General features: G+C 48.2%; 11 protein-coding genes, 1 long non-coding RNA gene and 1 pseudogene across 22 annotated transcripts in view; 3 read left to right on the top strand and 10 right to left on the bottom strand.

Moving 5' to 3' along the window:
- Nucleotides 1–29818, bottom strand: part of fmnl3 (formin-like 3) — a 33597-nt gene extending 3779 nt beyond the window's left edge. For 5 of the 6 annotated variants that reach the window (XM_067239662.1, XM_067239665.1, XM_067239663.1 and 2 more), the window contains exons 1-24: nt 29260–29818; nt 13709–13792; nt 13484–13564; nt 13222–13298; nt 10941–11024; nt 10285–10431; nt 8797–8911; nt 8421–8497; nt 7641–7734; nt 6378–6452; nt 6174–6284; nt 5891–6040; nt 5240–5341; nt 4641–5010; nt 4206–4298; nt 3992–4116; nt 3345–3547; nt 2936–3239; nt 2760–2840; nt 2490–2619; nt 2160–2320; nt 1877–1978; nt 878–970; nt 611–734 (exon numbers count right to left, since the gene is read on the bottom strand). In XM_067239662.1, the coding sequence (XP_067095763.1) occupies nt 611–734; nt 878–970; nt 1877–1978; nt 2160–2320; nt 2490–2619; nt 2760–2840; nt 2936–3239; nt 3345–3547; nt 3992–4116; nt 4206–4298; nt 4641–5010; nt 5240–5341; nt 5891–6040; nt 6174–6284; nt 6378–6452; nt 7641–7734; nt 8421–8497; nt 8797–8911; nt 10285–10431; nt 10941–11024; nt 13222–13298; nt 13484–13564; nt 13709–13792; nt 29260–29376 (3100 nt within the window). In that variant the 5' untranslated portion in view covers nt 29377–29818. The remainder of the gene's footprint in view (nt 1–610; nt 735–877; nt 971–1876; nt 1979–2159; nt 2321–2489; nt 2620–2759; nt 2841–2935; nt 3240–3344; nt 3548–3991; nt 4117–4205; nt 4299–4640; nt 5011–5239; nt 5342–5890; nt 6041–6173; nt 6285–6377; nt 6453–7640; nt 7735–8420; nt 8498–8796; nt 8912–10284; nt 10432–10940; nt 11025–13221; nt 13299–13483; nt 13565–13708; nt 13793–29259) is intronic. The other variant, XM_067239667.1, reaches the window with a different exon arrangement.
- Nucleotides 29819–30196: 378 nt separating this feature from the next.
- On the bottom strand, nt 30197–44578 carry esyt1a (extended synaptotagmin-like protein 1a). Of its 2 annotated transcripts, XM_067240849.1 has the most exons (31): nt 43816–44578; nt 42764–42805; nt 41126–41260; nt 40763–40836; nt 40601–40673; nt 40271–40360; nt 40052–40107; nt 39403–39523; nt 38940–39116; nt 37530–37612; nt 37271–37319; nt 36893–36982; nt 36609–36704; nt 36440–36511; nt 36227–36313; nt 35808–35957; nt 35502–35687; nt 35215–35391; nt 34862–34944; nt 34705–34753; nt 34519–34608; nt 34114–34209; nt 33851–33922; nt 33653–33739; nt 33138–33284; nt 32708–32850; nt 32306–32401; nt 31919–32050; nt 31614–31719; nt 31441–31490; nt 30197–31257 (listed from the first exon to the last, which is right to left on the bottom strand). In XM_067240849.1, the coding sequence occupies exons 1-31, from the start codon at nt 44173–44175 to the stop codon at nt 31230–31232; spliced, it is 3297 nt and encodes a 1098-aa protein (XP_067096950.1). In that variant the 5' UTR covers nt 44176–44578; the 3' UTR covers nt 30197–31229. The 2 variants fall into 2 exon arrangements, with proteins under 2 accessions (XP_067096950.1, XP_067096951.1); XM_067240850.1 differs by lacking the exons at nt 42764–42805; nt 43816–44578 and having other exon boundaries at nt 40768–40836; nt 41126–41246.
- Nucleotides 44579–45559: 981 nt separating this feature from the next.
- Nucleotides 45560–46462, bottom strand: LOC136946100 (uncharacterized). The gene is made up of 4 exons (XR_010876872.1): nt 46413–46462; nt 46272–46299; nt 45970–45992; nt 45560–45878 (listed from the first exon to the last, which is right to left on the bottom strand). It is a non-coding gene; the product is annotated as an uncharacterized lncRNA (long non-coding RNA).
- A 682-nt stretch (nt 46463–47144) lies between these two features.
- Nucleotides 47145–49701, top strand: LOC136945507 (nuclear factor 7, brain-like; annotated as a pseudogene).
- A 1692-nt stretch (nt 49702–51393) lies between these two features.
- On the top strand, nt 51394–55496 carry LOC136946501 (cytochrome P450 3A40-like). The gene is made up of 13 exons (XM_067240851.1): nt 51394–51484; nt 51746–51839; nt 51994–52046; nt 52246–52345; nt 52440–52553; nt 52690–52778; nt 53035–53183; nt 53366–53493; nt 53813–53891; nt 53969–54129; nt 54310–54536; nt 54719–54881; nt 55124–55496. Exons 1-13 carry the CDS (start codon nt 51414–51416, stop codon nt 55199–55201), a joined length of 1506 nt encoding a protein of 501 aa, XP_067096952.1. The 5' UTR covers nt 51394–51413; the 3' UTR covers nt 55202–55496.
- A 12138-nt stretch (nt 55497–67634) lies between these two features.
- LOC136946129 (monocarboxylate transporter 1-like) lies at nt 67635–74988 on the top strand. Its single transcript, XM_067240354.1, has 4 exons — nt 67635–67925; nt 71157–71300; nt 71495–72331; nt 72547–74988. The coding sequence occupies exons 1-4, from the start codon at nt 67709–67711 to the stop codon at nt 72864–72866; spliced, it is 1518 nt and encodes a 505-aa protein (XP_067096455.1). The 5' UTR covers nt 67635–67708; the 3' UTR covers nt 72867–74988.
- A 479-nt stretch (nt 74989–75467) lies between these two features.
- Nucleotides 75468–79339, bottom strand: LOC136945448 (vasopressin V2 receptor-like). Its single transcript, XM_067239267.1, has 7 exons — nt 79297–79339; nt 77975–78267; nt 77200–77445; nt 76962–77108; nt 76543–76828; nt 76147–76362; nt 75468–76042 (listed from the first exon to the last, which is right to left on the bottom strand). Exons 1-7 carry the CDS (start codon nt 79337–79339, stop codon nt 75858–75860), a joined length of 1416 nt encoding a protein of 471 aa, XP_067095368.1. The 3' UTR covers nt 75468–75857.
- A 1682-nt stretch (nt 79340–81021) lies between these two features.
- On the bottom strand, nt 81022–93963 carry LOC136945249 (myosin-7B-like). The gene is made up of 42 exons (XM_067238994.1): nt 93864–93963; nt 93515–93618; nt 93154–93297; nt 92883–93039; nt 92685–92712; nt 92299–92392; nt 91605–91697; nt 91357–91420; nt 90981–91079; nt 90716–90819; nt 90442–90580; nt 90036–90154; nt 89803–89952; nt 89461–89631; nt 89169–89348; nt 88960–89092; nt 88729–88805; nt 88242–88329; nt 88026–88143; nt 87793–87916; nt 87543–87679; nt 87200–87455; nt 86790–87032; nt 86481–86657; nt 86248–86393; nt 86051–86141; nt 85485–85874; nt 85152–85278; nt 84922–85040; nt 84604–84800; nt 84248–84431; nt 83880–84045; nt 83646–83770; nt 83436–83551; nt 83129–83321; nt 82830–83033; nt 82506–82631; nt 82217–82387; nt 81957–82061; nt 81583–81678; nt 81332–81481; nt 81022–81221 (listed from the first exon to the last, which is right to left on the bottom strand). The coding sequence occupies exons 1-42, from the start codon at nt 93961–93963 to the stop codon at nt 81210–81212; spliced, it is 5817 nt and encodes a 1938-aa protein (XP_067095095.1). The 3' UTR covers nt 81022–81209.
- Nucleotides 93964–96874: 2911 nt separating this feature from the next.
- On the bottom strand, nt 96875–100133 carry edem2 (ER degradation enhancer, mannosidase alpha-like 2). Its single transcript, XM_067240183.1, has 11 exons — nt 99841–100133; nt 99641–99751; nt 99413–99452; nt 99181–99286; nt 98968–99093; nt 98611–98822; nt 98342–98483; nt 98130–98254; nt 97662–97806; nt 97453–97574; nt 96875–97368 (listed from the first exon to the last, which is right to left on the bottom strand). Exons 1-11 carry the CDS (start codon nt 99948–99950, stop codon nt 96913–96915), a joined length of 1695 nt encoding a protein of 564 aa, XP_067096284.1. The 5' UTR covers nt 99951–100133; the 3' UTR covers nt 96875–96912.
- A 243-nt stretch (nt 100134–100376) lies between these two features.
- LOC136945299 (protein NDRG3-like) lies at nt 100377–108780 on the bottom strand. 3 transcript variants are annotated; one of them, XM_067239057.1, is made up of 17 exons: nt 108679–108780; nt 107543–107674; nt 107394–107426; nt 105252–105357; nt 104911–105031; nt 104755–104817; nt 104616–104676; nt 104016–104102; nt 103886–103942; nt 103578–103681; nt 103387–103452; nt 103254–103305; nt 103082–103129; nt 102973–103008; nt 102823–102874; nt 101513–101679; nt 100377–101120 (listed from the first exon to the last, which is right to left on the bottom strand). In XM_067239057.1, exons 2-17 carry the CDS (start codon nt 107597–107599, stop codon nt 101073–101075), a joined length of 1158 nt encoding a protein of 385 aa, XP_067095158.1. In that variant the 5' UTR covers nt 107600–107674; nt 108679–108780; the 3' UTR covers nt 100377–101072. The 3 variants fall into 3 exon arrangements, with proteins under 3 accessions (XP_067095158.1, XP_067095159.1, XP_067095160.1); XM_067239059.1 differs by lacking the exon at nt 100377–101120 and adding an exon at nt 102563–102581 and having other exon boundaries at nt 101577–101679; XM_067239058.1 differs by lacking the exons at nt 107394–107426; nt 107543–107674; nt 108679–108780 and adding an exon at nt 106162–106449.
- Nucleotides 108781–108915: 135 nt separating this feature from the next.
- LOC136945298 (PHD finger protein 20-like) lies at nt 108916–116584 on the bottom strand. 2 transcript variants are annotated; one of them, XM_067239055.1, is made up of 18 exons: nt 116508–116584; nt 115387–115489; nt 114742–114913; nt 114365–114449; nt 114106–114182; nt 113777–113987; nt 113587–113682; nt 113383–113499; nt 113223–113282; nt 112832–113137; nt 112593–112673; nt 112391–112501; nt 111865–112025; nt 111674–111773; nt 111392–111587; nt 110971–111310; nt 110470–110790; nt 108916–110378 (listed from the first exon to the last, which is right to left on the bottom strand). In XM_067239055.1, exons 2-18 carry the CDS (start codon nt 115467–115469, stop codon nt 110184–110186), a joined length of 2712 nt encoding a protein of 903 aa, XP_067095156.1. In that variant the 5' UTR covers nt 115470–115489; nt 116508–116584; the 3' UTR covers nt 108916–110183. The 2 variants fall into 2 exon arrangements, with proteins under 2 accessions (XP_067095156.1, XP_067095157.1); XM_067239056.1 differs by having other exon boundaries at nt 110502–110790.
- A 162-nt stretch (nt 116585–116746) lies between these two features.
- On the bottom strand, nt 116747–129059 carry LOC136946260 (rho GTPase-activating protein 39-like). The gene is made up of 10 exons (XM_067240546.1): nt 128914–129059; nt 125809–126210; nt 121468–122599; nt 120289–120916; nt 119120–119218; nt 118931–119004; nt 118618–118817; nt 118424–118515; nt 118142–118311; nt 116747–118022 (listed from the first exon to the last, which is right to left on the bottom strand). The coding sequence occupies exons 1-10, from the start codon at nt 128925–128927 to the stop codon at nt 117828–117830; spliced, it is 3006 nt and encodes a 1001-aa protein (XP_067096647.1). The 5' UTR covers nt 128928–129059; the 3' UTR covers nt 116747–117827.
- Nucleotides 129060–132107: 3048 nt separating this feature from the next.
- The window catches only part of LOC136946229 (extracellular sulfatase Sulf-2-like), a gene marked incomplete at its 5' end in the record, with an annotated part of 7112 nt that continues 1596 nt past the window's right edge, over nt 132108–137623 (bottom strand). Inside the window, 9 exon segments of one of the 2 annotated variants that reach the window (XM_067240508.1) lie at nt 132108–134158; nt 135168–135201; nt 135494–135617; nt 135876–136018; nt 136124–136293; nt 136435–136494; nt 136593–136687; nt 136880–136976; nt 137209–137464. In XM_067240508.1, coding sequence (XP_067096609.1) covers nt 134128–134158; nt 135168–135201; nt 135494–135617; nt 135876–136018; nt 136124–136293; nt 136435–136494; nt 136593–136687; nt 136880–136976; nt 137209–137464 — 1010 coding nt within the window. 2 annotated transcript variants of the gene reach the window in all.

Genomic DNA, 137623 nt, shown 5'->3' with positions numbered 1-137623 from the left:
ACAACGTTAAGAGAACGCTCAGCTCCATTCAGATGTTGATTAAAAACAGTTGGCTGAGACTCGTGTGAGATGGTTAGTTGGATTGTCCTGAGGTGGAAGCCACACGGAAGACACATTGCACCTCCACCAACATCCAAGCATGGGGCCATCATGACTGAAGCTCATGACACTATTCACAGATCCAATGTCTTGCCTATATACATGTGTATTTAAATGACTGGAACAGTACAGGGCTCAGTACAATCAATCTTTTCCTTTACTTCTACTGCCAAAGCAGAGCCTTCTGTTAGCTTGTTGCAGTTTTTTGCCTACAGTTATCTTTTCCCCACTCTTTCGCTCGTGAAGGACTTTATACACGAACTATTCTTTATACATAATGAGCTAAAAAAAGGATTGGTTCCATTCCATCCCATGAATGACATAGCAGACTCTATTTACAGAGACTCGCTGACTTGCTGTGCACTGTGGTCTGGGCGTGGTGAGGCCTGACTCTGGACCACGTAGCACAGAGTGCACTGCAGGGGGGCGGAGCAGTGGAGGACCACGGTCATCTGGGGGCCGGGCCTCCTGGGGCCTCCGGCGCTCGCAGCGGGGGTCCTGCCTGGCCCACCTGTGATGATGTCCTCGATGGTGCCGTCCTTGCCCTCGTACACCGGCCGGTGGTCCTTGGCCTGTCTCTTACGCAGCTCGGCGATGAGCTCGTTCTGCTGCTGTCTCTTCTTGTGGGCCTGGACCTGGTGGAGGAGGAAGGAAGGGGACACGTGTCACAACCTGAAACTTTAGCTGTCGGGTTGAGGAGGGAACTGTCAACTTGATATCAGGCACTGTGTTTTCCTGCAGGGTTGATTGTGTTTGTGTTGAGATGTGTGCGCTCTACCTTGGGGTCCTGCTGTTTGGCCTCTTGTGCCAGTAGCTTCTCCCGCATGGCTTCCTCCTGCCTCTTCCTCTGGTCATTGTCCTCCACTGCGTCCTGGAACACAAAGAAAAAATGGCCTCTGCTGAGGGGAGGAGACTGCGGCTTGACAAACCAACAGTCCAAACTCAAACCGAGCCAAGCTGCAGAGACAAACCACCAGCCCTTAGACTGGAGGAAACTGGCCTGGCGCTGAGGACACGGCGTCATGAACGGTCATCGATCTATTGTCACTGTCTCTCTCACTCTCACACACACACGCACACACAAACAGGAGAATACATAGACAGTCAGGAACACACTTCACTACAGGAAAACACACATTCACACCCATGTGTACGCAGGCACGCACACGCACACACACACACACACACGCAAACGGATCCTTGTGCTTCACGTTTCCTCAAGCGGGTCCATAAATCCAGCCCCAGAACAATCCCAGGAAGAGCGCTGTGTGGAGGGGCAGGGTGGGGCAGCCCAGGAGGTTAAAGGAGGGGGGGCAGGAGGCCCAGTCTAAACAGCCCAGCTGCAGCTCTGAGCACAGGCCCAGCTGGGCCTTCCTGTTATTTGGCCTATGCCTCCACACAACGTCCTGTGGCTAACACACACACACACAGTCCTCTCTGCCCTGCACTAAGAGGCAGGGAGGAAGACAGAGACAGCGCCCTGACTAGCAACCCTGGGGACATTCCCAGAGGACCCTGAAGAGACATTTACATTTAGTCATTTAGCAGACGCTCTTATCCAGAGCGACTTACAGTAAGTACAGGGACATTCCCCCGAGGCAAGTAGGGTGAAGTGCCTTGCCCAAGGACACAACGTCAGTTGGCATGACTGGGAATCGAACTGGCAACCTTCGGATTACTAGCCCGATTCCCTCACCGCTCAGCCACCTGACTCCCTGACAGCCCCACCTGGTCCATGGCAGAGAGTAGGGAGACAGAGTCAGGGGTTCACCCTCACCTTGTAGGCCTTGATGAAGCGCACAAACACGGGGAAGAACACCGAGGGAGGGGTTGTCTTGGAACTCTCCCCAAAGTAGTTCACCACGTTGTTAAAGGCCTCCTGTGATTGGATGAAATGGGAGTGGGTAGGGCACAATGTTTGTAAACATGACAAAAAACGGTCGGTGCAGGCTCACGTCAGGGATCGAGCTGCGTTTGTGTGTATTGCGCTTTGATGTGACGTATCAAGGGAGACGTGTGGCTTCTGGTTGTGTGTCATCGAGGGGTCGAAAAGGGCGTACCTCGGCCATCTTTGCGTCCTTCTGCACCTTGTCCAGCTGGGTGTCACTGGTCTGGAGGAAGCCCTTGAGGACAGAGTGGTCATGGAGACTGCACTCTCGCCTGATCAGGTCCATGCCCTTCCCGAGCTCCCGCACGTCCAGCAACACGTTCTCCAATGACACTACAGACACACACGTGCACAAAGCACCAAAACACACACATTCCTCAATATGAGTTCATATTCCTAATTCTGCTGCATAATTCTGGCGCATGCAGTTGTAATACAGAGTGATAGAGGGTTCCCCTCTCTCTATATCTCTGCTGCTGCCTGATGGGGTCTGTCAGCACACCTGCTGCAGCTTTGTCCACGAAATGCAGCTCGTTGAAAAAGTTGGTGAGCTCAGGGTATTTCTCCTTCACCGTGAGAGCGATGTAGTGGAGCAGAGTCATCTTCCTGTCCGTCGACTTGGTGTCCAGCAGCTGTTCCGATTAGAGACACGCAGGGGAAACGTCAGCCGAGCACTTTAAAAACCAAATCCTGTTTACCAAATAGGAAGTACTAACTGTGAGGACTCACAGAAGCACCTCTCGGAGATGTGGACCTTTTGACTCAAACTTACCAGGTCGAGACTCTGCAGTTTGAACCCGTACACGGAGCCTCTCTTGCTGCTGTTCATGTAGTTTCCCAAAGCTAAGATGATCTGTGGAAATACAGACGGATTCATATTCACACCCTCAACATACAAACGACTTCTCAAGTTCCTGAAGACACAACCAGGCCGAAACAAACCCTCACCTCGAGCATTCTCTTCAGCTTTGGCGAGGACTTGACGGAGGCGGACGCGGCGATGATGGCGTTGAGCTGGGGGGTGAGCATGTTGACGCTGTCCGAGAAGTTTCCCACGAAGGTGATGATGTTCATGCGTTGGGTGAGCCTCTCGATCTTGCTGAAGTGCAGCATGAAGCGGTCCTCCTCGGCCAGCTGGTCCAAGGGGCGGCGCTCCCGCTCGTACTGACGCATCATCTTGGTCTCCGTCTCCGTGGGCAGGAAACGCATCAGGCACTCCATGAAGTCCACCGGCAGGGCCTTCAAGTCGAACCTGCGGACCCCAGATGAATCGTCACTCTCCCTCGTCATTCACGATTCTCGCTGAAAAACAGTGAGGGGGTAACTACGTGATCCTGAGATCAGAGATGGAACGTACTTCTCGATGGCTTTGCAGATCTCCTCCGTGCTCTTGTGGGCTTTGCGGAGCGTGATGGCCAGGTTTTTGGAGCGGTTGGCGTCCAGCAGGTTGATCTTGTTGACGGCCTTCTGGGACACCTTGCTCTTAGTGCAGGTAAAGTCCACTATGGGACCCTGGGCTCTGGTCTTGAACAGCTCTTCAAACTTCTCCAGGTCCAGCTCCTTCACACACACAACACACACACACACGCACACGCACACGCACACGCACACACACACACACACAGGACACACGGTTAACCCAATGTCAGTTTTCAAATGATATCCTCATTTCCATGTTGTGGTCTTACGATTCATATGTCTAAAATTTGTGTGACGTGTGTGTGATATAAGGAGTTCGCACAGTAACTACAACAACAACAACCTTTATTTATACACATTTAACACAATACAAATTGATCCAAAGTGCTGTACATCGTGCATAGCAGAACTACGCTATGAAACAACTATTAAAAGTTTCTAAAAGCTAAAGAATAAAAATGTGTTTTTAGAGTAGATTAAAAAATATCCAATGAAGGAGCAGACCTCACATGATAAGGGAGAGCATTCCAAAGCTTTGGCCCAGCCACAGAAAAAGCCTGATCAACTAAGCTCCATTGGACTCACCTCTAGTACGCGCTCATCATCAATCTCATGGAAGACAGTGCCGTTGATCTGGTTGGGTTTCAGAGCGGTCCAGTTGAACACAGGCAGACGGAACTTGGTCTTGATTGGCTTCTTGATCCTGATAACTGCACACCAACACAGTACATGTTATTCAGGTAGAAGCTAAATGTTGTCGTGGTGTGCTATGTTGAACATGACAACTCCTGACTCTTACCAGACAGGCCCAAGCTGAGGATGACAGAGGGTGAGGTTCCTGGTAGGGGTGGGGCCAGAGGAGGTGGTGGTGGGGGCATCGGTGCATTCTCTCCTGAGATTCATGAAACACATCGTTACTCGGTACTCAGTAAAGCAAAATCAGTCTGACAAACATTGGACCACCATTCACAATGTTAGCCTGCGCTGGCTGTCCACCCAGCTGTTTCCCTGTGTATGCATAGAATCTTTCTGTACCCAAACTCAGAGGAAACACCCTTTAAATTTCCTTTTCCTGTCTCGACTGGCGGGGCCCTGCTATGACCCATCACCTAGCTGAGCTCAGAGGATCACTGAAAATAGACGTGACCTCATCCGTAACCCTGTGTCCCTACCGTCTGCCGACTTCCACTATCTGACACGATGTATACCCAGGCAGTAAGTCATGAACCGGTACCTGAAGCTGAGGGGAGAGGCGGAGGGGGAGGAGGTGGAGGCGGTGGGGGTGGAGGGGCCTCCGTGGCTGAGGGAAGGCCGGCCTCAGGCCCCCCTGGTCCGACCGGACCAGTCAGACCGGCCGCGGCCCCGAACGAAAAGTGCCCGACATCCCCCGGGGGAACCCCAGGGCCACTGCCCCCCCCTCCGCCCCCCACCAGGGGCTCGATGGCGATGTCCCCGTCGGGCTTCTTGCGGAGGCGGATGGTCCCCTGCTGCTCCAGCTCCAGTAGGCGCTTCTCGATGTTGAAGTGCCTCTGGTAGGCGGCGTCCTTCTCCTTGATCACCCTGCGCAGGGTGTTGACCTGGGTGTTGGTGGACTCGTACGTCTCCTGCACCAGCACCAGGGGGAGGCAGAGAGCACAACGCCCCAACAACAACAAAAAAAACATCACAATCCAGCCGGTTTTTATCCCATTTCCTGCTGATCGATAGGACTACAAAGCCTTTTGGGATCACGTCTACATTATTGAGATGATGAGCAGAGACGCAGTCGTCGTTGACGAATGAGAGTCAACGCTGTGCGGATGTGAACGTGCACTGCGGTGACGGCCAGCTCACCCTGATGATCTGCAGGTCCTTGTCCTTCTGAAGCAGCAGCTTCTCCAGGTCGGCCACCTTCATCACCGTCTCGTTCTCCACGTCCAGGAGCTTCTCCGTCACCTGAAGTCAGGAGGACGAGAGAACCACAGCATGCCCGGAAAGTCAACGGAAAGAGAGTAGCGGAGGAATAGAGACAGAGGGGCAGGAAGATTCACGTATCGATCCAGAATCCACCAGAACGGGCATCTCTCCCAGACCCACTCTGACTACTCATATCTCTGCTGCATTAATAAGAAATTAGATTGAACCCCAGGAAAACAGCATGACACAGCATGAAACTCTGGCTGACACAACTTTCACTTTTGCATTAGGACTGATAACAGGTTTCAGAGGAATTATTGGGACTTGTCTGTCCTCATCCTTCCCCTAGATGCCATGCCTCATGAAAGCACGGTTTGTTCGAATACTCCAAGAATGACAGTATGTCCGTGACCTTTTTATGCAACCTTTTCAGTTCTGCACTGCTGTGTGGGATAGTGTGGCATCTGCCGATAAATAATGAGTTTTTAAACTGAATTCACACTGTAGCGATACAGATACAACTGTTTGGAGAGTAATTCCAAATGACCAGGGTCCAAAAGTCCATAGTTTAGTTCATGAAGTTCTTACGTGGGATAGGTGCTCCTCCAGTTCATCCACCTTCTCCAGGGCCACATTCTTAGTCTCTGCATCCTCCAGGAGCCCGCCCACGTCAAACACATTGTCCAGATAGGCCTGGATCTGCACGGACAGCTTATCGCTCTCTGTGTGTTTGGATTTCTGCAAGGGAGGACAGGCTCAAATCAATCTTTCAAAGTTCTAGCTTTGCGGCAGAGCGTAATGTTCCTGTACAGTTCACTGGCATGTCTACATCTTGGTCAAGGTGTCGGTTTACAGAGTATGGCCTGCTTACCTCCAGGTAGTCATCCAGTCCCAGCTTGGTAAACTCATATTGCAGGTGAACCCTGAAGTTCATGTCTTCTACCGAGTGTACGACGATGTTGATGAACTGCATGCAAGCAACCTAGGGGACAGACAGAAGGATTGGGTTTCTGTGAACTTGCCTGCACAGCCAGATAGATGATCCCAGTCATGACAGGAGACTCAGTGCCTTTACCATGAAGTCAATGTTTCCATCCTCACACCGGAAGTAGTCCATCAGCTTCTCAAAGCGATGCTTCTCTTTGCACACCTGAAATGCAAAGTCCATGAAAGTACAGGAGCGATGCACTTGGAAAACATGTGTTTGTGATTTGCAGAGCCAGCCAAACATAAGTCATAAAGGTACTACCCTAAATCGCATTCCTCGACAATTGGTAACGATTCATTGCAGAAATGTTAACATCTGTACTACCTCAGCACCTGATTTCTCTTGCTTTATGCTAAATGTACAATACAGAGCTGCTATGATGAACAGCACAGCCTCGGGTTAAAATGAACATTGAGAAGTACGTAAGCTGAGGTCAACACACTCGCTTAGCAGTGAGAATGTTTCCTAATGATAGGAGTTCATGGGAAGGAGAGTGAGTCAAAATAAGGCAAAGGGATAGAGATCTCTCCAGACTCCCACACAAACAAGCTGGAGAGAAAGAGAGAAGGAAAACAAACAAAATGTTCTCAACCTAAAAAAAAAGTATTTAATAAATGGAAAATACCACATCCTCCTACTAGATCCCCATATGATGGCCGCAAGATGCTATTTCGCAATTAACACAACTCAAATGTGGTGAAAAAAAAAGACAAACTGGAATTGATGGCTGTCTTGAAAAAGTGTCATAGAGAACAGTCATTGTGAATTACAGTAGCGTTCTAGAAATACCACTGCGCAGTGGTGGCACCCACATTGTTTTGACTAGCCAATTGATTAGCCATCATAGCTTTTCGGGGCTAGGATTGCTGAGTAATTGGCTTGTTCCGGTACTTAGATGAATATGTGGGCAGAAATGAGGAGGCTAAGAAAACCTTTGTGGTCCACTGGCCCCTGCCAGGGGAATAGATTCTTATCACTGGCCATGGTCACCTTACTCACATCTGGTGCCTTCATGAGCCTAATAGCCTTGGAGCGACCACTGTAGGGTTCTGCTTACACCCTCTGCATGCTAGAATCCCCACAGCTCCTCAATCTTCACTCCTCTCTACATTGGGCCCCTTCATGCGCTAATGCACCCCATTGGAGTCGGGGGGAAATGACTGAGCCATTTTATGAGTTGACAGGATATATTTGAGTTCTCACAGAGTTGACAACATTTTGGAAAGGCGCCATAGTAAACAATGCGGCGCTGCAGCGGTTCGGAGGCTGAAAAACGTGGGCTTTTGGGATGGACTTGTTGATGTCATCATTGGGATTTGGTGGCTGGATTAGCCTGAGGGTATACCGCACCTCTTTGAAGTTGTCAAACGCTGAGAGGATGATCTCGTGACCTCCTCTGACTAGACACACAGCAGCTAGAAGCTCCAGGACCAGGGCTTTTGTCCTGTTGGCACACAGCACACAAAGACACACACATGAACATCCAAACTGTTCAAAGTCACTAAGTCCAGGCTCCGTACATTCGACTACCTTAGTAACGACGCATTCTCAAACAAAATGGACACTATAAAGGATCTGCGTAACGTGCCATGTGAAGGTCTATGTTGATAATGATGTAAGAATCATAAAGTTGAAACTTTAATCCCTAATCCATACGTTCAGGGCCCCACTCACACAGGGAAAAGGCTTTTCACGTCTTTTCAAGTGCTTGGCCTCCCTAGTCTCATTAGCAGGTGATCAGATCCCAAGGTTTACCACTAATCTCCCCGCTGTAAACACTCCCGTAACAGGCTGACTGCACAGCTCTGATCCGCCACATCAGAGACAAGGCAGAGCCCCATGGAGAATGAATGGAGGGAGGATCACATGAACTTAAGGGTTTCCTCCATTGTTTGACCCAACCTTAAGCCTTCTGAAGCCATGCAGACATAGCATTTCTTATGGGAGAGGGTGGGCGAGTACTTTCTATGCATTATTAGACAGGATAATTACAGTGGAGGAGGGACCTCAACAATGTGGGATATCAGTTACACACATAGGAACTGGAGGCTGTTTCCAATCCCATTTCCAATCCTCTGCTCGTGTGATTGGCGAGAAGGAAGGTCACCTCTAAAACACCTTTTTGTTTACCGTGAGTTCTTGTTGTTCAAGCTGAGCGCAATCTCGTTGACCCCGTGTGCGTGTGACATGACCATGTTGAAGCCATACTGGGGAGAGAGGTTAAACACAGAGAACAGGAAGTGAAATGAAAGGGAGGTAGAACAGGATGTGGTGCTGAAAAAAAAGTGTTTGTCGGTCTCTGCACATGAACATCCATTCACCCCATCTCAGGTGACACTAGAAGCATGACATCATCGCACTTTTTCCCCCTCGGAGGAAACGTAATATGACAAGATGCATCTTATTCCTTATGACCTGTACACACGAACCATATAGACTGGGACACATTCTAGAATGTTCTGTGCTCTTTCTAAAGAATGGGACAAACCATGTGAGTGTTTAATACCTGATAGTTCATGATTGCTCTTAAACACATGATGCACACATGCACGTCATCCTTCTGACTGACCAGCCGGGAGTTCTTGATGGTTTTGCTGTTTGTTGCTGTGTTGTTGCCGTAGCTGCAATGGGGGGCAAAGGTGAACAATACAGAAACATTTCCAACATTCACTTATAATGGCACACCGAGGCCAGTGTCTGAAGGTCATACACCATAAAAAGATTATTTTGTTGCAAGAGGTGGAGACTAGGAAGTAAGACTTGGATTCAGCGAGCTACACAGTGTGTGTGTCTGCCTCCCATGTGACTGTGGGGTTTGTGCACCGAGCTACAAAGTGTGTCAGGGATCTGGCAGAAAGAGCAGAACGTGAAAGGGTTGTGTGGTCACACATGCACACACTGGAAGTTGAAGCCGATGGTTTCCTGACAGCCTATCGCCAGATTGAGGTCGGCTCATCATGCACACACGTAAGGTCTATACAAACACACCCATGCACACCCACACATGCACACACACACGTACACGCACAGCTTCTGTGGCACAATAATAAACACGTTATTTGTTCTTTGTAAACTCTCCATCGTGGTGTCTCTTTCTGTCTCCATTTCACTCTCTCAACTGCGCATTCTCACCACATTTCCTTCCCCCCCTTTCGCTCGCTTATCACCAGCTTTTTGTCGTCGTACATCTTTTACCTTCCGCTGTATCACACTGAAAGTACAGCATCCTAATCTCCAAGTCATCAGTCTGAGTCTAAGGACGTCATGTTTATGCTTTTCAACCTTGGATCTTTCAATCATACCCCTCTATCCAGCCTTCTGTTGCTCTCCTCACTGTGTGTAATGTGTGAAGAGGGTAGAGAGATGGAGAGAGAGAAAGAGAGAGAGAGGAAAAAAGGGGGGAGGGGAGAGAGAGAGAGAAAGAGAGGGAAAGAGAGAAGAGAAACATGCATTCCAGATGTGTAGCCCAGCACAGCTGGCTGTAATCTGGGCCAGGACAGGAGAAACACATACAGTATGTATGGAGGGACCGAAGGATGAAGGGGGGGGGGGGGGGGGGGGGGGGTGAGGGTAGGGGCAGGTGGTGGTGTTTGTGGGGGTGGTGGGTGGGGGGCCCCGGGTGCAGAGAATGGAAGATGGTAGGGAACTTCTCTGTCTCTCTCTAGTGTGCAGCAGGTCAAGTCTGAGTTTAACAGAGAGAGAACTACGGCAAGAGAGAGAGAAAGAGAGAAAGAGAGAGATAAAGAGAGGTGCAGAGGAGGATGAGACCAGAGGAGGGCCATCCTCTGTTAATCAGGAGCTACCATCTCCACCACTCCTTATCAATCAAGCCCTTGTCCGTCAGCTGAAAGTCATCACACCCCCCAAAAGAAATTCTAATGCTACAGCAATAACCAAACCTAAGGGCACAGACAGGGTTAGCGTAGCGCGGCAGCGTAGCTGGCTAGCGGTTATAACCAGGGCTCAGCGTAGGGGGGGGGGGGGCGATACGTACCGAAGGACAGACTGGCGCGCAGAGCGCACCAGCGTGTTGCAGAAGGGCTGGGTCACGCTCTGGTGCAGATCCTCGATGGACCTGCTCCAGGACTTCGTCTTGTCCAGAGAGCCCTCCTCTCCGGTCTCCAGCCCCTCAAAATCCAACCTGAGGCCGCGGACGGACACACGGACACACGGACACACGGACACGTCGACGAGCACAGTCGGGATGGCGGGAGGGCAGACGGGGGAGTGGAGAGGGGTCGAAGTTGAGGGCAAGTTAGGTTTGGAACGCAGCTTGTTAAAAGAGCCAAGGTTATGTTTAGAACCACACAGCAAGACTGCTGTGCAGTGAAGCTTAGTGCAACGGAAAAAAAAACACCACACCTCAGCTCCCTTCACAGGCCAAGTACAAATCAGCCTGGCCATAAAACAGTGCTTAACCACACAGCATCATGTCTAGCAACACATTCATTATGGCCAAGTATGCAGCAAATAGTACAAGCACATTCAAGCACATTCAAAAGGTAGGTTGATCCACCGATTCAAAAGCCCATTTCCACGGCTAGAAAGCAGTTCACCTTCGCCAACTTACTATCTTTCCCTATGGAGGTGCATTACGTAGCCTAGAGTGTGCGTGTGTGTGTGTGTCGGAGTGTGTGTGTGTGTACTCACATGACTGCACACTGGGCAAAGGAGAGGTACTCAACCAGAATGTCCAGCCCTCGGTTCTCATCGTTGAGGAACTCCCTGACCCACCTGTGTGGAGCGGGACAGAGACCAGGGGTCAGAGGTCGCAGAGCTTCACCAGCACACGCCCTGTCCCTCAGCTCAGGAAGGGGAGGGGGGATAGGGAGGGACAGGAAATGAGGAGGAGGAAGAGGAAAAAGGTGAAGGAGAAGCAGGAGGAGAAGAAAGAGGAGAGGGACGCAGGGACTCAGAGCTAAGTACAGTATCCTCGTCCCCGAGACCTTGAAAGGGGCCAACGATTCGGGTGTCTATATCGTTTGGACGCTAGGCTGCACAGAATGGGGTCCCCCCCCCCCTTTCACCCTCCCCCAGACAGGGAGACAGGGAGAAAGAACTTGGCAGGGCTGCAATGGAAAGTAAACGAGAGAGAGCACGGCTTCAGATTTCCTCTCTGTAACTCACAGTTTTCAGGGGGAGAGAGAGACAGGGGGCAGAAAAAAACTCCAAACAAAGGAATTCCCATTGCGATCAGAGAAAGAATGTGGAAGACATATGGCTGAAAGACTGGGGCTCAGGTCGAACCCCTGACAGTCACGGTATTTAGTCTGCCCCCCCACCCCCCCCCCCCCCCCCCAAGACCCCTGCTCTCTCCAGCCCCCCTTAGAAAACACAGCACAGGATTGGGGTAAAAGGTTCTTAGAATAGTCTCAGGAAGTGCTGGATTGAGAGACTGGACTATTTGGAAACATAGACTGGCTGGATCGACCAATGATGGGCCAGGAAGGAAGCCCAGTTAGTGGGAGGGAAGGACGAAGGGAGGGAGAGGGAGAAGGGAGGTGAGCAATAGAGTGAGAAAAGGTAGAGAGAGAGAGATAGTGAGTGAGAGAGATAGAGAGAAAGAGAGAGAGAGAGATTGGGAAAAGAGGTGGAAGGGTAGAGGGGCAGAGGGGATGGGGGAGGAGCATTTGAACATCAGTTTCCTGTCTACCATCCCCCATTTGCTCCCTCAATCTTACCCCCTCTCTCTCTTTCTGACTCTCTCTCTCTTTCTCTCTTTCTCTCTCTATCTCTCTCTCTCTCTCTCTCTCTCTCTATCTCTCTCTGTCTCCCCCTTTCTTTTCCTGTCCGACCAGATGCTATTTCAGATTGTCTTGGCAATGCGAGGAATAACACATCGAATGGGGCAGAATTCAGACACACACGCAATAAACAGGCCCCTGCTACACTTAATCCAACACAGCAAAGCCTTCTGAAAATAGCCTGCATGTCCACTACCGTGGGTCTTTCTGGGAAAAGCATAGGAACTGGAATTTTATTGATGAGGTTACAAATATTACGAGTTATTCTTGGCACATCCTGGCTATTATGAAAAATGAAAAGACCTTCTGTGTTTGGTTTCGGTGTTTGGTTTCATCTTAATGTCAGCTTTTATGCATATTTACGATGAGTACCTGTGGCCCTCTGGTTAGGGGTAAAGAGAGAACTGCAGAACGAGGGGACTCGGTTATATTAGTAAATGAGTGGGACTGCATCATGTCTATCTTGCACCATTGTGCAAATTCCAAATTTGCGGTGTGTGTCTGTGGTTTTGTGCTGATTGAAATCCCCACATGTGCGCCTGGCTATGCTTATGTGCGTCTGTGTGCTTTTGTTTTCCGTCAGGGTTGGCCCTGGTCGGCCTGGTCGGCCTGGCTTCCTGTCCCCCTGGCGTACACAACAAAGCTTCCTGCTCCCCACAACGGAGGGGAGTGGGGCGAGCGGCAACAATGACTACCATCTGGGCATTGTGAGGACTCCTCCATGAACTTAGCGCCGCGGAGGCTGGCAAGTCTAAAAACAATAGAGCAGAGATCTGGGCACCGGGAAGGGCTCCGGGGCCCTCGGAGCAGGAAGAACAGAGAAAGGCCCTTTCTCGAAAGGAAAAATGAAGAAAGAAGCTGGTTTCCTTTGGCTCCTATGCGATTGTCAATATGTCCATGTCTCCTAGTTAAGGCTGCCGGCTATTATGTTACACAAGAAGGTGTCAACGCATCCCCTGTACCTATAGAAAGTTTCCTTAACTGGTCCAGAACTAACAGGGTAACAATGAGGGATCTCCATTGACGGTAGCCAAGACAACGTTGCATTTCAAAGAACATAGAGACAGAGGGACAGTGATGAAAGGGATCTGATCAGTGCCACAGAGTTTGAAATGGGGAAGGCAAAGACTAGAGGACAGGTCAGAGCAGAATGTGATAGGCTGAAAGGTGGGAAGAGAGCCGGTCACCCAATGTGGTTCGTCCTCAGAGAGATCTCCAGCTCTCTCAGGACTTTCGTGGATTCCTGGACCCGCCTGCGGAACTTCTGCAACAGAGATTAAAAAAAGAGAGACAAACAAAGAGATAAAGTGAGAGAGGCATCCAGGTTTGTCTGCAGATAAGGCCTCCTTTAAGGACAGACTGCGGGGCCGTCAGACAGCACTATTGTCTGAAAGAATGCTGCTATGAGATACAGGAGAAAGCAGAGTGTGTCATGGCCGGAGGACATACCTTGCGTGTGACACCAGGGTCTAGATACCCTCGCAGCTTCTGGATGTAGGTGTGAGGCGGGTTCTTCACCTGGAACCTCTCCTAACACACAACAATAGAGGACAGAGTTACACGCAGCTGATGTATCAACCCAAGGCATTTGGTTTTTACAAAACATGGCGGTGCGGATGATTAGATGTACACAGTGGTATGACAGGAGCTTGATGATGACACGGTGGTATTAACCTGGTCACAGATGAGGTCCCACTTCTTCTCGTTGTCGTACTGTCGAAGGAGCCTGGCTTTGTCAGGGGGCAAGTTCATGGAATTCTGAAAGCAAAAGAGAGAAGAATGTATTTTATTAGCTTACACAGGTCATATAGTTTTCTTAATCGTGGCCATGGGATGATGGGTTAGAGTCAGTGTAGTGTCTTTTAGGCCCTTGTCTCCAATAGGTCAGCAACGGTTTATAACCAAATCTGGATTGCGGCAAAATGACCTCACTTCCTGTGTTGACTTTAAACATCCTGTTGCATGAGATCATCCAAATCCGCCTTACACTCGCTGAAATCAAATCTGTAGCTCCAAGCCAACGTTGCACATTTGACTACAGAAGCCTGTGACCTATCTGAGGAAAGAGATGTTGCTAACTCTGGCCATAAAACAGCTAGCACCACGCACAAGTCAAAGGCCCCTGGCTGCAATGTTTACTGAGGCTCAAATTAAGCAGTTTAACATAATTGCTCTAATTTGTTTGAGACCGTCCCAGTTAAGCATTTTATGTCTGCCACTGAAAACATAAACAAGGGTCATGTGACCCTGAACTTGGAGTAATGGCTTCCTGGTATGAGTCACCGCCTCATAAAAAGAGGTCAACTTGGAAATCTTTTAAAACGATGAGGAAGTGTAACAATATTATGAGCTGGTGAGCCCACCTCCTGAAAACGGATGGCCTCAGCGTTTCTCTTTGAAGAGCCATGAAGGGCTGTTTTTTCACCACCCCCGGTTTGCGCCTACATCCACCGCGTCCCCTCCCCGAGGTCTCACCACATACTGCGTGTCAGATTGACCTTTAACCCCCAGCTATAACTCACCCTCTCCCCTGACCCAACCCCAACTTCAACACATCACGGCCCAGGCACGCTAACACGTGTAGCCCCTTGTGTTTCAGACACATGTAGCGCTAGCATATGGCGGCGTATGCCTCAATTCACACAATTCCTCCCAAGGCAGGCTCAATTGCTGATGTGTGATTCATAGATGTGGAATATCACATGCAAGTATTTTGATTTGTTTTCCACTGAGGGGCGTATTTAGCCCTGTCCGTTGGTACATGAATCATACTGACTGGAGGAATGAGAGCTGTGGCACAAATCGCTCCTGTTCCTACTGTGGGTGCCTTACATGACTCATATGAGTCTGTCTGCAGAGCTTTACATAATATGGTGCTGAGCTTCCTCAGACGAGACAAAGGCTAGACTTAATGCTTCGACATCGTAGCCTAAACAAACACTTGGGATTTGGACCTTTTCGAAACCGCATCTGCGGTGACCGTGTAATCACCAGTGCTTTGAAAGCCTCCGACAAAACCAGCCAAACTGATGGGAAAAAATAAAACAACACAAGGTGCCCTGAGAAGCTGTGTGTTCTGCTCGTTCGGGAGGGCAGAGAGAAACGGCTGCATTAGGGTTTGCTGACAAGCCTCGCCTTCCAAAACCCACACAGTGGGGAAAGAAGAGAAAGGCCATGCATTCCAGATGTCCAGCATTATAGGAGGAATGCGTCCTGTTTATAATGGTTACAGATTTGCTATAAATTCTCTCTCTCTCTCTCTCTCTTCCTTTCCTTATCCTCCCCCTTTTCCTCATCTTTTTCTCGAGGGGTGAGGCTGTTACCTACAACACAGTCCCAATCTTTCAACCTCTTTCCATCATTTTGGAAGGGATGGGAGTTGGTCTATCTAATTGTCAAGACAGGCTGAGAAACGATTACCGCGAAATGTAAGAATGCTGCTTAAATGGCCTGTCAGACAATAACAAATAAGTCGGACGACACTTGCGGGTAACCAGCCTGGCATGTTTGTGTTTACTTGTGTCAGCTTAAACAAGGATGGATAAGACTACGCAGTCCAGTAGAGAGGCTGGTGGAGCCTCCAAGCAGTCACTCTGATTGACATAAAGTATCTTCAACATCTTTAAGACCCTATTACCTGTGAGGACTACAAATCCCAGTAAGTAGGAGTCAGGTTTATTTGAGGTTCGGTTGGCCTCTGTACAGACAAGCTGCTGAATGTCAGCCTAAGATCATACGTGCTCCTCTTTGACCCTGCCTCTGATCCAGCCTCTGACCCAGCCTCTGATCCAGCCTCTGACCCAGCCTCTGACTCAGCCTCTGACCCAGCCTCTGACCCAGCCTCTGCCCAGGGCCATAGAACGACCCCCCACCCATCACTTGACCCCCTACTGCATATCAGGGAAGAACCCCAGGCCATCGCAAAGAGCAGAGCTCACTTTTCTAATTCAATTGTGCAGGCCACAGACTGTGACAGGCCAGACAGACAGAGCTGTCTCTTATTACTTTAGACCCTGAAGAGGAAAGGTTTGCTGCAGTACATGTCACTCAGTCACTGAGAGATACTGAGAGATATTTCAAATAAGATGCAACTCTGAAAGTAATATTAACTGGACCTGTAATGTGCAAAGTTGGACTGAGCTCCAAAGAGGGTCTTAAAAAAGAACACATTAAAGCACATCAAACAACCAACTGTATTGATATACCAACAGTAACTGCCTGAGGTGGTGTAGAGTGTGTGTGTGTGTGTGTGTGTGTGTGTGTGTGTGTGTGTGTGTGTGTGTGTGTGTGTGTGTGTGTGTGTGTGTGTGTGTTGTAAGGTTGGAAAGGGTGAAGCAGGGCTGTCTCTTTAGCCTTTCAGAGACAAGGAAAGGATGTTTCTTCGAGGGATTGGATAATTGTAGCTATGTAACCCAATTAAGCTAATTTCATTTCACCCGCTACTCCAATGATACAATCTTCTACTTCCTGTATTTAAGAAAGAAGCCAGAAAATACATACTTCCAAAAAAGCTTTGGGCAGCACTGAGGACAATCAATTTTGGACGGAGAAATAGATTTGGATTAGAAAACTCAACAAAAATGTTTGGCGCTTGTGACTGTGACTGTGCCATTCTGCCCACAACCTTTGCTTTGCGAGGGAGGTTCTTGTTTGACCTGCAGTTGGTCTGAGACTGGTGAATGCGTTGCTTTGTTTGCTATGTTTTGATAAGACTTGCAATTCCTGTTGTTTGACATTTGAGCAGTTCATTTATTGTACCACCCAATACCACATTATTAAGCACAACAGCCGGTGGACAGGGACAATATTTTTACTTCCCGGAGTCACCAAGGCCGGTGAGACCAATTCACTACTGTCCAACAAGACCAACTGGTTTCACCATCACCATTATCTATCAAAATAATGAATGCTTCATTGTTGGCACACAGGCATAGAGCCAGTCATGAAATGAGACTGGACAGAACGTGAGATGAAGAGATACGCATGTTTGTTTATTAGATTGCTGTTTGAGTCCATCATTGCTCTGTGGCTAAACCTTTTTTTACCAGCAGTTTGGGATTCTCAAGGCAGAAGAGACATTTACACATTCTCCCTTCACACCCCCGTCTCTCTCCAGTTCTCTCACACACAAATCAAACACTTACACAAAAGGGGTTGGAAAGAGCAAATGAAAGGGGAAGTGTAAGACTGACTGCTATGGAAGAAATAACAAGAGAGAGAGGGGGGGGGAGAGAGAGGAGGAGAGAGAGAGAGGAAATGAAGAACAGAAACACACAAAGAGGGCAGCTCAGCCCCAAAACCATAGGTCTTTTTTTTTTTTAAAGGAGAAGAGTCTTTGCACAAGTCTCAGACTTGCCACGGAGCAAAGAGAGCGGAGAGAGAAACAGAAAGACAGAGAGAGAGAACAACAGAGGGAGGTAGGAAGACAAGGCTTGAGAGCAGGTTTCAGGTCGCATGAGGTGGATGACAGAAAGAGGAGGCCGGGGGAGCCATCAGAGGGGCCAGTCACACAGACAGGAGCAGTCACACAGACATGTCTAGTCACACAGACAGGTCTAGTCACACAGACAGGTCTAGTCACACAGACAGGCCCAGTCACACAGACAGGAGCAGTCACACAGACATGTCTAGTCACACAGACAGGTCTAGTCACACAGACAGGTCTAGTCACACAGACAGGCCCAGTCACACAGACAGGAGCAGTCACACAGACAGGTCTAGTCACACAGACAGGCCCAGTCACACAGACAGGCCCAGTCACACAGACAGGTCTAGTCACACAGACAGGCCCAGTCACACAGACAGGTCTAGTCACACAGACAGGTCCAGTCACACAGACAGGTCCAGTCACACAGACAGGCCCAGTCACACAGACAGGTCTAGTCACACAGACAGGCCCAGTCACACAGACAGGCCCAGTCACACAGACAGGTGTAGTCACACAGACAGGTCTAGTCACACAGACCAGTCCAGCTCCACAGCAGAGGATGAGGATGATGAGGAAGATGAGGATGATCATGAGGGGCCAAGTGTTGCAGAGACATGGCGAGCAGAAAGCAATCCGCAGTCATGGAATGTATAGCTTGCGACTCCACACCGCTATCAAGGTTGACCTGTCTTGAAGCCAGCTGCTTCAGAAGACTCTCTCTCTCTTGCGCTCTCTCGCTCTCTTTATCCTCCTCTCTCTTGCTCTTCCTCTCTCTTGCTCTCAGTTCCTCACAGAGAAGCCAATGGCGAAGAGACAGGATGTGTTCCCACTCCCCCGACTCGTTCCCATACTTCAACACCTACGCAGGGATAAGACGAGACAGATACGGACACAGCACTGGGCGGACCTCGCACACAAACACATCCTCCTATCCAGCAGGTTTCCTATGTCTGAATTTGACTTTGGACTACAATAACAACACGGAAATGAGCGAGCATGTATTTCTGGAGCTGGACTTCTGGAGCTGGTCTTGATTCGTTGTTATTTGGCTTCTTTGGTTGGTTTCCAGGCTTCGGTTTGTTGCTTCAAGACCTCTGCTGTGTATTCCAAGACATCAACAAGTCCAATAAAGTGCTGTGTTTGGGCTGAATCTGTATAAATTGGTGAGTCACAGTGAGATATGTCATTAGGTGGCCCAGTAAAGAAGCATAGTGGGTGGGATTCTTGATGTGTGTTCTTCTATCCAGAGGGTGTGAATTGCACAAACACACACATACAGTAACATGTAACATAAGCATGTATGATAATACATGCATGCACACACGCACACCAACACACAAAAAACTTGTAAAAAAGCTTCAACCAGCCCCAAATGACTGTTCCCAGCTACTTCAGCCTGTCACACTGCTTGACACAGACACTAGACATGGCTGTCATCACTCCATCCCTGAAGAGGGCAGAGAGAGAACTAATATAGGGGATAAGGAGTTCCTATCCAGTGGATGGATGAAAGGAGCATGTGTCACACACACACACACACACAGCTGAGACACGGTTCAGATGGACACACTGCCACCGTCCTGGACTACACAGTCATGGGACACAAGTATAGTATTTCCCCAACACACAGAACTATAGCAAACAGTGTAGATGTACAGCATCCAACTGAAGAGTCCTGACACAAAACTGTATTTCACTCCTCCTCTAACTTTTCACTTTCTATTCCAAAGCAGTCACACTTAAAGATGCTGTAAAGCAAATTCCATGATTTGCTGAAAGCATGTGCAAAGCTCTAAAACGTCTCAGTTAGACCGTTGAATAGTTTCTCACCCGTTTTCAGCTCAGGTTTTGTATAGGCGGGGCAAAACCCAACCTATCTACGTCACAGCCACTTATCTACGTCAGATCACAGACGGTTTATATAAGCTGCATTCTGTTACCCAGCTGGTACAATGCAAAGACGAAGTCATTAACACATAAAACACTCAGAGACTGCAGGTAGGTCTGTTCTGATATCTGCAATTGATTTAGCTAGTGTTGCTGTTGTTGCTAAATTCAATAAATTCGAGGGGGCGGAGCTTCAGCTCCTTCAGGGACGTCATCACGCCCCTCCCTCCACCCCCCCCCACCCCCCCCCCTCCCAGTATCAAGCAGAGAAGACTGATTTTCTCACGATTTCAAAGCCTAATTAACATACTTGTCTGTGTTTTCTTTCATTAAAATTTGGATGGGTAGTTAACAACACATTCTTCTATGGTGTGATGAAAGTAAAACTCATTTTCAGTTCTGCTTTACAGCATCTTTAAAAGAAGATCCTGGTTTTGCAGCCACGTTGAAGCTGGCCCATTGAGAGGACAGCCCGAGGCACAGCAACAGTGGAGAAGTCCCGCTGCCCTTTAATGATGGGGATTGTCTGGTGAGGATGGAAAAACTCTCCCTGTTGATCCCAGTCAAAAGCGTGGATCCAAGATGGAGGCAAAGAAAACAACATGAATATAGCCTTAGTCTGCCAGGGTTTCCTTTTGCCACTTTTTTTAAGCGAGCACATCTAACGCCAGCTCGATGAGAAAAGCAAAGCCTATCTATTGAGTTTGGGGCGTCAGACCGGTGTTTGTGCCAAAGCTGAGTGGATTCGTCTGGATTGGGCTCAATATAAACTTCTCTCCCACTCCCCCCCCCCCCCCCCCCCCACCCCTGAAGGCGGAGCAGCAGGAGAGTCCGAAACGAGAGTATGTGAACCCCTTAGGTCACTGAAAGGTCAGTGACAGATCGAATTGGATTACGCCAACCTTTTTTTATATCAGTTAAGTTCACTGAATGGAAAAATCCAGTGGGCATATGACATGAACCTCTTCATACTGTATCTTCAAGTACACAGCAGCCATTGGACGTATACCCTTATACACACGCGGTATACAGTATACACACATAAATACACATCAATTCCAGTGAACACCCTAGTCCACAGACTACCTGAGCTACGACAACCCAGATCCAGCCTGAGCTCCACTAGACCTGAGGCTTGGCCTCAGCAAGCCAATGGTCCGGGCCAGTGACATCACACCATAAACAAGGGTGGAACCACTTACTGTATCAGTGAGAAAAGACTCCATCCCAGACGACACGAACAGATACTGTACACCGCTGGCCTCTCACCCACTGCTATCAGTGCCAGGGCCATTGTTGGGCTGTATTCTCCTCTGGGGGATGAGAAGGGGGGTGGCAGGACAGGAACCTCAGCTGTCACCATCACGAAGGGACCCAGGGGACTTCCACAGCTCTTTAGTGACCATAACAGGCTGGAGGACTGCTGCCTTTCCGTTCCTTAAATGTGACATGTGTGGATATGGATGTGCATACACAATTTGTATGGTCTTAGCCTCGCAAAACTGAAAATATGATGTGCGACCATGCATTTCTGTGTGTATGTGTGTTTGTGTGTGTGTTTGGCTGGTGTTTTTCCAGCCCTCATGCAATTCAACTTTTGCAGAGCGGAGTGTGAGAAAACGCTTCCCCCCTTTCTCCGCTCCGACACCTGATCTGCCTGCCAGTCTTTACGAGGTAACACGACGCGGGCAATCACAACAAAGCATGGGCCCCCTGCATAAAGACTCTGGAGAACCAGGAGGCCCAGGGCCCGGCTACTGCCTCACACTCCAGAGAGAAAAGAGAGAGAGAGAGAGGGTGTGAGAGAGAGGGTGAGAGAGAGAGGGTGTGAGAGAGAGAGAGAGAGAGAGAGAGAGGGTGTGAGAGAGAGAGAGAGAGAGAGAGAGAGAGAGAGAGAGAGAGAGAGAGAGAGATAAAGAGTAGGTAACAACAGCAGAGGGGAGAGAAGTGGAATAAAAGAGGTATCGGGGGAGGAGAACCGGGGGAGGTGGAGGAGGGCTCTATCTCTTCTCTCCCCTGCTGGGTGTTGTTTACAGAAGAAACCTGAAACAAGCTCAACTGTCACATTAAGGTATTAAGCTTGGACTGAGTTAAAGCTACCCAACTCATTTAGATGCAAATCCGGTTCAGCCAACCCACATTCTTGATAGGTGAAACCTTAAGGCAGAGAAAACATTCCAATCCAACTGACCCAAACAAAACAAGAGACACTCCAGGCAACCAGGATTCCTCCTGACCTGAACAAAAAATTGACTGAAACAAGCACAAAAGGGGGAAAAAGTGGTTTCCGCTTTCCTAGGAATTCAACACACAAAATAGTTTTCACTTCTTCATCTGCATCGCATCATGAATCTCCTCGACTACACAAACAATGAATTCCTTCATCCTGCCATTCCTCTGGCTGCAACATTCACTAAGAAGCGTGACAACACAAATCAGGGGGTGAAAATCCCCTTGACACCATCTTGATGTGGCTGTTAACAGCAACACGCTTTACAGCTGTGATGTGGACGCTACAGCCAGGCTGTCACTGCTGCCTGGAAGACCCCGCGCGGCGGCGCGCCTGCTCCGACACACATTGACCACTGAAAAGGTCATTATGGATGTTTGGCTAAGTTAGGAACTTTCAAAACTCATTGGTGTTGAAGCACTGTCAAAAATCAAGCATACGATCTGTATTCAAATATTTGAAGTTTGCTCTCCCCTCTGTCTATAACCTTTAAGCCGGTCTGCAAAGAAAAATAATTACCAGGCGCTAACTTTTGATTGGCCGCTCAGGAGAGAAAGAGACATTCCTCAGTGACTCAAGTCATAAAGACTTGACATGTTGGCGTCGTACCATTTGGGGTGAATGTACTGAACGATCGCAGGAGCCATGGGACAAGGACGCCAGCGGACACCTCGTGTCTTCAGAGTCCCGCAGAGTTCTGTTTCAAGACAATTATCATCACAGGGTTCTTTGAAGCCTGCCTTGTTATGATGGGGGTCCAGAGATGAAAAGCCAAACGTCAAAAGATCAGGATCCCTGCAAAGGGGCCAGATGTTCATGAGTCAAACGTGAAAAGAGCTTAAGAGTAGCATTTCATCCTCCACTTGAAGTCAAAAGATTAAGTGCACCTGACAGGTGATTGTTGTAAACCTCCAAAACACATCACCAACCCACTCAAAACACCCCCAGGAGCCTCCACCTGGCAAAACACTGCTACCGGAACCAACCATGACGTACTTTCCTGTAAATGGGTTTTGACACTGGTAGGCCCCATAGTGTCGTACAGCAGTAAGGAAAGATTATGAGAAACGTAGAGAACAAACGGACAGAACAATGCATCCTGAATCAGGAGGTCTGCCATGGTTCTCATAAGAGGCCAACATCCTGTTTGTTGCCCTCTGGACATGCTTCTGTGTGTGTGTATGTGTGTGTGGGGGGGGGGGGGGGGGGGATAACAGACCGGGAATCCTTGGATTGTGGGGAGCGTCTACAGACACACAGAATGTTAGGAATTCAGGTAACTACGTGATTGCTCCAGCTATTCCAGCCAGCCACGGCCCTCTGACACGCTTCCCAGGGAATGCTGAAGATGGAGGTGAGTGGGGAGAGACCACACAACTAGAACTCTGTAGAATGACTGAGGCACTCACTACAGCCAGTGCAGGAGGTGATGTCACCTCTATAGTCTGTAATGCCACTCCTCTTTTCTCTTATATTGTCTATGTTATACTAGTCGTGAGACGGGTGTGGGATCCACATACTTTTTTTTAATGCAGCACCAGACATTAAAAAAAAAATCCTGAGTTGAATAGATAGTCATCGAAAAGAAGCAGAACAAAACAACTGAAAAGTCACGAACACGACACAGGAAGTGAGTGAGTAATGGCATGAGTGTACTCCATGTGATTACCCCCGTGTGGAACAACTTCCAGTCACCAGTTTACTCTATCTCGCTACCAGACGACACGCCGGGGCAACCCTCTGTACTAACAAAGTCAGTCCGCCCCCACCCCCAGAAAGCAGAAGCCTGCTGACCCATTACTGTAGATCATCTGAGTGCAGTTTACCAGTGGCTGTTTGAGAAGCAGCACAGAGCCATCATCCATTACCTCTTTAAATGGATTTATAGCAGTGGCCCTTGGCCTGTCCATGGTAGAATGAGGGAAAGAGGAGATAAAGAGAGAGAGGGAGAGAGGGTAAAGAAAGAAGGGGAGAGAGGGGGAGAGAGAGGGGGGGGGGAGGAGGGGGGGGGGGGGAGAGAGAGAGAGACAGAGAGACAGACAGACAGACAGACAGACAGAGAAAGAGACAGAGAGAGACAGAGAGACAGAGAGAGAAATAGAGAGAGAAATAGAGAGAGAAATAGAGAGATAAATAGAGAGAGAGACGGAGAGACAGAGACAGAGAGACAGAGAGAGATAGACAGAGATAGAGAGACAGAGAGAGATAGACAGACAGAGAGATAGACAGAGAGAGAGACAGACAGGAGAGAGAGAGAGAGAGAGAGAGATAGACAGAGAGAGACGAGAGAGAGAGAGAGAGACAGGACAGACAGAGAGAGAGAGAGAGAGAGACAGAGAGGAGAAAGACAGAGAGAGAAAGACAGAGAGAGACAGAGAGAGACAGAGAGAGAAAGACAGAGAGAGACAGAGAGAGAAAGACAGAGAGACGAGCGAGAGAGAGAGAGAGAGAGAGAGAGAGACAGAGGGGTACAAAAGGAACTGGGGCCCGGGGCCCCCTCTCTAAAACAACACTGCCTGACAGAGTCCTCATTGTATAGAGGAGGAAACCAGCTCTCAGGCCTAGAGGAGCGCTGCAGCTGCATCTGAGCTGCATGCTGACCCCCTCTGTCTGACCCCCTAGTTCTGACACACACACGTACAAAAACACATGTGCACTCTCACACACACACTCTCACACACCACACAAACATGCCCTCTCACAGGGATAAATATACCCATTACCACACATATATTTACTAATGTGCATAAACAACACTTGACTGTGTCACACAAAGGCACATAATCTAAAACAGAGGCAATGCAACAAATTATGTAAGCTCTATACAGTACTAAGTCAACTTGTCATTGCCTATTTCAACTGTTTTCAAATGTTCTTTTTTTGGAAAATAATGTCATAATGAACTCTATCTAGTCAAACAAGTGTGTTTTAGGTCCAGCCCAGTCTTTTAGACCAAGCATCTGTATAAGAGAGGCATTCACTTGACTGATTGGCCTAATAGAATTGGCCGTTCAGGAGGATCATACAAAGAACCCCCCCCCCCCCCTACACACACACTCACACACACTCACACACACTCAGGGGCCATGTCAACAGAGACCGTGACATGTATCATTTGTTCAGTCAGGCTCTTCAACTTGAACTGTGCTTTTTACAATACCAGCAAGAAGGAGAAACACTATAACCGACTAGCTAAAGCAGGTTAGGACCCTGTCTGTCTGTCCACAAGACTGCCTGTCTGTCTGTCCACAAGACTGCCTGTCTGTCTGTCCACAAGACTGTCTGTCTGTCTGTCTGTCCACAAGACGTGCCTGTCTATCTGTCCACAAGACCACCTGTAGTAGACAAGCCCATGTTTTCCCCTGGTGTGCACTCATGCTTATACAAACCCCCCACCCCTCCCTCTCTACTCCCCTCTCTATCCCTCTCCCTCTCTCTCTCTCTCTCTCTCTCTCTCTCTCTCTCTCTCTCTCTCCAGAGACAGATGTCCCTTACCCCCACCCCCACTCTTCACCCCCCCTGGCTTCGGTGCATGGTATAACAAACAAACAAAAGCTTACCACCCCCCCCACACACACACCCACACACACACCACGCCTGACGCCTGAGGAGATGCAGAGGGTGGCTGAGGGGTGTTGGCCAGACACACAATGCACCTACATAAAAGTACATAGCCCCAAACAAATGAAAATGATTTAGGTTTAATGTCCCATCAACAACACACACAGCTTGACTCCATTAGTTCCCCCTGACTGGCAGCTATCAAACACCCCCACCTCTCCAGGTTCTCATTCTCAGGCACAGTGATGTCACAGAGAGGGGGGGGGGGGGCTGGACTCCCTCTGTCAGCTCTATCTGTTCAATTTCATTTAACTACTGTCGACCTTCGCCAACTTCTCCAACTCTCTCGCCAAACAAATATTGGTGAGCTCATTCCTAACCAGAGGGACTTTCCTCCCACAGCGAAACAGAAAGTCTACATGGGCACGTCATTGTATGATGCAACTCCATGTCAGAGCTAAAAGGACGAGGGAGAGGAGCAAGAGGGAGTCATGGAGCGAACCGTCGGGATGGCTTCCAACGCAATCAAGTTGAGAAAATAATCCTGGTCGTTCTCCTAACAGATTTGAAAGATGTGTGTGTGTGTGTGTGTGTGTACCTTTAGACGAACGTTGGTAAAGTCATTACAACCCTGCACGGTGGCAGACAGCCAGTTCAAAGGGAATTTTCCCTCCCTCTCTTCCTCTCTGTTTCTCTCTCCCTCTCTTTCTCTCGAGTGCTGCTGTGGCCCCAGCCTAGACCAGACCACAGGAATCCAGTGTAGTTTGCGGGGGAAAGCAGATACCCTGCCTGAACTCACTGCCAAGGCCCCTGCTCACTCACTCACTTAATAGGAGCACACCTTGAAAATGGACCGTCTCTCCACCAGAAGGAGAAAGCTGCGGTGAGTGAGACCTCAGCCATGAGGGGAAAAAAGGCGGGAAGGTAACGTCAACGAGAAGTTCAATTTCTCATTGAATGTTCCATAGGTACTCCATTTCCCAGAATCCCATATCGTGCATCCAAGTCCAGGGGTAGGTACAACAAACCTCCCAAGGACACTGGTAGAAGGTCAGGGAAAATCTTCTGCTGCTCTTGATAGACTGGCCCTGGATATCTGTGGAGAGATACTCCAGCCCGGTGCATGTGTGTGTGGTAGCCTACATGTGTCTGTCTGGGAGGCCTAGGTGGCCCTGTCGTGCTAAGCTGCTAGCTGAACTAATGACATGTAATGGGCCGGTAGCTGCCTCCAGGAACACACATCTTATTGTAAGGGAGAGCTGTCCTCCATGCCTACAATGCAGTTTCCTCTGAAAAAAAAAGAAGATGGGGGGGAGGGAATACTGGGCAGCTGTGTCTAGCCACAGAGCACAGAGCACAGGCTGTTTCTGGAGACCCTGGACAGTGGAGAGGGGGAGAAGGAGAGAGAGACAGAGAGAGGGAGAAGGAGAGAGAGAGAGAGAGAGAGAGAGAGAGAGAGAGAGAGAGAGAGAGAGAGAGAGAGAGAGAGAGAGAGAGAGAGAGAGAGAGAGAGAGAGAGAGAGAGAGAGAGAGAGAGAGAGAGAGAGAGAGAGAGAGAGAGAGAGAGAGAGAGAGAGAGAGAGAGAGAGAGAGAGAGCAAGATGCCTTTAGCACATGCTCCCGGTTAGAGTTGACCCAAGCATTTTATTTGCAAGACCGCATAAAGTGGTCTAATTTAACCCATGGGTCCTGTCCCCCTCCTCGTCTCCCATCTCCCCTCCCTGGACGTCCTGCTAAAGTCGTTAAAACAGGGGTATCACTACACTTACAAAGACTGGGCCCTAATGACATCATCAAGCCATGCCCATCCAATGGGATGGCTGAGAGCTGTCTGAGTTGGAAGGTTAAAAACTCATAACACACACACAGACACACACCCACACGCACACACACAAGGATGCACAGAACTACACCCCACACCGGATACACAACAGGGATCAAATGTTATGATGAGAGGAATACCATTTATGGAAATAGTATTGTTTGTATATTTTCATACATGCCTCACATAACAAACAGCAAGCCAGCAGGAAATCTAATTTTCTTTTGTAAAGTGTCACAACCAAAAGCAAATGTAGCTGAACTATGCTCTTTTTGTATATTCCTTTCTTAGGAAGGAAAGGGCCACGATGACCTCTACTCTTAGCCAGAAAGCAAAACCACAGCCTTCTCTTCCTGACAACCCTTCAACGCTCCTGGACTGTTTGATGTAGCTTTATCTCAGAACAAGAGTTACACAGAGCAGAGCTCCAACCATTGTCTGATAAGATGTCTAAAAACACACACACATGTTGTTCTTTCCCACAAAATCACATAGTCTCAAGGAAACTTGCTGCTACTGTAGGAAACTCCTGGGTAGATGAAAAAGCTCTCAGGTTACAATGGTACTAGATTTTTCTCTTCATGGTTTAACTATTTCTAGCTGTTTTAGTACACTTGAGGATTTTTGTCTGGTTAAAACCTCGCTTTTTCCAACACAATTGCTCCTGCTGTTTTTTCTGGAAAACCTACTGGTTTAAATATATTCTGTGTGCAGTCATCACATGGAACAACTTAGTCCTCATCTAAATATGGCCTTTCATCATGACCACCCACTGGTTCATGCACAAAGTTCTCTGACTGGAAGAGATGGGAATAGTGGTTATAATACGTGTCATATTAGCTGCGACGTAGCACAGCAGTCAACAAGTGGGCTCACAGCTTCACGCTGTGCTGAAGTATCATGACGTTGAAACAGTGGCTGTGGTTTATGGAGGCCCGACTTTTATTCCAATGCTCAATGGCTTACTGCCAGTACACCCTAGACCCCGACAGCTAATGTCTCTCGGTGAACTATATGCTTCTATTCAAGAATGTTGAAGACATCTTGATTAGTCAAGTCAGCACCATGTTAAGATGTGGGTCCACTGGGCTAAATTAAGGCTGGGCGTGGTTCAGATGGGTGGCAAACAAATATAAACTTTTTAGTTAACATATGTAAGGATATTTTGCATGAGGAGTTTATATAGAGGATTATATTCTCGTAGGCTTTATGATTCTAGTTTGCATTTGAATTTCTTTACGAAGACAAACTAATGAGGAAGAAAAGGGTAAATAAAACCTAAAGCGCTTTTATACATCGAAGATCTATCACGCTTTGATATCAAAGCTAAAATGGGCTAATATTCTGTACAGAAAGTACACTTCAGTCAAACTTTTGGTTCACTGTATATAATCAGACAAAAAATGGGAGTACAATAGCAGCATCTTGATTTAGGACGACAGACACATGGCACTTCTAATGTGTTGATGAATTGTAAAAGTGGGTGTTGACTGTGTGCACAGTATTACAAAGCGTGCAGACAACTGCAGTCTGTCCGACTTGGTGCTAAGATGGTGTGCTGAGACTGGGGGTGGTTCTCTTTTACGATCTCTCGGGTGTGGGAGTTTTGGGGGAATTCAGAAAATGTTGTTTTCTCAATCTGTCAACGAATTATGCATAGACAACGCGACAAACGTGACAAATAGGAATGTACAATTTACAATGACTTAACGTTGGTTTATGAAAGTGAAAATCTCTGTGAACACATCCATTACTTGCTCCATGCATGCTTAGACTTCTGGAAATGAACCCAAAGCCTCGAGTTGACTTTTTGGAAACAAAAGAATGGCAGAAGAAGGGGGTGAAGGAGTGAGAGAATGGGGGTGGGACTGGTCGGGGCAATTTAAAATATCAGCAACTCATTACTGAAGAAGAAAGAAAATGTAAAATGAGTTTAGCTCATCTTCATGACTCTCTAGACAGAGAACTCTCACACAAATCGAAATAATCAGCTCATTGTTTTACAATAACAACAGAACAGTGATTACAGTAACCTCGTCATGCGTACGAGATGTGTGAATAGTTTTGATGGGTTGAAATAAAGTGTCCTTGTGTCTGTGTAGCCAATTTAGGATTAGACAACGAGGCTAAAATGGACAATGGCAATTTTCACCCATTTACAATTTCAAATGTGGAGAAAAATGTCAAGCAGTGCGTCAGGATTGAAATTCGTGGGGGTTTTAGGATAAGAAAGTGTAGATTAGTTTAGACTGAGTAATACTATTTTGGGACAGGAGAAAGAGCGCTCTACCACTTACCAAAACTATAGCAAATCTCTCCTCCAACTCCGTTTGGTCGGGCATAGGCACTTTGAGTGGCATTATATGATGCTTCATCTCCGACGACTGTCCATCCACACTCTCTATGTTTCCCATGTTGCCAATGATAACCAGATCCTCTTATGAAATGAAATAAAAGTCCAGGGATCTTCTTTCAAAGTTCCGCCGAAGATATCAGAAGTCGAATCCCTTTTACATCCAAACTGACTGAAGTTTTAATCCAAACACTCCCGATTCAAAAGTTCCACTAGGAATAAAAAAAATGACACCTCAAGGGTATCATAATGTATCATAACTGCTTTTAATGTGTTCGCTATTTGCTACAGTATATCAAATTGTACTCTAATTCCAACTTTCAAAGGTAACAAGTACTGTACAATTGCTTTCTGTTCCAAAGAATGGTCTCTGATTTACCCGGCCAATCCATTTCTTGCTGTGAATTCCTCTTTCAATAAAACAGCATAATCCCTTCAAATAGTTCGCCTACTAGGTTGCTGTGCTTTCTTGGCTACGGTGCGTTTCCATTCATTATTGTTGTGTGATCCAGATTACGGGCTCTTCGATGCTGCCTCCTCAGGGCAGGCTTTCTGCTGTTGTCCCACCCCTGTGATTCAAGAAAAAGACTCCCCATTGAGGCGAAGCCTTGTCCATCTCTCTTTTTCTCTCAACATCTGTTGAGATACTGCTGACAGGACAAGAGGGTAGTTAGCGCTTTATCGCAACCTGGTGGTAGGTCAATGACACATCACAACTTCAATGGGCCTATAGGTTTGGTATACCAAAAACAATGGTGTAGATATGACAGCCTCCTTGTACTTTTGTATTAAACTAGGGTCTGAAAAGAAGGTAAGAGTAACATTTTCTAACAAACAGGTAAATAAAACAAAATTTCCCAAAATAAGACAATAGACACAGATTTTGAAAATGCTAACATTTACTCCATCAGTTTAAAGCAGATACATGATCAACTGTATACAAAGCACAGCAGCTTCACTCATTCTATCACGTTTAACTAACCCTAACTTTTAAGATTGGTTTTCAAGCTTTAGCAGTGAAGTGACAGCAGAAAACGCAGAGAAAATGTGTCTCGGCCTACATCTAAAGGTTTGGTTCATGGTAATCTTTTGTAAAAGTTGTTTGTAAGAAACAACCTGAAATATCACTTTATTGCCATTTTATGACAAGAGCAGAACCAAGTTTGTTTTTAGCAATAGTCTACTAGCACACACAAACACATTGCTGCCATGGAATGAGAATATTCATAATAAACTTTTTAAAATAAAACACAGTGATTTAGACTTTGCACAATAATCTTCTCACCACAACTGCAATTGGGTCTTGGTCATTATTACTAATATTAAACCTGAATTATAAACTTAACATTCAAATACATTTGTTTAAAACATAAAAAAACACTTTCATTTGGAACACTAATCGTAAACATTCTAGATGTTTTCAGAAATTGTGCACAGCATTACATGAAGGCAAAAATACAAACACGTACTGGCCAAGTAACACAAAGGAAGAATTTTTTTTCATGAATACCACTAAGACATTATAAAATATCAAAATATACAGCACAAGGCCTTTTGTGAGGGAAGATAATTACATTAAGACAATAAAGTGCATTTAAAACAAATTTTACAGTTGCATCCGTATCAAATAACTATTCAGCCAAATAATTCTATTCATATACAGTATCATATGGTGTAGGGATCCTGCACAGTGCACTGGTGACACCGATTCATTACATATCGAAAATGATTGTGATTATGAACACATTCAATTGATTTGCCACGGTCTGTGATATTATTGATATAATATGATAATTGTTTGACGCTGGTGGTGTCTTTGCACAAAGCTGAATAAAAATGATAACAACCCATGATAGAGAAGCGACAGTAACACGCAACTTGCACTAAAGAACCGAGATCTGCCTTCTAGTTGGTCTAGTTGATCTCCTGGGTCAAGTTGTACCTGAAAGAGTCAGAAAGGCAATGGTTCATGTCCACTTGTATAAAATAGCATAAGCACAACATTTTAGCAACTCCCTTTTGGCATGAAAAATGTGAGGTCCCATAATATAGAAAAAAAGGTTGCATACATTGTGATTTTATTTTATGCCCATGTCTTAAGTTGATTAATTTAGGATAACTTTACCATTGGGTGACACCACTGTTGAGGTCTATCTGGTCCAAATCTACCAGCACCTAAAGATGACAAAACAAATGTAGTTAGAAGACTTAGAAACAATCAACAGAGATTTTTTACTCAAGGTGAATATCAAATGAGATTCCTTCTTCCAGAATCCTTTTTTCCCCAGTGTCTAGTACCTTGCCAATGAGCTCCCTCTCTCTGCTCATGAAGGAGACACTGTTCTTCACAGACAGGTCCAGTCTTCTCTGGAGAGACTCCTCCAGTGAGAAGTCAAAGTCAAATCTGACAGCACAAAGATGAAAGAGACATTACTAAAGAGTCGTCACTTGACAACTCCAATACAAGATCAATAGATGTTCTAGTAACCATCAACACACCCTCAATTAACCATCCTCCAACCCTAGAAGTGACGTTAACCAGCATAAAACAGGAGATACCAGACTCCCGTCTCACGTTGTTCTTGTATCTCCGCTGCTCTCACCTCTCGTTGAACTCAGGGTTGAGGTCTCTCTTCCTGATGGCGGTCTTCCTCTTGGTGGTCCTGTTCTTGTCAGGCAGGAGGATGAAGGACACGTAGGGGTCGGAGCCGTCCTTGGAACAAGCTGGCAGATCCCTGTAGCAACACAGAGAGGCACGCAGCACACATTACACTGCCAGCTAGACACTGAACAGACAGGCACTGTTCAACAAATATCCATGGATAGCTGCATAATAGCCAATTGATGTGGTTGTAGCATAGCTAATACGTGAATAGGTCGAATACAGCTTTGGCACCGTCTTGTGCTAAGCTTGTAGCCCTTTGGCACAGCTCCAATATAGCTTTATGCTAAGCTAATCAACACGTAGTGGGGAGTCCTGGTGGACTGACCTGCAGGAGTGAACAGTGACATACAGCCTGCTCTCCTCAATGGAATAGCCAATGGACAGCTTCACCTGGCCAGCTACGCCACCTCCCTCGCCACCCCTGCAAAATCAAACAATAGGATGTTTCTAGATCCTGCCAAATTTAGCCAACAGCGTTCGACGAATACAAATGCACAATATTGGACATCAACAAAAAGATCACCAGTCATTCCACATGACACATACGCTACAATGTATTACAATGTGTCGTGATGATGGAGACGCTGGGAAAACAACGTGTGTGTGTGTCTCATTACAACGTGTCATGATGATGCTATTTGAGAGGCATTCGAAACATGACCTCCCATGGTACAGTAGAGACAAACACAGAGAGGACAACGGGGGCATTGATGCCAGGATGACTCACGCATGTGAGGGCACTGCCCTGTGTCGGAGGTCGGGGTTGGCCTGATCCCGTCTGGGGATGTCGTCCCCCTCCTCGCCGGTCACTCCGGTGACATCATCGTCTCCGGGGACCTTGCGACACACGGCCAGCTGGGTGTCCAAGATCTGTGGGACAGATGCTGTTCAGTATTCAGAGGACGAGCAAACCAACACTGGACTAGGTTACACAGTTTCATTATATTGAATAGACAATACAGTCTATCAAAGTCACATAATAAGAGGAGTTTCAACGGGGATGTAAGTAAACTGCAACGCATACACACAGAGTAGGATCAATATGAGTTCATAGTAAATTACATGACATCATTCTGCACGTGACATCATGGTCTTAAAGGTTTCAACTGAGATTTTCGTACAGAAATGCGTTTTCCCCCAGTGGGTGTGGAGGTTACCTTGAGGGAGGCCCTCAGAAGTATCTGGCTCTCTGGCAGGGCTCCGTCCAGACTGAGCCAGCGGTCCAGCACCAGGTCCGGCTCTGCCAGAACCTCCCTGAGAGGCAGCACCACTGACCCCAGGGGCTGGCCCCAGCTGTGGGAGAGCTGCACACACACACACACACACACACACACACACACACACACACACACAGAGACGAGCAGATGTGCGACACACATACACAAGCAATCACGAACACGTCAGCACACCCACACACATGGTTCAAAAATAGCCCAGACCAGAGTTGCTTTCATACTGTGCCCTGGACACCACTTCCTTCTTAGTGTCTAGTCACTGAATGAACCCACTGGAAGGCAAATAAATACTAGGCTACAACTGAGAGGATAATCAACATGCTAATTGAAAGGCTGTCTACATTTAAAGACAGTTAAAGAAAGGCAGAACAGAGTCAATGGGATGAGCATATCTGACCGCACAACCATGAGGAACAAGTGCTGACAGTCTCTCTCACCTTGATGGTGAGGATTTCATCTCTGGGGTCACGAACCAGGAAGTGAAAGGCCTCATCCCAGCGGGGGGACATAGAACGCTCACACACCTGGGGACAGACAACACGCAAGCCTTCAGGTAACTGCACGTGAGCTGTATTTCAGTAAGTTTAAAGTTCAGTCTTAATCGATTTGTAATTATTATTCATAAAGATACCTACCTTGGTTCGGTATGAAATGCCCTTCAGAGCAATCTCTGCTCCGACTTTTGGCTCCTTTCCACTCTTTTTCAACTGTAAATGAATAATAAATATGGATGTAACAACCACACTGGAAAAATGTGGATTTGGTTCTGGAATTTGAATGTCAAAATGGTTTATGGTGCCATACAGACTACAGTTCCGTATTGACACCACTGAGCTGTTTGCAGGGTACTAGTGAGATCATTACTACAGACAGTCTAGAGGGGGCGCTGTGGTCTTACCGGCAGGCCATGGGCTCTCTCCACGTAGATGAACAGCACAGCAGCCGATGGCAACACTTTGTTCTGGTAAGACTGCTGGGACTGGAACTGTAGGACCTGGGGGGTCAGAGAAGCAGAGCCAGATGTCACTGAGACACAGGGAACACAGACAGAGAGAGAGAGAGAGACAGGGAGAGAGAGAGAGAGAGAGAGAGAGAGAGAGAGAGAGAGAGAGAGAGAGAGAGAGAGAGAGAGAGAGAGAGAGAGAGAGAGAGAGAGAGAGAGAGAGAGAGAGAGAGAGAATGTGTGTGTGAGTCAGTGAGTGTGAGTCAGAGAGGGAAAAAGAGCTATGGAAAGAAAGGAAAAACGACAGATACCTAGAAAGAGAGAGAGAGAGCTGCAGAGAGACAGAGCAGAGGGCCTTACCTGTTCCAGTCTGGGCAGGTCTGTGACTCTGGGCAGCCACTCCAGCACCAGGTGGACCCGTCCAGACTTCACATCGTTGAGGGTGAACCACTGAAACACACACATCCCAGGACACCCAAATACATGAATCTGTCAAAGCATTCACCGTGGGATTATATATGCGGCCATAGCCGGTTGCGACATTACCTGGTCTGTGAATTGTGAGCCTATGACATCTCGGAGGTTAAGCCTGAACCTAAATACACACACAGGTCAAAGTGCATTTTAACAGCAAGGTCAATAACAACATGTATCGTGCACTGTGTCACAGTGTGTCTGTCCCCTCAGTCTGTCCCCACCTCACCTGCCCAGGAAGTCATCCTGGTCCAGGTCTTTGTCATACAGCTCAAACTGGACCTCCTGACCGGGCAGCTGGGTGAGGATCACCTGGAGGAACCCAAGAGAGAGCCCATCACACTCCAGAGGGGGATGAACTAAGGAGCCAGTGGATGACCCCATACCTGACCTCTATGAGTATCGTATACATGTGCTGTGATTTTCTCATTTCCACAGGTCCAGCAAAATAACCCAACATGACTCAACACCACACTGATCCATAGAAGTCAATCCGTTTATCCACTCATACTGTGTACAACGAGCATGAACACTCCTGCACTAGGATCTTCCTGGGAGAATTCAAAGGGGCTCTGTTGGTACCTCGTACAGTTCGTTCCAGTAAGGGTTGAGGTTCTCCTTGATGGTGTGGCTGCGGAAGGCCACGCCCCCCACCCTGATCTTGACGTAGGGGTCACTCTTCCCCTTCACCATGCCCCCCATGAAGTTGTCCTTGGCTATCAGGTTGTGGGCCTCCACCAGATGGATGCGCAGCACTCCCTGTGGACACACACAGCTGTGACCCGTGCCGTCTGTGTGTGTGTGTGTGTGTGTTTGTATGCATGTGCTGTATGTGCAAGAGAGAGAGATATAACATTTCAGCCTCTCACCTCAGTGCCAAAGTCAGAGTCTGGGGTGGTGTGCTGGGGTGGTGTCGACACAGGTTTAAGAGCCCCACTCACTCCACCAGGGGACAACTCAGACGTGATTCCCCCAGCTCCGTGTCCCGACCCTGGGCTTGGGGGGTGAGGAGACACTGGGGTGGTGGGAGACATCTCCTCATTCAACCACAACACCTAGGGAGCACAGGAGACCTTTAACTGCGGGCCCACAAACGCCAGGTTGGGGAAAGACTAAGACAAGTAACTGAGCCGTGGTAGCCGTGTGTGTGTGTGTGTGTGTGTGTGTAAGCCCACCCTGAGGATGGTCTTGATGTAGATACGGCTGGCGGGGCCAGAGTTGTTTAGCTGGAACCACTGGTCCATGGTGAGGTCGGGGCTGGTCAGCAGTCGGGCCAGAGGGATGGTCAGACTGCCCAGAGATAAGGCCCGGTCGTCATCCTTCACCTGGAGCGGATGAGAGGAGGGAGTGGGAGGACAGGCCGTGGGGGATCACGCACGAGAACATCTCTGACAGCAGGAATAGTGATGTGTTTGAACAGCTGTGTGTACTGAACGAGGAGTTTACACACACAGTCGTACACAGTAGAACACAGGTATATGGTGAGGGTGAAAAAGAACAAAGGGTTGTAACAGAGGTTATATTTATTATCTGTGAATATGAGTTTCTACAGCATATGACAAAGAGAGTGTGTTGGTGCGGCAGGGCTCTGCACCTGGATGTCGATGTCCTGTCTGCTGGGGTCCTGGATGAAGAAGGTGAAGGCATCCTCCCACAGAGGGTTGTTAGTACCGTAACTTGTCTTGGAAACAGAGACATGACAGAAACATATTTGAACATGTTTTAGCTAGTTTTCTTTAGAAAGACACACAGTACTTTTCGGAGTCAAAGGTGAGCCCTGCCTCCTTAATGAACAGCTAAAAATCACCTTGCTCTCCCGGGTTGTGTCCTGGATGGACAGCTGGACCATGGGACTCGGGTCCTTGTTGCCCTTCTTCATCTGAAACACAACCACACACACACACGTGATACACACGCCAACACAGAGTGTGGGTTCTGACTGGGTGTATGTCACCACGGCACACTGTGGTACCCACAGGCAGGTCCTGGGCGCGGTCCAGGTAAACAGCCAAGATGGCTGCCGAGGGAGGATCTGAAGTTTTGCAGGAGACATTCCGGTTCCTCTGGATAACCTGAGCAAATACAGCGTGTTAGATAAGAGAAGAGGGGGGGGGGGGGGGGGATAAGAGTGTATATACTTATAGGATAATGTGTCATGTTCGGAGTGTGCACTGTAGTAGAGATTTCTAATAGCATATAAACTGTAATAAAATGTGAAAAATACAACTAGAATGGAAAGTCATGTAGCAGCAGGACGCACCTCACTGAGTCTCTCAGCAGAGGGCAGCAGAGAGAGCCACTCCAGACGCAGGTGAACGCTGCCCGACGGCACATCCTTCAGATTGAACCACTGCCGACAAGGGGGCGGGATTACACACCCATCACTCATTTGGAGTCATCCAATAAAACAACCGCAGCATGGGTTAGTTGTTGAGCAAAGTTGGCCAAGAACGGGGAGTCATGAGGAGGGCACGTGGGGTGGGATGACCCCTGACCTGCTGCTATATAACAGGATTAACTACTGTTATTCACACCACAGCAGAACCCAGCAAGGATCCTCACTGATGCCCTGCTGTTGTGTTTACATTCATACAGGTGAACCTCCAGGTCATGTAGATGTGTGGTGTTAGTTACTTACATCATCTACTACCCTGGCTCGCTTCACAATATCCAGATCAATCTTGACCCTGAGAGAAGGAAAAGGAGGGGCAGAGACAGAGAAGAAAACAGAAAGAAGTAAAAAAACGAATATGGAACAAGAAAGTACATCAGGCATCTGTAGTTTTGAACAAAATGAAGGCGTTAGTTGACGTTAGCTAGCTGCCGAGGGGGAAGGAGTGAAAACCACAGAGAGAGGGGTGATGGATGGGGGATGGATGGAGTGAGTGAGATGCTACCTCCCCAGGAAGTCATCCTGGTCTGGGTCTTTGTCAAACACCTCCACCTCCAATTCCTGACCAGGCACTTCATGGACAATCACCTGACACACAGACACACATAAACACAAACACAAAAACACACACAATGTACAGACAACCACAAATGCCACAAATATCAACATAATATAGACACAAATATAAAAATAAGATCGACACATGCAGATACACACAGTCAATACAAAAATAACCTGTGTCAATAGCCTTGCATGGTATCATTTAAATTATATATTTTAAAGAGGTCTGTCCTTAACCACAGAACAGTTAACATTAATTAAAGATATTGATTACTTTATTACTTTTATACTGTTTGAAATGCTCTGAATATAATAAACAACTTTTGAATATGTTTCTTGTATTATTGATACTGATATTGAAACTGTCATTATTCCTGCATTGCCATAAGTTAGTTCTTTGTAAGGTGCGACTAGGAAAGGCCTGTGACACTAGTATAGGTTAGAGGTCACAATATTACCAAAGTGTATAATGCCATGCAACTTTGAACGAGGAAAATAGAAGGAGCGTCCAGGCCATTTCTAGGAGCCCTATCTAAAGACCTAAACAAAAGCTATCTAGCATGCAGTGTCCTATGTCTGTGCTTGCGAAGGCTACGCTAATAGTCTCGTATCCTCCCATATTGTGATACCATTTAACTCCCTTGATGTCCTGTATTCATTGTCCAGTCTTCTGTGATACTCAACTTGAATGTATCAGACACATGCACCTTACATATGTGCAATAAATACGTCGATTTTGTCCTGAACTCAGCTATTCACTTCATTGACTTGGTACTTTCACAGCAATTGAGTACTATCTAATACATCTTCACTTTCTAAGCCCTGTGTCGTTGCTATGGAGGCACACAGATAAGGCTTTGTTCAGTGTATATCAGTTCAATCATTCATCTCTCCGCGCCGCAGCATCCTGGTTCTGCAGAGGCAGATAAGACACACTGCTGTGCTTTCCTCTCCGTGTCCCAGTGACAAGCTGCACAGCAGGAGAGGAGGCTGGTCAGACGACCAATCCATCCAGAACACTTGGCATACCAAGGACGCAATCGATGCACGGGTAGTGCTTTTCTCATTTTCAAAGCCGGACTTTGTACTCAGCTTGCTTACGACCCCATGCAGTGCGTCCTTGGATGCTTTGCGAGGCACGTTAAGCAAAACGTGCCGCAGAAAAACCTACACGAAAAAAACGACGGGCTCAAAAAGGTTTCTCGTGTGAATGTCCTTGGGTGCTTCGACAGGAACGGAAATGAAAGTGTGCCGTCGTATCGAGTGGTCTCTCCTTTCCTCCTCTCCACTCGTCTCCTCTTCGCTCCTCTCCTCCCTTCTCCCCTCCCCTCTTGTCTCCCCCCCCCTTGCCTACCTCAAACATCTCCCTCCACTGTGGGTTCAGGTTGCTGTCCACGTGGTGAGAGGTGAAGGTCTGGGTCCCCACACGCAGCACGGCGTACGGGTCAGACTTGCCATCGATTAACCCCTTGATGACCGTGTCCTTAGCCGTCAGGTCCTCTGCCTCCAACAGGTGGATGCGTACCACCCCCTAAAACACAAACACACAAAAACACACACACACAAGGGTTAACACAGGTTGCATTACATAGGCTGCCCAGGAGTCCTTTGTGTATTATTTAAACAGCATGTAGCTACATTCTGTATTTGCTTAGATGGGAAGTCAGTGTATTCATTGAATAAAGACCCGTTTTTATCTTTATTCAGAACAATGGAGTCATTAACACAATACAGGGTATGTATTAAGCTGAGGTATCGTGTTAAACGTCTGAACCTGTCACTCTCCAGGTGGTTTTAACGGGGTGCTATACGGTTACCCGCGGGAGAGGCGAACGCAGCTGAGCAACGTGCAGGTCGGCCACCAGGGGGACAGTGAGTCGGTTGGGGAGCACCAGGAAGGCGGCTATTGCATCCATTATCATAGTGTCCGACATGGCACTGCAAGTGAATGCAAGGGTGGGTGTCGGGGACACACAGAGATGGGAGACACAGACAGAGAGACGGAGGGACAACTAGACCAGACAGAGAGACAGACCGTCTCCGGTACACTACTGCTGACAACACTGACATGCACTGAAAAAATGATACATTTGGCTTTCAACAATTGGGGCAAAACTGAACCAGCACATGCACCCATTGTGAAAGGACGAGGTTTCGGTAAGAGATCATGTATGCATATGTCCTTTCCAAGCGGAATACAATTAAATAAGTAAATGACAGTGCCTTGTCATTGGATGGATTGTCAGGAATCTTTGTTGTTACGTTCGACGCTAAAGACACACTCCTGACAATAATTTAATTGTATTTTCAGTTCAATATCTACTCTACACAAACACACACGCACGTGAGCACAATCCTTGTCCTACATAGCCCTTGGCACTGATCGCTAGTATCATACCTCCAAAACACCACGAGAGGAAGCTCAATGTAACTGAGGTCCTAAAGTCAATGGAGTTGTTCACTCACTTCAGTCCAGGGATGTCCAGCAGGTTGGTCAGCCCTGTCCAGTTGATATCCAGCTTCTGTGGATCAACAGGGGTCAAGGGGTCAGCAAACACGAGACAGAAAGCGACAGATGCATGGAGCCAACAGTACAGACGTGGAGAGTATTTAAGAGATGTCATATTTTCTATTTTGAAAGGACAGTGGGTGAACTGAAAGGAGCCATGAGGATGTGGCACTGACAGGCCTGCGGATGAAGAACATGGTGATGGCTCCAACCAGAGGAATGTCCCCGATCAGAGGCTCCAGGATCACACGCAGCTTCCCATGCAACTGTGGAGGGGAAGGGGGAGAGAGAGAGAGAGAGAGAGAGAGAGAGAGAGAGAGAGAGAGAGAGAGAGAGAGAGAGAGAGAGAGAGAGAGAGTGTCATACAAAGAAACAGACAGAGGAAGACAGTGTGTGTGTGTGTGTGTGAGAGAGAGAAAGAGAGATTTGGGTTTGGCCTCAGGAGACATAAATCACAAGACCAAAACACAAGACTTCTCCCTCTGTGTTACCCCTGGGGAGAGTACCTGAATTCCTTTAACTCCGGCTTTGCAGAAGTACTTTTTGATTTCCACGTTGATTTCCACATCTCCTGCATAGCTGCGCAAAAAAGGTTGAACCGTAAATGTTACTGTTCCACATTTGTGTTGATCAGTGTGTGTGCGTGTATGTGTGTGTGTGTGTCCTACCTCACATAGAGATCCAGCAGCACCTGCTTCTTGTCATGCTCAGTGTGGGCCTTCACCCCCACCACCTTCATGGCCTGGGAAACAGCACAGCTGCACTTAGGACAGGCTGTGTGGCTGCTGGCTACGTTTTAGGTCCAAATGTTTCACTATGTTCTTTCAACGGTTTGGAGTTGAAGCCAAAGACACCACTTTAGACTTGTACAGTACCATAAAGTGATAACAGATCATAAGACGATCAAGTATTAATTTCTACTTCATTCTATTCTATTCCAATGTGTATATGTGGCTCTATACATACTAAAAAGGTGAAATTCATTGACAGTGTCTACAGTATTGAGTAGAGGTGGTGTAAACATGTGGCACCTTGTCTCCCAGGTTGACCTTGGTGAAGCTGAGGGTCTGGAGGTGGGTGTTGGAGGCCCTGATGGCAGGAGCGATGGTGTCCACCAGCAGCTTCTCCAGGTACTGGCCCACAAAGGGCCAGGCCTGCTGCAGGATCTGGAGGACAGAGGAACTGAAGCTTCATCATGTCTTATGGGACGTGTGGAGCAGCAATACAGAGAGGGTGGGGTGAATATGACTAAGGAGGACCTTCAACACAGATTGATGTCAAATGTGGAATGAGTCAGTTGTTGGACAAGGGGGGTGCATAAGTCTGTCAGAAGGGCAAACCATAAAAAAGAAGAAAAAAAAAGGTTCTGTATTGTAGCCTATATGTAGAAATGACTCATGAGTTACCCAATCAGGGAAGCCATGCACTTCCTGTGATCAGATAAATGTTCAGAGCAGATCTGCAGATTTTCAACTAAAGAAAACCAGAAGCACAGCTGGCTTTCAGGTTGAGATGGTATTCATATGTACACCAACAAAAGAATAAAATACATTAAAAGAAGCAGAATGATATCTACAAACAGAGACAAAATAAATGCTTTGATTGTTCACCCTTAATAATTAAATAGGAATGGCAATCAGAAAATGTGTTGAACAGAATAACAGAACACCATTTGTGAAAGATTTTATTTGAAAATGTTAAATTGAAATTTTCAACCCAATTCTGCCATGGCTGTTTACAATATGCTATATGAAAGAACTGTGAGGTGCCACTCAGCATCGCTGTGTGACGTCTAACACTGTGGTGATTCTGACCTTGGTCTGTAAAGGTCAGGAGGTTGGAGAAATACCCTAGTGAGGCATTTTATCCTTCTAGAAGTGTCTGTGTAAGGTCACCTTAAACACCCTTTATTCATTCAATGAATCAACTTTTGATAGTAAAAATGGATCAACATGTCTGGACTAACATCAATGGTGTGGCTAGCCACAACTGCTACTTTGCAGTTGTTTTTCTATCCAAGGTCAGTTCTCCACTGGACCATCCTACTAAGTATTATGGCTAGCGGGAAGATGTGTTTTTCACTTTGGCCATACTAGTGGTTCTCTGAAAGTGGGGCTGGATGAGGAAGTCAGGCCTGTGGCAAGCAGAATCAGGAGGTTGAGTGTGTGCAATCTGATCACGCGTCGCTCAGTCAGGCAGCCAAGAGGGGACAGGAGGGGACTCCTAGAGGAAGATGAGCCCAGCAGATCACCACCCTACAATCTGGGCTTTGTGTCGGACTTCATGACATTTCTTATCCACTCTGAAGGACGCCTTGTTTATTGATATTCATATTGCTGGCTCGCCGTTGGTGAGCTTCTGTAAGCACGGAGACACAGTGTGTGTGTGTGTGTGTTCTGGGATCTCAGAAACCCTCACACTCGCCCAGACTCTTAATTACAACAGAAGAGGCTGTACTAATGGAACAGATGGAGCGAAGCCAGAAGACATCAATACCCACACCACTAACAAACACACACAGTCACTTTTATAACACACACACATGCATGTCCCCACACACACACACACACACACACACGCAGTTACACGTACACGAGCACAGACAAAACCATACATATCAACAGGTAGTCAATGAGATGTGTGAGTGTGTGTCCTAGGTGTTTATATACCTTGTTCAGCCACTCAACCTTTTCCACATCTGGGAAGTTAACCTGCAGAGAGAGAGTGGTTGGTCAGAACTAACTTAGACACATGGCAGGGAAGTGTGACGTAGGACTTCAACTTGAAATGAGACAGTGACTAACCACTTCTAGATCAGAGAATGTGGGTCTGTGTGTGCACGTTTGTGATATCCTGTACCCCACCCACAGATATTGTGGTTGTCCAAGAGGGTGAGTGTGTCAAAATGATCAAAATCATGATCAAATCCTTCTTTTCTCTACAGTTTTAATATTGTCCGGTTGGTCCTATCTTCTTCAGAAAAGTCTCTGAGTCATTAAGCATTTGGTGTCCATTTTGGTCAGCACTCATAGGCCTGAATTTATCAGTTGCATGCGGTTCAGAGGCAAGAAATGGCTGGTCTAAGACAACACTCTTCATAGCTGACAGCACAGAACAAAATGCACCAAAAGAATATGCACTTATACTGCTTTGTAGACTTGTAGATAGTCTGAGGAAAATGCCCTATCGCTGCTGTTGTCTCTGTTAATGCTGTGTCCAACTCCATATGGCAGTTTGGCTATGCTTTGTCACATTCCTTGCAGCGATATTGCGAGAGTTTAGACTTTCTGTCCCCAGACACTGCACATGTCCAAATATAGCCAGCAAATTCTGATTAGAGAGAAGAATGTGTGGGAGGGCAGGGAAGAAGGAAAACATCATGTCAGTGCAGTATTATTATTTCAGGTGATGGGGGATGTGGTGGTTTCCCTATCCTGAGGTGGGAAGTCAAAATGTCCTCATCTTAAACCTAATCCTTTCCAGTAGTGCAAGTATTCTTAATTAATTTTCGTTATAACCTATAGGCCCTATACACCAACTAGACAACTGTGATGTCAGCCTAAACCACACTTCTTTCCCACACATTATTTCTCACCAGCAAACTCTCCATCTGTCCTTCTCTTTAAGTACTTTGTTTTGACTATAGGCTAGCCTGTAGGTTTTTACCCGCATCACTGTAAATGGATATTACTGTAGTTTACTATTAAGTTGGGTTACTTACCCATGGGGGCAAATCCCGATTGCTCCGGAAAACCTTTGCTGTGGTGAATTCCCTCTCGTTGTCCAACACGTACATGGCCGACTTGAGCCGCATCACTTTGGCGTCCCGACTGTGTTTCCATCCCATGTAGACCATGAGACCGAAGACCACTATGCTGATACTGAACCCGAAGTATCCAGCCAAGTATACTGGCAGAAGCGTACCTAGGCATTTTGCAAAGGACCACCAGACTGACACAGCGCGTTCCTCCGGCGGATTGGAAGGTAGCGAGTCATCGGCCAGGGCTGCGTTTGCATCCCCAAATCCCATGCTCCCACTCGGCCCTGCATCCCTAGATGGCATCGCAAAACCTTTTTCCATTTTTTCCAACTACCTCTGCAGTTCCGTGTACTGCGTTTAGATGCTGCCCGTGCAATTCAGCCTACAATGGCATAATACTTTTATCATTCACATGGATGAATGCCTACCTTTATCCTAAATGTAAAATGTATTTACATTAGATCGGCCTCGGTGCCACTGGCACGGAATATCTCCCGAGTTTCAAGAGCTCACTGCCACTGCGTTGGCAGCAACAGAACCAAAATCTTCTATGGGCGTGCTTGATCTTCGTTGAAGCCCTCCTTCACATGAAAAACATTCAACTGTGTTCAGGGAATCTGCTATGGTTACAAACCACAGCAGGCGGGGCGAAGAGATCTGTCATTCGTCATCCGTTGCCTGCGGATTAAATAAATACCGACTATGTTAAGAAACAACAGTTGAAAAATCACGTATTACACCACCTAAAATTATCAATCAAAAAGTTATAGGCTAAGTGACAACAGACAACATAGCCTAGTCAACACCGTCTGGCAGTCGCCAGTTTGCCTTCCGTTATCTTTGCGCACCTGCGGTAGCCTATCATTACCAGTGCCAAGCAAGTGTTGGCCTATGAAGTGTTAGGTGGCCTAGAGCGATTAATCGTAGGGCATCAAATCTTGATCGAGCACTGCACCGAATTATCATAAGAAAAACATAGAATCGCAAAAACAGCCTACATGCCACTCAGGCAAGCGATCAAGTGTTTGCACATCACCACGTGACAGGTTAATTCCCTTGTTTGACAGAACAGTAAATAAACCGGCAGGATATGGGCCGTCATTCTGTCTGACAAGTAGACTCATCGTTCTGTATACTATTTACCCAGTCTCAAAATTTGGGGACAGGCCTCCGGATTATAGCCTCGTTTATTCATGCATCTAAATGCGGAATAGGTGAGGTACCTTTAAACCACAAGGAAACCATGGTTAAGTAAACCCTGTTGCTGTGACACCGCTATGCAAGAGCCAAGACTAAGTGCTTTAGTACCCCTGCAGTGCGGCTTTAGCGAGGCATGACATTTACGTTCACCCATCTACCAGTCTACATTACAACCTCTCAAGAAGGTTCACTCACGATAGCCTACGACGTGTGATTCACTCCGTCAAGTGTAATTACAACTGTTCCCCTGAGGTCCCAAACAAATGTGTTCCATTGCAGCATTAGAGTTGTCCAATTTTGCTCACCCCAGTCATTTGACTATTTTAGTTGCCTATGGTTATTCAAGTAGCATCAGAACTTCCCTGCGGATCCAGTGTATAGGTAATTTAAGTCGAATTTGCAAACGGTCATCGCTTAACATTTGACACCTCACTTAAACCAGCAACGTGCGGCAATGTACGTACACATTTTCAAATGCATGCTCCCAAATACTAACAGATTACAATTTTGTTTTAAACCAAAAACTTTATTGGGAAAGTATAAACAAAGATATTGGAGTTGGGAGAGTTGAGGTTGGAAAACGTCCAGAACGTCCAAGGAAAGTCATTGTCCAGGTAGTCTTTAAAACAGCCAATCCGAAGCCTCTGGTTGGTAGTTCAAGGCTCAGGTCTTGGAGCCCAATGGTTCGGGTGGCATCTGGTCTGCGGACTCTGTACTCAGGCAATCCTTTGGACTGCGGCTGTGGTTCTGAAGTCAGGTCACAGCCTGGGATGAAGGCAGTTTACTTGGACCTCTGCCTCATCTTTCGCCTCTTGCGCTTCAGCCTACACGAATAAAGTATCGCAGATGGACATTAAATTACAGATTATACAGAAATAAATTATAGCTATTCTTGAGCAACGCCTGAGGGCTTACCTGCGCATACGCTTCTTTCTCCACTGAAAGGGGGAGGGGGGGGGGGGAAGAGAGAGAGAAACGTTTTAATGGCCGATTGAGCAATTTTATGGAAAACTACAATGAGGGCCGAAATAGACGACGAATTCAACTAGCTAGCTTCACATGCAAGCCTTTAATTGAGCAACTTGGCCAACTGCGCACCACAAACCATATTGCCTCTACACACGCTTGAAAACACGATGGTTGCTAAAATTAGGCTAGCTGAAACAGCGTGTGAATGTAAACAGAATAATTCAAGACTCAGGAGCAGTTTAACTTACCTTAGCTCTCATATCGAAGATGGAATGTCTGAAATGAGAAAGGGGAACTTTAATACATATTTGGATGGCTTTAAATTAAAAAGGATAATTCAGATGCGTTGTTTAAAATCAGAGGGCTGTTTGAGTACAGCTTTTCATTACCTTCGAAAGATGGCACAGTCTCCAGGAAGACCGTCATTACACGGCGACTCAGTGTTTATACCTTTGGAATGCGTCATCATTGTTGGACTGTGACGTACGTTAATGTCGCAGGGGAAGTAGTTACCACTGAGCCATAGCAAAAGCCTCTGGTAGTTACGCGTCCCATGCATAGATTATAATATATTTATTTATTTTATTGAAGTAGACATTGTACAACAATATATGGCAAGTGATACAACATCACATTCACCGAGAGTGTTCCTCTCTACAATAAGTGTGTTTCTATGATATTATATAAAATAGGCATACAGGCACAAAGTGTTACAGGTGAAGAATCTGTAACTACAGTCCCTTACTTTGTCAAGGTAAACATAGCCTACCATAATATTTTAATGATGTATTTCAATATAACTCATCATTTTCCAAGCGAGATGCAACAAACCTATACATTCACACACCTTCTTGAGAAGTAAGAGTTTTCAAACCAGCACACTCCTGTCAGTGACAGGCTGTCACACTCTTCCTCTTTAATTAATGAAATTGTAGAATCACAGACAGTCAGAATCAGAAGCTATAGTGATTTACATAATACTTCTCCCTCACATTTGTCTTGTTGGTAATTCAAAAAAAGTGATAGAGCTCCACCCCCTAACCACAGAAAAAGGTGTCAAAACAGAAAGTAAAACTCCTCTTCAGAAGACGTTACAAAGACAGGAAATAAAAGTGAAGAAAATGGCTTCAAAACGTTTTCTCTTGGAAGACAATCTTTCCTGTCCTGTGTGCTGTGACGTCTTTAAAGATCCTGTCCTCCTCGGGTGTAGCCACAGCTTCTGTAAAAACTGTCTTCAGGTATTCTGGCAACAGAAGGGATCCCAGGAGTGCCCAGTGTGTAGGGGGGAGTCTTCTACAGAGAATCCACCATGTAACCGGGTGCTGAAGGACCTGTGTGAGGCCTTCCTACAGGAGAGAGCAAGGTCTGATGTGCTCTGCAGTCTGCACAGTGAGAAACTCAAACTCTTCTGTCAGGAGGATAAACAGCCCATCTGCCTGGTGTGTTAGACTTCTAAAAAACATAAAGGACACGACTGCTGCCCTATAGAGGAAGCTGCTGTGGATCATCGGGTAAGTCAAGTATACATCCCACATTAAAACCACTTAACCTACTGTCTTCATGGGTAGTTACATGAATGTTGTTCACACGTGGTAAATTGTTGAGACAACCACCAGTGTCAAACAGTTGTTGTATTATACAGTCCTGACAAATTTCACATCACGACATCTGGCTCACAGTTTTTCTCCGCTTGTCACATTCTGTCACTCCAGGAGGAACTCAAGACTGCACTGTCACCCTTACAGAAGAAACTTGAGGTCTTTAATGAGGTTAAAGTGATCTGTGATCAAACATCAGGGCACATTAAGGTACAGATTTAATGTTATCCACTGATGCAGAGTTACAATACATGAACTATCTCATCACGTGGGAATTATAAAACATATATTGACTTTTACCCTATCTAGAACCAGGCCCAGCAGACAGAGATGCAGATTAAGAAGGAGTTTGAGAAGCTTCATCAGTTTCTACATGATGAAGAGAAGGTCAGGATAGCTGCACTGAGAGAGGAAGAGGAGCTGAAGAGTCAGTTGATGAAGGAGAACATTGAGGAGATGAGCAGAGACCTTCAATCCCTCTTAGACACCATCAGAGCCATAGAGGAGGAACTGAAAACTGATGACATCTCATTCCTGCAGGTAAAGACTACATATCCATATATATATATACAACTAAAACAACATCAAATTAACAATATTTTGTCAAATAATATAGTATTACAATTATATAATGTATTTGTCTCTTCTCTTTTGGTTCCTTCTGTAGAGCTTTATGGATAGCATGAACATGTGAGAATTGCATTAACATTATTTATATACATGCAGTATTTTAAACTAATCAGCCCCACACTAGCACTGCCCTCTGAATGTTCTTCCAGAGCCAAGGTGACACTGCCAGATCCAGAGATGGTTTCAGGAGCACTGATAGACGTGGCAAAACACCTGAGCAACCTGCCGTTCAGAGTCTGGGAGAAGATGAAGGAGATGGTTCATTACAGTGAGTGAGTTATGTAGAGAGAATGTTGTTGTACTGACATCTAGTGGACACATCATGTACTTGAATGCTTGTCTACAGATTGTCATACAGCATCACAGAAATAATGATACTTGAATACACCATCAGCCTCTATCAGAGTTTCTAAAGAACTTAGTGTGAGTAGACTGTATCCATTCTCACCCCCACTGCAAAGCTTTTATGGTGTTTCAAGCCACATTCTTAAATATATGTGTTAATTGTACCTTTAGGAAAACATACACCGCCAATTAACCTTATTTCAAAGGGTACCTGGTTGAGAGAATCATCATTTACTATGAATGGGGTTAGACTCATCAGTCACAATTATTGATTATATAAATGTATGATTTGTTCTGAGTGTTCTAAGTTTCCAAGCTTGCTTGTCTTTAATTATTTTTCCTTCCCTGGCTGCTAAACTTGTATAGATAAGTGCACATAAAGACACACACATGCATTCATGCCCACACACACGTGTGCATGTTCACATCATCAGATGCATGTGTTTCTATTGTTGTCTATGCAGCTCCAGTGATTCTGGACCCCAACACTGCAAACTGTCATTTCACCCTCTCAGAGGATCTGACCAGTGTGGCCTACAGTAACGAGACACAGCAGCTTCCTAACAACCCAGAGAGAGTGCAGATATGTCCTGTTGTTCTGGGCTCTGAAGGCTTTGAATCAGGGACACACAGCTGGGATGTTGAGGTTGGAGAGAGTACGCCGTGGATCCTGGGTGTGGTTAAAGAGTCTGTGCAGAGAAAGGACAACCTTGGTTTTTGGGAAGGATCCTGGAATGTTTGGTGTGCTGAAAATATATATAGGATACGTACCCCACTAGAGTCATGGACTGCCTTTACAGTGAAGCAGAGACCACAGAAGATCAGGGTACAGCTTGACTGGGATGGAGGGAAGCTGTCATTCACTGACCCTGATACTGACACACACCTGCACACCTTCACACACACCTTCACTGAGAGAGTATTTCCATACATTTATAATCTTGACAAAGACCATTCTCTGAAGGTGTTGCCAGTAAACGTGTCTGTAAGTATAGGCGCTGTCTAAACATGCTATAAATAGTGTCCTTCACTATTCAGAAGCACACTCCTGCTGCAAATATACCTTCCCCTCATGAATTCATGAAATAATAAAATGGGATGGACAATGGCTATAGTGTTTTTCTTTTCTGTTTAAAAATCTTGTTTCAATAAACATAGTCTTGTTAAACAGCTCATTTGTATTTATTGAGACATTCATCCAAACTACAAAAAAGACACTGGTCTCTGATCTAACCTGAGTGGATGGGTGTGAGCATGTGTTCACTTATACAACTGTTACCTGGTCCTCCCTTCACCACCCCTTACAGTTACCATGGGAACTGGCATGTAACTCTTGTTGTTTTGGTCATTTTTGTGTGAACATGTTTCTATATTCAAATAAATATTGAAGACCAGCATCAGCTGTGGCTCAGGGGGTAGAGAGTGTTGTCTGTTAATCGCAAGGTTGACGGTTCGATCCCTGACTCCTCCGAGGTCATGTGCCGAAGTATCCTTGAGCAAGACTCTGAACCCCAAGTTGCTCCCGATGGGCAGGCCGGCGCCTTGCATGGTAGCTCACTGCCATCGGTATGTGTGAGTGTGAGTATGAATGGGTGAATGAGAGGCAAAAACATTGTAAAGCGCTTTGAGTGCCGCTAAGGTAGAAAAGCGCTATATAAATGCAGGCAATTTACCATTTAACAAACAGTTATTCTTGGGAGGTGGGGGGTCTCAGGATGTGTTCTGTGATGGTCCAAACCTGATGATCAGTCAGCTGTGGAATGTAGCAGAGTGCTTGGGCCCGATAATTAGGCTAAGGATCAGGTTATTTCACTGGTATGCAGTATGGGACTTATACCCTGTGATAAGGAATGACCAGATGGACCCAGTGATTATAACCCTGTTCATGTAATGGTTTGCATAAGGTGGAATGCAAAATATGCAGTGAAAGAAAATGGCTATGCTGAAGTGCTTATTCTTGTTTTAAAGATGTTTATTGTTTGACAGTCTTGCATGAGAAAGACTCTCAGGTTTATACTGGTCCTGCCATTGGCACTAGCAGCAGTTCAAATAGAATAGTAGAGAAATCTGCAAAGACATCTTACATTTAGTCATTTAGCAGACGCTCTTATGCAGAGCGACTTACAGTAAGTACAGGGACATTCCCCCGAGGCAAGTAGGGTGAAGTGCCTTGCCCAAGGACACACAATCATTTGGCACAGCTTGGAATTGAACTTGCAACCTTCTGATTACTAGCCCGATTCCCTAACCGCTCAGCCACCTGACAGCCCTAATGACTTACACACCCAACATCTTAATGATGTTGGTAGTGTTATGTGGTCTTGCATTCTTCTTTCGCCCTTCACAGTGGAAAAACAAATCAGACAACCACTGGAAACAGGTAGGAGCTTAGAAGGTCAGAACAACTTCCCCTCAACTTGATAGTCTCTGATGAATCATCACATTATTTGTATAAAGAAAAGAGAAGGCCTCATAGACATTTTTCCGTTTTAAGTTGGCTAGTTGACCCAAGATGATTTAACCCAACCAAAGACGCCTTAATACAAAATATATTGAACACAACAGGGTTTGAATACAACATTTGAGTCACCGTGAATAACCCACCACAACATAACGCTCTTACAGTTTGCAGAATTGCCCCAGTTACATAATCGAGGAAGTCCAAGTTAATAACGCAAAAATGCAATACCCTCCTTAGTTCACACACGTGAATGCACCGTAACTCCACCCATCCAAAGTGCTGACATCTAGAGTGTTGACATCTAGATGGGAACACTACAGTAGGAAGTATTACAACAGTCACTTCGGGCAAACAAGATGTCTTTCCTCCCTTATTTCTCTGTCGAGACGTGGACTTTGATAGCTATATTTGTTGTTCTCGTTGTCTTGTAAGTAACGGGTATTTGAAAGTATATTTCATACAAATAATAGAATAATAGAAGTCTTTGGTCTGACATGTTTTGAATTCTAAACATCAATGTGACGCGGAGTCTACATTTCAGGAAATCAGGTGTTTGCGCTAAAACATATTACATATTACAATATTAAAATAACATATAGTTTCCATAACAAACAGGCTGTTATGTATTTGAGTAGAAGTTTTGTAGACTACATGGTTGTGCCCTGACTTAGTATCGCCATGCACTTAGGTATGGCTATGCACCTTATGGATTCTTCAAGAAAATCGGCATCCGTGGACCAAAGCCTTTACCCTTCATCGGAACATTTCTGGAGTATACAAAGGTTCATTACTTTTTACAGTATTTTATCAACCACAGCTTCAACGTCTACCACCCCAACTATCCAATGCACACTGTTTACTTAAAGATTTAATACAATTTAAAAAGTAAGAATCAGATGTCGGCAGATATTTTATCCTCAGCTCTTTCATTCTCAGGGAGTCCATGTATTTGATACAGAATGCTACCAGAAGTATGGCAGCATATGGGGGTATGTGTGTTCCAGTGTTTTTTTATGCTTAAAACTAAGTATGTATTCACATGTTCTAGAATAAGATGTGTGTATGGTTGTGTTTAGGCTACACATGGTTTGGCTGCTTTTTCTTGTTTGTGTGTCACTCATCATTTCATCTTCTTTAAATGCCAAACCTGCCTTGTTGTTCTGCTGAAGTTGGTTCTGGTTGTTTCAGGTTCTATGATGGAAGACAGCCAATAATGGGTGTCATGGACCCTGTCATGATCAAAGCCATCCTGGTGAAGGAATGTTACTCTATCTTTACCAATAGAAGGGTGAGCAGAAAATGATCTCATAATCAAAACATACAGTATATGCAATCAGTAAACTCAGTTTACCATCAGACTGATTTCTTTGTGCTTGGGTTAGGACATCGGACTGAATGGGCCATTGAAAGATGCAGTGTCAGTTGTTGAGGACGATGAATGGAAGAGGATTCGCAGTGTCCTCTCACCCTCGTTTACCAGTGGACGCCTCAAAGAGGTACACACAGACACACACGCCCACATACACACACACACACGCACACACACACACACACACACACACACACACACACACACACTGCTCTCTTCAATCTGCAGTGTAATGTTTTAAGATTCCATTTTTTGTGGGACAGATGTTCAGCATAATGAAGCAACATTCTGGCAACCTGATAAAGAGTCTAGAGAAGAAGGTGGATGCTGGAGAGGTCCTTGAAGTTAAAGAGTAAGTAGAAGTTAAAATGACTGTTATTGCCTGTACAGTGACTAAATCCTTTTCTGAAGATGGCATGACATATCTCTATTGCAACCATTTGGAGAATAATGTTTAATCCATTAATCCTTACCTGAAACAATAAGAAACTGTTTGTCAAAAGTGTTAGATGTTACCTTTATTAAAGACAGTGGTATTGCTAGACTGTTTTGCTGTCTGTTGTTTTGGACAATGGAAGATTTTGAATGTGACTTTGTTCTGTCTGCAGAATCTTTGGACCTTACAGTATGGATGTTGTCACCAGCACTGCTTTCAGTGTGGATATTGATTCCATCAACAATGCCAGTGATCCTTTTGTCACCAACATAAAGCAAATGGTCAAATTCAATTTCTTGAACCCACTCCTGGTACTTGTTGGTAAGCCATGTTGTGTTTGTTACAAAATCAAATAATCAGTAGAATAGGAACCTGATCGATACATTTCTTAATTGAGCCTGATTATGTTCTGGCTTGCCATCAAATGAGAACTGCCTAGGGCCATATTTACTTGCCAATCCATGCTTTATAGCATTCCTTGTTTCTCTCCTTCCTCTCTCCAGTATTATTTCCATTTCTAGGGTCGATCCTTGACAAGTTTGAGATTTCCTTCTTCCCTGCTAGTATCATGGACTTCTTCTACAATTTCTTGAAGCAGATTAAAGCAGAACGAAGCAAGAACGTCCACAATGTAAGCCACCAAACCCCATCCAGCTCACAAACAAAACCGCTATCAGCAATTCACAAGTAGTTTGGAGACAATTTAGTTCAAATGGATTTATGGATTTATGTGCTTGTTAAGAGAACCATTTGAAGCCAAACATTTTGTATGAACAGCAGCGACTTGGTCATTACCAGTGTCATAGGTTTAGGATTACATTACATATTGTGACTAAAAAGCTACTTCAAATATACCAGATAAAACCATGATTCTTAGTGTGAAAAGTGTATTTCACTGTCACTGATCAATCCAGTCTTCTCCACCTCTCACCAATTGTTTGTCCTTCCAGAGTCGTGTGGATTTCATGCAGCTCATGGTGGACTCCCAGATTCCAGATAAGACCACAGCAGATAACAACTCACAGAAAGGTAGAGGCCTGAGGAACGACCTGTGAGGTCATGTGTTGAGGTATTTTTATTCTTCTTGATAATGTTTTGTGTTTCAGGGCTGACAGACCATGAGATTCTATCTCAGGCTATGATCTTCATCTTTGCGGGTTACGAGACCAGCAGCAGTACTCTGTGCTTCCTAGCCTACAACCTGGCAATCAACCCTGACATCCAGACTGCCTTGCAGGAGGAAATTGACCAGACCTTCCCCAACAAGGTCATCCTTCTGGCTCCCTCTGTTCTTTATTTTATTTATGTAGCAATTACTTAATATAGGAACAGTACTTTCTTCAGATAGTTGTTCAGACACCATTCTACTAAAAGGTAGTAGCCCATCGTCTCCTTGACTACATCTTTCAACTGAATGGTCAACATTGTTCTTGTATTCCCCCTGCAGGCTGAGTTGACCTATGAGAGCATCATGCAGATGGAGTATCTAGATATGGTGCTGAACGAGTCCCAGCGTCTCTTTCCAATCGCCAACCGGGTGGAGCGAATGACGAAGAAGACGGTGGAACTGAATGGTGTGACCATCCCCAAAGGAACCACCATCATGATCCCGGTCTACACTCTCCACCGTGACCCTGCACTCTGGCCAGACCCTGAGGTCTTCAAACCTGAGAGGTACTCCCTCCTATTCTACTCGTATCAGATAGTGACCTCTACTCCATTATGCCAGTCTTATGCAAGTGTAATCTTTTCAATTCCACTCCAACAAACGTATTCAAAGCAAGTCCTAGTAATCTAAACTCCAGATCCAGTCCTTCACTGTCATCAACACAACATCCTCCTAATCATGTTTTCAGGTTCAGTAAGGAGAACAAAGACAACTTTGATCCATACACCTATCTGCCTTTTGGAGCCGGTCCCAGGAACTGCATTGGCATGAGATTTGCTTTGTTATTGATGAAGCTGGCAGTTGTGGAGATCCTCAGAGACTTCACCTTTGTCACCTGCAAAGAAACTGAGGTGAGATATAAAACATTCTCATATTTAATGATGATCTTTTTATTGTTATGGATTGGCTTTGTGGTTGCTTCATTTGTATTAATTAGTATCTTAAAATAATTGTGATGCTTTTAGATGTTGATAATGTTTTATTTGTTGTGAAACAATGTTTCTAAAATGTCAGTTATGTTTCATGAAATGAATAATGTTTTGCTCTCATCAGCCAGCTTGTTGGTAACTTCCTTCATGTCTTCTGTCATCAGGTGCCTCTGGAACTGGGAAATGATGGTTTTCTTTCCCCCAAGAACCCCATTCGACTGCAGCTTGTTCCTCGTGTATGAGTTCTACACACAAATCAAGTGGAACAAAATCACAATCACTTTATTATTTACTTGTTGGATTATGTTAATACAATTTAATTAATTACTATATATGCATACATAAAAACTATGTTGTGACAGTGAATATTTCTAATCAAGCATTATATTATATACACTACAAACACATTTTAACACAAGGCATACACATACTGTACAACACAAGATTTGACCCCATTTTCAGCCAAAGAACCGGTTATGTAATCACTGCTTCTCATTGAATGTCGCCATTGAAAATAGAACATAGGACAATACTGAAGCAATGCGTGTCATGTGTCATTATATCACTCTCACGTACCCTTTCTCAGGTTCAATCTCAGGTCCTCTGATTTATAAACACAACCTCCATCGACCAACAGTGTCAGCCAGCTGCACCACAGAAAAGTTACAGTAGCAATTTTTAGGAATGGTGGTAGTTATTGAAGAGTAAGTTGATCAAATTGAACTTGAACACTTGTGGAACAGGTGTGGAAGCAATGTTCAGTTCTTCTAAACCTGTTAGAACTGTTCTGTTATTTTTACTACCTCGCAGCACATAATTAAATTGTACCGGCTGCCAATGAAGTCATTAGTTAGTACAGAGAGGAGGTTTGACTGTACAAAGGGGATTGGCTTTGTGGTATCAGGGTAAATGTAAGTGTGTCTGTTAGCCTACCCTTCATCCATGTCATTACATGTAATAGTTGGATATAATCCGTCTGCAAATCAATCCAATCACGGTGCCACTGTGTTGTGATCGGAAGGTCTATTAATCTTATATATCAAACTTTAAACACAGGAACGTAAGACATTAATGTTAGTAATTAAACTTTAAACACAAGAATCTAAGACACTGTAATGTTCGTACTTAAGTAGAGGTAGTGGAGACAAATAGTCAATTCATACTATTCAGATGAGTGTGTGTACTTCGTGCCACCCCAGTATATGTCAGTGCCTCAGATGGGCCACCCCAGTCATAGACACACCACTGCACGGAACTGGAACTTTTAACCACTAGGTGTCAGTGTAGAACTCTTAAAGTGAAATTAATCCAGTCTTCTGTCTCAAACCGTACACTCTGCACCACATGTATGCTGTAGTAGGCCTACAAGAAGTGTAGCCTGTTTGGAACATACCTCTCCTCTCGTCCCCTCCACTCATCGATCATTGACCAGATGTTCAACTTCTTCCACAGAAGGTTCACTGAGGCACAGGGCATCCGAGTCCAAACTTGATGGATAACCAACTTCACATGGTTATTTTACCTAACTTTGGCTACCCTAGAATGTTATCAAATTTACCACCCTTGTGTCTCCTATTGTACTTCCCCTAATCATGCCATCCAGTCATGCCATCTCCCATGTACCAGGACAAGTGCATCAAATCTAACTGTATCTCACATCTGAATTGGGAGTCCTACCATTTGTCCATGCACTACAAATGCCCAAGAGGAAACTACCTTCTGAATGCGGCGATAACCTGATTGATGTTTTGTATCAATTCACTACTGTTCAATTATATTATTTGATCTTGTCACAACATTCCAATTTGTATTCATTTACATTTAGTCATTTAGCAGACGCTCTTATCCAGGGCGACTTACAGTAAGTACAGGGACATTGTCACGGCTGTGCTGAGGACCCAAACGCACGACACACAAGGTTTAGGACGTGCGAAGACTTTTATTGAGAGAAGGCTGGGGAGGACGGTTGAGGGTAACTGGTGGATAGTGGAGCGGGGTACCGGTAGGACTGGAGGAGGTGATCTGGTGGTGGAACAAGAACAAAGGTCAGCACAAAAAACAGGCATAGACTGGTCAAAAACACGGAAAGCCAGGAATACAGACGTGGGGGTCGGTGATTCAACAAACTGGCGAGTAGTGGGTGACAATCCGGGGTTTAAGAGCTGTGGTGGTGATGAGGGAATGAGCCGCAGGTGAGGTGAGTACCGGGAGGGAGTGAAGAAGCGGAATGGATGACTGGACCTGGAAGAAACGGACTAACACCCGGTCTGGCCTAGGCCGGGGACATGACACATTCTCCCCGAGGCAGGCAGGGTGAAGTGCCTTGCCCAAGGACACAACGTCATTTCCCACTGCCGGGAATCGAACCAACAACCTTCTGATTAATAGCCCGACTCCCTAACCGCTCAGCCACTTAGGTTCATTTAATTCAGCTAACCCCTAATAATACCATTTATATTAATGTTTCCTGTGTCCTTGAATGAACCCCCCTTTAAATGGATAAACCCCTCCCTTTGAATTGGCACTGCTTAAGAAATTCACCACAGCCTCTGCTCTTCACAATCTACTGTCAATAATATAATTCAGTGATATATTATTGTGAAATGGCTGGGCCTTATGTCTTGACCGCAACCTCCAATGGATTATTTGGGATGTAAAATACCCTCTTAGGGATTCATTGCTTCAATATCTTAACATTTCGGAAACCATTTGTTAGAATTAGACAGAATTACACAATTAGAGTGAATGAATAATGTATTGTTGGCCCAACGTATCCCAGATACATGTTCTTCATAAATAATCCAGTTGGTGATCATCAGATATGATGAGGGACTGATAACATCCAGTTTTCCTGCCACGTTTTGTCAGTATGTGCTACTATGTGAATACACTTTATAGATCTTCTCCCTGTTATGTCTCAAAGTTAAGAAAGTTAGACTCAAAAGCAACTTGTTGATGCCAAAATGTTTATTTCTCAATTAGGTCGACATTCATTTATTAACATTTGGGTCAGCTGTTTCTATCTTGCTGATGTCAATGATTATGAGATTGTTACTGATTATAAGAGTTGTGTTAATAAACATGCTTCTGCTGTGATGTTTTTGCCTGTGTGCTCGTTCATAGGAGGCACGTGTATGCAGCTTTAAATTGCTATCCTTATTTGTATATTTGTTTCACATTTCCTGTTCAGGAAATGGAAAGAGATAAAGAAGTGAGGCCATGAGCTAACTTACTGATTGTGATTCAGAGCCGACCCCTTCATCAAGAGACGACCCCTTCATCAAGAGAAGACCCCTTCATCAAGAGAAGACCCCTTTATCATGGGCTTCTCTACTACTCAAAATTGTGTATTCAGTTAGCCAATACAAGAATCTCAGAGTATTCCAAATTAAACTTTGAATGCAAGATAATATTATATTTGATCAAAATGCAAAAAGTATCAGTGTCTAGGGACTCACTGTGACAGTGAAATAAAGTTAATACAAAATCATACCTCATATTTGGTAGCTTGTTTATTACACATAAATAAAATAAATCGTGTACACATTTTCTTACATACAACACCTGTAGCACTTGCTAAATTGGGTTGTTTTACCGAAAATTACAATGTTTTAGAGGAGTTAGGATGTTGCTGTTGTCTTGTTTGGGAATGGTGGATGCAAATGTCAGATAGATTAATACACTTAAATGTAAATGTAACACTCAACCTTTTCATTCAACAATTGGGGACACAAGCTTTTGGACAAAAAGAGGAAGAGGAGGTCTGATAGTAAACACATTGAAACAGGCCAGCTGGGACACCTGTAGAAGACAAATCAGTCACATTTCGTCTGCTCTCTACAAAACTCAAAGCATACAACTAAAGAAACAATCCTAAAATGTATTTAGAAGACTAAGCCACACAAGTATGTTAAACTTTACAATAAAAGCTGCTCACAACCATATTTACAGAAACACATATTTTAATGATCATTTTGGAGTCTTCCTCAATTCAATTGTTTCTCTGTTCTCATTAAGTTAGATCTTTTTCCTTCAAGCCTACACCATCTCCAAAGTCAGGGAACTTCTCACCGTTTAGGCCTTTCCTCAAAATCTTCTTTCACTCTACTTCCTTCAAACTTCCTAAAAAAGGCCTCCCAAAACTGTCAGATTAAAGCCACATGTTCTGCACGCTCATGCTTTTCCTCCAATCACAGTAGAGGTGGAGTAGTTGGACCCTCCCCTTTACAGGACATAATGATGACTCTGGTATTTTGTGTGTGTGTGTCTGTAATATAGTTATAAAAAACAGGAAAAACAGTTGAGGAAAGGTGCATAGGCTAAGTTTAAAGAATGCAATGCATTGTTGAAAATGGACCATTGACGTGTCTGTCTTTCAGCAGTGGAAAATGATCAGTGGAAGGTTTCACTAGCAGGAGGTTATAGCAGGAAGTTTCACTATAGCGGATGAGGGAGGACTTGAGCATGTGCCTAACAAGCATCAGATGTGTTCTCCTCCTATGTAAGAATTCCATACGTGTGTGCGTGGATGACTATCACCCGCAGCCCAGCTATGTAGCATCCAACCACTGCTCACATAACACCAGTCACGCTGTCTCTCCTGTACAGTCGCTGCATTGTTTTGGAAAATGACGTTGCTCCATTGCCATCAAGACAGCTGTGTGTTCCCCATTCCAACTCAAACATGAGTGACACAAGCATACACACACACCCTGTCATAGAACGACTGGACATGAAGCAACACACTGACAAATGAGAGCGAGAGAAACAGTGTGTGTACTTGAAAGTGTGCATTTGTGTGTGTGTGTGTGTGTGTGTGTGTGCGTTCGCGTGTTACTTTGTGTGTGTGGTGAGGGGTAGGTAGTGATGGTGGTTGAAGGCTGATGCACCTGGATTGATGCTTCAGATGGCAAGGCCAACACCTGCTCTTAGATGAAACAGAATGATAAAAAATACAACATTTTTGACAACATGGTGTAAAACTGTACTCACTGAAAACCCTTTTTGATCTCTGTCATACTTTTGCTCTGTATTGTGAAAGCAGCAGGGGAATGTTTGGTGAATCTGGTCTTGGTGTTAAGTCAAATATTATCCATGAGTAACAAATCTGTTTTTCATTAAGTATTCAGTTGAGGATATATGATGTTTTAGAGTAGCAGGTGTTTTCTTAGAGGGCAGAGCACAGAGGTGCTTGATTCAGTTCCTGAGTATTCGATTTGTTGTACAGGCGTTGGTTGGTACACAACCATAGATGCGCCGTGTGCACTCAACTCTATGCGTGATCCCTGCGAGAGAGAGAAGGCATGACATGTTATTCAGTCTTACTTTGATGGAACTTGACGATTGTACGTTCCAGCATCTGGACTCTGAACATCTCTGAGACCTTGCCCACAAGCTGTAAACACACACAACCCACAGTTTATGGTCTCAAAGTGTGTCTGATCCTCATAAAATACCTATCGGGACAACGAAAAAGCCTTAAAGCTCAACTCACTGAAATGGATTTGGAGTTGCAAGGCTTTGTAGTTGTATGAAACCTCTCCTCTAACCCTCAGTAGCCATGGTTATCTAAACGTGTTGTTTCATTGAAAGAAAACCTGGCTCAAATGAATGGGTTCCACCCACCCAAAGCATCCATTATAACAACAGTACCATGTCAGCAAACACCAGCAGTGTTTCATAAAAATATGGCTTTTACTTTCAGCCCTCGGTCCCCCGCCTATCTTGCTCTGTTTTCCCTCCCTCTCCCATCTTTCCAAACATCACTCCCCTTTTCAAATACGAGCCCTACTTCTCTCTTCCTGTTATCCATTTCTCTTGGATTCTCCTGGTTGTTCTTGTCAGCTGTGGGTCAGCAGTGTGAGCTGCTCCTCTCCACGAGAGGCCCAGGGTGAGGCAGCAAAACAGAAGTGTGTTTTCTCATCTCTCTCAAGATGTTTATTTTGTCAGGAAGCCCCATGGATCGCCTTTATCCCTCTGCAGTGGGGCTATGCAAAGCTGGACAAATACTGAGGCAAACTGGTCCAAAAAGGGTGTTTGTGAAGCAATGCACCTTGATTGCCATTCATTATAGGAGTCAGGTGTTTAGGACTAGGCCTGTACTGTCATGTTTCTAAATGTTAGTCCTATACTAGAAGTATGCAACTCTCCTATTTTCTTTCCTCCCTCTCTCTCTCTCTCTCTCTCTCTCTCTCTCTCTCTCTCTCTCTCTCTCTCTCTCTCTCTCTCTCTCTCTCTCTCATTGCTCATTAGAAGAACACAAATGAGAACCTGTCACATCACTGTGCCAAACCCCCCCCCTCACAAGCCATCGTCGGGAAACTGGCAGTAGAACAGAGTGGTTACTAATGGTTACAATGATTACACAGGAGCACTGTGGAGGGGAGCGGTAAGCCAGTCAGGACATTTGGCTGGCCTTCATAGAGAAGCTAAAAGTTCAGTCTTTCTCTGTGTGTTGCGTGGCTGGATGTGGCATGTCTGCTTGTTTATGATATATTAGTCCAGATGAAAGTGTGAGAGACTATACATAACAGCTCCATGTCATCTTCACATGGTCCTAAAATACATTGGAAGAAAAGGACTGCTGGAAAGGAGCAACTCATTAAGTTACTGAGATGCTGAATTACTAAGGCTACCTAAGGACATTACACTACATCTCTATTTTTTTCTGTGCAACTATTAACTCGCTTCCTCAAATCTGTGTCGCATGGCAGATCACATGCTTAAATTATTTGATCTTATAAACGACCAGTGCGGATTCCTCCGGTTAGAGTGGGCGGGGTTCTGCGCACGCGCGAATGCTGCGTTCCATTATAGAAGTTCCCCAATGTGGTACCCTGCGATACACACGTTTAACCATTATCAAGCACAAGGACATCCCGGACACGAGCTGTTACTGAGTCTGAATTTCACATATTGTGGTAAGTATGGGACTCAACCAACGCACATTGTACTATCTAACAAAGATACATGAGTTTCCACTGTTGGGTATGCAAGTCTCTTTGTCCATAGAGAGAAACCTGAGTTGGTGTCGACAGCATCTCTCGTTAGTAATTAGCTAGCTAGCTGAAGTGGCGTGCTGGGCATGATCAGAAAATGGATTGGCTAGAAACCTTCTGTAGTAGCGTACACACAGAGTAAAGCCTTGATTTTATTCCGGGTGTAACAGACCCCGATATAGTGAAATCCTTTCCACATGTTCCGCATTTTGGTACCTCATGCTGTACTTTATCGGCCGTGGCAAATGTATTGCTAGTATCGCAGTAGTAGCAGCCAGCTAGCTGGTCACTTTCCCTGGTCGTTTTTGAGGTTGTCGGGGTACGGACAATGCTGGTTGGGGGTGGGGAGTTACTGCTGCATGAATAAAAAGGGTCTTGCATTTGTAAAGTACCGAATTTAAATGTCTTTGTCCCAAGCGAGTTTCTGTCGCCGCTTGTGCCGCTGCTTAACTGCCAGCGTAGCATGGAATTGAATGATGTTGGACACGCGCTCTCCCTGCCATCACATTTTAAACCGAATCCATACTGAAGCGCCTGTCTTAGTTGATCAATTTCATGACAAACAAGATATAAGATCCACGTACATTTTGCGTTGTAGACTTTGATCCAACTTCTAGGTGAAACCCGTTGTCGGTAACTTCGAGTGTGCTCTAGAAGACACACTTTACTCCATGCTCAGGTACTTGCTGCGACACCTTACATCCTGTTGGTAGTGGTGGAAATAACTCAGTTTGCTAGGAATCATTGAATGCCCCGTAACTGTTCTCTGGAAATGGTAATTCACTTTGCTGATTAACGTGCAATAATAATGCAGAATTGCAATTGTGTGCAACAGCACTGACATTAAAGTAGGATAGGTTAACTATAGCAATGCTGCCAGCTCAGACACTGTAAATTCAATCAGTTATACTATATATCTCGAATATAATGTTTGTAGGGCATGGTGGAAGGTGGTAGTAGAACCATCAGGGTAACTGTGCCATTGGCATGGACTTTAACATTGGGTAACTCTCCTCTTGTGTTTCAGCACGTTTCCTCTCATTAGCTCACCTGAGAGGGCATTGGACAACATTCACATGCCAATGGAAGGCTGACAACAGTTTCTTTGTAGCTGCTGTGAGATTGTGGGTGTGTGTGTGTGTGTGTAAGATCGAGGCTGTATGAGAGAAATATGTGGGATAAGCAGAGGAAACATCAGTAAGCCGTGGCAGTTTAAGTGGTCATTAGCGATAAGCTGAAGGTATTATCCGCATTTTGGCAGAACCGCTTTGTGATGGCACTTTTAGTTGACAGGCTGGGAACTTTTGAAGTGATTTGACATGAATCAAGAAGGTGTGCTGGTGCAGTTGTTGGCTCACACTTGCTCCCTCACACTGTCCCTCTCCTTTCTTCAAGGAAAGGACAGATTCTAGCTGGTGGCTTCCTCCCTTTCATCTAGGCTCCACGTTTACCGCGGAGCCGCTTCTCTCTCTAGTGCCTTTCACATCTCTGGTTCACACTGGGCTGAGGAATGGAGAGACCCCTCCCCTTAACTGCCCTCTCTCTTCTGCCTCTTTTTTGCAGTGTTTGAATTAGATTATTTTGAAATGTAAGGTATTTTGCTCAGTTTGTTGAATAAGCTTCACCCTACAACCAAAGGCTGAGTGTTTTTGGTAGTTTTGGTACTATATGTACCTTACTGTGTTCCTGAATGGCCTCATTGATAATGGCCCGATGAGTGTCCCCCTTCTCTGGTTTACTTGTTCACACACAGACAGCCAGCGCCCAGTGGTCCAACAAGCCCAGACTCAGGTCAAAGACACACACACACACACACACACACACACACACACACTGACAGGCAGCACTGTCTGTATGTGTTGGCCCAGACTTGGGTCAAAGACACACACACACACACACAGACGTCAGTTTATTAGAAAACCTTTTCCTGTGTCATGTGGGGGGTGGGTTGGCTCTGCTGTGCAGTCTCAGGTTCTCTGGCCATCAGTCTGTCAGTGAGGTTTGACTGCAAGCCAGGCTGAGAGGCCAGTCCAAAAACAACCTGTGACGTCTGTGCACGTTGTGGGGTTCATTTGGCATATATTCAGGTACAAGGAGGACAAGTAGCGCACACACTCGGACACTGACACTGCTGGTCATGCTGGTACTCTACCGGTGGACTAAGCATCATCCTCAAAGGAACGTGTGTGTGTGTGGCCTTGACATCAGCCCCCTGTGGAGAGGACACAGCAGGAGACTTGGTTCATTATGTTCCCAGCAGTAAAGATGCTGTAGGACAGAGCTGGACTGTAAATCATGGCGGTCAGAGAGCCACAAGAGGGGTGACCCTCAGGTGACCCTCAGGCTTCTAACAGAGGATATGTATTATCGTGTGTGTTTGGAGAATGTTTCTTTTTAGCATCTCAATCTGCTGACAAGGCTTTACTGTTCCTATGCATCCTGTTGACCAGATTCAACTTGGCCGATGTGTAAATATCCGTACCTCTCATTGGCGATAGAGCACTTATCTGGAGGAACAGGGAAGGAAACAACCTTTATTGGGAATGTCATAGTCATCGCATTCCTGAAGCTGATCCAGTCAGGCCGCACTTTAGCAGTGATTGAGCCAGAGGTGAAATGACACATCCTGCTCTTAGTACAGGATTGATGGTTTTTAAAGTGTGTGAAAGAGACTGCTCAGACTGTAGCCTGCCAATTTTTAGTGGTCTAATAAACCAGTTTGTAGTACCAGTAAGGTGATTAAGCCCAGGCATACACAGAGCCATGTTGTGGCTGGTGAAAATGACCGTAATGCTCTAATAAGTTAGTTTGTAGCAACAAGGAAAAGCGAGGCACTAGGATAAGGGCTGTCTTTCCACAGTAGTTTGTTTACAGTTACACACCGAGAAGGTTACCTTTAGCGTTAGTATATTGTAGCTTAGTGACTCCTATCTCCTCTTGGCTATGGACCAAGTTTACATGCCAAGGGCCTTGGGAGGTTAGCCACACCACACTACCAGTGGTTTGAAGAGGCCTGAGGCTAGTTGAACTTGTTTTGTAGTGAGAATGGGGGGTTTCTACAGAGCTGCGAACAAGCTCAGCTAGCAGTAGCACAAATGTCAAGCACAATGCCGATATACTCTCCCTCTAATACCAACACGCTGCAATAGAGACTGAGTGATGAGTCAGCGCTGCAGACTGAGAGGGCAGGACGTGTGTTGGTTGAGACTGGCTTAGGCCCCGTGTCGTTAGGGGAAGTGATGCAGTCGTGCAACGTGTGGGCCTTGGGCCTGTGTGTGTACGTGAGGGTGTGCACGTTTCGCTTCTACAGCCCAGGGTTATGTGCTCCTGAAGTTGCCTATACAGTTGTCAGTACTTGTTTTTCACTTTAGCTATGACACTAGAGGCTTCAAACAGGGCTTTCTGTAAAACAGTTTTTTTTCAGGAGAAGGCTACCACCCCAAGTTCAAACAATTTAGACCTTGGAAAAACACTTGCAGTAAATGATGTCGTATGCCAGCTTCACTGTCCTACTGTTTTGGGCCTGGGTCCAGAAACCCTGCAACTGGCTAAAGTGATCAATCTAAAAACGTAAGGCTTGTAAAAACCGAGCTGTTTTCTTTTTTTCTCTCCAGACAGCGCCGTGGAATTGTTCTTTATCAACCAGCCGGTATTTCTGTCTGGTGGAGGACAGGGTTTGTCCAAAATGTGGCGTCACAATGATTTTCTGGATTACACAAAGCTTTGACTCATGTCTTGTGTAGGATTGTGGGTGGCGGTGTTGGGGAAATCGTTCCTAGGAACGCTGTTGCAATCTCTCCATCCAGACGGACTCTGTGGGAAGGGATGCCTGCTTATCAGAGAGTCCGCAACATGACACGTGACACCAATTGAGTTCTTTTTCTTTTATCAAGTTGGAACCCGTTTAGAGATTTGCATGTAATGTCAATCTAGCCCCTTCAAGTCACGTGCGCACGTCTGTGTGTGTGTGTGTGTGTAGTGCGTGCGTGTAATACACACCCTCGCTCCGTAACCACGGCACAGGACAAAATGTGCCGCTTTAATTTAGAGGGAGTGTCACATGACAGCTATGTAGACCAGGAGGAGCTGACCGCATGGCCTCCCAGTCCACACTGCTTCTCAGAACCCGGGAGACATTACCTACCCGTTACAACACAAGCCCTTCAGTATCTTGTTGAACCCCCGAGGGGCATTTCAAAGTCAGATGCCTGGTGGCTAACCAGTTCTGTAGTACACGGCGGGATCACTAACTAATGATTAGAGGAGGCTGTGTGCAGCGCAGGCTGGGCTCTGGGGCTGCAGGAGGTTGGGAGACGAGGGGCTTTGGTGCTCAGACAGAACCCAAGGCTTCTCACCCAGACCTTGCTGCAACGCAAGGTTTCCTATACATGGCTCGACGCGAGCTTTTATACAAAGTACTGACCGCCTCGGTGCCCTTTTTGTAGGTTTTAAATGGAGCCGTTTCTTAGGCTTGTTGGCTTTATTCCTGGTATGTAAAGTGCTTGGGGACTGGAGTGGATTCAGAGGCAGGACCCCCCCTCCTCGTCCTGGAGTGTTGGCATGTTCAACCTGCGTGCTGGAGACACACGTAAAGGAAAACGCATGCGCTTCTTAATGCCATCATCTTGGCAAAGCATTTCCACAGAGAAGTATTTATATGTCTTTCTCCTCCTCCCCTCCCCGTCTTCCTCTCCCAGGTCCAGTGTGTCTCCTGAACCCGTGTGTGTATGTGAGAGGGAGCGTGTCCACATCCCAGCGTAGCAGTTCGTGTGATACACACCCTCGCTCCGTAACCACGGCACAGGACAAAATGTGCCGCTTTAATTTAGAGAGAGTCTCACATGACAGCTATGTAGACCGCATGGCCTCCCAGTCCACACTCTGCTTCTCAGAACCCGGGAGACATTACCTACCCGTTACAACACAAGCCCTTCAGTATCTTGTTGAACCCCCGAGGGGCATTTCAAAGTCCTCGGTGTGATAGCTGTTGTAATTGCAGATGCCTGGTGGCTAACCAGTTCTGTAGTACACGGCGGGATCACTAACTAATGATTAGAGGAGGCTGTGTGCAGCGCAGGCTGGGCTCTGGGGCTGCAGGAGGTTGGGCTTTGGTGCTCAGACAGAACCCAAGGCTTCTCACCCAGACCTTGCTGCAACGCAAGGTTTCCTATACATTTAGTCATTTAGCAGACGCTCTTATCCAGAGCGACTTACAGTAAGTACAGGGACATTCCCCCGAGGCAAGTAGGGTGAAGTGCCTTGCCCAAGGACACAACGTCAGTTGGCTTGACCGGGAATCGAACTGGCAACCTTCGGATTACTAGCCCGATTCCCTCACCGCTCAGCCACCTGACTCCCTATACATGGCTCGACGCGAGCTGTTATACAAAGTACTGACCGCCTCGGTGCCCTTTTTGTAGGTTTTAAATGGAGCCGTTTCTTAGGCTTGTTAGCTTTATTCCTGGTATGTAAAGTGCTTGGGGACTGGAGTGGATTCAGAGGCAGGACCCCCCCTCCTCGTCCTGGAGTGTTGGCATGTTCAGCCTGCGTGCTGGAGACACACGTAAAGGAAAACGCATGCGCTTCTTAATGCCATCGTCTTGGCAACGCATTTCCACAGAGAAGTATTTATATGTCTTTCTCCTCCTCCCCTCCCCGTCTTCCTCTCCCAGGTCCAGTGTGTCTCCTGAACCCGTGTGTGTATGTGAGAGGGAGCGTGTCCACATCCCAGCGTAGCAGTTCTCTCCAGTCATGGCTCCAGCGGTGGGCGGGCCGGTAGGGTACACCCCTCCAGAGGGGGGCTGGGGCTGGGCGGTGGTGGTCGGGGCCTTCATCTCCATCGGCTTCTCCTACGCCTTCCCCAAGTCCATCACCGTGTTCTTCAAGGAGATCGAGGTGATCTTCAACGCCACGCCCAGCCAGGTGTCCTGGATCTCCTCCATCATGCTGGCCGTCATGTACGCAGGGGGTGAGTACACTCTGTGTGTGTGTGTGTGTGTGTGTGTGTGTGTGTACACACACGAGGTGAGTTTACGGTGTGTGTGTTATTTTGAGCTCTTATCTCTGTGCTGCTCCACCGACGCCAGACGAAAGTAGCATTCCTTCATCTCCGTCTGAGTGCACCCTGCCGACTCAGTCAGACCCCCCGCTGAGAGAGAGGAGAGGGAGGGAGGGAGGAGCAGGAACTGAGGGAAGAGGAGGAGCCCTAGCCAGTCACTGACCTAGTTCCATTCCAACACATTAGCCTTTTATTCAGAGATGGGGAGACAACTACTCTTCCCACCACATATATATATATATATATACACACACACACACACACGTAGGTGTGGTATCTGTCAGTTACTGTCAGTGTGTGTAAGTCCTTCTCCCAGAGGACGGGACAAGTACAACCTTGCTCCCAGACTGTCACACCCAGGCCGCCAGGTACAACAGTCGCCCTATGTGGGCGGCTGATGTCACATGCACGCCGAGTGTCCAAATGGGAGGCGTGACACGTAGACACACGCAAACATACACACACACGCATAGCTCAGATAACAGAGGAGGCAGCCAATGGGGTTCTGCAACCCAAGCCCTTAGTGACGAGAGGAACAGCAGAACTATTTCGAAAGGCAAAAGCCAAAGGATTCATCTCAAGTGCTCGTCGTGCCCCCCCTTTTAAACTGAAGGACGGATAAGAAAAATATGCCATCTCCAAACAGTTTACACTCTCTAGAAGGCTCTATGGCCTGCCTGCTGACTGGCACACGCCCTTCTGAGCTTTGTGCTGAACCTGGACTGTGGACCCTGACCAGCGCCTGACGACCGCATGGTCCCGTTACGGTCGTGTTCATGTATGCAAGTCACACATTGAACCGTCTCGACGACCTTCGTTAATGGTCTGCTTGACCTGGCCCATTCTGGAGTGCAGTGGCAAGTCCAGCCCTGCCATGGTTGCTGGTTGTGGAACGCTCACCAGACCTCCTCCTCTTTATCTCTCTCTCTCTCTCTCTCTGGCACTTCTCACTGACACTTCCCACATCTGCAGTTTTAATGAACACTGAAAATGCTAAGCGTTGACGAGATAAGATGGAGGCAGTCTTGGCAGTGTGCCCAGGAAAGCACAGGGTGCTAAATAGGATGCTAAATACGGCTTTTACTTAGTGTTTTACTTGTTGGGTGAACTCCATGGAGAGGTATTTACGTTTAGGAATTTGGGCTCCCCTGCTTGAGGCACCAGGCTGAGAGAACCTTAGGAGAGAGAATAAAGAGATGGGAAGGAGACTTCAGCTATAGAAATCATTTCTCAAACTTTTTGCCAGCCTTTGTTTCCTCTTCAGGAAATCTCATGTTACTCATGCTCGTGTATGGTTCAGTGTCTCGTATCTCCATACACAGAATCGTATCTCTAGCTTTACCCGGTAGAAAGAGCTGACTTCCGGTGATGTTCCTTCAGAACTAGCAGATGCGACAGATCAGTTCTGGGTCCTCACCACTAATGGTCTGTGACTCGGCATAGAGGAGACCCTGGCTCTGAAACATGGCTTCCTTCCCTGCGGCAGGGCCTCACTGGTCATCTCTGTTCTCTGGCGCTGGCCGTGTTCTGCCAGAACCATTCTGTTCTCTTCACGCTCCGCCCCCCCCCCCCCCCCCCCTCCCCTCTGTTCTCTCTTTCACAAGAAGGGACGGAAGGGAGCGGGGGCAGGGGTGCCACCGTTTATATAATATCTCCAGAGAGCACAAATCACAGCCGCCTTTGTCGTCTCCCCAGACCTCAACAAAGACTGTCACGGCTTATTTGGGTCTCTGTGTGCGTCTGTGCGTGTGTCTCATCCCTTCCCTCAGTTAAAGGAACGTAGTATCTTCTGAGAGAGTTTTCTAAGTGTGTGTACGCGCACACGGACGTGCACCTTCGGTATGTTGTCTTTTGCGCGGCCCCAGGCAGCTCCGATTCCAAGTTCAGAGGTCGCCCTGTGTGCCCATGTGGTCCGCTCAACACTCCATGACGACGACATGGCAACACAGCAGGCCAGCGCTGCCAGATGGGGGAGTCTCTCGTCGGTGTTGGTATTCTCGGCCCTCGTATGATATAGCTGACCCGAGCTCTCAGGGGTGCTGCTAAACAGTGCTGGGCCTCATGAGGAGACGGCAGTTTGAGCCCTCAAGCTTTTGAAGACTCGAGAGTTGTCTGAACACATTTTTACCACCTGTTCTGAAACGGCCAACTCCAGTTCAGCCAGTCAACCCTGAGTTTTGGTTTGAACTCGGGCTATGTCAACCCTGCTTTCTGAAAAGCCCCCGCTGTCTGTGCCAGAGTCTCTCTGGTTGGACAGGGCTCTGTGAGTTCTGTGTTTGGAGCAGTCATGAAGGTCTCTCTGAGGCACTGCGAGAGGAAGTTCAGACAGTGTGAATAAAGAGATGCCTGTTGAATAACAACAAGGTTTCTGGAATGTTCACTCAAAGGTTTGGGATAGACCTAAATGTCTGTTGCTGAAGTTTTCTATCCCTCCTGCTGGAAATCCTCTTTGTGTAAACAGCTATACAATGGCGCACACGTGTGTGTGTGTGTGTGTGCATACACACACGCACACACTACGCCCCCAGACCATGTTGCTAGTAGCTCTTCAGCTGTCTAGTTGGATATGTGTCTTGGGAGGAGTTAGAATATTCAGACAGACTGTTGGTCTTTACCCAGTCATATCTACCCAGCCTTTTAGATATTCATTTATCCCTCAGCTATAAAGATTTTAAATTCTAGGTAATGTTCGTAGGAATATATTACATTTGTTTTTCTGCGTTTGTCTTGATTGTAGGGGGTTGACTGTTTAATATTATATGATTGTATGCTGCATCTAAATTTCCCTCTGGAAATGAAGCTGAACTGAACGTTTCAGCAATCTGCTGAGAGGTCATTCAGAGGTGTCATGGCTGACACGCCAAAAGAGGCACGTGTGGAACTCCCCCCCCCCCCCCCCCCCCCTCCTTCGTTCTCTCTCCAAGACTTGGTTTCCAGTGGAATGTCCTTGGCCTTGGCCTCGGATCTTTCATGTGCCCCTGGGCTCCCCCTCTGCACCTGTTCTGTCTGTAGTCTGGCACCACAGCCCCACCTGCTGGTGGAGGGAGGGAGAGGGATATCCACCTATTACAAGCTCTAAGGAGAAACCTCCTATTCTCTTGCTAACCCCCCCCCCCCCCCCCCTCCTACTTATATCTCCAGGTCCGGTCAGCAGTATCCTGGTGAACAAGTTTGGCAGTCGACCAGTCATAATGGTGGGAGGCTGTCTGTCGGGCTCGGGGCTCATAGCTGCTTCCTTCTGCAACAGCGTGGAGCAGCTCTACTTCTTCATCGGCGTGGTGGGAGGTGAGTGGCGACCTGACTCACACTCTCTGGCACGAAGAAAACATGAGTCATATTTGAGTCCAGTGATGCGTCAAGCTGTCCTCACTCGGGGCTCGATGGCAGGATTTGCATTCGCTTTGTTCACCTTCTCTTCCACCGCTTCCATCGCCCATGTGTTTATCTCCTCCTCTTCACCTCCTCTCCTCTCGCCCCAGGTCTGGGCTTGGCCTTCAACCTGAACCCGGCCCTCACCATGATCGGCAAATACTTCTTCAAGCGGCGGCCCATCGCCAACGGCATCGCCATGGCGGGCAGCCCCGTGTTCCTGTCCACGCTGGCGCCCCTCAACAGCTGGTTCTTCGACCAGTTCGGCTGGCGGGGCAGCTTCCTCATCCTGGGGGGCCTCCTGCTCAACTGCTGCGTGGCCGGCTCCCTCATGAGGCCCCTGGGCCCCGACCCCCAGCCCGCCAAGTCCCAGGATGCCACCGAGCTGGGCGAGAAGGAGAAGGAGGCGGCGGCGGCCTCGGCGGCGGCGGCAGCGCCGCCCAAACGCACGGTGCTGGAGCGGATCAACGGCGTGATCGACCTGACGCTGTTCAAGCACCGGGGCTTCCTGCTCTACCTGCTGGGCAACTTCATCATGTTCTTCGGCCTCTTCTCGCCCCTCGTCTTCCTCTCCAACTACGCCAAGAGCAAGGACATCGGCAAAGAGAAGGCCGCCTTCCTGCTGTCCGTGATGGGCTTCGTGGACATGGTGGCCCGGCCCTCCATGGGCCTGCTGGCCAACACCAAGTGGGTCCGGCCGCGCATCCAGTACTTCTTCGCGGCGTCCGTCCTGTACAACGGCGTGTGTCACGTGCTGTCCCCGATCTCCGTGGACTACATGGGCTTCGTGGTGTACGCCATTTTCTTCGGCTTTGGGTTCGGCTGGCTGAGCGCCGTCCTGTTCGAGACCCTGATGGACCTGGTGGGGCCCCAGAGGTTCTCCTCAGCCGTGGGGCTGGTCACCATCGTGGAGTGTGGGCCTGTGCTGCTGGGACCACCACTACTGGGTGAGTGAGTGGGTGGGTGGGTGGGTGGGTGTTTCCAATGGAACCATAACCTGCTGCCCTGAAGTCCACCTATTCTAGATGAAGGTCCCCAGTGTTGTCATCTTAGGTTGACTGTCACTGTCGGTACACCGATTGTTTACAACCCCTCTTGGAGAGACGCCGACTGACTTGTTTTGTATCGCTCTCTCTCTCTCCCTCTCTCTCTCTCTCTCCAGGCCGCTTCTATGATAATTACCAGAGCTACGACTACACCTACATGAGCTGTGGCATCATCCTCATCATCTCCAGCGTGTTCCTCTTCGCGGGCATGGGCCTCAACTACCACCTGCTGGACAAGGAGAAGAAGGAGGAGGAGAAGAGGGAGAGGGAGGAGCCCAAGGAGGAGCGCACGGCCATGCTGGAGGCCCCCAGTCCTTCCAAGGAGGAGGAGGAGGAGGAGGAGGAGAAAAAGGATGGAGGGGCAGAGGGAGAAAACGGCCAGGCTACCATCTCGTTGGCAAATGTCTCCAAGATGGATGAGGACACAGTCCTATAGGGGCACGGACCTGAGACACATGGCCGCACGCACGCACACACACACACACACACTCCAGACGAACGACAAACAGGAGCTCATGCAAACAAAAACGGGTCATACATGTAAACTCCAGCCAGCCAGACAGATGTATTTCTGTATATACTCACACCCTCACAAACCTGCCTTGGTCTTACAAGACACAGGTTCCCCCCCCCTCCTGCGTTTGGTAGTGGCGGTGTTGCGTCGCTGTAACAACGTTTAGGATTTATCTCAGGGTCTTTGGTCCTGAGTTTTTCAAAAAGGTGCACGCCCATCTTCTGCTTTCATCTGTTTTTCAACACCCCCCCCCACACACACACACACACACACACACGCTCTCAGTACTCAAGAGATGTATGTGACTGAAGTTCACATGCTTGGTAGCCTTGCGTGGCTGGGCTTGATCTCGTTGTCGTTGCTCTGGGAGCCTGGATGAAGGGAGTTGTGCAGAGGCAGTTTGATCTCTGTTTTTAGGTAATATAGGTGTCATTTACAAAATTAAAAACAAGTAGAAAAGTGTTTGTTTGGTACCAAACCCATTTTAGAACGTGGGAATCCACACTCGAGCCCGAGTGATCACCGCTCTCGAGCCTCACAGATCAGATGCACCACGTGGTCCATCATTCCTCCGCTGCTCACAGTATTATAGGAATCGGTTGCAGCCCCTCCTGTGTCTTTGTCTCTGTGTATATCCGGTGTGAGTTCACCATGTACACCGAGGATGAGAGGAACACTAGTATTGATTGAAACGCGTTTATTTAATACGGGACCTCGGAAGGAGTGCTGCTACCCGTGTGTGTACAGTTTAGTTTTGGTGCTCCTTGAGAGGGCGCGTGTAGGTATTTGTCTTCCTGTGGTGCTAGTGTACAGTCATCTCAGTGATCAGCACACCTCTGGTGTCCTTGTGCTGAAGACGTTCTCCGGTGATCCTTCGGGTCACAGCACTCCTTAGCTCTTAACGCTGTAGAACTTTCCCAGCAAACGTTTTGAAATGTTTTTTTTTTTACTCTACAAACTAACAATGCTTGTTTTTTCTTTTCTAAAAAAACAGCCTTTTTGAAATGTGTGAAGATTTGATATGAGAGAGAAGCAGTCCAGCTTTTTATCGTTGCAGAAATATGAAGGGTTTTTTCTTTTTCGGTAGGTTTGTTTTAATGGTATTCCACCTGGTGTAATGGCTGTGATTGGACCAGCATCTGACAGTGTTATACGAGGCCTCCCAGGAGGGGTCAGCTTTCTCACGCCATAGGAATGTTTCACTCCATAACGAGGAAAGCCTTTTTCGTGTTGATGCTGTGCACTTTATACTCTACTTGTACGGTTAGACAAACACACAGCCACACTCCTAATACAAAGCTGACTGAAATGCTATTAAATTGACTTGACTATGGTATGAATATGAAGGGCATTTCTGTGTATCAGTTCATTTTTTTTGCACAGCAGCCAATTACTGAATGTAGACAATTCAACAAAAGGAAGCATATCATGTATTTGTCTAGAAGGACTCACTTTAGTGAACAGTTGAAAGGAGAGCTGTAAAGATGGTATCTGGCACCTCTGACCTACGCTGGGAGACGGGGCCAGGCTCACCTGGTGTTCAGCTGCAGCCTTCCATTCCTCCTGTGACCCCGTCAGACACCGCCTCAGACACCGCCATGTTTGGGATCTGCCATGTCAGATTTCTATGATTCATGTTTTTTTTTAAAAATATATTTGCAGCCTATGGAATTAAGTGTTAGACTCCCAACTGTCCAATCAGCTGAGAGCATCTGGATGTGAGGGTGGGGACGGGAGGGGAGGAGGAGGCGGGCGTCTGCATGCAGGGAGGACGGCCTTTCTGGGATGAGTGAGAATGGTACTCTGCTGCAGCACACATTGGCTTCAACATTTTTGGGGAGTAAATTTAATGTAGAATTGAGAAGGAAAAATATTTTAGTGTAACAATTTTTACTAGAGGTATCTGACAATGGTGTCAGGGATGACTGTAATTATGATGTCCTGTTTATATGAATGGTGAAGAAATTAAACCATTTGTAAACTGAACACAGTGTCACTTGAAATTGTATGTTTGTGTTTTCTTAGAGATAAAGGGAGAAGGAGATGAACATACACTCTGATTTTGTTTTGTTCTTTCCCCTTTAAATGCACAATAGAAATTTGACCAATTACGGAACCCCAAGTGTGTCCACTGATCGGCTGGTTGGACTAGTATTTTTCTTACATCTTCCAAAAATGACGTTCCCAGGTGCAGTGGGGATGGGGCTTAAGGGATGGGCCTGGTTCTGACAAAGCTTGTATTGTGTGCAGTGCACTCATTGTCACATGCCATCAGAAGAGATCAGAGCAACATGAGGTGGCTTGGGGACAGTTCCAACTGAGCTGGTCATCAAGAACGTGTTCAAGTTGAATAAAGCAGAACTGACACTGAGGAGAGCCGATAACTGACACCCTCCTTTGCTCACTCCACTAGTGATGCCAGTACTTGATTGATTGTCAGTAACTGAGTACTGTATTTGTGTGGTTTGCTTGTATTTCCCAGCCAGCAGATACAGGAGCCATAGAGGAGGATCAGGGTTTTAGAATGAAGCTGTATTGTTATGTATAAATGGTGCAGCCATACAAAACTACTTCCACACACGTTGTCTAGTTCAGCTGATACTTTTCTGCAATACCTTTATCTGAATGATACCGATAACAAACATCAATAATACTGTGTGAATCAATGACACATTACTTTACATATTTGACATTCTAGAGATAGAAAGGAATGTTAAAACGAAAGAAGACTGTGAAGGCACCGTATTCCGTGTGTGTCAGTAGACCTAGGCTTCAGTGTGTCGCTACCTGAGGTATGCGTGTGTCAGTATGTGGAGGCGTGTGTCAGTATGTGGAGGTATGTGGAAGTGTGTGTCAGTACGTGGAGATGTGTGTGTGTGTGGTGTGTCAGTACGTGGAGGTGTGTGCGGCGTGTCAGTACGTGGACGTGTGTGTGGTGGTGGAGTCGTTGGGGAGCGAGCCCCGGCGCTCGGCGTGTCCCTGGCAGAGCAGCAGGAGGCGCAGCTCTGGAGACACGCTGCTGGAGAACGCTGAGTAGATCCAGGGGTTGGTGCACGAGTTCAGACTGGCCAACAACATGAGGAGGGTAAACACAGCACCTGAACACACACAGCGTCAGACTGGCCAGTGATAGGACCACAGACAAGTGAGCATACTGTCAGAGAGAGAGAAGGAGAGAGAGAGAGTGTACGTTTGTGCTTACTGTTCTGTGGAGGGTTGGGGTCCCAGGCAGCCCACAGCTGCACGCTGAAAAAGGGAGCCCAGCAGACCGTGTAGACCAGAACTATGACCAGGGTCATCCTCACTGTCTTAGACATAGCTGCCGACACCCCGCCCACCCTGGGACGGGGGCCCGGGGTCAAAGGGCAGCGGTGAGCAGGCATGGGAGGCTCAGGAAGAACGTCAGGCTGCAGCTCACCTAGAATAGGTTACAGAGGCAACAACAGGCTAAACACGACATTTAATGAAGAAACAGATCGGTTGTCATCACCCAAGTATTACCACAGGAAATTAGATGTTATGTTGAGCCCTCTTGGCTATAATCTCCCATCTCCAATCTAGCTATGATCTCCATACACAAAAAAACTCCCAAGTTTACCCGAGTAGGCGGAGTTATCACAGTGTAAGGCAACACTGCTGGATGCCAGGGGAGCCAGTGGGAGGAAGTGTTGAGACAGAGGGTTGGAGTCAAAGGCAGGGTCGTCACCGTGGAGGGTGGACAGTGTGGTAGGAGCACATGGTGATAGGCTGAGCCTCCCTCGACTGGCTCCTCCCACTCGGTGGCTGTCCCGGCGAGAGGAGGGAGGGGGGAGGAAGACGGAGGCAGGGGACAGCCGGCGCTCTGTCTGGTAGACATTGTCATGGATCTCTCTGAAGATACGGACCTGGGAGAGGAGGAGAGGGGAGAGATCATTTCGATATAAATACATTGGCTCTTTGTCTTTGACACACATTACTCTCATCTCTCAGTGGCTCATGGCGTGAACGTGACCTGCTTCCGGCTCCTGCAGCACCTACCTGGCAGACAGTGATGATGAGGACAGGCAGGATGAAGACAGCCAGGGTCATCCATGTGACATAGGCCTTCAGGCCCCAGTGTTCAGCAAAGTTCCCCCAACACTCAAACACTCCCGGAGCCACCTCCGACCTGGAGAAGATGAACACCTGGAGAGAGAGAGAGAGAGAGAGAGAGACACGGTCTGGTGAAAGAGGGCCAGACACAAGGATATGGCCGTGTGTGTGTGTGTGTGTGTACCTGTGGTAGGCTCAGCAGGGTGGACAGGCCCCAGGCCAGCAGTATTAGTGTGTTCCAGCGTTGGGTACCACCACTGCTGTAGGCCTTCAGTGGGCAGCAGATGGCATAATGGCGGTCAATAGTCATGGCAACAATCATGTAGGAGGAGGCAAACATGCCGAGGACCTGGAGGTACTTGACCAGGCGACACAGGAAGTCTGGGCCTCTGAAACGACCTGTGATGTCCCACACCAACTGTGGTAACACCTGCAGCAGAAAGGAAACCGTGTTGAGTTACATGAGTATGGCAGTGAGTATTGGCAGTGAGTATTGGCAGAAGGCTGCGGTTCTGGCAGAAGGATGTGGTCCATCAGGACCAAATCCTCACGCCACATTAATAGTTTCTTTCCATCTGCTACTAGCCTCTTCAACAAGGCCAAGAATTCCCACTGACATTTAACTATTATCTACTACAAGTCCACCCGACACCTATTGCACTATGCACAAGCCACCTTGATCTCTTTCGCACCTTATTCTTATTTTTATATATATTTTATATTTAAATGTTTTATTTGTTTAGTTCTTAGAATTAGTTATAATATTGTATTTTTTACTTTTAATTCAAGATCCGTACATGTTTATTGTTTGAACCTTCCTGCCAAATGAAATTCCGTGTTTGTGTAAACCTACATGGCGAACCAAATTCTGATTCTGATGCCCTCCTACATGTTTGTGTGTAGATACTGTGCAGCCAGTGTGCGTGAGTCTGTGGGGACACACAGGTCCTGTGTGTTACCTGGAACAGCGCCACTACCAGGTCAGCCAAACAGAGGTTGGACATGAACCGGTGCAGCGGAGTGTGGTGTCGTCTCCGCCTCAGCAACACCACCAACACCAGTCCGTTACCAAGCAACGCCATTGCTAAGATGACCGACAACACGACCACCTCGGCTATGGCCAGGGCCGCATCCCGCACGTGCTCAGAAGCATTGTTCACAGCAGGAGTCACGGAGGCTGGGGTCACGGCCTCAAACAGCGTGGTCGCATTGGCTGTAGCTGAGACTGTTACCAAGGAGATGGACATGATGCCTAGGAAAGGAAGGATAGAACAGAGAAGAAGGGAGGAAGGGAAGGGGGAAAATACGTGTGAGCGAGAGGAAGAATGTGTTTCTGAGTCATTTGCTCTTCATTGACTGAAATAAGCTGACTGAAGTCAGGTGAACTTGGAACATTTCTGCGGGGGTGTGGAGTCATGCATGGTGTTAGCACAGTGATGGGTGCCCACCAGATGACCGCTAGCCAGTAATGTTGACCACTGAAGATTATCAAACGTCTGGGCCCTCATTAAGACCTGTCGGTCAGAGTTAGAATTAGCACTGAACAATTGCACAAATGAGGCCAGCCCTCGCTCTGTGCCTAAAAAAAAACTGTGCGTGGGTTTATGAGTGGGTGATCTTGTTTGCATCAGTGTGTGTGAATGACCATAATTGCCTATAGAAGTCATTGTCCCGGGATCAATGTGCTTAGAGAGGCATGAATCACAACACACACACACTGGTGAACCAGGATTAACCTTCCCATGCATCCCTCATTTGACAGTGTGAAGGAGATGGAAAACACAGAGATGGGGAGGAGAGGAGATATTGACCTCTTGGTAGGCCTTCAAAACGTCTGCTGTGAAGATGTAGCACAAACAATCCCATACAACATAATCACTATATTCAACAATATTTTGTCATAGACACGTTCCAGTTATATCAGAATGACACAACATCTCTACAGCTTTCACAGGTAAGTGTAAAGGCTGTATTGTAAAGGCTATATTGATGTGTTGTCAACACAATGACACAAGTGCTACACTATTCCCTAAGTTCGACATGCCACACAAAACCATGGCACATCCACAATCACAAGTCTGATAAGATGATCTAACAGATTGAAAACATTAGCCATTACTGCCAAAACGCCATCAGGCATACTGGTGTCCTCACCAACCCCAACCCCAACCCCTCTCCCCATCCCTGCTTCTGCTTGAGACACCCGCTAGCCTCTGCAGAACTCTGGCAATGACTTCACACAGGTCCCAATTCCATGACGTCTGGATGTAGGAACACTCACCCTGTTCAGCGTGTTCTGAAGCAGCTGTACATCCCTGATCCATGGTCGCACCCTCCGGTACCTGCCATGCTGAGCGTGTGCCTGTGGTTCAGCGCTCTCCTGCTGCACTCTGACTGACCCTGCCAACGACTCCTGCCGACTCCCATATCACTGTCTGTCTCCTCCCTCTCTCTCTCTCTCTCCCTCTCTCTGTCCTTCTCTCTCTCTCTGGCGCATTCCCCCCCACCCCAGCTCCTCCTTCCCTCCCTCTCCTCAGATTCATTATTGGATGAGTGTGTCTGGTGTGTGACTGTCCGATACGGACGTTTGTAAGAGAGATCGTAAAAGGTAGGAGGCTGGGCATTGATCAAAGACTCAGATGCTAAGATGGCCTAAGGTGAATGTAATTTCATGTTGATTGTTCCATAGACCCAGCCTTCAGTTCTGGGCCTTTGATCAGTCATGATCAGACACACACACACACACAAAGGCAAAGCAGACACCCTTAGAGTTTTCATTCCTTAAATTAGCTTTACAAAACAAGGACACCCGCTGGAGATATCCGGTCTACACAGACGTTTGATCAATGATTCTGCTGTGCAGGTGTTTTCTTCGAAGCAGGGTGACGGCGAGGGGGAGAGGAAAGAGGGTGTATTTTAGATATGGAAAACCTTGGTGACATGTTTACAAGTTGTCCTCATCACTTCCTTTTTCTCCACCCTCTACTTCTTCACGCCAACAGTGTGTGTCCCTCTATTCTTCTCTGCTAAATTCCACCCATTTCTCCCGGTGTTTCTCTGGTGGCACAGTAATCTGTTTTCTTCCTCTTTCAATCATTCCCTCATTCTGAAAAGCTTTCAATTATCTAGGGGCCCACTGGGTGACCTTACACAAACACACATGCACGCACGCACGTACACACACAGACAGACACACACAGACAGACACACACACAGACACACACCTTTTGCTTCCTTAACCCTTGTGTTATCTTCGGGTCATTCTGACCCATCAGTCATTGTGACCCACCGTCGTATTGCGACAACTTTACCGCATACAAAAACAAAGTTAAGCATTTTCTTTTAACCGTTGGGCTGTCTCAGACCCCCCACATTGCGAATGTTAAAAGAAAATTATTTTTATTTGTTTTTGTATTGGGTAAAATTGGGTAAACACAACGATGGTTCGTTATGAACCTTTGGGTCATGTGACCCGAAGGCAGCACGAGGGTTAATATGTAGAGATCCATGATTAAATGTAAGATCCACATTCAGGAGCAACTTTTCCAGAAGAGGGTAGTTCCAGCGTGAGACTCTTGAGGAACGCTAATCACAGTCAGCTGCTGGCATCAGCTGATGGTCATTGCTGCATCGTTATAGGTACCGGTAGTCACTCGCTCACACAAAACTTGATCTGGCGGTCTATTTAAAAAGCAAGACCTTGGCACACACGCCAGTGCTGCTGCTGCTACTGGTACACATTTCTGCTCAGTCAGTCCTCCAACACAGATCCAACTTATGGCTCAGTTTGACTTTCCCTTTCAGGGGGAATGGTGGATATTGATGGATATGCGTTATTTAACGATGATAGCTTTCTGCCATCATTAAAAGATGTTATGCAATGCATTGCCATGCACTGAGCTTTCTGAAACAGAAATGTGATTGTTTACAGGATCCAATGAACAACAAATACTTCTTAATGAGCTATAAGAATTATTCCCTTAGTAATCAAACACAAAACCTTTCATCTTTTTATTTAGGTGCAGAGACATAAGTAGGTACTGTTTTTCTGCCATGTGCCTGTAACAAACACACACACACACACACTGGACATGCAAAATGAATACAGAATGGACACCCATGCATACACACACAGAGGCTGTGGCTCTCAAAAGGCAGTAAATTGACAGTGCAGCACAGGAATTCTTCATACAATCACTCCACAATCTGGAAAAGACAAACATATGGACAATTAATAAAAAAAGAACATTGGTAGAATAAATGATAGACTAAGTGATTCATTGATTAACTGACTGACTGGTCGATTGATGACTCACCATGCTAGTCACTACCTTAGTGACCTGTTCCCGGGTGCGAATCTTAAGCTTGTTGACCTGGGACTCAGCCACATCCACTCTCTCCTCTGCATCGTCCAGCTCGTTTTGGATCTTCCTGTACTTGGTCATGTTGCAGCTCACCTGCTCCTCCTAGTGGGGAGGCGTGTACATGTGAAGGGTACGTGGTACCATGTGAAAGTGTACTTCATTATAAGGGTGGGCTTCTCCTGACCCTGAGACATGAGACTCACCGCCTCCTCGGCCTGCCTCTTGTAGCTCTTCACTTTGGTCTGCAGCTTGTCAATCAGCTCCTGCATCCTCAACAGAGTCTTCCTGTCCTCCTCAGTCTGCACACACACACACACACACACACACACACACACACAGACAGACAGGGTGGGACAATGTAGGACAGGGTTAGCATCCAGAGTATGGATGAGTTCCCATACCTAGTAGCAGAGCTTGGACTAGACAGGTTCTCTACCTGGTAGCAGAGCTTGGACTAGACAGGTTCTCTACCTGGTAGCAGAGCTTGGACTAGACAGGTTCCCATACCTGGTAGCAGAGCTTGGACTAGACAGGTTCTCTACCTGGTAGGAGAGCTTGGACTAGACAGGTTCTCTACCTGGTAGGAGAGCTCCTTGACCCTCCTCTCGTATCTGCGGACGCCTTTCTGGAACTCCTCACTCTTCTTCTGCTCGCACAGCAGCTCCGTCTCCAGCTCCTTGATCTAGAGTCAGAGGGTGAAGGTCAAAGGTCACATGATTGGTGTTAGGTTCCCATGGGTGTTTTAACTGTGCTGGAGAAGTCCCAATGCAGTTATGGCTGCATTCTATTGGTCCATTAGACTCCATGGACCAGCATGAGAAGAAACATGAAACTCACCCTGACCTCCAGTTTCTGAATCTGCTTTTTGCCTCCTTTGAGGGCAACCTGCTCCGCCTCATCGAGGCGAAGCTGCAGGTCTTTGACGGTCGTCTCCATGTTCCTCTTCATCCTCTCCAGGTGGGAGCTGGTGTCCTGTTCTTTCTTCAGTTCTTCAGCCATCATGGCTGCCTGAACGGTGGAGGAGTGTGTGGAGATTAGGTCACAGTAAGGTGTGTGTGTGTGTGTTTGTTGTCCACAGATGTGTAGATCGTCAGGATCCCAAACTGTAACTGAAGGTGTAGCTCACATCTGTGATGGCTTTCTTGGCTTTCTCCTCAGCGTTGCGACACTCATGGCCCACCTCCTCCACCTCCCCTGCCAGCGTAGCAACGTCCACTTCCAGTTTCTTCTTCTGGTTCACCAACCCTGTGTTCTGTTCGAGTGGAGCAAGGGAACAAGAGTTATTCTTCATGGAGGTCTATGAACTCTACCTGAGCATGTACTTTATCTACCCGTCTACCAAAGTGTCTTTCAATGTCCCTTGGCACCAGTTTGCTGAAGTCTCCATCAGTCTATCCGGGCACCAGTCTACCAGAGTATTTTCCACTCTGCCCGGGTCATCTCAGTGTACCTGTGTATGCAGCAGGCTGACTCTCTCTGTGGCCTCCTGCAATTCCAGTTCAGCCATTCTGCGGGCGCGGTCTGTCTGCTCCAGCAGGCCTCGCAGCTCCTCCACCTCCGCAGCCAGGAGAGTGTTGCGACGCTCCGTCAGCCCCCACTGCTCCTTCAGCTCCCCGTTCTGGTGCAGACACTCCGACAGCTCCAGCTGCAGGTCCTGGAGGGCGCAGTGAGACACACCCGGTCAGTCTGCCCAATGCTGTGTGGCCTTGGGTCTCCCGTCCAGGGAGGCAGCGCGGGGGCACGACTGACCTTGGTCTGAGCCTGGAGATGGCGCTGTAGCTTCACGGACTCGGCGACCTGGCGGTTGGCATGGCTGAGCTGCACCTCCATCTCGTTCAGGTCTCCCTCCATCTTCTTGCGAAGCCTGACGGCCTCGCCGCGAGACCTCACCTCCGCCTCCAGGCTCGTCTGCATGGTCTCCAGGGAACGCTGGTGGTTGTGTCTGCATCGGCAGCAGGGGCGCACACTCAGAGGGATGCATGCAGAAGGTAAAACACTGAGTCAGGAGGATTCATTGCTAAGCGACTCTCTGTATATTCGAGCTACTGCGTCTCACCGAAGGTTGTCAATCTCCTCATCCTTTTCCGCGATCTTTCTGTCAATGTGAATTTTGATCTGGCTGAGCTCCAGTTGAACTCGTAGAGTCTTGCTCTCCTCGTGTTCAAGAGTTCCCTGGAGCAGAGCAGGCATGGTGTGAGAGGTCCATGAGCCAACAACATCCCTGAGACAACTTACCAACACAGGTGCTGGGGTCAGATGAGCTCACCTCAGCATCCTCCAGCGCTGCCTTGATGTCACTCTTCTCCACATCCAGGATCTTCTTCATCCTCTCCAGCTCATGAATGGTCTTCCCACCGTTGCTGATCTGCTCAGTCAGGTCTGCTATCTCCTCTGTGGATCACGTTCCCAAACATCAGTCACAGTCAGTTACACGGACGTCACGTTTAGAGAGACAGGAACAGGCGGCTCTGGGAGTCTGCAGTGTTTTGTAGAGGTGCACCTTGCAGGTTCTTGTTCTCCCGCTGTAGTGTCTCCAGGTGGTCGATGGCCTCCTCGTAGCAGTGCTTCAGCTTGAACAGCTCGGTACTCAGGCTGCGAGACTCGCGCTGGGAACTTTCCAGTTCAGCCTGGGACTCCTCAAACTTCTGCCTCCACTCTGACAACACCTGAGGGAAGAGCCACAGCCTGACTGCACCGTAGGCTGTTCTCTCCGGGATATACACGTTTCGCATCTCATGCAGGTTATTTTCTAAGTGCCAAGCAAAGGTAAGTAAGTAGTTATCTAATAAAGGTAAAATCCTAATTGGCCCAATCGCACTAAGTTACTTAAATGGTCATTGTCATTACATCCACTTGCTGACTACTCACCTTGTCAAAGTTGCGTTGTTTCTTGTCCATGGCGAGAGCTGCAGAGTTGGAGCGCTCCAGCTCCACCATGAGGTCCTCCATCTCCGTCTGCAGCCGCAGCTTGGTCCTCTCCAGGGAGGAACACTTGGCGTTAGACGCCTCCACTGCCTCCTCTGTGGTCTGCAGACGAACAGCCAGCTTCTTCCTGACAGGTAAACACACGGGTCAGGGTTTACGTCCAAAAAAGTACTTACTTTTCTCATATTTACATACAGGTAACCCTAACCACTATCCAGTACTGGCTTCCATACAGCCTTAAACCCTGGCCGCCTGTCAGTACTGGTTATATTCCATCTCCAGGTGGTTCTGAAGCGTACTTGGCCTCCTCCAGCTCCTCCGTCCTGTGGATGGCGTCCGTCTCGTACTTGGTCCTCCACTGAGCCACCTCAGAGTTGGCCTTGGACAGGGCGCGCTGCAGCTCGGCCCTGGCCTCCTGCTCCTCCTCAAACTGCTCCCTCAGAAGGCTGCAGTCATGGCGGGAGGACTGAACTGCGTGGGCCAGGGAATTCCTTGTCTTGACACATAAAAACAGCCCTTATGGATACACCACATCTAGCCTGTACTGTGCTCCTTGTACAGTATGTATATAGGATGAGAGCACGAGTGGTTGTGGAGGGTGGTGTCGGGGAACAAACCTTGGTTTCCTCTTCCAGCTGTTTCTTCAGCTCCTCTGTGTTCTGGCTGAAGGTCACCTTGGTGCGATGGAGCTGACTGATAAGGGCCTCCTTTTCCTCCAGCCTTCGACCGTACTCAGCTGCAGATAGGCATCTTGATCAATGATGCACTCAAGTGTTCTCGAGCAATCGTTGAATGTGGATGACATTACTAGCCAGAAGGCAAGAAGGCGTGTGAGAGTCACTCCTACCGCACTCCGTGACTGCGCGGGCTCTCTGTGTGCTGACGTCGTTCAGCTGTCTCTGCAGCTCCTCCGCCTTCGCTCTGGACTCGTTCATCTGGTCCTCGAACACACGGCACATCTTCTCTGTGGCGGACTGGGAGCACAACACTGCATTACTGGCAGACATGAACCTGATAAATCACCGTCACATTCCTGACCTCCTACGGGACCATCTCTGACATTATCACTGTGTTACGGTCTCCCCTCTTCAGCCCTTACTCCTTCCACGGATGACCTGTAATCACACCCCTACCTCCTCACTCCTGCTCGCCGCGTCCTTCTACCACGCTTCCTTCTCACCTTGGCTTTAGACAGCTGCTCCACGTTGGAGGTCAGGTCTTCGGCCTCCATCCTGACCTCGGCCTTCTCCTTCTCCAGCTTCTGCCTGACCCTCTGCAGGGTGTCCAGCTGCTCGGTGAGCTCCACCAGGCTGTCGGCGTGTTTCTTCCGGAGCACGGCGGCCGTGGCCTCGTGGTGGAGCGACGCCTCCTCCAGGTCGCGGCGCATCTTCAGGAAGTCCGCCTCGCGCTTCTTGTTGATGGCGATCTGGGCGGCCGAGGCCCCGCCCGCCTCCTCCAGGCGCTCGCTCAGCTCCTCCAGCTCGCGGGACACCTCCCCCCGTTGGCGCTCAGCCTTGTTGCGCCACGTGCGCTCCGCTTCCAGCTCCTCCTCCAGTTCCTCAATACGCGTCTGATAGGCAGAGGATCAGAGGTTAAAGGTCAAGGGTTATTGTCAGGGGTCATTGGTTGGGTCAGGGGTAAAAGGCTGCCCCTGGGCTGTAATCATTAGGACCAGAATCATCCCTCTAACGATTCATGTTAATGGGACAGTAACTACATAAATGTAAATAAAATAGTAGTGCAGACCTGTAATTCTTTGATCCTTTTCTGCAGATGAATTACAAGGGTTTGCTCATCTTCAATCTTGGATAAGGCCTGACTCATCTCAAAGTCTTTTCTGTGGACAACATGGGGCAGATTGTATTACAGTTACATGAACACATGTCATAATGATAATAATAATTATGATGATGGTGATAAGAGTGTCAGCAGTGGTGTCTAACTTCTTCAGTTTCTCCTCCAGTTGCTGCTTGTCGTTTTGCAGGTCCATAACTGACTCCACAGACAACTTCAGGTCCCCCTCCAGCTTGCGCTTGGAGCGTTCCAAATCTGCCCGTAGCCTCTTCTCCTGCTCCAGGGAGCCCTCCAACTATATAGGTGGGAGGGGAGTTAGAACGGCACCTACCTCCCGTCCCCTCCAAACCCCAGTCCCACAGCGCCCTGGTCCCTGACTCACATTGTCGGTGTGCTGCTCCAGCCGAGCCTTGGCCTTGGCCAGAGAGGCCACCTTGTCCTCCTGGCACTGCAGGTCAGTCAGGGCCTGCTGGTGAGCCTCCTGCAGTGCCGCCTTCTCTCTGGTCAGGGACAGGATGGACTCATCCAACACAGCCAGCTCACCCATCAGGTTCTTCACCTGGAGGACGCGCAGAAGGTTTGAAATTTAGATTTCGGACAAACCACTGTGCAGCTACGACACTCTGCTGTTCTGTGTTCCGGCCATGTCAATACTCGGCCATGAACGCCAAGCTCCTGGAGGAGTGGTCACCTTGTTCTCCGTGCCGTGCCTCTCCTTCTCCACCTTGGCCAGGGTGATCTCCAGGTCGTCCACATCCTTCTTCAGATCGGCCGACTCGTCCTCCAGCTGGCGTTTCTTGGCCAGGAGGCTGGCGGTCATCTCCTCCTCGTCCTCCAGCCTCTCTCCCACCTCCTTCACCTTGGCCTCCAGCTGCAGCTTGGTCTTGATCAGGAGGTCACAGCGGTCCTCTGCATCGGCCAGGTTGTCCTGCTCCTGGAGGCAGAAGGAACACGTCGAGATGACTTTCTGTCTTCCAATCTGATTCCTATTTGACTCCTATTTAATTCCAATCTGATTCCTATGCTGTCTATAATGGACTCCACTGAATGCTATTTGATTCTTAATTTATTCCTATTTGATTATTAATTGACTCCACGTACTGCCTGAAGCTGCAGGGCCAGGTCATTCTTCTCCTGGACTAGAGACACCTGTTTTTCCTCCATGTCCTTGCGCTTGACTTCTGATTTGTCTAAGACCTCCTTCAGCTTGGCCGACTCCTCCTTCAGGGCAACCAACTCCTTCTCGGCCGTTGCGCTCCGAAGGAGGGGCCGGAGTTTGAAGAACAGCATCATCCACGGCCAGTTCTTCACTGAGTAGAACGCTCGAATGTTCCACTGAATCACCATCAGGGCCTCCCTATGGGCACACGGGGGGAGACATACTAAGGGACACAGATCAGAGAGACCCAACACCAGCGTTCTCCGCGTCTCCGTCCCGTCTTACTTTTGATCCATTATCCTGTGGCGCTCCATCCTCATGAGCTTGCCGCGGCAGATGGCCTGCAGCATGGTGAGGATCTCAGACAGGCGCTCGTCACGCATGTCCTCCAGCAGGCCCAGGAGACCTGCCTTGAAGAACACCTGGGGGACAGGTGGGGAGCATGAGAGGGGAGAAAAGAGGAGAGGAGGGGAGGGGAGAAACGAGAAGATAGTAGGCAAGAAGAGTGGATGGATGTACGCCTATGTTGGCCTACCTTAGTGCTACCAAACTTGTACTGGCTGTGGTCGATGTCCAAGGAGCCGAGAAGCTTCTCCACAGCCTTCCTGCTGTCCAGAAACGAGTCCTCAGGGATCGCTGATGGGTTCAGGATACGGTACCTATCCCAAACACACAAGCGGCTCACACATCGATAAGGCAACTTGTGTAGTTTGAAAGGGATCCATTTTCATTCTCATGTTAGCGAGTAGGGGAGTGCTAAAAGTTCACCTTTGTTTAAACTCGGCATAGAAGATGCGGTTGGGGAAGCCCTTCCTGCAGATACGGATGCCCTCCAGAACCCCGTTGCACCTCAACTGGTGGAGCACCTGGATCGGATCCATGACCCCTGAGACAGAGAGAAGGTCAGGGGTCAGGGATGAGGGGTCAGAGGTCAGAGGTGAGGTACCGACAAACAGGAGAGACAGGTTCAGGGTTATCTCTCACCTGGAGTCTTACTCTCATTGGGGATGATACAGCGCACAAAATGGGGTTGCGTGCTACGCAGGTTGGCCATAAGTTTATTCAGATTCTCCTGCAAAGAGACATTTCCAGTGGATAAGTAGTCTTAGGCTAGGTTTAGACTTTTCTATTTTGCAACTGAGCACAAGTCTCAATAGAACTAAATTGCAGACTTCTGTTGGTGCTTTTCAAACTTGTGAACAATTAAAGTGTGCAACTGTTTCGCTTCTGGGTTGAGCCCTATGTACAGATGTGTATTGAGAGTAGAGATAGCACAGACTTGGAGTGATGTTCATGAGTTCAGGTACCTAAACATCACTACAAGTCTTAACCACTTCTCTCTCAAAGCCAGAGCACACCACAACTCCTGCTACTCATACTTCAGTTTCTCATGAGACGTTCTGAACATCTTGGACACCAACAAGGAAGGAATCTTGTATTTTCTGTCTGCGGATCCCTCCAAGGTACCCACCTTGTGTAGCTGAGAAACAGTTTGAAACGAGGCTCCCTTCTTCCTCCTCTCTTTGGTTCCTGTCTTGGGATCAGCCGCTGGAAAGGATTACAAGGTAGCAACACCCCATTATTAAACACCATCTGTGCTTTTTACAGCTAACATGAGATTATAGCCTTTGATTGGTTAACTGGTAGCAGATATGGGATTGGCTGTGGATGTGAGCTCTATCCATGTGTTGGGACTGGCCACCTGCATCTGAGCTGATGAAGGTCTCAAACAGGCTAGCCAGCAGTTTGTTGGAAGACTTCTGGAAGCATAACACCACAGACTCGTTTAAGGGGTCTCTGTTCTTGTCCAGCCATCCGTTTATATTGTATGGAACCTGCAGAAGAACACAATCATGGTGACCATGGCTTGATCCCAATCTGTAGAAGCAGAAAACTGACTGTGACACTCACCACTCCAGCGTAGTGCACCAGCTCAAAGTGGGTCTCGTACTTGCGCTTCTTGTCTGGTTTTGGCTTGAGGAAGTTAGGGGATTTCCCCACATGGTTGTCGTATAGTTTGGTCCTAAAGCTGATATCTGTGGCCTTGGGGAACATACACTCCTCCTCCAAGATGGACAGTATGCCCATGGGCTGCAGGAAACACACATTCATACATTACACAAACAACAACACTCACACACAAATACAAACACGCACACACACATCCGTACACAGGACATTCAATTGGCTTCCAACTGTTTACCTTTTCAATGAGATCTATGCAGGACTGTAGGTCTAAACCAAAGTCTATGAAGGTCCACTCGATGCCCTCCCTCTTGTACTCCTCCTGCTCCAGGATGAACATGTGATGGTTGAAATACTGCTGCAGCTTCTCGTTGGTGAAGTTGATGCACAGCTGCTCAAAATTATTGAACTGGTAGGAGACAGGAGACCATCAAGGGAGGGACACAGACAGTTGGATGGTCAGTTGGGTGGTCAGTTGGATGGACAGACCAACAACAAGAAGGACGTTTTTTGTTTGTTTGCTCTTGCCAAGACAATACAAACAATCTTAGAGAGGACCAGCCACTATTTGAATATTTACCTCAAAGATCTCAAACCCGGCGATGTCCAGCACTCCGATGAAGTACTGGCGTGGCAGGGCTGTGTACAGACTCTTGTTGATCCTCCCAACCATCCACTTAAACATGCGGTCATAGGTAGCCTTCGCCAGGGCTCCCACAGAATAGTTCACCTGCACACAGAAACACCCAAACTGTCTCATGTTCTTCCCCTGCATGGCTCACTATTTCACCAAAGACAATCCAAACAGCTCACCTGCTCAACAGTCTGGCCCTTAATAATGTATTCATTCCCCACTTTGACTCTGGGGTGCAGGAGCCCCTTGATGAGGTCAGCTGGGTTTATGCCCATCAGGTAGGAAGCTTTGTCTGCACCTGGAGACAGAGCACAGGAACCCCTGAGACTAGAGAACGCAGATTATGGAACACTGTGTGTGGAACACAGAGAGGAGAATAGAGTTTGGAGAACACGAAGAACACAGAGTCGAGAACACAGATCGTGGAGAACACGGTACAGAACACTGAACATCGAACACAAACTACAGAACCAAAAGTACCGAACTCATATAACACATACAAACGAGGGAGGTGCGTTAGTCGGAAGAGCCAGTCAGAGGAGTTAGAAGAGCTAGTCGGATGAGTTGATTTCGATGAAGACTCACTCTCCGTGCCATCTGCTTCTGCCTGGTCTTCTCTCTGCCTCTTCTTGAACTTCATGTTCCCAAAGTGCATGATGGCGCCCACGATCTTGTAACAGCCATATTTCTCCTCGGGGGTGAAGCCCAGCGTGTCCATGGCATGCTGGGAGGTGGTCAGGGGAGCAGAGGAGTGGGAGGCAGGCGGGGAAGGGGTGAGAGGAGAGAGATAGAGACACAGTAAGAAGGAATGTCTAAATCAGACTTTTTCTAGGGCTGGTGTGAGGATGTGGGGTCTTACATCAGTAGCCATCAGCTCTTCTCCATCATTCATGTTCTCCACGGTGATGACTCCTTGACTGCAGAAATGGTAGTCGAAGGGGTTGGTGGTGATCAGCAGCATGTCTGGAAAGTCAGACGGCATCTGCACTATCAATTTCTACAAGTCATCATCTTCAACAACACTGTCTATGCTTAATCTTCTAGCCCCCAGTAACCCAGCCCCCAGTCATCCAGTTCCACCAGTCCCCCTTCCTCCCAGCCCCCCTGACCCCTGTTGTCCGTACCCTGAAGCTCTGGTTTGTGGTGAGACAGTATCTGGTAGTAGATGTGATAGCTCCTCTCCCCAGGCTGCTGGAACACAACTCTAGACTTCTCCAGAAGGTCTGCAGTCAGGAGAGAGAGAGAGAGATAGAGAGAGAGAGAGAGAGAGAGAGAGAGAGAGAGAGAGAGAGAGAGAGAGAGAGAGAGGGAGAGGGAGAGGGAGAGGGAGAGGGAGAGGGAGAGGGAGAGGGAGAGGGAGAGGGAGAGGGAGAGGGAGAGGGAGAGGGAGAGGGAGAGGGAGAGGGAGAGGGAGAGGGAGATGAATAGACGGGAGATGATTACTACATTGGACTTGAGACATAAGACAGTTCTACCAACAGATAATGGAACAGGGCTTACAGATGTCAATATCAGCCGATGCCAGTTTCCCTGTAGGACCAAAATGGATTCGGATGAACTTTCCCTGTAAGCACAGATATGAGGGGGTATTACATTTACTTGTATCTGGTAATATAGTCTTAGTACTAATATTGTTTTAGGGATACACTTGGTACTTTAATATGAATGACAAGGATAAGACTTGGTCCTTCCAGTCTAGGCCTGGCAGGTTTGACCAGGTGGGTTTTGTATTTGTTAGTGACGCTCACAAATCGAGACGAGTTGTCGTTCCTGAGGGTCTTGGCGTTGCCGAAAGCCTCCATTGCCGGGTTGGCCTCGATGATCTGGTCCTCTAGTGTCCCCTGGTGTAAGGAGAGCAGCATGGATCATTGTGATGTACTGTACCACTGACAACTGAATCCTTGATAATAACTCAACTGCCTCTTTAAAACCACAACTATCTCCCTGCCAACCAAGACTGTCTCCCTGGTAGTTCAGCTGCCACTCAGACAACACAAATGTTACTCTGTTAAAAGCTCTGACAATACAGCTGTCCTAGCGACTGTCTCCCTGACAACCTAACTCGAACAACATACTAACTGACAACGTGTCCGTAACAAGGCAAAGGGGGAGAATTGGTCCAGAGAGAGAGAGAGAAAGTTGGAGGGCTATGATGAGAGGATTACAAAAAGGACGGGTTCCAAGAGACGAAGATCAAAATGAGTCTCAAGTTGTTATGTTCAAAAAGCTGGGAGGAATTGAGGGAAGAAGGAAATAAAAAAGGGATGACAGGGATGATGGAAAAAGGGAGCAGATGCAGGAGGGCAAAGCATCCAAATCACAGCTGGGATTCACAGTAGTAGTGGTGGTTAACAAAGAGTACTTTCAAGAAAAGAAAGCAGGGAGAAAAATCGAAATGGACCAAAAAAGGGAGAGTTGGAGAGAGTGAAGTTTCTGTCTTACTCCTTTCCTCACAGCTTCTCCCAGGGCGGCTACTATGGCAAAATACTGAATGACACGTTTGGTGTTGACGGTTTTGCCAGCACCGGACTCTCCTCTGGGATTGGTAGACAGAGATATGATGCAAAAAAAGTAGAACACATCATTATGATGTCTTACAAATCTGTCAGAAAACAGCACAGTATTTTCCAATGGATCAAATAGAAATCTGTAAATGGCCAACAAGTCAACTTGGTTTGCATTGGCCTGAATTGCAAGTGTTTTCATGAATACAACAGTACAGCTACAATAGTACTAGATCATAACTGGAACACAACTAGGCTGTAATAGTCCTGAATGTAGAACATATAGAGACATAGCTGTTCTGGGACTGGATTGCACTGACTTACGTGATCAGCATGGACTGATTCTCTCCATCTGTGGAGGACATAGACAGTTATTAGAGTACAGCAACATACTCTGAGAGAAAGAGGGGAAAAAAAGGAGAGAGAGAAAGAAAGAGACAGAGAGGAGATAGAGAGAAGGGGAGAGAGCGAGTAAGAGAAGGAGACAGTGAGAGGAGAAAGAGAGACTTCAGGGAGACCTACTGCGCAGCATGTCGTTGTAGGCGTTGTCAGCTATGGCGTAGATGTGGGGAGGAACCTCGGTGCGCCTCTTCCCTTTATAGGCGGCAACAACAGCAGGTGAATACACAGGAAGCCACTTGTAGGGGTTCATTGTCACACAGAAGAGGCCGGAGTAGGTCTGCGAACACAAACACGGACCTGTCACCCAGAGCAGCCGGGTGGGACACACCTGGACAGGAACACTGGGGTCCATACAGAACGTTGCCCTCAGAGGTCTGCAGGGGGTTCTCACATAGATCATCCACATGGAGTAGCGCCTGCTGAGGTTGAAGAGGACCGAGGCTTCGTTGAGGTTGGTCAGCATGGCCATGTCCTCCATCATGTCAAACTTGGGAGGGTTCATCGGCTGAATGTCATTCTCCCGAACCACCAAGGTCTGGCAGAAAGATATGGAAACATTAGTAATACCCACGCTGGGAGGTGAATGTGCAGTTGGGACCCCACTTTGGGTTGGCACACAGATTAATAAGATATCTTATTGAGAACAGAATTGATGTTAACTCAGAACTACTCCAATTTAACAGCTAACTAACTAAGTGAACAATTAACTCCCTCATTGGACAACTAACGCCCCTATCAAGCAGATAACTAACCTGTCCATCCTTAGTTTCCACGGTAGCCTGGTCTCCGTCGATCTCTTTAACCTCCACCTCTATGTAGGCCTCCTTGTCATCGGGGATCCACACTCGCTTTGTACCTTAGGGACACAACAGCTGTCATGGCAATCATCAGTCACACTCAACTCATCCAGACACTGTATGACAGTATGTGAGTAGGCATAATCCCAGTTTAAATTAACTACTGCTGAGCTATTGAGGGGAGACTCTGAATGGGAAGTATCCATTTTGTGTAAATCCAGTTAGATTAGGCCACACTGAATTATTTCCATTTAAAGATTATCCGGATGTTTTGATGAAAGGAGGTCCTGGGGTGTGCCGCTACCGTCGAAGGCCATTGTCCTCGCCGCCAGCTGCTCCAGGTTGGTGAGGCGGAGGAATGAAGCTGCATCTCCAAACTCCTTCATTTCCATGAAGAGGGACATGATGGAAGCTGGGTGGTTTAATCAACAGCAACACAACTGCAAACAGACCCCAAACACAGTCACAACCTGAACACAAATACCAACAAAGTCCCATATCCTGACAATCTCATAACCTGAACTGAACCGCTAAAACACACACATAACTTGAGTTCTACCACTGGGTACAGCATTAGAACGTAATTAATTCAAACGGTTAATTACATCAAATTTGGGTGGATTCAACAGGTAGGGTTAGGGTTCTAGTAGTGATGTGGTTGTAGTGTTAGGTTTAGCAAGGCAGACATGCACCAGTGTACTGACCTATAAGAGCACAGTAGGATTGGTGGCAGTGGACCTGTCAACCTTATATCTTCTCTCCCAAGGTCAGGGTCACCAGAAAGAGGGGGAAACATCCCCATGTGACCACTTCTTCTACACTGGATTGGCTGTGCCTGAGTACACAGGGAGGGTGAAGTGGAGGGACTGTCACAGAAGGCAATCATGCTGATAATCTCCTCCCAAAGCGCCGGTAAGCCTCTGTTAGTTATTTTGGAAACGGCATTGTTTCATTGAGCATTTCATCAATCTGCAGGCCCACTCTGTCATTCAGAAGGCCAGATCTCACTCCCTATCAGGCAAGCAGACATGTAGGTTGTTGCGAGCAGCAAACGTGCGCTGATGTGTTGAGGGACTGATGTCCTGTGACATGTTGCCACATACATTAAACAGATCCAGGAGCAGTAGTGATGCTACTCTCACATGACGCATCAGAGCACACCAACTCAAATGATGGATTGAAATAATAACATCATTACTACACAGAAAGGTATAAAGAGCGCACACACGCACACACACACACAGACACAGACAGGTCCCTGGACAACAGGGTCCCCTGGTAGAAGTCAGGCAGATGGTTGAAGTTTAGAGCCTTGTTTAGACCTGCTCCCGCCACATTCAGCAACATGAAGAATCCCTCCCAATCATGGGTGCAAATGAATCCTTTCCTTGTGCCAAAGTAAACCAAGCCCAATGCTGTTCCAGCTCCAGGAAAGGTATGTACTCTGGGTGATTTAGGTGCAGGGGTAGGAGCTGGGGGAGTTAGGGTTATGGCAGCGAGGGCTATGTTAGAGACTCTGCAGATCTAGTGCAGCTGGATAGTTGATCTTTTTGACAGCATGATCAACCTTCACATTCCCAGGTCTAATTACCCTACTGCATTAACTACCATCATGTTATAACTAACCTATCGTGGGATCTATCCAACTGTATTCATTTCATGTTTTCATTTAGCAGATGCTTTTGTCCAGAGTTGTACAGTACAGGGGAAGATTTGAACTCAAGTGCTCTAACCACTGAGCTGTACCTTAATGTTTCAACTGTCCTACCGTTCAAACTACCATAACGCCAAAACCACTGGCCTAACTACCTAAATGTGTACAACCCATGTATTACCCTGAAGTCCTAAACTACCCTACACTGCCACTATAGACCGTTTTGACTCTGCTGCTCTGCCTACCCTTCATGGTCTTCGTGGTTCCTGAACCTCCCTCTCCATCCTCCCTGCCTGTTTTTCTCCCCTCTCCCCCCGCCCCCCCTCAGATATGAGCAGCTGTCCTTCTATTTTCAACTGCTGAAACAGTAGCATGCCAGACCCATGCCCTCGCTCAGCCGAGAACAATGGGCTTGCCCTTATAAACAATTCCAACTTAGACACTAGTCCGACAGCAGAATACCTCTGCTAGATCCAGTCAATCCTGCTGCTGCCACTCCCTAAGCCCAGAGAGAGATGGGTGGCTGGGCCAGTCTCCCTCCGTAGATGGTAGATTAGGGTGGACAGAACTCATAAAGAGACATATACACACACTGTAGTCTCCAGGTGGATCTTCCAGGTGCTGGAGGGTTTGAGTTGGTTGGAAAGTCCTGGAGGGGCTGAGGAGCTGGAGTCTGAGGTATCACACTTTCTGCCATTTCTGGAAGCTTAGGCTGGCATTGTAGCTGGAGAAGGCTAGGAGGCATGAGGAGAGGTTAGGACGCTAGGAGGCATGAGGAGAGGTTAGGACGCTAGGAGGCATGAGGAGAGGTTAGGACGCTAGGAGGCATGAGGAGAGGTTAGGACGCTAGGAGGCATGAGGAGAGGTTAGGACGCTAGGAGGCATGAGGAGAGGTTAGGACGCTAGGAAGCATGAGGAGAGGTTAGGACGCTAGGAGGCATGAGGAGAGGTTAGGACGCTAGGAGGCATGAGGAAAGGTTAGGATGCTAGGAGGCATGAGGAGATGTTAGGACGCTAGGAGGCATGAGAAGAGGTTAGGACGCTAGGAGGCATGAGGAGAGGTTAGGACGCTAGGAGGCATGAGGAAAGGTTAGGACGTTAGGAGTCATGAGGAGAGATTAGGAGGCATGAGAGGTTTGGAGGTTAGGAGGCATGAGGAGAGGTTAGGACGCTAGGATGCCTGATGAGAGGTTAGGAGGCTAGGATGCCTGCGGAGAGGTCAGGAGGCTATGATGCCTGATGAGAGGTTAGGAGGCTAGGAGGCATGAGGACAGCAGGCCAGAGTGCTGGGAGACACGAGGAGAGCAGCTTGGGAAGCTGCAGCAGGTGAGATGCAGGAGAGTAGCCGAGCGAGGAGCAGCATTCCACAGTGGCTCCACTGCTAACACCCCAGGAATGCTGAGTGGACTGGAGCCTCGGGGGCTCAAAACACAAGACCCCATGAGACAGACTCACACCTGTCTACACAATCACTGAGTCATACACACACACACCCCACTGCAAGGGTAGTGGACACACACACGCCTTTCATGGATGTGTTCGTGAGCGAGGGAGGAGAGGGGAGCTCGTCGGTTGGCCCTCAGACGACAGCTCAACAGTCGAATGAACATCACATGGAATTAAAAAGAGGCTTTGATAAATAAAATATCTTTAATCTACAAAAGGTAGTGACAAACAAAAACAGTGAAGTGAGCCAAGTTCAAGTGTTGTCAGAAAAAACCTGTCCGAGGACAGAAAGGCGAGCGCTGAAGGGCTGCATGGGGCAGGACAGGACAGGGGCGGTCCTTCGTGCTCCTGGCTTCAGAGCAATACTCTCTGATTGGCCAGGCATCGGCATGTCCTCTGATTGGCTGTCCTGAGTAGGGGCCGGAGGTTCTGATAGGTGCAGGAGGATGTCCTGGAGCTCCTGGCGCTCCTGGGGTCTGCGGCTGCAGCAGTGCAGCGCTGCAGGGTCCAGGGGGTGGGCCTCCGTGTTGAAGATGTAGCCCCCCGCCCCCAGGACACAGTCCTCGCTAGGCCCCGCCCCTTCCTCCCAGGCCTGCGGCTGCAACAGGAAGTTGGAGGGGTCGAACAGCAGGTACAGGTACTTGATGGTCTCTGCCAGGAAGAAGGACTCCATACGGTTGTCTAGCTTGTGGTCGCGCATGTCCTTAACCTGGAGAGAGACACACGCACGTCAGGTGACAAGATCTGGACACACTAGACATCCATACACACACACACACACACACACACTCACACTGGCGTAGCCGCAGTCCACCCTGCTAATCGTCTCCAGAGACTCCACGGCATCCCTCCCCAGCTGCAGGAAGGTGTGGTCCCCAGTGGCTTTGAACAGGTACATGGCACTCTCAATCAGCTCTGAAACACACACACACAGTCATTGAAAATGGGTACTTGAGTGGGTAATATCATCATCATCATCATCATCATCATGGTGGTCTTTACCAGGACGTAGTGGGTAGCCCTCTCTCTTGTCCACAGTGTAACCCTGAGGGATGTTGTAAAACTCAGGAAGACCCCCAAACTGACGCCATACACTGTAGTAGTTCATGAAGGTCCTCACAGCACTGTCTAGGTCTCCAACCATACTCTGGAAAACATGTACATGCTGTAGGTGTCTAAGGATTCTGTATAGATAGTATCATTGACCAATTCAAGTCTTTGGATTGTGCAGCTTCCCAAAAGGCCTCTATGGATTGTGGGTGGTGTAGTTTACCTGTAGCCCAGGCCAAAATACCTCTAGGGATTGTGGGTGTAGTTTACATGTAGCCCAGGCCAAAAGACCTCTAGGGATTGTGGGTGGTGTAGTTTACCTGTAGCCCAGGCCAAAAGGCCTCTAGGGATTGTGGGTGGTGTAGTTTACCTGTAGCCCAGGCCAAAAGACCTCTATGGATTGTGGGTGGTGTAGTTTACCTGTAGCCCAGGCCAAAAGGCCTCTAGGGACTGGAAGACTGGCATGGAGACGGTTCCTTTGTGCATCTGGACCCACAAATACCAGTCATCAAACCTGGTGTAGTTTTGAATGGCTTTGTCATACTCTGTGGATCAACAGCAAACATCATATCCTGTCATAACGATGACAAAACACCAACCACCTCTAGTCTAGTTGAATGCAATAGATTTACCATGGAACATGTTGAGCAGTTCCTCATCTTGCAGCATGATGGCGCCCTTAACCAGATACTCAAAGTACGAGTCCACCCCAGCTCCGATCCCTGCGTCTTGGGCCACCCACTTCTTAGTCAGTACATCAATGTGGTTTCCCACCTGGACGGACACAGACAGACACGCAGAAACACATCATAGCAAACGGATGAACGACTCGACGGACAGCTGATGGCTAGCCGGGCGGATGAGTTGGATGGGCCGAAACACAGCCAGCTCGTGAGCCCACCAGTCCGATGTCCGAGCGAGTCTTCCACAGCGAGCGCAGCGCTCGCCTCGCCACCTCCTCGAATATGGGGTCTCCTGTCAGGCGACTGAGGGTGGCGAACTCCAGGATGAAAGTCCCCACCCCGGCCGTACAAGTGACAGGGGTCTCTGTGGGGCTCACTCCCTTCAGGAGGTTCACTGTCCCATAAGGCATCCCTGTCTGGGTCTGGAAGGCTGGGGAACAAAGTTGTACTATTACTGATTGAGCTCAGGGTTCGGGGGTGAGAGGTGAGGGGTTATGTATGCGAGTGAAGGGGTATGCATGAGGGGTGAGGGATTATGTGCGAGGGGTTAGAGGTTAGAGGTGAGGGGGTCTCACCAGGCAGCAGTTTGCGCGCAGCCTCCTCGGCCATCCTGAGAAGAGGTCCTGAACACGGCCAACCAGACTCCACCTCCATCCCTGCCCTCTTAGACAGCAGATGAGCTGACAGCAGCCCCCCCACAACTGGACACAGACGATCACAGTCAAACTGGGACCATTCAAATAGCCTCGCGCTTCATATTTTTCCTTCCGAATGTCCTTGTCCCTCACCTCGGATGTTGGTCTCGAACACGGATGCATTCACATCAATGTCAAAGTCCACAGTATCCTGCAGCAGGGAGGCAACTCTCTGGAACTCACTGTGGTTCCCCAGGATCTGGCCCGCCCAAGACAGTGAGGTCACAAACAGAGCATGGTCCACTACTGGTCTAGTCTACATTACTGGTGGTCACCATCTCAATGAAGTCAGGGGAGAGACAACTGGTAGTAAAACTGAACTCACAAGCAGGGTGTCCAAGGCATCTATCAGAGTCAGGGAGAAGCTGGAGAAGGACAACAGGGTCATTGGTATGATATTTATTAGGCTACAATGTTCAGAAAATAATACTACTATACTTCTGCTCTTCTGATCCATGCAGGGTCTTTCCTATACATTGGTCCACAATTCTGTCACCCCCACCTGTCCAAACTCTTTGCTACTACCAACCAAAGCATCTAGCTTCAGCCCTACCTGCCCCAGGTGTCCTGACCATCACATGTCAGGGGTCGCAGCTCGTCATAGGGGAACGCGTTGTCCAAGTAGTTGTTGTAGGCGTGATAAAACATTGTCTTGATTCTCTCTCTGTGTGAGAGATTGCAATGAGTTCTCTAGTTGGTGTTGAGTTGGAACCAAACTGCTAGTGAGTTACGCCTTAGTCGCATTATCCTTACCTGTAGTGCTCCATGTCCGAATCTGTAAACTCGTGTCCCGTGGCATTGTTCATTAACAGTGGAAAGACGCTTAGTGCCAGAACAGCTGTGCACAACAACCTAATAAGCATTAAGACACTGAGTGGCTACCGAGAACACAGACGAAGCGAAGAATATTGCCCTATGGAGTTCGCTCTTCGTCTAATCATAACCCTATGCTGTAGATACTGCACTTCGTGAATAGGTCGTGATTATGTCCCTTGTATTCATCCTAAACTCCACTAAGTCATTTCACTACATAGATGAGCTAAGTGGCTACGGAAGTAAGAGCATTAGCTCAATCCATCTGAGCATGCGCTTGGTTATTGCTGACGGTCTTTGCTGACGAAAGACGGAAGGGAAAAACATGTACTCCAGCAGATTGAGTCGACAACCACAGAAGCCTTCGACGATGTAGACAAGAGATTAGACAATGCACCATTAACACCGAACCTCCATTTAACATTTTGTCAAACAAATACATTCAGACAGAGACGAGAAAGAGACACAGCGGGCTGGATAGTATAACTTAGCTTTATTTCATCGTCAGTACAAACAGTAATAATAGTCAGCAGAGGAACGAAGCATCACCACAGTCACCTGCTACAGTACAATCAGACCCACCATGATAGTGATGATACCAATAACAACAGCAGTGATAGACATGAAATAAGTCTGGCTTAATATATTACCCATTACGCCTCTGGAATGCTTCATGATAGTGCAAACCTGTTAGTATTCGTCTGGAGTAGGCTTGTTAACCTGGCAGTATGCAGCCCCACCCAATTATTTAACTTAACCCTGACCATTAGAAGTAAACTCTCCTTCACCCTGACTAGTGACCACAGCCCGTGCCTGCAGCCTGAACCCTGGCCCCTGGGTTTAACCAACACTTCTCTGCTGCTTTAAACAACCCCAAAGAGAAAACCTACAAGACTGTATAACTGAAACCAAACTAGCGCGATACAAACAGCTAGACAAAAGAAATCCAACAATGTCATAGTCATGCTTCCTGATAACTTTCAGTACCCACGGTAGGACATAATATCTACTACATCAGTTTGTAAACCCAAACCTCACAAATTCACAACATAATAGTAATCCTTAAAAACTGAAGATGGAGAGGAGGGGTTTGTGTGAAGGGCTGGGTTCTGCGTACAAGACAAAAGGGTTTGGGTACTGGGTGCTGGAGGGAGATGGTGGTTTGACGACCTCTAGGTCTGCAGGACAGGCTTTGGGACATCGGCCTGTCTCTCCTCTGCCTGACAAACCAAGTAGTTATCACATAAGTTATCAATACAAATAGTTCAATACAAGTAAGAGTAATCAATATAAACAGTCGTCAATACAAATAGGGTTATAAATACAAAAGGCCGGGCTGCTAAATTCAACAGGCTGCCAGGCAGGTAGACATCAACAGGCAGCCAGGTACCCTTGACCTTCAGCCTGGGGCTCAAAGAGGAAGAATAGGGTACGAATGGAGAGGAAAATGGATGGAAAAGGTTTGAAAAACAGGGACACAGAGTTAAGATAAAGGTGAGCCAGAATATGAGGACAGAGAGGGGCATACGCAGAGAGAGAGAGAGACAGAGAGAGAGGGAGAGACACAGAGAGAAGGGTGAGTCCCAGCATGGTGGCTGATCTAACAAGACACCTCCATGGTCTGTGGCCTGGTCTGGCTGCTGTGAGCAGGGCTAGCTGCGGTGGCGCCCTCTAGCTGTGAGCTGGTGTGAGTGCGACTGCGACTTCCCTCCACTGATCCCATGCTGGAGGCCGAGTGTGTACGAGATCGAACCAGGCGAGTCATACTGGCGGTGGCCACTGCAGAAGAAGAAGGAGGAGGGGGGAACTGATTACAATTGAACTTGTGATCTTAGCATTTCAGTCCCTTAGTGAGACAGGTGGTTGTGGCTGGGCAGGAGGATGCACATGGCAGGGGGCGTGGTGGGGCTTGGTTGTGGCTGGGCAGGAGGATGCACATGGCAGGGGGCGTGGTGGGGCGTGGTTGTGGCTGGGCAGGAGGATGCACATGGCAGGGGGCGTGGTGGGGCGTGGTTGTGGCTGGGCAGGAGGATGCACATGGCAGGGGGCGTGGTGGGGCGTGGTTGTGGCTGGGCAGGAGGATGCACATGGCAAGGGGCGTGGTGGGGCGTGGTTGTGGCTGGGCAGGAGGATGCACATGGCAGGGGCCTTCAGGGGCTTGAAACCACATTCCCATGACAACCAGGTTGATGATCCCCAGCCCAAACGAATAATGAATCAATCTGGCCTCATGTCTGTCTGTCTGTCTGTCTGTCTGTCAGGATGCCCGTTTGTCTGCATGCTCGTCTGTGTGTGTGTGTGTCTGACTGCTTGTCTGTCTGTCTTCCAAGGAGCCATTCTTTGGTCTACTGTCTCCTGTCCGACCCTAACTCTGTCTGTCACCATGTCTGCCCATGTGACGTCTGGGTGTCTGGATTCATTATTCTCCCCCACAGTTTGCTATTCATTTTCACTGTTGAGGAAAAAATGAATGTACAGGAAAGTCCAACCTGTAGCATGCACTCACACACACAGCTCATCAAGATAATAATATCATCTGAAGGGACAAAGACACTCAACAAAAAAAGGCACACACACACACACACACACAGCAGGATGGAGGGGTGTAGGAGCAGCATGCACACCATGCTGAACATCATCTAGGCATCAAACAGCTACTTACACCTGTTGTTAACGCACCACTGCAGACAGACAGACACAGACAAACAATCTTGAGTGTGTGTGTGCGCGCGCGCTTGTTAAACTTCAGTACCTCTACAACTTATCGCATAGTACAGATTATAACATATACAACAATCACACAGGCAAAATGTTTGAAACATCACAGAGCTGAAGGAAACATAGATCAGTCAGACTAGACTAGACGTTAGAACACATGTACCACAATAGCAGCATGCTCAGAGGAAGAGAAGGTGTACTCACTGTAGCCCATTCCTTGGACAAAGTACTTGAAGGCTTCAGCCAGTTTGCCAGGCTGTGGGGACACACACAGAAAAGGTCAGAGTTCACACAGAAACGGTTGAATGGTGTCATGGTCTTTAGAAGCGTTGCCTGGCGAGAGAGGTGACTCACCTGGACCACCTGAGGGAGGCCGCCACAGTCAGCCATCTAGGGAGGACAAATGCATGCTCAGAATCTGAGTCAATAGACACATGAACGAACACACACACACACACGTTACCTTCAACAGGGTGGTATTGGTGGGATTCATCCTGGAGTTACACTCCACCTGTGGACCGGAGAGGGAGATCAAAAAACAGATTCACCAACCGGCTGACAGGTACAACCTAGGGAGGGAGGTGATTGGCCGATTGGGATTAGCGTTTGCGAGGAAGATAAAAGGCTGCACCTACCACGGCGTCGACGGCGGGCGCCGTGTCTCCAACCACCAGCAGAGAAGGACACCTGAACAGAAGGAGCAGAAACACAGAGCCAGTCAGGCAGGGGCCAGCAGAGGCTACCGTGTCCGTGAAGCAGGAAGAGTACCTCATCGTGTTGGCAGTGTCATCAGTCAGACCTACGATTGGCCTCTCCATCTCCAGTTCCCGGCGGCTGTCAAAACAAGCACACACACACACACACACGCATCAAAATGACGTCTCCGTGGTGCCGCTGACTGAGAACCTTGCCGTGGTGTTTGGGTCACATGCACGGCTGGAGCAGGGATCACATGGTACCTGTTGTAGGAGTAGCAGAACAGAGCCAGGTTGTCCTGGTTGATGTCCTGGGAGATGTGGAGCCTGTACGTCTGGACTATCTCCTGGTTGTCACTCAGCTCCTCCTGAGGATGGATCACACACACACACGTTGATGCAGAGTAAAAAAAAAAATCCCTCCGTTGAGACAGAATAGACAAGGCCAAACAGAGGTATAAACCTAATAGACTCCTGTAGATGCACAGCAGAGGGTTTCAAGCTGAAATGGAGAGAAAAAGAGACTCCAGTGGAAACAGTAGAACTCCAGCTGATAGACCGCCTCTACTCACATCACTGAAGTGGTGTCCCATCACAATGTCCACCAGGTTACTAGTCCAGCCGCTCAGCTGAAAAAGAAACAACCGCTCAGCCTACAGAAAACGTGTGTGTATTTGCTTGTGTGCGTGTGTGCGTACTCACCTTTGATGCAGCCCAGTCCATCCAGCCCTTAGCACAGGGGTCTACGTTGATGAGCACCAGTCCTTCCACCAGAGAAGGCTCGCTCAGCTGAAGACAGGACAGGAGGGGTAAGCATGGAGGACTAGGACAGGTCTGCACTGTGCTGTGGTGCTGGGAGCATGCATGACAGGTCTGCACTGTGCTGTGGTGCTGGGAGCATGCATGACAGGTCTGCACTGTGCTGTGGTGCAGGGAGCATGCATGACAGGTCTGGACTGTGCTGTGGTGCAGGGAGCATGCATGACAGGTCTGGACTGTGCTGTGGTGCAGGGAGCATGCATGACAGGTCTGGACTGTGCTGTGGTGCAGGGAGCATGCATGACAGGTCTGGACTGTGCTGTGGTGCAGGGAGCATGCATGACAGGTCTGGACTGTGCTGTGGTGCAGGGAGCATGCATGACAGGTCTGGACTGTGCTGTGGTGCAGGGAGCATGCATGACAGGTCTGGACTGTGCTGTGGTGCAGGGAGCATGCATGACAGGTCTGGACTGTGCTGTGGTGCAGGGAGCATGCATGACAGGTCTGGACTGTGCTGTGGTGTTTTAAGTACAGAGGACTTACTGCCAGCCTGGACAGGATGTAGGCTCCCGCTCCCACTCCGATGCCAATCACACTGGTCACCCTGGCAACGCAAATCCTCGCAATGAGTCAAATGAATGCGGACACACACACACACCTCCCTTCAGGAAGAAACACTTACTTCAGATGAGTGAGAACAGATGGAAGCATCTCAGACAACTCATCCATAGATGGATACTGGTACCTAAAAAAAACAGAGAGAGAGAGACACGAATAAGAGAGGGATCCTGCGAGTTTGGAGCAGGAAGATGAAGATGAGGAAGTGATGTCGCAGTACCCTGCAGGGAAGGGCGGGGCGTTCTCCTGCTGCCCAGGTGCATCTACGTGGACCACGGCAAAGTGGTGCGTGATCTCCTGCATGTCCTCGTAGTTGAACAGAGTGTTGAAACACGACTTGTCTGCAGAGAGACATGTACAGCTACTAGCACAGTCGTCAAGGTACGCCTACCACAGTGTTAAATGGCCAGATTTACCATAACTGTGCCAAACATCTAGATTTACCTGCTAAATCAAGTCAGTCAGCAACGTTCAATAAAGAAATATTTACCATAACACATGATTTACCATAGCAATGCAAACTAGTGCTGGTGCGGCTGGTAGAAGAGATGTGCTACTCACGGTTCAAACCGATGTCATGGTAGGTGAGAATGACAGGTCGGTTGCCCTTGGGAACACCCCTCATAGTCACATGCAGTACGCCATGGAGGGTCTCAATGTCATGCTCCTGTCAACCAATAACAGCACACGTTAGGGCCTTCCAACCAATCATACACAAGGGCTGGGGCCTGTTGACCAGATCTTTTCAAGGTTAGCTCCATCATGTGTACACCCACACCCCAACACAAACACACATCCTTGCAGCGGCCCAGATATGGTTAGCTGGCGTCTTAATCCAATTATCCGTCGATGGAAATATCTGCCTCTAATACCTCATTAATATCTGTTTATGGGTCAGAGACACACACACACGCACAGACACGTTAAAGAGAAGACCTTGGGAAGCCTGCAAACAGAACAGGCAAAGTTTACATGTAGCGTGCCTGTGTGTTTTGAGACGGTAGGCTCTTCCAGCAAAAAATTCAAGGCACACTATCCTGGTTACCATGGCGACTGCTCAGCAATAGAGAAATAAAAACGGGTGATCTGCCCTTCTCTCCTCCTCCCCTGTCCTCCCCCCCCCTGCCCTCATTGCCTTAGCCCTTTTCTTTTCACAACGAGATTATATCGCCCCCCTTCCTCATCGGTATGTTGAATGCAGATATGTCACCCCCACCCCCGCTCCCAACCTCAGTCAACAAGCTGCAATAAGAGGACTAAGAAGCCCCCCTTCATCAACTTCACCCACACACAAACACGGCTGCCTTCACTGAAACAGGCCGGCCGGGAGCAGCCTCACTTAACACATGAGCAAACAGCACCAACACCTCAGCACATAACACCCAGTATCAGCCGACATCAACTACTGGCACTTTATACGCCCTCGGCGGCTAACACAAACTAGCACGAGCCGGCGGCAGCTTCCACTCACCACTCCAATGACTGAACAGGCAATCTGGTTCAGGTCCAGAACGGCCGTCATGGTGTCACCAGAGAGACGCGGGCAGAGACGGGCACGGAAGAGGAGCGGACGGGAGAGGAGATAGAGAGGAGGAATGGAGGAATGAGGAGAGGAGTCGAGCAGGGCGGTGGCTGAAGGAGGGAGGGCCGGCAGGAAAGCAGAGAGGAGGAGAGACCACCGGAGAACAGAGAGCTCAGCCCAGCAGGGACGAGCGGAGGGTTTCTGATGGCAGCAGCTGCTCTCCAGGCAGGGGAGAGAATGTGTGGAGAGGGAAGGAGAGAGGCACGACTGAAGGAGAGAGCTAGCGAAGGCTGTCAAGGTGGGGTGGAGAAAGAGAGAGAAGAGAGAAAGGGGGAGGGCGGGGGGAGCGAGGAGTTTTCTGGCTGGCTAAACACAAAGCCTCCATGGCCGTCTGTCGTCCGTGAGCCCAGGGTGAAGGGATTAGTAAGGTCAGGTGGACTAAGGGGGAGGAAACAGATGAGGGGACGGATAAGGAGGAACCGAGGAGGAGGAGAGAGGAAGAGAGAGTCAAACTGCAGAGGTTCCTACCTTAGATAACGGAGTATGGAGGAGGAGGAGTAGTGAGTAGGGGGGGCGGAGGGGGGGAGGGGCAGGCATGTTCTGCAGCAGAGCAGAGGAGAGCTCGCCAGCCTAACTGCTCCAGGTGCTGGTTGCAGACGTCTGCAGTTCAGCACAGCTGCTCTAGAGGGCGCCACAAGACTTCACACTTGGAAGTACCATCCAGAATGCCACACCATTTCTGTACCAACTCTGATTGTTTTCATCAGTTGTGATTGACCTAATCCTGTGTGTGTTCCAGCTGGTAAGGTTGGAGTTGGGTTGTCATAGAGACAGGAAGAGAGCAGTAACATCCTCCCTGGAGTGAAGGCATTTCCATGACAACCAGCTTCTCGACTGCTTGCACGCATCGCGTTGGATAGCCATGCACTTTTACCATAACAAGCCTCTTCCATCAGGCAAACCACCACCTTACCCATACACACACCTATCTTAAAAACAACTTTAGAACACCTACTACATTCTCAATCCCTCACCCATACTCGCACACCATATGCATCTCACCACTCAAATCCTCACCCACAAACCCTCCCTCCAATGAATTAGCCATGCACATCTCTCTTCCACTAACACACTTCCTTACCCCCCCACCCACAACTCCATACCCTTCCCCATTAGCTCACCTGACAGTCAAAGTCCTGGAAGTTCCGGCCGCCCTGGAGAGAGAGGAGACAGTGTGAGCCACCATGCTTTTGCACACGGTCCCTCATCAGGCAACAGATTCACACATCAGTAAACACAATGATCCCACTGACAGGAACCTCCCCCTGACCTGGTTTGTGAGCAGGGGTTTGATCTCAGTCAGCTGGACATCCTGGAGCTCCTCCATGATAGGCTGTCACAGCTGGCAGTCACACCTCAGACAGAAGTGGATTTGGGATGGAAGCCGAATGCAGACAGCACACTGTTCACACAAATACACACGCACGAGCAGCAGTGTTAAGGCTGGGTCACAAGAGAAGGAGAAATATCAAAAAGAATATTCACGAGCTGTTAAATGCCTGATGATGATGCCCCCCCCCTCCCCCTCCCCCCCCCCTCCCCCTGGTGTAACTGTGCTCACTGATAGGCAGCCAGGGGAGCTGCTCCTGGGAGGAGCTGTCTGCCAGCCTTCTCTACTGGGGCAAAACATGTCTAATCACAGAGCTCAGCCTAGATTACATCTACCCAACCTAGAATACATCAGACAGGCAGATACAGGCAATCTGACAGAGACATTCAGGGAGTCGTTGTCTTCCTGTCCGACTGTCTGTCCGTCTACCTGTCTGTCTGCCTTCAGTCCACAAACCAGGTCAGGTTAGGTTAAGTATTTATCTTCAGATCATCTAGTTTACCGTCTCTAAAATGCAACCATCCATCAAGGTTTTGACAGCCAGTTAACATGAGCTGCTGTTGTATCCCTAGTTAAATTAAAAGTCAATATATCGATACGCGCATTAGTTCTATGGACACTACTTAAAGTTAACCTTCACAGCAACATAGCTTTAGATTATGTTAACTAGCAAGCTAATTTAATGTCTATCTAACGTAGCTATAGCTGCAGCAGCTAGCCTTGCTAGAATTAGCAAGCAAGCGGACATCAGTCTCTGTCCAGAGACAAACACTACCTCTAATTAGACTAGCTTTATCTTGCATGATAACGCCAGATCAGGATGCAACCAGATCAGGCCCTCTTAAAACCAACGGTGTCAAAGCTAGTCTTGATGGGTAGACTAGCTACAGAATTCAGAATTCATTAGAAACGCCAAAGACATGGATGAAGTGTAGCTAGCTAACGTATTGATGGAAAACTAGCGCAGCCAGCAGCAGACGTTTTACTTGCTAGCTGTCACTCCTATCTAAGTCGACAAATCTTCCCAAGCTGGCTAGGTAGCTGCATTATGTACACAAGTGCAGTTTTGTACTCACCAGTTCTGTGAAGATTTTGAGCTAGATGCTTGCTAACTGCAGATTCAGGTGTATGTCTATGAGGGTATTTGACTGCTAGCTGGTGGTTGTGTCAACTGCTCCACGCGGACTGAGCTTATGGGGCGGAGCTTCTCAACCCCTCCGACTCGTAAGCTTTTTAAATAGCGTTATTCTATGTTCTGTTCTTGACGTCTCTATTTATTTTCAGCATCAGCATCAACAACAACCCACACGTGATTTGGAGTCACATTTTTTATGTAATGGAATTGTTTCAAAACATCAGTTCTGTAAATCTTTCACGATTGGGGGGTGGGGGTAGCTAGATGAGATAAGGCTATTAATGACCTGCTTATCATGCACAGATACCGATAACAGGGACTAGTTAGATATAACAATCTAGTCAGTTGAACTTGTTCGACCCAGACTAAAATGAATGTCCAATGAATCTCTAAATCTTTGTTTTGGTGTGGAATAGCAATCACAACTCGGCCATAAGGTACAGGCCTACTGCTGTGCCTGTACATACTGGGCCATCTGCTATACCCACCTGCCATACATACAGCAACACGCACACAACACTGACTGTCCTGCTAATCTCTTACGGACACGCCATTTGACTTCTGACACCTATTGCCACGATACACAATGACAAATTAAACTTCGAGAAAAATAAATTACTCATGGCAAAAACACAAAACATGACAAATATAAGGACACAAAATACACAAAACTTCTAATATGTAGGTAGCACAAATCTTACATGTTTAAATTATGCAAGGTACAGTATAAATGTGAAATCGGAGTTATCGCTAACCATACTTTTGTTCTTATGTGCAGCACAGTGGCTTTTACATCCTTGAAAAACCTACTACAAGCTTGTTTTGGTACATTCCTAATCTGGGACTGAGGCAGTTTCTGTGCTAACTTGGAAACTATAAAACACCTGCCAATAACAAAATATCTAAACGTAATTTAAAATGTTGGTATGACATTTATTTTAGGGTGGCAAATATCTTGTTTCAAGACTTAATCTTAAACCTACAAATTGTTGTTACTCATAACTGTAAAAAGCATTTCAATAAAAGTCTAACTGCAAATATGCTTAGGACAATCAATCAATTATCTAATTATATGAGGCCTCTTTAACAACATGTGATATCCATAAAAATCTATATTTCTTACAAAACTAAAGAAGACCATGGCCTTCATCAAATCTATATTCTACACATCCAAAACTCTACAGCAATATAAAGTATGAATAATAACCATGAATACTGAAGCTTATGCTAATATTCACTGGGGGTTCCAGTCTGTGTGGCGTGGAGGATCAGTCCACTTCCTGGCTTCCTCCAATATGGCTTTAAATAAGTGCTACTAACCAAGAGCATAGGAACGAGGAATGTACAGTGGCCACAGTTCAGATTGTTATCCTAACGCAGGTGGAGTGGAGGCCTGAAGGGGACCCTCTCCGTTCCCCTGTGGAGTTCAGCTCAATTACTGGATCTCTACACCCGTTTTACAAATGATACGTGGCAATAACATTGCTCAGTCTCGCCCCCTGGAGGAGCAACACAGAGAGATGCGCTGCACCGTGCCCAGATCTGCCAGCAGCCGTCTGATTCGCTGCTTGAGCTGCGGGAGGCGGGCCAGAGGGTCAGGAGGCTCCAGCTCTCCAGTGTGGTCCATCCAGCTCTCCAACACTGAGGGGGGAGAGAGAGAGGGAGAGAGACACCTCAGTCCACTTGTCTCACAAAACGGCCACGTAGGAGAATTGTCACCGTATCAAGTTACCCAGATCAGGAACAGATCAGACAGGGTCTCACCATCCAGCTCCTTCTCTATGAAGTCCATCCTGTGTGTGAGCTGGTTCTGGACGGCCTGAATGTGATCCAGCAGGTTCAGCTGCCACTGCTGCTGCTGCCCGCGCTCCACTGCTGCCACACAGGGGGTGGGACGGGCTGTGTCTGTGTGTGTGTCAATGTGTGTGCTTGTGTGCGTGTCAGGTTGTGTGCTTGTGTGCGTGTCAGGTTGTGTGTGTGTGGGATTGGCTTCTTCTGAAGTCTCCAGATGTCCTCTGTTCCACTTTTCCTCATCGACCAGTAACTCCTCTGCCTAAAAATAACACAAATACATTTAGCCGTAGTCCCAGTTCTGGAAAAGAGCATGCGTGCACCAGTCTCACTTAATCTCTGCCAGGTAGCTTACTCAACAGTCTCACAGTGACATACAGAGCGTAGGAGACGAGCTCGAGAGAGTCGTGTTGTCCCCAGGTCCTCGTAGAAGGCGGCTCACCTTGTTTGTGTGCAGGGCGGGGGTCTTGGTGGTGGCGGGGTATGTCTCTGCGGAGCCTCCGTAGATCAGATCCTCGCTGCGGCGGAGACTGTGCTCCAGTTCGGAGCCGCGCGTTTCCACCGCCAGGGCTCCTGGGTAGTACGCGGTCGTCTTCTGGTAGCAGTGCTCACTGCTGATGTAGGAAGTGTGGAACGAGGCAACGCCCGCGTCCTTGTCAGAGGAGGCGGGGAGGGCTGCTGCCTCCTCTTCAGGCTGGGCTGTGTGGACCGGCCAGGACTCCAGCCCCTCGCCCTGCTTCCAGGGCTGCTGCCACAGCCTCAGGTCGGGATGGGAGTCTGTTCTAAACGCAGGTACACACAAACTATCAGTTCACAGTGCATGGGGGGGGACCTCACGCTTGACCCTTGACCCCGGGACTCACTGGAGGACGCTGATCTTGAGCTGCAGGCCGTGGAAAAGGAGGAAGAGCTGCTGCAGGTCTCCGAGCAGCTGGTGGGTGGCCGCCATCTTGCTGGCGTTGTGTTGGGAGTAGTTCTCCTCCACAGACGACAGGCCGAACATGCAGCCACTGCTCAGCCAGTCGCTGTCGTACAGGTACCGGTGGCTCTGACGTTGCCCTGAGGAAGCCCACGGATCACAAACACGTTATAGGCCTAGGCCTACACACAGTGTAGTTAGCGCACACGCACCGTTTGTTTCTTACCTGCCATCTCTCTGCAAGCATAGCAAATGTATATCTCAGGGACGTTGTCCTCAAACAGGCCCATGCACGTGCCATGCTGCCAGCACAAACACTGGTCACACTGGAACACACAGTTACCATGATGACATATTGCTACTCGGCAAGGTTGGCATGTGTGATTGCGTGTGTGCGCGTTGTCCTGTGGGCTTCACCTGAATCATGAAGTCGTTCTCTTCTTCGACCTCACACACACAGCGCACCATGTCACAGTCGTGTGTTGCTGTGGTGACACTCTGCTGAGACACGGGTGTGGTCACATCCAGCTCCTCCTCGCTCCACTCAGCGCTGACTGTTGAACAATCACTGTCTTCCTCTGTCGGGGGGGGGGGAAGAAAGAAACATGGACCAATAGGATTTTGACAAACCACCAGGAAGTCCAATAACACACAGGTAGACAAGAGCTTGTATGGACCTACACCCGCTGGCTTTTGAAGACCCACAACCTTGTTATAGCAAGTATGTAAGCAAGACATGGCTGGGCTGACAGCCTAAAAACACAGTTTGGGCCTGATGGAGACCTCATTCATACACCCTGCCTACAAAATGTTGGTCACAATTAAAGGAATATAATCGGTCTACAACAGTAATTGTACGGTTCTAGCAGTTACAGTCTGGTAATAGGGCAGGAGTGTGTGTGTGTGTGTGTGTGTGTGGGCTGGGGGAGGTGGGGGTACCCACCATCAAGGTAGGCATCGTGTTTCAACCTGGAGGTCAGAGGTGAAGGTGTGTGTGAGAGGCGGGGCTGGGGAGAGGATAGAGTGGAGCCTTGGTTTTCACTGCGGGAATTTTCTGTCGGAGGGAACGACAGGATTGGTCAGCCACACAAGCAGGTGTACGCACACACACACACTTACACACACACACAAGCTCACACACACACCTGACTTGGACCTCTTTTTCTTCTTCTTCCTCAGCACGACACGGAGGAAGTTTCTATCTCTCTTCTGTTTGACCTTCAAACCTAGAAAATAGAGAAACAGCCAGACGGTCGGTAAATAACAGTCAGCATGAGTGTGTATGCAGCCCGACGAGTGAGACGGACTTCCGGTCCGGAATATTCCAGTCAGACTAAAGTGGCCCTGCTTGCTCTCCATCTAAACATGGCTCTGGGTTCCCAACCTGGTTCCGTGGTGCTCAACTCTCTGTCGTCGTGCGGGTGGTTGTTGTTCTGCTGGTTCTCCTTCCGCCTCTCGCTCAGGAATCCCCGCCCCTCCGACAGGGCGTGAGTCCTCGTGGGCGTGTCCTGGCCGGCCGCCTGCAGCCCACCGGCCGGCTGGTCGTCTTCGTGATAATACTTGACGTGGTAGTGCAGCAGGGACGCCTTTCTGAAGGACTTGGTGCAGCCCGGAGCCTGACACTTGAAGGGGTTGTGGTCCAGCTCAATGGACAGGATGGGAGGCGGCTGGTTTTTAATCACTCTGTACACTGGAGAGAAGAGGAACGTTCAAATCACTGGGTGTGTTTCGGGGGTTTGCGTCGGACGTGCGTGTCATAGTGCGGCTGCACTTACGGGGTTCTCTGCTGTACTTGTGTGTGGTTGGCAGGTGGACTTGGCGCTTCAGTACAGTCTCTGTTGTGGCAAAGATATGAGTCAGTACTGTAGAGTCAGAGAGGGGGGGGGTGGAGTCAGTAGAATCAGAAGGGGAGGGAGTCAGTACTGCAGTACCGACCTGTGTCTGGCGAGGCTTCAACAGAGGCCTGGATGTCTGTCTGAGAGGCGCTTAACACTGAAGTTCCTGGGACCGCCTCTGATCTAACCTGCTGAGTTTGGGATCCACTGCTTCTGCCTGGGGAAGGAGGAGACCAGATAAATAAATAAACAGCAGGCGATGGCGGACAGCCACGCAGAAAGGCAGGCCTGAAGACAGTCATACCTCGACTGCTGCCTGGCCTCTTCCTCTTGGTGCTGTAGAGGAGTGATGAGGAGCCCCTCCTCCTCTTCCTGGGCTCCGTTCTGCTTTGCTGGGACCCTGGGGAAAAGGGATGACAACGTCGGCACATTCTATTTGAGGCCAATTAAAGCTCCCCACCTGGCACCCCGCTCTCCCCTCTCCCGCTCTGTACCTGCAGGCTGCGTAGGCTTGGCCGGTGGCGTGTTTCCTGCAACTTCCTCCCCCGGCTTTCTGTGCATGTCTTCTTCACCTCTCTTCTCCACCTCCACCTTCTCCTCACTCGCTCCGTTCTGCTCGGATGCGTCGCCCCCTGCTGGGCGAGTCTCTGTCTGGTCTGATTGATTCTTCTCCAGATTTCGGGCTCTCTGGCTGGCTCTTCCAGTCTACACACACACACACATCATTTGACATTTCAAATCCAAGCATTTCACTGTGAAGCAGACAGCGGGGGGTCCAGTCCCTGATTCAGACCCATCAATCACTCCAAATAGTTGATCGGACCTCTTTCTTAGATGACTTCACTTTGGTTGCCTTCACTTTCTTCACCACTCCATCATTGAACTTCACCGTGTAGGTATCTGAAGAAACATGTTCAGACAGAGCAACATTAGCCATTGTACTCTTTCAGAAACACGAGTAGCGACAGCCACACCAGATGAAGACCTCCGGACATTTCCCCAGTAGATGACATTGCTAACTGGCTAGAGGAGACTAGGGTTTCTAAGTCCTTGCTGACAGAGAGGGAGACAGACAGACCCACCATCTTGGTTGACCTGCAGGATCCTGGCTGGGTAAAAGCGACAGTCAGACCAGCACGCCTGCACACGCTCGTTCACCCGGAACATCTGACAGGGCGGAACAGCAGGACAGATCCTCAGTGAACACACACACTGTGATACCAAGCAAAACCCTGCAGCCACAAACACACCTCCAGGAGGAATCCTAGAGCTCCTCCTGCTGATGCTAACCTTCTCTCCTCTGATTGGACAGTGACTGTGTACTACCCTTCCCCTGACATCAGACCCAACAGAAGAGGAGGGGAAGAGAAGGCAGGAGATAGAGGTGATGGTGGGACAGTACAGTAGAGGGCAGCCCCTGTAGACTACATCATGTTCCTCCCCCCCTCCCTCTCCTCACCGGCGTGGGCCGGGGCTCCTGAAGCCCCTCCCTCCTCAGCTGGACGCGCTCCAGCGGCCGCAGGCAGGCGGAGTTCCAGTCAAACCACTCGTCATAGCGATGGCTCCACTGGCGGTAGTGGATCAGCACTTTCTCCTGCCCCAAGTCAATCTTCTCGATAGTGGCACAGTACCTGTGGAGAGGAGAGGGGGATGTGTTGTAGGGTGGAGTAGACGGCTACATACAGCATAGATCAGGAATGCGAGGGAACACACTGTGGTCAGTCATTAACAGGGTGACTCCAGTCTAGGTTCTGTTTGCACGCATTTATCAGCGAGCTGAGCTGGATGGAAAGGGAGTAACACCCGACAAGAAATAGTCCTCCTCCATCAAGAGATAAGACACTAAAATGGTCTTCTGCAAATTATCTGAGACATGAAGGTCAGAGAGCTCATTTTGAAAGTGAACACAGAGATACAAATGTATGTGTGTTGGTCTGGCATACTTACACTACATACTGACATGTACAAATCACCTTGTTTGTGCATCAGTTGAGTGAGAGTCATGGTGGTCATTTAAATGTAGTTTATAACCATGATACTATGTATAATACACTGACCCTTTGTATTCATGTAGGCGTGGACCACTAGAAAGTTTGCTACTCACCAATTTTTCTGGCTGTCACGAGCCTCTAACTGAGCCCCCACCTCAAACTGGATCCCTCGTCTCTGGGGGGGACTGTTAGTCATCCTGGCGACTTGCTTACCTCCTTGTTGGGGGTGTCGGGGTACAAAACATTTTTTTTTTAGACAAGATGCTTATTAAACAAAATTCTACAATGTAGGTGCATTTTGTCCACACAGAATAGATGCTTTGTTTTTATTCACCACATTTTTTCTATTAGAATGCTCCGCCCACCGGGTGCACCACCGGTATAAACGAACATACCCAATCTATGACAGAGGCCTGACAGCTGTCAAATGGCGCGCTCGCGGGTTTAACTTTTTCAGACAACAGACATCTGATGAGCAACACACTATATGTGCATTTAAATACGTCCCTTGGTTACTTCTTAGATTAAAATTGCTATTTTATTTTATTGATATGCGACTTTTGACATTTTAGGGGACAATATGCATGCACCGTAGGCAACCTGGACATGACTCGCGGGCCTCTTTCCCCAAATAATTTGTTATTATTTTCTGTCTATAAGTTTGATAAACAGCATGAAATGTATTTCTGATGTGAAAAAAACTCAGTTACAAAAGGAACAATAGTAGTCTGTACGCTCATGACCGCGGCCGCTGAAATCAAATGACCTGATTGGTCATAAAATGATGAAAGATTTTGATTCAGATGTTTCATTGGACACTGTTACTGTCAATCAAGCATCTACGACATCTTCGGCTGGGCCGTTTAGCTTTATTGCATTTAACAAGCTCGATAAAAACCTTTCCCGCAATTGATCTACTAATGGTAGTAAGGATACAGTGAAGTAAAGAAAAAAAAATTCTCACTTAATCTGAGCTGTGTTTCCATTTCCCAAATAAGATGTTCAACGACTGCTAAAGCAACGCAAGGTATACGTTCTAAAACTCCTTGCCAGGCATCCTTCACGCGTGTTGAAGTTTCTTGCTAGCTTAGCCCGTTAGCTAATGTTATCTATAAAATAAGCATCTAACGTTACCGTATGGATTGTACTGGAACTTTGACTTCCATATAACAGGAATATGGCTGCATTGAAATCAAGTATTAATAAATACAATAATGAAAGAACGATACTTTACCTCGTGCTCCCTGTTGTTTTTCTATGGTGTGTGACGCATGCACTTGCACGAATCCTTCGAGAAACGTGGGGCAGCTCGCGCGGACGAAACGAGGTGAATCGTTGTCTACAAAGCGTACTCACGCGCATGCGCGGAAACTACACTGAATCATTAGGGTTTCAAGATCGAAATCGTACATTGAGAAAGGAAAAACGCAAGAGAAAGAAAAAGCGATTAGATACCTGTGTCTTATCCCTTAAACGTTTTATTGTTACCAGTAAATGAATGCTGTGGCATGATTAATAACCAAGTTTATTGCTTTTTTAAGTTGAGATGTGTGCGTGAAATGTAAAATGCGTTTTTCTTACAATCCTCAAGAGGGCAGTAGAGGACAGTAGCCACAAACACTCGCCTACAGCGTTGAAGTTTTCATCTGACTTTCTTTCTCCGTTACTATGGACTCTGATCCCATGCTATTTCTTCAACTCTGCCGACTGATTGTGTTTATGTGTATGCGTGAGGTGTGCCTAATGTCACAATAACAGTCAAGATGCATTCTCTAAACGTAAGACCCTGTATACTGTACAAATATAACTCCAAACACACGGAGAGATTCACACATACAATGGAAATAAAACTAAGACACGTTTATGAATTCCTAAATTTACAAACAGGATTTTATCAATTACTCTTGAAATGAATGTATTCACAGAATCAAAATGGACATTAAAAATCTAAATATGTCACAGCAAAGTCACAGTCGCACCCTGAAAAGAACGCATTTACCAAAGCCATCAGTAGCGGTCAGGAACGGAGGGAGGGAGGTGTGTGTGGTGGTGGCGGGGAGGAGGGGGAGGGGGGTTACAGCAAAGAAAGGGTTAACAGCCAGCTAACCAGGCTCAGCACAACCGCTCATTACAGCTGCTTCTGCTTACACAGACACAGACACACACGCCTCTCATAGCCTCCATATGAGGGCCAGAGCCACACGGTTACCACAGCTTAAATGCAGCTGAGGCCAACCAGCGTCTGGAAGCCCCAACACAAGGTCTGCACACAGTAGCATCACCCTGCTTTCTCTTTCACCAGGACTACAAGGCCTTCGTGTCACAAACTACTATAATGTCCTATTGTTGACAGGCCAACCGTGGTAGATGTAAAACAGGCAGATCATACAATATCCAGTGGTAGGACGGAGAGAGACAAGAGATTGGTTCAGATGTCTAGTTGGGAACTGTGATTGGTTCAGAGCACCAGAGGAGACAGTGATTGGTTCAGATATCCAAGGGGACCTGTGATTAGCTGTGTGATGGGGGGGGGGGGGGGGGGGGGCAAGCAAGGTCATGTGATGCTGGTGATGTCAGTGGTGTCCAGGTGGACGATGAGCGTGCGCAGGAAGGACATCTCTCTGCGCGTGTTCTGGAAGATGACCAGCGGCTCATCTGATTGGCAGCGCAGGCAGTTTGGGGCCATAACCATGGCAAGGTTGTTGACATCCATCTTTGTCTTACTGACATTGACTGGCTGGGCAAACACCTGGAGCATGGGAACAAGGGGGGTCACTTTAGAATGCAGATACTGTGCGCATGTGTCTGTGGGAGGGTGAAGGGTTGTGTGTGCATGCGTGTGTGGCTGTGTGTCTGTGTGTGTGTTACCTGTAGGAAGTGGATGAAGTAGCAGAGCACCAGTCTGTTCAGTTCCGGCAGGGACTGGACCACTCGGACAGCAGACTCAGGGTCGTCATGGTTACTAATACAGTCCTGATAGAAACTCTGAGGGATGAGAGGCTCCTCCAGCTCCCGGTACCACAGTTTCAACAGAGACGCTGCCGACACAAACACACACACTCACTCAATACAGTCACTAGTGTTTGTGTGGCGTGTGTGTGAGAGGTCTGTGTATGTGAGGTAGTGTGTGAGGTTGTGAGTAATAGTTACCAGGTACGTTTGGGTCCGGGAGGTTTTCTGGAATGTTCCACTGGTCGACCTGAAGCTTCAGAGCATTGACCTCATCAATGTCCCCTGGAACCCTGCAGAGCACACACACGCTCTTACTACCTCAGCTAGCGAAGGGGGGACAGTAGGTGTGTGTACAGAGGTCAAGGTCCATGTCTGTGTGTGTGTGTGCAGACCTGAAGATGCCCTCCGTGTGCGCCCCCCCGAGGGCCAGGACGGCCAGGGAGAGCTGGACCTGCACCCAGGGCAGGCGGCGCTCAGGGTAGCTGAGGGCCTGGCGCTCCATCACCTCCTCCAGGGAGGAGCCGAACAGAGAGGGGGTGACGATGGCCCTGCGGCCCTGACACAGCTCCTCCAGGCTGGGCTTCCTCAGGCCCTGTAGTGGGGGCAGGGGTGGAGGTACTCTGTAGACACACAGACTTTTGCAACATGTAGCATCCTGTCCCGCCCACTATACTCCCCCCCATGTGACCTCCATCCTCCCCTCACCTTCTTGCCTCCTGTGAGTGCCACCTTCTGCAGCTTGCGGTAGCAGTACTTTGCATAAGTGCTGATTGGTAGTCCTGTCAAGACAACAATAGAGGGTATTATGCAAACACACACACACGCACACACAACCACAGACTATCGGAATCTTTGCCGCAGCACTAAGGAAGGTGTGTTGCTGTGGAGACTCACCCTCCTCTTCCTCCCCCTCAGTGTTCTGTTTCCTCTTCTTCCTGGACTTGGAGTTCTTCTTACTCCTCGCGTCCTCCTGCTCCGCCATGCGCCACGTGACTGAGAACACACACCAGTTAACTCACACTGTCTCTAACACACCAGTATGGTTAACTCACACTGTCTCTAACACACCAGTATGGTTAACTCACACTGTCTCTAACACACCAGTATGGTTATCTCACACTGTCTCTCACACACCAGTATGGTTAACTCACACTGTCTCTCACACACCAGTATGGTTAACTCACACTGTCTCTAACACACCAGTATGGTTAACTCACACTGTCTCTCACACACCAGTATGGTTAACTCACACTGTCTCTAACACACCAGTATGGTTAACTCACACTGTCTCTAACACACCAGTATGGTTAACTCACACTGTCTCTCACACACTGCCATGCTCGCATTCAGGCACATCCTCGAACACACACCCTGACCTCTACGGCCTCTAGAAATGAAAGACAGACGACCAAGCTACAGAGCACTCTCACGGCTACTCAAGTGTGCACCCCCTCTGCTACCCCCCGCCCCCCATACACACACCCCCTGCTCTTTGCTGCTTCCTACTTCTCACCTCCCCACCCTCCTCCTCCCCCCTGCATCCTGTTTGAATTGGACCAGGTCCCAGGTCAGTGTTGTCTGGTTGTGTGTTTCTGACCAGCCAGGACATCAACAGGCCTCTGGGCTGCTCACCACTCCTTGAACTCTCTGGCTCTCCAACTTACTGTGAATCACTTAGGACCAAGGATAAAAATATACTTGTTGCGTGACAAATAATGTAATAATTAACCGCAATACTCATATTACAATGCTTAGGAGGTATGGTACAAACCTCCTGAATAACCATTTATTATTTCCTCGAAGAGATGCTAATCTCTTAGTGATGTGCAAACAAGGAATTTTTACATTTTGTTATGATATTTAAACTTTCCTCTCAGCAAAAAAAGTTCAAAAATGTTCCTCCACAAAACATGCTCCCTAACCCACCCTCCATCTAACTCCAATCCCAGAACTACAACTTTGCCTCGGTGTTATCTTCGCCGATATCTCAAACAGAACTGGTAGTGCTGCCTCCAGTCCCGCCTCCTGAACACACACACACACACACACACACACATACTCACTCATGTCGTCGTGGCTGGGCTCCATGTGTTTGTGGATGTAGGCCTGCAGGTAGCGTGTGAACGAGGCAGAGGGGGAGAAGAAGGCGAGGCAGATGGCCAGAAGCTCCCAACCGGCCCGCAGGCTGGCCAGCCCCGGGTTATCTGTGGTCTGTTTGACCAGCTGGACGTACAGCTCGTCCCTCAGGCCCTGCACGCTCCAGCCCCAGGTCACCAGGGTCAGCCCCGAGTTGTGGGGGGGCAGGCGTCCGGAGCGGGGCGAGCACTCTCCCATGTACACCTGCACCAGCCGGAACATCTCACACGCCTGCTTCCTGAGGGCGGGGCCACAGCTCGCCAGCATGGGCTTCTTGATGGAGGCGGGACTCCAGGCGAGCATGCTGGCCAATGAGAGGCGGCGGCGGAAGAGTCCCTGGGTGTGCACGTTGAGGTTCTGGTTGGCCCATGCCTCTATGCTGCTGTCTGGGGGGGGCTGGCTCCGGGGGGTGTACTGGTACACTCCTCCCCCTCCTCCAGCCCCACCCCCCCTCCTCCCCCCCACCCCTTGGCTACGGTCTCTTGCGACCACCTGCCCAGTGACACCCTGCGGTTGGGAGGGTTCCATCTGCCCCCGGCCCTCCACACTTCCTGCCTGCAGAGGAAGAGGAGGGATTCGTCAGAAACACACCATACACACCTCTCTTACTTTAACAGTGAGACACACACGGACCACACTAGTTCATTGTTTGGACAAGGTCCCACATCCCAAGCCTGCCAGGGCGTAACGCCACATTGACTGCTAATTACAGTTAAATAAATCCTTGGTAATTATGTTAGTTTGTTTGACAAAAGAGCCACTATTACAGACCAGTCCTGCTAATCCCATCTGTCTGGTAGCCCACGAAGCCCTTAGTTTTCCGTTCTCGGCGGGAATTCCACGTGGACGGCTATAGTAATTTCCATGACTGTAGAGTTCAGGACCCGGACTGCAATGGTGTTGTTAGAACTGTGTGTAAAACTATGGACTGCGGCGCTCCAGTGGAATGTTTTGATTCTGCAACAGGAAGCTTGACGCTGCATTGTTCCTGCAGCAACAGGATGGGGGAGGTGGGGTCTCTAATATAGAACATTTCCTTAAGCCTGGAGCTATGACAGCAAACAAACAAACACACACACACACACAAACATACACAAACACGATACCTGACAAGGGTTCTCTGGTGAGGACAGGATGCTTGCGTCCAGCGACATCTTCTTCCCATAGGTCGGTTTATAACAGACCTCGCCATCTGCGGCCAGGGTTGAGAGGGCCGAGTCGTCATGGTTATTGGCGGAGGGGGTCAGAGAGTGGCTGCTGGACGTCAGGTTGTCCCGGGGTCCCCCAGGTCTGGCCAGGGCCTGCAGGCTGCTGCGGGGGGTGGAGCCCTCTGACAGCTGCGTCTCCAGACTGACCCTGCTGTCTCTCTTGGCCATCAGGCGCTCGCTCACCACGCTCAGCTCTCCACTGCTGCCCAGCGAGCCGGGCCGAGCCCCGGCCACGCCCTCCAGCGCCCGCCTCCTCCTCCTCACGCTGGGGGAGGGCCCTGTGGAGTATCCTGAGTCCTGGTAGGTCACAGTGGCAGGGGCCGGGTACTCCTGATTGGCGAGGCTGTTCTGTCGACTGTGGCGCAGCTCCATGTTCCTTCGGACGCTGGCCTCCAGGAGGCGCCAGGACGCCGCCTTTTCCAGGCTCAGCTCCCTGGTCTGGGGCTGGGGCTGGGAAGAGGTAGAGGGAAAAGCAGGGGAAGGAGATCCCCATGTTTCATGATCTGGGGCGTCTGTGGGCGTCTGGGGCAAGGGTGGTGAGGGCAGAGCGGGTAAGGAGGGCAGGGGGGGCGGGGAGAGGGGGTACTGAGGGCTGGGGTGGTAGAGGGCAGCAGTCTTACAGACGGCAGGCTCCACGTTCACCATGTGTTTGATGCACTCCCGTCCCGCAGGGCTGTACTCCGTGTCGGAGGGGTGTCGGGTGTGTCTGCGCGGGGGCTGGGGGGCGGGGTACTGCAGCAGCCTGGTGTGGGCCAGCATGTCCGGGGGAGGGTCTTCATAGATGGGGGGCTCATGGGGAGGCTCGTCGTAGATGGGGGGGGCAGCCTTGCTTGAGACGGGCGTGTGTTTTGGCTCCATCTTGGCTGGAGGGCGGGGTCTGTCACCGGGGGCGGAGCCACCAGGACTCCCAGGACGGACAAGACGTTGGGAACCAGTGAGGCTAGCTGATTGGTTCCTGTCCGCGTTGCTGACCTTGACCAACATGGCGGCCTTGGAGCCTGGGGCAGGCTGCCATCTTTGAGACGTCCCTCTGACACAAACACAACGTGGGATTCATTCAGTAAAGGTTGTGCAAGAAGTTGGGGAAGAAACAGTTCATCTGAAAGGCCACAACGACACAATGGAAACAAGCCCTGACTCAGCTTAACAAACAGGAACATACACGCACACCTACATGTACACACTTTCCAGAACTTTATGGAGTGTTTATAGGAGAAACAGAGAGAGGAAAGCAGTTTTTCCACATCAGCTGGCTCCACGGGGGAAACAGGAATTCAACAACTCTGGCAGCGTCAAGTCTGGTCTGCCAACTCAAACTGTCTATGACCTGGCTTAACACCACACTATACTACAGCATTCTACTTAGTCCACAACTGGACTAAGTAGAAGCCAGTACACACTACACTAAGCCAGTACACACTAAGCCAGTACACACTACACACCACCGCCCTACCCTAGCACACTCTGGCGCCCAGCCATGTTCTTATCACCAAAAAAAGAAGCAATAAAAGTTATTATAATAACGTCTAATCGTAACGTACGGACTTCACAAACATGCTTCTTAACAACACATCACTTTTTTCCGGATCACATTATTAATGATTGTTAACGATTCAACTATTTTGTATCCAGTTAGTACATTATCAGGTGGCATTGCATTATCCGTTGCTACAGGCCCTGATTGAAATACTGCTCCACTCCACTCCGATCACCTCGTCCTCCCATCCTCCTCCTGTTTCCCCCCCACCCCCCCACCCCGCTCTGCCACCCCCCTCCCCCCTCCCCCCCAGCCTACTGTGATGGGAGCATACAGACCTGTGTTTCCAGGCAGACGTCCACTGTGTGTCTACAGCTCCCACAGCTCTGCTGCTCCTCTATCCTACTCTGACCACAGACTGCCGCCGGAGAGAGGAGGCAGAGAGAGAGAGAGAGAGAGAGAGAGAGAGAGAGAGAGAGAGAGAGAGCGTGGAGGCAGAGAGAGAGAGAGAGCGAGGAGGCAGAGAGAGAGCGAGGAGGAAGAGAGTGAGAGAGGAGAAAGAGAGGAAGGAGAGAGGGGAAGGCAGCAGTAGCAGTTTCCTGTGCCTTACTGTAGCTGGAATGTTTATGCCTTCTGGTACACTCTGATCCCACTCACATCTCCCTCCTTCTCGATCTCTGCCTCCCCTGGCCCTGCCTCTCTGCCTTCCCCTCTCCCTCCTCCCCGGATCCCTCATCATCCCCAGCTCTTCCTGCCCTTCCTCAACACCACCACCCTCTCCTCTCACCCTCTCCTCAGCCTCTTTTCAACCTTTTGGAATCCCCATCTTCTTCTCACTCAGTTCTCTCCCCCCTCCCCTCCCCTCCCCTCCCCTCCTCTCTCCACTCCTCTCCCCCCTCCTCTCACTCCTCTCCTCCCCCAAGCTGTAAACACCTTGCCTCTGACAGTTAGCTCCACATTTGCTGTCTTTCGTCGAGGTGCATGTGTGTTTGTGTGTAGGATACAGGGACCAACATGGTGTCTATTATGTCCCAGGCCTGATGAGACAGCCTATCCAACAGCTCTGCTGTCCCCCAGAGGCATGCTGGGACCGCGAAGGGTCCTGAGAACAGACAGGGCTGTCCTGAGGGAAAGCCCATCTCTACACAGAACAACAGGAAGTACCAGCAGGCCTTCACATTCAAACAGGCTTCCCATGACTGGATGCTTTCTGATGCCAGTTTAACTGATCCGTAATCTGATTGGACAGATCTAATGCAAGTGTAGCAGGGGAGTGTTCCTCCTCCTTGTAGCAATTGACACACACACACACACACACAAACACACACACAGTTTATTGTTACTGGGTCTCTGAGAGTTGGATTAAAGGGGACAGGGAGAAAGAAGGACTAGAAAGAGCGGACAGGAGGGAAGAGACTTAGAAGACGGAGAGAGGAGTCTGAGGCCAAGAGAGGGATGTAGACATAGCTGGAGAGGGAGAGCAAATAAGAGAGAGAGAGAAAGCCGGGGCGAGAGAGGTTGAAAGAGATGGAGACGAAGACAGAAAGATACTGAGGCTGGTGGGAAAAGGGGGAGGAGACATTATAGAATAGAGATTTGTCATGGGAAAGCAGAACAGGGGATTTGTAATGACGATGGAATTCCTGGTTTGGAATGCATAACTCATACTCGATGTTGACCCAGTGTGTGGTAACGTTCTGGATCGAAAAACTGTTTCAGATGAGTTGTGTAGGGTGGGACACACAAACCCTAGTGCCTAAGCCTTGACCCCTGACCCCTGACCCTGAGCTGACTGAAACCGGAGCCCAAAATCTTTTACTCTCTCTTTCACTCATTTTCTCTCTATCTGTCACTCAATTTTCTCTCTCTCTCTCTCTCTCTCTCTCTCTCTCTCTCTCTCTCTCTCTCTCTCTCTCTCTCTTTCTCTCTCTCTCTCTCCGCCATCCTCACACACACACACACGCACCCACTCACTGAACAGAGAGTTGTGTGTGTGTATAAACCCGGCTTGCGATAGCTGTCAATCATCAGAGGTTTCTGGAATGAGACTGGCAGAGTTCCTGCTAGGCTGAGTCTTGGAGACTGTGACCATATTAGGCTGCTGTATCAGAGCCCCATACTGCAGCTTAACACACACACACACACTAGTCAGGAGTCATGTGTTTACCTAAGGTGCTACGCTGACAGGTCAGTGAGTATCATAGCATGGCTGGGTGACGAGGATAGTCAATGACTAACATACTGACCCACTAGAGCCTGCAGTTGTGCCCTGTTCTTAGCTGTGGAATGGGAATGTGTGTGTGTGAGCTGGTGAGTCGGTGTGTGTGCAGGAGACTCAGGGGTGAACAACCAGGCTGGCAGAATGTGAGGCAGGGTGTAGGGTGTTCACCTGGCAGACTGCCAGGTGGAGATCAGGGCAGTCCTCCTGCTGCTCCTCCTTGACTACCACAACATTTAACTACTGTGGAACCACCCGTCTGATTGGGTTGTTTCTACTTCCTGACAGTGACACCGCCCTTTGATTCTATCAGAATTCGTTTTTTTTGTTGTCTGGTCTAACCCTATCTCATTGGGTCATGTCGTCTTCCTGTCTGGAATAACCCTCTTTCATTGGTTCGTCTACTTTCTTTCTATCTGGTGTCTACCACGTCAATCCAAAAGTAGCTAGTGTTAAGTCCCTTACACGTAAAGTATGTTAACACACACACACACACAGACACACAAACGCACGCATGGTGTACCGAATGAGAGTGTGACTGTACCTGGAGTCTGTGAAGCCCTCCGACATGTCTCTCTGGCCTCTGGAGGGGGTCTCCCTCCCAACATAGCTGGAGATCAGGCTGGGGGGGAGGGGCGCGAGCGGGTGGGTCGGACCCAGGGGTGTGTGTGCGAGGATGCATGTGTGTGTCATGGAGCTCCTCTTCATGGCCTGGAGCTGGGCCAAGGGCAGGATGTCTCCTGCCAGGGGGCGGTGCCACACCGTCTGCCGGGTGGAGCTGTTGTAGTAGTAGAAGCGCCCCGATTGGCTGTCGAACAGCTCCCACCACTGGTTCCCGTCTGCCTGTCTGACGGCCACGCCCGCGGGCGGCTGCCAGCCACACTCACCCGACGTCAGGTTCACGAACATCCTCCAGCCCGGCTCCACCAGCTCTACCCAGTCACTGCTGACACATGGGAGATGGAGTTCAGAGTGTGCTGACAGGACTACAAACACAGGAGCAGAGTGGATCCAGAGTGTCCAGAGGCTTGCTGAGTCAGCGCCAGCAGCCTGTTTTCTTGTTGAATAAACAACAGGTGAGGCTACTGATGGATCAGGTATACACACTCTCCCACTCACTCTCTCACTTTTTCACTTTCTCTCTCTCACACTGTCTCTCTCTCCCTCTCTCTCTCTAGTGTGAGGGTGATCCAGGATCCCCAGGTCCCTGCTCTATTCCTGCCACCCCTGGTAACCACAGGTCACATGACCCACCCTCCACAGCAACAGATGACATGTTGGAGGACTGTGTGCGTGTGTGTGTGTGTGTGTGTCTAGGAGAGAACAAATCCTGCTAAGATCAAATAATGACTGAAATCCCCAATAAATACAATAATCCCCATGTTAAGAGAGGAGAGAGAGAGAGAGAGAGCAAGGCAGGGGAGAGGTGGTTCTGGTGGTGGGGGCTGGGGTAATAATGTGCTTTTCTTAGCAGTGTGCGTGGGGAGGGGGCGAGGGAGGGAGGGAGGGAGACGGGTGTCGAGTGTCCACAGCAACAGGGCTCACCTGTTCCCCTCACTTCACAAAATAAATAAACAGGGAAGCCGGCCTTCTGTCCAGCCAACATGGACCACAGCTCTGCAAGCAATTACCTGATTGGTCATGCCTTTCCTGCTTTGTCGTGTGCCTAAAAGCACCCCCCCCCCCCTCCACAGACACACACACATGAAAACACTAGCCCCTGACTACAAAGCTCTGCCTACCTATCTTCTATGTTTTTTAGCGACTGGGGAGAAGAGAATGGAGAGAATCAAACATCTCTCGTCTCCTGAAACAGGAGACTTCACAGGAGTGAAGTCTCACTCCACGCTACTTTCTACCCTTGAAACATACATCTGCACGATAACACCTGTTGATTCCATTCACTTTGTATGTATGTGTGTGTGTGTGTGTGTGTGTGTGTGTGTGTGTGTGTGTGTGAGTGTGCGAGCGTAGACAAGGCTCTATAGCAGGTTTTGACCCCATGTTCTCTCGTATGGAGAATGAATTAACCTTGACAGATGTGTCTCTGCAGACCTACAGGAGAACAGTGGAACACCATCCTCTATAGACATGGAACACTATCCCCAGACAACCTCTCCTGATGTGGAAGAGGAGGGAGAGAGAGAGAAAGAGACAGACAGAGAGAGACAGGCAGAGAGAGAGAGTAGGATGAAAGAGGAGAGGGGGGAGGAGGGATGCAAGGATGTTTCCAGGTTTTAAAGCACTACAGAGAGAACATGTGTTTCCTCCAATCACAAATCAGTGCTCCCACCCACTCCAGCCCAGCCCTCTCTGTCTCTCTCTTGTCCAGCGTAGTTCTCCCTGTCTCTCTTGCCCAGCCTAGACCTCCTGTCTCTCACTAGCCCAGCCTAGACCTCCTGTCTCTCACTAGCCCAGCCTAGTCCCACTATCTCTAGTCCCTCCTGTCTCTCACTAGTCCAGCCTAGTCCTCCCTATAACCCTGACTGCTCTCTCCCAGGTGTACCAGCTGTCTCTCTACTTCCAGAGCTCAAAGGAGCAGCAGGTCCAGGATCCCTGAGGCCCAGCCTGGGTACAGGGTTCTGAGTGTTCTAGCAGGTTCTCTGACATGGACAGACATCCCCAACACTGGGGATGAGAATCCCACATGGTGCTCTGGACAACTCTAACAACAGGAGGAGGGGGGAGGAGGGGGGAGGAGGAGGGAATGAGAGGAGATGGAGGGAGGGAGAAGAGGAAGCTATCCAATAGAACAGCTGGTACACCTGTCTGCTCAACACCTTACTGGTTTTGTAAAAGGTTCAAACTGTCCACTGAACTCTCAGGTTGAGCAGGAGGGGGAGGTATTTGTCAATGAATATAACATAATTTTGGAGGCTGAGGTGCATATATGTTTTTATATAATATATATATATTTGTAAATCCCGATGATTTATAAATGACATCCCAATGATGTCAGTTAAGAAGCACTTCCCACAGAGTGACACCTGGCAGTCTGAGCTGCCACCCTGCTGGGGGCTGCTTCAGGGCTGCTTCAGGGCTGCTGGAGCATGCGTAACAAGCAGCCCTCTGACTGGGAAAGAAATCTGTTCAGAAACAGAAACATGCTGGTGAAGATCAAGAGTGTCCTCCCCGATCTGACAGGCTGCGTCCTGCTCCGACCTCCGTCCTGAATAGCTGAAGCACTGACTAAGGCACTAGAGCTGTTTAAGACACATAATACGACTAGGCCTTGAAATGAATGTTGAGCATTTGAAGTTTCAAATAGTCAGTCTCCTACACTCTACGCTCAGAAAAGCATTGCACCACAAGAGCTCCATCAGGGCTGTACATTCGCTCAATGTCATATCAACATATGGGTCGCACCTATTGTGGGAAATTATTGGTGGTAATATCACTCCCAAGTCGTGTTCTTCTGGGGCAGCGATGGCTGTCAGTTGGACTTACAGTAGCCTGCAAACAAATTGAGACTCAACATAAAGTTTCTATATCTCTAACCTTGTTGAGCTTTAGCATTAGACCAAAACGTCAGTCAGCAACAATGTGTCGTTGACTCCGAGCATACAAACAACTAAAACTTTCACTCTGATCTGTCCACATGTTGCGTATAAATCTTCCATCGACAATAACTTGTACAGTAATAACTCACCTCGTCTCGGCCATTTTCCTTACATAGTAAGAACAGATAGTTGTGATAGGATCCGCGTACAGTAGTAGATTCCTGTCTGAGGCTGAAGTAGGCAACCACGTACCCCAGAGCACTATTAGTGTTCTACCGTGTCTGGCTGAGTCAGACAGTCAGCGTCCCCCTTCTCTCCACTCCCTCAAGCCTGTGTGACTGGTATGTAACCTGACCTCGGTACGGACCGCTCTGCACCACCCAGTGGCGGCCTGTCTGTCGGGCTCTCCCTCTGAAAAGGTTACCCGATGGGGCCATCTAGAGCCAAGATTGGAGAGTTACGTTTCCATCCCGAATAGCCAACCTGAAACCGCAACAGCGTCATAAACCAACACCTGGAACTATTCCGTCTCTTCTTGATTTTGTGTTACGGTCAACATTAACGAAATGTTTTATATGACGTGTAGCTCACAATACAGTGTTTAAACAACAACATCAAACGAAACAAAATTAGTCAATCATCTTATATTTTTATTCAGGCCTACTTTATAAACGTAATCAACAAAACGTAATTTTGAATTAAAAAATGTAGGCTAAGACGTCGCTGCCTTAAATGCACCCTTAAAAAGCATTTTGATCTTGGCTAGGCAATGTTATTATTATTTAGGCTAACAAATATGTGTGCTAATGGGGGGCTATTTTATTGTATTAACAGCGCTTATAATTGCTCCGGGACAAGACCAAAATTCGCCTGTGGATCGTATGAGGCATTCCAAAATCCAACGTTTACAATTTCGCAATTGCATTGGCCATACGTCTGTCTAGGGCTAAGAAGTCAATTTGCGAAATGCTAATACAGTGATTATATTAACGAAGAAATTAAGCATAGAGTACAGTATTACCTACATGTGGCCGGCATGAGATAGGCCTTACCCACACAGTCGCTCGTTTTAGTCTGTCAAAGCTGACGTCACAACAGCAAATTGCAATGACGTTGATATGTATATTGTAGTCAACCAAGAACGTACTCATTAGAGTCGGAAGGTAAGTGCAGAGTAGACCCTTTGCTTTTACAGAAAACAAGAAAAGACATAGAGCTATTGACCATGGATGCCACTCCTGTGAGTACTAACATGTATTTCAATTGATTATTATTAGACACAGCACGTTAGATAGGCTTAATAGGAACTGAAGTCGTGATGTGTATCAAATGCAAGAGAAGTCTTCAAATGATTGTCTATCAGTTATTATGTTGACTCATTTCATCATACTTTGTCTCCCAGAGACACCTGCAACATCAGAGTTGTCTGCCCTTCTGGGGCTAAGAGCAAAACAGGAAGAAGCAGCGCTCAAAGTAAGAGTGGAGGCAGCCCTTCAGAGAGAGACCGTTTACAGACAGAGAGGCTCTGCACGAAGCAGCGGCACGCTGGAGCCCATGGTAGCGGCTCCCTCTGAGGAATGTTCAACAACACCTCCAACTACACAGAAACAGGAGGCTGAACTCCATCAGGAGACCAACACTGTGGTGAACACATGTGCTCCACATGATCTGGATCAGGGACCAGGATTAGGGATTCAAATCAAGGAGCTCACTGAGGCCTTCCCAGTGGTGGTCAGCCCTCCGTCCGCGGACAAGGCTGTGATCCATGTGGAGACCCCAGAGAAGGAGATCTCACGGGCCCTAGGGGACATGGCAACAGCAACCATGAAGGTGTCGTTACCTGAGCTCCCATCCGGGTCCCTCGCACAGTCCTCCACCCTGGAGAAGCTCCCTCCATCCCCGTTCATGGAGGCTGAGGTAGGGAACACAGAGGAGCTCTGCGATGGGGCGTTCAAGTGCGAGACCATTCCCCTGGATGGCGAGGATGTCCAGCCCCAGGCAAGTGTGACTACGCTCGTCGCAGATAAGATGGACCTCCAGGAACTCCTCAGTAAATCGCTGAGCTCTCTGACCTTTTCCCGCTTTCCGACAATGGCGAGGGCTCAAGTAGGTTACCACATTGAAGTGTTTTGCTCTTTAAGAAGAAATAGAACATTTATGAGAAGTGTCAGAGAACAGGACATTTTAGATGGTTTGTGTGATAGCAACACATGCTGTGTCAAAGTATTAGCTCAGAGTAACTTAAAGTGTTCTTAGAGGACGCATTGTTCACAACTACATATTTTTCCTACAATACAGACTGCTGGTCTAGGGGACTATGGCAGTACATTTAGACGCACCGTTCCCTCCTGGTGTTCAACCCCTGTGAAGACCTGTGTCCGCCAGCCAGCCAAGAAGAAGTCTGTTCCTTCAGGGTCTAGACACCATGCCGGTTTGGTGCCAAATACCTCTGTGCCACTTCAGGGTTAGTATTTATTCGGAAAACAGTGAGTGTTTTGAGAGATTGTTGAAGCGCAGGTAATCAATCCTCTTTTACCCTCCAGCCATCCGGAAAGAACTGGAACACCTGTTTACCCGTTTCTACAATGGACCAAATCTCAATGATGTAAGAACTGAATGCAAATGAACGATAATATGCTTTGCAACGCCAAATCCTCAGCAAATTCTTCTATTCATGCCCGATTTTGCATCGTTATTCTCAGGAAAGCTTCCTCTGCTTTGACGTGCCTGACGTAGAGATCCTTATTACTGAAGACCTGGATATCTTCAAACTAATTGATGAAACTTTGGGGTCTTCTCAATCCTTAGATTGAGTTTCTGATCCTGGCCTGAATAATAATAAAGACTATCTTTGTGCAACTGCTATCCTTTGAATATGATTCATATTGAATCCCCATCTTGAGGATATTCTTATTGTGGGCACATGCTTATCATGAGGGTGTGCTGATAGCAAGAGTCTTTTGATTATGAATGCTTTATCAACTCCAATTCTTATAAAACAGCTTCATCTAGTCACTGCCACACAGCCTAGTCCCTGACACCCAGCCTAGTCCCTGTAACCCAGCATAGTCCCTGTAACCCAGCATAGTCCCTGTAATCCAGCATAGTCCCTGTAATCCAGCCTAGTCCCTGTAACCCAGCATAGCCACTGACACCCAGCCTAGTCCCTTGAACCCAGCCTAGTCCCTGTAACCCAGCATAGTCCCTGACACCCAGCCTAGTCCCTGACACCCAGCCTAGTCCCACACTAGCGGACATTGCTGACCTTGCTCTGAGTTTATTACATCAATAAAATAATATCACATCTGACAGAAAGTGACATTGATTTGACACAAACTGTGACAACTTTGCATTCAACACTTTATTCACAAACTAACACCCACTAGCAACGGGTCACTGGTAAACTGAGGGAGACCAAAATATATGTCTGATAAATCTATGTAACTGTACAAGGCATTGTTAGGATAAAACCATCTGTCTTTTCTTCGTTTGTGTACAGTAGTCCCTGTCAAAGTGCTCCAGTCCTCTGGTTGGTTCTTGTCTCAACAGGGAAAAGGGATTTGGAGGAGGGTAGGTCAGGGTGAATCTGCTCTCTGATTGGACTAGAACAGAGTTATCACAGCTCAGCGTGTTAGGTTGGTCACCCCTCTTCTGGCTATTATAAAATAGATTTAAAACATTTACATTAATTGTAAAACATACATTCAAATACGTACAGCAATTTATCATATATATGTGGAGACTGCGATAGCACCATGTATAGCGAACACAAAGTGACTAGTAACAGCTGTGTTAAAGAGAGAGAGAGAGAGAGGGTTGTTAGATTTGGTTCTTCAGTGCTGCTGCATCCTCCAGGGTGGGCAGGGGTGCAGGTCAGGGGCAGGCTCCCAGCCTTCCCTCCTACCTGACGGGATCAGCCCTGGCCAAAGTCCCCAATCAAACCCAGCACACCCTCGCTTCCTCTCTACTGGCAGATGGGTGACAAGCGGGAACTCCAGACAGCCCATTAGTGGCAGCAGGCATATCAGTGGTAACCATAGGAACAGGTGGATAGGGCGCGCTTGATGATAAACTTGCTTACATGATGCAGGCTGGGTGGAGTTGTGAGTCCCAGTCAGGTTTGTGGTTCAGACCAAAACTATTAGGTCAGATAAATGCCTGGTGGGCGTGTAACATAAAGCCAGGAGCTGGTGGTTGCTTTACAAATGACATTAGTCAAAGGTCTTGTTCAACATCTGGATGCCAAACACTCAGGTAGAAATTAATAACAAACCTAAACCAACTAAGGAAGTGACATCCTAATAGATTCACATCAAACACATCCAAAGTATCTGGCTTCTCATTCAAAACAAAACATCATGAAACTAAGAAAAGATGGCACTCTGTGAGTATGTGTGTGTGTGTCTGTTAGCTAATCTGTTTTCAGACTTGAATTAGTAGCACAGAGTATGGGGGGAAAGCAATGTGCCACATCCACTGAAGCTCACTGTGGGGGTACGGGAGATAGTAGGATGGAATCAAGTCAACAACACACATCCACAATACAAACACATCTGTCTGTTACCAAGCCCCCCTAAGGGTCTTACGTATCACATGAATATTCAAACTAAAACCTAATTTAAAAGGTCTCCTTCTGGAGGAATGGGGTGGGGGGGGGAGAAGGAGTTCTGATCCAGTCAGTGGATGGGGGGGAGAGGGGGGGGGGGGGCAGAGAACCATGTAAGGGGCAGATAGAGGGCAGACAGACAGGCTGTTGGACAGACGCTGCTGAGGGCTTCTAAGGGTCGAAATCACTGCAGTCACAGTGAGCCTGCCTCTGTCTCTGTAGCCAGTCTCTCCACATGTCTGGTTGTCTCAAACCATCCTCTTCCCCCTCTTCCTCCTCCTCCCTCAGAAACCTACCCCAGTTGGCGCTACCTTCTTCATCAGAGAGCGAGAGGGGGGATGAGGAGGAGGAAGGTGAGGGGCGAGGGGTAAAGGAGGAGGTGGAGGAGGGAGAGGTGGTGGGGGAGGATGAAGAGGAGGAGGAGTGTGGAGAGGGGGGGTGTCCTGTCAGCCCCAGCGTGTCCTCTAGGGCTCCAGAGTTTGCCCTCCTCAGCAGTGAAGAGGGCGTGGTCCGAGTGGTCTGGTCGATGGCTGAAGCTGATTGGTCAATTGGTGATGCTGACGTGTGGTCTCCTCCTGGAAGACGGTTTCCGTGGTGACGGTGGGGCATGTTGCCTAGCAGTACCACCATGTTATGGACAGCAGAAGAGAAGTGTGACCAATCCTCCAAGCTGAGGGTGGAGCTCTGGGCATCTGACTCCTCCTCCAGCTCCCCTTCAAGCCCCGCCCAGACAGACGGAGCCCCTCCCTTCTGGTCCTTATCCTTCCCATCCCTCCCAGATCTGTCCTCTGAGGAGACACACACACACAAATGTCAACCCAATGTGCTGTACATCATCATGTGACAGTCCTGGTGTCTGTGTCAGGCAGTGTCAGTCATGAGAGTGTTTGAATGGGTTGATGGTGAGATCAGACAGCAGACAGACACCCTGACCTCTGGTGGAGGGGAGCTGAAATGAGATTACTGAACAGGCAGATGAGAGTTAGGGGTTAGTCAGGGGTCAAAGAGACATGCAGGCAGGCAGACAAGCAGACAGGGAGACATGCAGACAGGCAGACAGGCAGACAGGGAGACATGCAGACAGGCAGACATGGTTATTTCCTGTCCAGACTGTTGGCAGAATGACTCAGACCTAAGCTGGCAACAAAAGTATGGGAAAGAAAAAAATAACAGAAGACTGAAACGAAAGAAAAGAGAACCGAGGATTAATGCGAGTGGCATCATGACGAGCGGAATGGATTCCAAACTCACAGCGATCGAGAGGAAGAAGGCCGCTTCACTTTAGGCCACTTTTTCCGCTGAAACTGCCTGATGCACAATAGGCGACAACAAGACAGGGTGTTATCAAGCTCAGCCAGAACCAGCCTTGCCAAGCCCAGCCTAGCCCAGCCCAGCCCAGCCCAGCCTAGCCCAGCCCAGCCTAGCCCAGCCTTGACCAGCCTAGCAACCATCAATCCTATTCAACCTTATTGAGTGGGATAGGCAGGCAGACAGGCAGTGTTCAGATCTCCAACACTGAGTCATGCAAGATGCACCAAAGGCAGAAAAGGCACAAAGCAGAACACCACACAAGCCCATTCAGTGTGACGCCACAGGAACTGAACCGGTCAAGCTGTGACATAGACGGTGTGTGCGTGATAGACAGAGGTAGACTTATGAGTCTGTGTGCGTGTGTGCATGTGTAAGTGTGTGTGTGTGGAGAGAGAGAGAGAGAATCCTATCAAATGAAAATAGGATTTTAAAAAGCACTTTCAATGGGTTTTGTGTAAATGTGTGTTTGTCAGTGAGGTGGGATACCTGTATTCATCAAAGCTGCCACGCTCTCTCCCTCCTGGAGAAGACACAACAGAGGTGGTTAAAATATACACACAGACACACACACACACAAACACACACACACACACACACTAGGGAGGAGCAGGGGAGGGATACAGGGCATTACTGGGATCTGCAGAAGATGAGCAGGAGGATGAAGACCTTAAGGATAAGGACTCTCTCCGCCATGTCATGGTGACCTGCAAAACTGGAGTGTGAGTGTGTGAGTGTGTGTGAGTGTGTGTGTGTGAGTGTGTGTGTGTGTGTGTGTGTGTGAGTGTGTGTGTGAGTGTTTGTGTGTTCCTCACCCAGCTCCAGGCTGCGTGTGCGGGGGTTACACTGCTTGTGGCCCTTACAGGCCCGCAGCTCCATCAGCTGCACGTGGAGCTCATTCAGAACATGACGGTCCAGTGTGTTCACAGCATTCATCAGCTACACACACACAAACACACACACACACACACCACACACAGAACAGACATAATTATTACTAATGATTCAAGTTGACACAGAAAAGCTGTGTTCTGTGGTCTGTAATGAGGTGAATGTATGGTGTGTGTTTGTGGTTTTCTGCTGTACTTTCTGTATGGACAATTTGCATATCTATGTAAAGCATCTGCTAAATGAATAAAATATGCAACGGTAATGTGTTGTATTTCATTGTGTGTGTATGTGTGTGAAAACACTTACCTGGTAGGGGTCAATGTTGAGGTCAAAGTATTCCAGGAATCCAGTGGCAAACTCACAGAACAGGAAGTTGTGGGTCTCGTTGATGGTTCTGAGACACCAGTAGGTGTTGTTGTTGGCACTGGTGCAGGCACAGAACGGCCCCACTGGACACGCACACACACACACACACGTTCAATGAAAACACAACCATGGTTACCGAGGTATAATTCAATGATGTGTGTGAGTCTGTGTGTGTGTGTGTGTCTCACTGGTCCAGAAGGGAGCGGTCTGCCAGTGCTGGTTGTCATGTGTGAAGCAGGTGAGGCCAGGCATGCTGCACGTGTCGTTGTTCTTCAGACGCTTCAGCAGCTTCCTCATCTTCTTCCTCCTCTTCTGCTCCTTCATCAGCCACGCCTTCTTATCCTTCTCCTGGCCCTTTCTACACACACACACACACACACACACACACACACACACACACACACACACACACACACACACACACACACACACACATATCACGTACAGCTCCCTTCCTCCATGGCCATGAAAGACACACAGTACAAAGACCGTGTCCTACCTGAATGGGTGGATGTTGCCACTTTTGTGTCTCAGCTTACTCTTGTATTTAGACTTGTATCTGAAACGCAGACACACACACACACAGATCATCTCTGTCAGAGCAGTTTACCCAGGAGGGGTGTGTGTCGAGGTGGGGACCAGGTGGCGCTAACATACATGTAGCGGTTGCAGTCACACTCTCCAGGACGAGCCTTCTTCAGGTGACCTCTGACCTCACGCAGGTTCTTGATCTTTGTCTGAAGGGTCTCAATCTGATGCACACACACACACAAATGCATACAGTGTAAAGTAAGGAGCTGCAGAATTGAGGTAAAGTTATGTGGCAGAGGGAGAATGGGAGGAGGAGGTGGGGAGCAGCTGAGAGGCTGTTAAGGAGGAGGGGAGGGAGTTGGTTTGGATGCGGTTCAGATGTGGTTGTGATGTGGACCTGATGTGTTTCTGACCTCATGGTCGATGTGCAGCTTGTGGTCCTTCCATGCCTGAAGAGACTTATACACCCCCGTGTCACACTTGACTGAGTCGTTGGCCAGGATGGCACACCTGCAACGCAAACACTGTCCATTAGCACACACATGCCCTAACCCTACCTACCCCCCTCATCCCTGTGTTGGCCAACCCACCCAGCTAGAGTATCACATGATCTCCTCGCGGAATGGCTTCCCTCCCTTAATCTGCTTTTCTAGGGAACAGAGTACATGCTCTCACCACACACACACACACACACACACACACACACACAAACACACACACACTAGGGTGCAGAGACACTTACCTGTGAGTGACCTTGATGGATGAGGGCACCTCCAGACTCTCACTGGTCTTGGGCTGTGTGGTGACTCCTCCCATTCCACTGGCCTCATCCTCCACCTGGATTGGCCCATGGGTCACTGCCCCGCCCTCGCTCAGGTTGCCGCGGGGAACAGGCTGGTAGCCATCCTCCAGGTCGACAGCAAACAGGTCTCCGCCCATCTCCATGGAGACAGAGCGACTGAAGCGGTTCCTGGAGTAGCTCTTCATGGACTTCATCTCTGAGATGGGAGGAGGAGGAGGGAGGAAGAGGAGGAGGTTAAAGGGGGAAGAGGAGAGAGGAGGAGGGTGGGTGAAAACAGTAGAGGGTTAGACAGCTTCAGAACACACCACCTGCACTCCCTTCAGGTCCACTAGGTGGCAGCCTCACATCACACCAC

The sequence above is a fragment of the Osmerus mordax genome, chromosome 7, assembly GCF_038355195.1.
Source record: "Osmerus mordax isolate fOsmMor3 chromosome 7, fOsmMor3.pri, whole genome shotgun sequence".
NCBI classification, from domain to species: domain Eukaryota; kingdom Metazoa; phylum Chordata; class Actinopteri; order Osmeriformes; family Osmeridae; genus Osmerus; species Osmerus mordax.
The sequence above is the reverse complement of the archived record's forward strand: the minus strand, read 5'-3'. Positions and strand labels throughout refer to the sequence as shown.

Bases quoted from the DNA above. Each gene is read 5' to 3' on its own strand.
- LOC136945299 (XM_067239057.1), bottom strand. From the start codon at position 107,599: ATGGAGGAGCTCCAGGATGTCCAGCTGACTGAGATCAAACCCCTGCTC. The intron at 104,103-104,615 runs GTAAGTCCTCTG...TCCTGTCTTCAG, and splicing joins ACATCCTGTCCAGGCTGGCA to CTGAGCGAGCCTTCTCTGGT. The intron at 101,680-102,822 runs GTGAGTACACCT...CTTCTTCTGCAG, and splicing joins TGTCCAAGGAATGGGCTACA to TGGCCACCGCCAGTATGACT.
- LOC136946501 (XM_067240851.1), top strand. From the start codon at position 51,414: ATGTCTTTCCTCCCTTATTTCTCTGTCGAGACGTGGACTTTGATAGCT. The intron at 51,840-51,993 runs GTTCATTACTTT...TTTCATTCTCAG, and splicing joins CATTTCTGGAGTATACAAAG to GGAGTCCATGTATTTGATAC. The intron at 54,882-55,123 runs GTGAGATATAAA...TTCTGTCATCAG, and splicing joins TCACCTGCAAAGAAACTGAG to GTGCCTCTGGAACTGGGAAA.
- LOC136946129 (XM_067240354.1), top strand. From the start codon at position 67,709: ATGGCTCCAGCGGTGGGCGGGCCGGTAGGGTACACCCCTCCAGAGGGG. The intron at 71,301-71,494 runs GTGAGTGGCGAC...CTCTCGCCCCAG, and splicing joins CTTCATCGGCGTGGTGGGAG to GTCTGGGCTTGGCCTTCAAC. The intron at 72,332-72,546 runs GTGAGTGAGTGG...CTCTCTCTCCAG, and splicing joins GCTGGGACCACCACTACTGG to GCCGCTTCTATGATAATTAC.
- LOC136945249 (XM_067238994.1), bottom strand. From the start codon at position 93,963: ATGTCCCTCTTCATGGAAATGAAGGAGTTTGGAGATGCAGCTTCATTC. The intron at 86,658-86,789 runs GTGACCACTCCT...CGCGTCCTCCAG, and splicing joins GGCACGGCACGGAGAACAAG to GTGAAGAACCTGATGGGTGA. The intron at 81,679-81,956 runs GTAGAGAACCTG...GTGTGTGTGCAG, and splicing joins TCAAGGAGCTCTCCTACCAG to ACTGAGGAGGACAGGAAGAC.
- LOC136946260 (XM_067240546.1), bottom strand. The intron at 122,600-125,808 runs GTACAGTCACAC...TGTTTGTGTCAG, and splicing joins GAGGGCTTCACAGACTCCAG to AGGGACGTCTCAAAGATGGC. The intron at 118,312-118,423 runs GTAACTATTACT...TTGTGTCGGCAG, and splicing joins CCCGGACCCAAACGTACCTG to CGTCTCTGTTGAAACTGTGG.
- LOC136945448 (XM_067239267.1), bottom strand. From the start codon at position 79,339: ATGGATCAGGGATGTACAGCTGCTTCAGAACACGCTGAACAGG. The intron at 78,268-79,296 runs GTGAGTGTTCCT...TTCCTTTCCTAG, and splicing joins TTCAGAACACGCTGAACAGG to GCATCATGTCCATCTCCTTG. The intron at 77,109-77,199 runs GTACACACACAC...CTCTCTCTCCAG, and splicing joins CCCTGCTGAGCCTACCACAG to GTGTTCATCTTCTCCAGGTC.
- edem2 (XM_067240183.1), bottom strand. From the start codon at position 99,950: ATGCTTATTAGGTTGTTGTGCACAGCTGTTCTGGCACTAAGCGTCTTT. The intron at 99,094-99,180 runs GTGAGGGACAAG...GTCTGTGTCCAG, and splicing joins GTTCGAGACCAACATCCGAG to TTGTGGGGGGGCTGCTGTCA. The intron at 98,484-98,610 runs GTGGGCTCACGA...GTGTCCGTCCAG, and splicing joins CTCGCTCGGACATCGGACTG to GTGGGAAACCACATTGATGT.
- esyt1a (XM_067240849.1), bottom strand. From the start codon at position 44,175: ATGGAAAAAGGTTTTGCGATGCCATCTAGGGATGCAGGGCCGAGTGGG. The intron at 37,613-38,939 runs GTAGGCAAGGGG...TCTGTGTGTCAG, and splicing joins AGTGGAGGGAGATGTTTGAG to GTGATTGTCCATGAAGTGCC. The intron at 32,402-32,707 runs GTGAGTCATCCT...TTGATTTTGCAG, and splicing joins AGGGCAGTGCCCTCACATGC to GGGTGGCGAGGGAGGTGGCG.
- LOC136945298 (XM_067239055.1), bottom strand. From the start codon at position 115,469: ATGACTAACAGTCCCCCCCAGAGACGAGGGATCCAGTTTGAGGTGGGG. The intron at 114,914-115,386 runs GTGAGTAGCAAA...TCCTCTCCACAG, and splicing joins CGTGACAGCCAGAAAAATTG to GTACTGTGCCACTATCGAGA. The intron at 110,379-110,469 runs GTAACTTGATAC...CTCCCCCCTCAG, and splicing joins CTGATCTGTTCCTGATCTGG to TGTTGGAGAGCTGGATGGAC.